The 144,179-nt window shown below is 43.1% G+C and overlaps 1 protein-coding gene across 3 annotated transcripts; it reads left to right on the top strand.

Moving 5' to 3' along the window:
* Positions 1 to 25,379: 25,379 nt before the first annotated feature.
* On the top strand, positions 25,380 to 105,316 carry RHOH (ras homolog family member H). 3 transcript variants are annotated; one of them, XM_056551633.1, is made up of 4 exons: positions 25,380 to 25,464; positions 45,641 to 45,945; positions 54,732 to 54,813; positions 104,189 to 105,316. In XM_056551633.1, the coding sequence occupies exon 4, from the start codon at positions 104,350 to 104,352 to the stop codon at positions 104,917 to 104,919; it is 570 nt and encodes a 189-aa protein (XP_056407608.1). In that variant the 5' UTR covers positions 25,380 to 25,464; positions 45,641 to 45,945; positions 54,732 to 54,813; positions 104,189 to 104,349; the 3' UTR covers positions 104,920 to 105,316. The 3 variants fall into 3 exon arrangements, with proteins under 3 accessions (XP_056407608.1, XP_056407607.1, XP_056407609.1); XM_056551632.1 differs by having other exon boundaries at positions 54,737 to 54,813; XM_056551634.1 differs by lacking the exons at positions 25,380 to 25,464; positions 45,641 to 45,945; positions 54,732 to 54,813 and adding an exon at positions 75,323 to 75,385.
* Positions 105,317 to 144,179: the final 38,863 nt, after the last annotated feature.

The following is a 144,179-nucleotide window of genomic DNA, read 5'->3' on the forward strand; positions in this document are numbered from 1 at the left end:
GAACTTACCTCTCTAAGAACTCTTGGGTGTAGTCCATCCGGCCCTGGAGATTTGCTTACATTTACTTTACTTAACTTACCTTGTACCATCTCTACATTAAGCCAGTTCAATACATTATATGATGTGTTACCAGCACTGACCTGGCCAATGTCAGCTCCTTCTTCCATAGTATATACAGAACTAAAGAACCCATTCAGTAGCTCCGCCTTCTCTTGATCGCACGTGACAACCTCCCCATTATCATTATTAAGGGGTCCTACATGCTCTGCCCTTGGTTTTTTTGTATTTATATATCTAAAAAAATATTTAGGATTAGTTTTGCTTTCTTCGGCCACCTGTCTCTCATTTTGAATTTTTGCTATTTTTATTACATTTTTACAGATTTTATTAAGCTCCTTGTACTGTTTAAATGTTATAGCTGACCCATCAGATTTGTATTTTTTGAAGGCTATTTTTTTGTTGTTTATTGCTCTTTTAACCTCATTTGTCAGCCATGTAGGATTTAGTTTTAATCGTTTATATTTGTTCCCCTTTGGTATATATTTAGCTGTATAGTTATTTAGAGTCGATTTAAAGATGTCCCATTTACCTTCTGCATCAGCATTTGAGAACACCTCCCCCCAGTCTATGTCCTGTAGTGCAGCCCTCAACCCAGGGAAGTTTGCCTTTTTAAAGTTATATGTTTTTGCTTTCCCCGTCTGTCTTTGTTTTCTACATTTTAAGTCAAAAGTAACTATATTGTGGTCGCTATTACCAAGGTTTTCCCGCACAGTTACATTACCAACCAGCTCTGCGTTGTTGGAAATGATCAGATCCAACAAGGCATCACTTCTTGTTGGTTCCTCCACAAACTGGCCCATAAAATTATCCTGCAATAAATTTAGGAATTTTCTCCCCTTTGTAGTTTTAGCCAACCCCCGGCCCCAATCTATATCTGGATAGTTAAAATCTCCCATTATTACCACTGTACCTGCCCGGGCGGCCCTCTCTATTTGTTTATACAGCCGACCTTCTATCTCTTCAGTGATATTAGGGGGTCTGTAGATTACACCAAATATAATTTTTTCAGTATTTCCCTCCTTTTGTAATTCTACCCACAGTGATTCCACCTCCTCAGAATCATCACACACTATGGCATCGTTCACACTGACTTTCATACCACTTCTTACATACAGACAGACTCCACCACCTTTTCTGTTCATTCTATCCTTGCGAAACAATGTAAACCCCTCCAGATTAACGGCCCAGTCATGCGAGGAGTCCAGCCATGTCTCAGTGACCCCAACTATATCAATATGTTCCTCCAGTATCAAGGCCTCAAGCTCCCCCATTTTATTTGCTAGGCTTCTGGCATTTGTGAACATACACTTTACATTTCCATTAAGTTTTACACATATAGTCTCACTAATGGGATTTTCAGAGTTATTGGGGTTAATGTCATTTTTTGAGTTATAAGGGCTAATTGTACTATTTAAGTTATTGGGGCTAATGGGATTTTTTGAGTTATTGGGTCTAACGTTATTTAAGTTATTGGGGCTAATGGGATTTTTTGCGTTATTGCGTCTAACGTTGTTATTTAAGTTATTGGGGCTAACAGTATTTTTTGAGTTAATGGGGCTTATTGTAGTTATTGAGTTATTGGGGCTAATGGAGTTTTTTGAATTATTGGGATTACAATTTTTCGGGCTACATTTATTTTTACAGCTGGTTTGTAACGCATGAATCTCCTTATCCACTGTTCTTAACCTCCCCCCACAGGACTCCTCTCCACCCGCCATTATGTCCTGACCCCTCTCTAACCTATCCATCCCACTGTCTGCTTTCTTTGCTTTGTTATCCTCCCCCCACTCACCTAGTTTAAATACTCAGCCACCCCTTCCAGGATTCTCTCCCCCAGCACAGAAGACCCCCTTCCATTCAGGTGCAAATTATCCGTAGAATAGAGTTTGTACCCCAATGAAAAGTCAGCCCAGTGCTCTAAAAACCCAAACCCTTCCCCCTCACACCACGACTTAAGCCATGCATTTAACTCCCTAAGCTCCCGCTGTCTTTCCTGCGATGCGCATGGCACAGGAAGTATTCCAGAGAACACAACCTTAGAGGTCCTTCCCTTCAGCTTGGCACCTAGTTCCTTGTAATTATTCTTCAAGGACCTCCACCTACCATGTATTCTGTCGTTGGTTCCCACATGGACCACGACAGCTGGGTCATCCCCAGCCCCCCCTAGTAATTTGTCCACCCTTTCCACCACATGCCGAACCCTGGCACCAGGGAGACAGCAAACCATTCGGTTGAGGTGGTCTTGGCGACAAATTATTCTATCCGTCTTCCTGATTATAGAGTCCCCTACCACAACTAACTGTCTTGGCCTACCTGCATTACCATCCCCCACACTACTAGTTGAGCTGTTCCCCCGGCTGTTAGGGAGACCAGTATCCACTAGGGTTGCCATCTCTGATACTGAGGCCCTCGCATCATTGCCCAACTTGGCAATTTTACTTGGGAGATCAGAAGCAGAAGTGACCTTCCTTTTCCTTGCCCCCTTTCCAGTCCCTCTAACTACATTAACCCAGCTCCCTACTCGGGCCTCCTGGCTAGTTTCTCCAACCTCCATTTCTACCCCACTAACTGCTTGCTCTGTAAGATTGTCAATCGCCCTCAATGTTGCATTTTGCTCCTCTAGATCTCTAATACGAGCTTCCAGGTGGGCAACATGCTCACATTTGTCACAGCGGTATTCACCCTGAAGCTGCTGCTCCAGAGATGTATACATGTGGCACAATGTGCACTGAAGAAAACCTCCAATCCTTCTGTCCATATCCTTGGTGACAAACAGCTGTTATTAACTATTAAGAAAAACTACTTTTATCAAGGGAGTGTAATACTTACAGTTACAGTGGGTCCTGCTTACAACTCCTGCTTTCTAAACTTCTGCTTATAAAACTTCTCAAATGTAACACTTAATAATACCACACTTTAGAATCCAGACCCAGCTTCAGCTAGACTCAGCCACAATAGGCGGGGCAGAACGAGGAAACCGACAGAGGACCGGCACCGAAGATCCACTTACCTATCCGACGGCAGCGGGCGACGGGGATCAGTGGGCGGCGATGTCGTGCGGTTGGCTCTTGTACGGAAGCCGGTGAGTTGCCTAGCAACATCTGGAGAGCTAAAGTTTGAGACCACTATACAGTGGTCTCTAAACTGTAGCCCTCCAGATGTTGCAAAACTACAACTCCTAGCATGCCCAGACAGCTATTTGCTGTGTGGGCATGCTGGGATTTGCAGTTTTGCAACAGCTGGAGGGCTACAGTTTGGAGATAACTTTGCAGTGGTCTCTAAACTGTGGCCCTCTAAATCTTGAAAAACTACAACTCCTAGCATGCCCACACAGCAGTTTGCTGTCTGGGCATGCTGGGATTTGTAGTTTTTACAACATCTGGAGGGCCACAGTTTGGAGATCACTGTGCAGTAGTCTCTAAACTGTAGCCCTCCAGATGTTGCAAAACTGCAAATCCCAGCATGCCCAAACAGCTGCCTCGGCATGCTAGGAGTTGTAGTTGCGTACCTCCAGCTGTTGCATAACTACATCTCCCAGCATGCACTTCGGCGATCAGTACATGCTGGGAGTTGTAGTTTTGCAACAGCTTGAGGCACACTGGTTGGAAAATACTGAGTTAGGTAACAGAACCTAACTGAAGGTTTTCCAACCAGTGTGCCTCCAGCTGTTGCAAAAGTACAACTCCCAGCATGCACGGTCTGTCAGTACATGCTGGGAGTTGTAGTTTTGAAACAGCTGGAGGTTTGCCCCCCCCATGTGAATGTACAGGGTACATTCACACTGGTGGGTTTACAGTAAGTTTCCTGCTTGAAGTTTGAGCTGCAGCAAATTTTTTGCCACAGCGCAAACTATTAGCGGGAGACTCACCGTAATCCACCGCCTGTGTGAATGTACCCTAAAGACACTACACGAACACATAATAAAGGGTAAAACACTACATATACACACTCTTACACTGTCCCCCCCCAATAAAAATGAAAAACGTATCGAACGACAGTGTTTCCAAAATGGAGCCTCCAGCTGTTGCAAAACAACAACTCCCAGCATTTCCGGACAGCCACTGACTGTCCAGGCATGCTGAGAGTTTAGTAACAGCTGGAAGCACCCTGTTAGGGGTATTCTACGCCAGTGATTCCCAATGTCCACCCCTATGCAATCCCTAATTTAGTCCTCAAATGCTCATGGCGCTCTCTAACTTCGGAGCCCTGTCGTATTTCAAGGAAACAGTTTAGGGTCACATATGGGGTATTTCCGTACTCGGGAGAAATTGCACTACAAATTACCCCTTATGAAAAGGAAAAATAATTTTTTTACACTAACATGCTGGTGTTGCCCCATACTTTTTATTATCACAAGCGGTAAAAGGAAAAAAGACCTCCAAAATTTGTAGCGCAATTGCTTCTGAGTACGGAAATACCCCATATGTGGGCGTAAAATGCTCTGCGGGCGCACAACAAGGCTCAGGAGTGAGAGCGCACTATGTACATTTGAGGCCTAAATTGGTGATTAGCACAGGGGTGGCTGCTTTTACAGTGGTTCTGACATAAATGCAAAGAAATAAATACCCACATGTGACCCCATTTTGGAAACTACACCCCTCACGGAATGTAACAAGGGGGGTACACTGAGCTTTAACACCCCACAGGTGTTTGACGAATTTTCGTTAAAGTGTAATTGGAAAATGAAAAAAATATTTTTTTTTTCACTGAAATGCTGGTGTTACCCTAAATTTTTCATTTTCACAAGGGAAAATAGGAAAAAACAAAAACTAATTTGAAACCCCATTTCTTCTGAGTAAGAACATACCCCATATGTGGATGTAAAGTGCTCTGCGGGCGAACTACACTGCTCAGATGAGAAGGAGCACCATTGGGCTTTTGAAGAGGAAATTTGTCCGGAATTGAAGGCCACGTGTGTTTACAAAGCCCCCATGGTGCCAGAACAATGAACCCTCCCCACATGTGACCCCATTTTGGAAACTACACCCCTCATGTAATTAAACACAAAAAGAATAAACTGCACCAAATAGGTATATATATTGTACTCTGTTTTTCATGATATGTACTAGGTGCTAGGGGTCTATAAGTCGTAAATCAGTATAGCTCCATAAACTATTTTATGTAATGTAATATGTAATAAAGGGATGCAGTGAGCATTTACGCCTCACAGGTGTCTGACAGATTTTTGGAACAGTGGTCCGTGAAAATGAAAAGTGACATTTTTCATTTGCACAGCCCAATGTTACAAAGATCTGTCAAATGCCAGTGGGGTGTAAATACTCACTGCACCCCTTATTAAATTCTGTGAGGGGTGTAGTTTGCAAAATGGGGTCACGTGGGGGGGTCCACAGTTCTGGCACCACGGGGGGCTTTGTAAACGCACATGGCCCCTGACTTCCTTTCCAAACAAATTCACTCTCCAAAAGCTCAATGGCGCTCCTCCTCTTCTGAGCATTGTAGTTCGCCAGAAGAGCACTTGATGTCCACACATGGGTATTTCCATACTCAGAAGAAATGGGGTTACAAATTTTGGGGGTCATTTTCTACTATTACCCCTTGTAAAAATAAAAAATTTGGGGGGAAAAATGCATTTTAGTGAAATTTTTTTTTTCTCATTTACACATCCAACTTTAACAAAAAGTCGTCAAACACCTGTGGGGTGTTAAGGCTCACTGTACCCCTTGTTACGTTCCTTGAGGAGTGTAGTTTCCAAAATAGTATGCCATGTAGGTTTTTTTTTGCTGTTCTGGCACCATAGGGGCTTCCTAAATACGACATGCCCCCCAAAAACCATTTCAGCAAAATTTGCTTTCCAAAAGCAAAGAGCACTTGATGTCCACACGTGGGTTATTTCCATACTCAGAAGAGATGGGGTTACAAATTTGGGGGGGCATTTTCTCCTATTACCCCTTGTAAAAAAAGTAAAATTTGGGGGAAAACCAGAATTTTAGTTAAAAAAAAAAAATTTCATTTACACATCCAACTTTAACAAAAAGTCGTGAAACACCTGTGGGGTGTTAAGGCTCACTGTACCCCTTGTTATGTTCCTTGAGGGGTGTAGTTTACAAAATAGTATGCCAAGGGGTGTTTTTTTTTTGCTGTTCTTGTACCATAGGGGTTCTTAAATGTGACATGCCCCCCAAAAACTTTTTCAGAAAAACTCACTCTCTAGAATCCCATTGTCGCTCCTTCCCTTCTGAGCCCTCTAGTGCACCCACAGAGCCCTTGACATATACATATGAGGTATTTCCTTACGTGAGAGAAATTGGGTTACACATTTTAGGAAGATTTATCTCCTTTTACCCCTTGTAAAAATTCAAAAACTGGCTCTACAAGAACATGCCAGTGTAAAAAAATGAAGATTTTGAATTTTCTCCTTCAATTTGCTGCTATTCCTGTGAAACACCTAAAGGGTTAACAAAGTAAAGAAAATGCAAAATTTCCAATTTTTTCATCATATTTTGGAAATTTTCACCAAGAAATGATGCAAGTATCGACAAAATTTTACCACTAACATAAAGTAGAATATGTGACGAAAAAACATTCTCGGAATCAGAATGAAAGGTAAAAGCATCCCAGAGTTATTAATGCTTAAAGTGACAGTGGTCAGATGTGCAAAAAATGGCCGGGTCCTACACTGAAAATTGTCTGGGTCCTTAAGGGGTTAAAATCTGCAGCAGAAAATCCTGCGCATCAAATCTGCGCAGAATACTGTACGTGTGAATAGACCTTTAACCCCTTAAGGACTCAGCCCTTTTTCACCTTAAAGGGGTATTCCAGGCCAAAACTTTTTTTTTTATATATCAACTGGCTCCGGAAAGTTAAACAGATTTGTAAATTACTTCTATAAAAAAAATCTTAATCCTTCCAATAGTTATTAGCTTCTGAAGTTGAGTTGCTGTTTTCTGTCTAACTGCTTTCTGATGACTCACGCTGTCCAGCTCCTATGGGGATATTCTCCATTCATGCACCACTCCCGGGACGTGACATCATCATTGAGCAGTTAGACAGAAAACTTCAGAAGCTAATAACTATTGGAAGGATTAAGATTTTTTAATAGAAGTAATTTACAAATTTGTTTAACTTTCCGGAGCCAGTTGATATATAATTATTTTTTTTTGCCTGGAATACCCCTTTAAGGACTCAGCCCTTTTTTGCAATTCTGACCACTGTCACTTTAAGCATTAATAACTCTGGGATGCTTTTACCGATTATTCTGATTTCAAGTTTGTTTTTTCGTGACATATTCTACTTAAACACAGTGGTAAATTTTCGTCGTTACGTGCATCCTTTCTTGGTGAAAAATCCCAAAATTTCATGAAAATTTAGAAAATGTTGCATTTTTCTAACTTTGAAACTCTGCATGTAAGAAAAATGAATATTGCAAATAAATTATATATATAATAATATATCAGCAGCAATTTTCCACAAAATTTTCAAAATCGGAATTTTTCAGGGACCAGTTAAGTTTTGAAGTGGATTTGAGGGGCCTTCTTATTAGAAATACCCCATAAATTACCCCATTATTAAAACTGCACCCCCAAAGTATTCAAAATGACATTCAGAAAGTGTGTTAACCCTTTAGGTGTTTCACAGGAATAGCAGCAAGGTTCAAAATTCAAAATCTTCATTTTTTACACTCGCATGTTCTTGTAGACCCAGTTTTAAAATTTTACAAGGGGTAAAAGGAGAAAAAGCCCCCCAAATTGTGTAACCCAATTTCTCTCGAGTAAGGAAATACCTCATATGTGGATGTCAAATGCTTTGTGGGTACACTACAAGGCTCAGAAGGGAAGGAGCGACAATGGGATTTTGGATAGTGAATTTTTCTGAAATGGTTTTTGGGGGGTATGTCACATTTAGGAAGCCCCTATGGTGCCATAACAGCAGAAAATACCCCACATGGCACACTATTTTGGAAACTACACCCCCCCAAAGAACGTAACAAGGGGTCCACTGAGCCCACAGGTGTTTGACGACTTTTCGTTAAAGTCGGATGTGTAAATTAATTTATTTATTATTTCCCTAAAATGCTGGTTTTCCCCCAAATTTTACATTTTTACAAGGGGTTATAGGAGAAAATGCCCCCCAAAATTTGTAACCCCATCTCTTCTGAGTATGGAAATATCCCATGTGTGGATGTCAAGTGCTCTGCTGGCGCACTACAATGCTCAGAAGAGAAGTCGTCACATTCGGCTTTTGGAAAGCAAATTTTGCTGAAATTGTTTTTGGGGGGCATGTTGCATTTAGGAAGCCTCAACAGCAAAAGTGAAATAAAAAAAGCACAAACGGATGCGCTCTGTAGTGTAACACCAAAGGTGAGTTGGTAACGCTAAGTGTGAATTGCGCTTACCACATGAAGTTGTACTCCAACCAAGTACAACAATGGAACAGGGTGTATCATCAAAGGGTCTCTGCAGCTTCGTCCCGCTGAAATAAAATCACAATAAAAACAAGCAATCTCCAGGTAGCAGAGCGGGATCAATGGAAGCGCTAAGACCAGATAAGAAGTTAAAAGGATTTATTTCCCATAATGCAACGCGTTTCACGGTCACCCGCTTCCTCAGCCTGAGGAAGCGGGTGACCGTGAAACGCGTTGCATTATGGGAAATAAATCCTTTTAACTTCTTATCTGGTCTCAGCGCTTCCATTGATCCCGCTCTGCTACCTGGAGATTGCTTGTTTTTATCGTGATTTCAACAGCAAAAGAACAGCCAGAACAGCAAAAAAAAAACACATGGCATACTATTTTGGAAACTACACCCCTCAAGGAACGTAACAAGGCGTACAGTGAGCCTTAACACCCCACAGGTGCTTGACAAATTTCTGCTAAATTTGGACGTGAAAATGAAAAATGTTATTTATTTTTTCACTAAAATGCTGGTTTTACCCCAAATTTTTCATTTTCACAAGGGGTAATTGGAGAAAAAGCCTCCCAAAATTTGTAACCCCATTTCTTCTGAGTATGGAAATACCCCATATGTGAATGTAAAGTGCTATTGGGCTTTTGGTGAGAGAATTTGGTTGGAATGGAAGTGGGAGGCCATGTGTGTTTACAAAGCCCCATGTGTGTTTACAAAGTGGTGCCAGAACAGTGGACCCCCCCCCCCCACGTGACCCCATTTTAGAAACTACACCCCTCACAGAATTTAATAAGGGGTGCAGTGAACATTTACACTGGCGTTTGACAGATCTTAGGAACAGTGGGCTGTGCAAATGAAAAATAAAATTTTTCATTTTCACGGACCACTGTTCCAAAAATCGGATACCTGTGGGGTGTAAATGCTCACTGTACCCCTTATTACATTACGTGAGGGGTGTAGTTTCCAAAATGGGGTCACATGTGGGGGGGGGGGGGTCCACTGTTCTGGCACTATGGGGGCTTTGTAAACACACATGGCCTTCAATTTCAGACACCTTCTCTTGCCAAAAGCCCAATGGCGCTCCTCTTATGAGCATTGTAGTTTGCATGCAGAGCACTTTACATCCACATATGGGGTATGTTCTTACTCAGAAGAAATGGGGTTACAAATTTTGGGGGACTTTTTTTCCTATTCTCCCTTGTGAAAGTGAAAAATGTAGGGTAACACCATTTTTATTTTCACATCCAACTTTAACGAAAATTTGTCAAACACCTGTGGGGTGTTAAGGCTCACTATTCCCCTTATTACATTCCGTGAGGGGTGTAGTTTCCAAAATGGGGTCACATGTGGCTATTTATCGTTTTGCGTTTATGTCAGAACCACTGTAAAATAAGCCACCCCTGTGCAAATCACCAATTTGGACCTCAAATGTACATAGTGCGCTCTCAATTCTGAGCCATGTTGTGCACCCACAGAGCACTTTACGCCCACATATGGGGTAGTTCTGTACTCAGCAGAAATTGCGTTACAAATTTTGGGGGACTTTTTTTTCCCCTTTTACTTTTTTTTTTTTTTTAAGTATGGGGCAACACCAGCATGTTAGTGTAAAAAAAATTTTTTTTTTTACACTAACATGCTGGTGTAGACCCCAACTTTACCTTTTCATAAGGGGTAAAAGGAGATAAAGCCCCCCAAAATTTGTAAAGCAATTTCTCCCGAGTACGGAGATACCCCATATGTGGCCCTAAACTGTTTCCTTGAAATCCGACAGGGCTCTGAAGCGAGAGATCGCCATGCGCATTTGAGGCCTAAATTGGAGATTTGAATGCGCCACAAAAATACCCTACGGCAGTGTTTCCCAAACAGGGTGTCTCCAGCTGTTGCAAAACTTCCAGCATGCCTTGACAGTCAGTGGCTCCGTTTTGGAAACAGTGCGTTTTTTTTTTTTTTTTTTAGGGGTATGCAGTGTTTTACTTTTTATTTTGTGTAGTGTAGTGTAGTGTTTTTACGGTACATTCACACGGTTGGCTTTACAGTAAGTTTCTCGCTGGGAGTTTGAGCTGTGGCGGAAAATTTGCCGCATCTCAAACTTGCAGCAGAACTCATTGTAAACCCGCCCGTGTGAATGTACCCTGTACATTAACATATGGGGGGCAAACCTCCAGCTGTTGCAAAACTACAACTCCCAGCATGCACTGACAGACCATACATGCTGGAAGTTGTAGTTATGCAACAGCTGGAGGCACATTGGTTGCGAAACACGGAGTTTGCTACTTAAATCAGTGTTTCGCAACCAGTGTGCCTCCAGCTGTTATAAAACTAAAACTCCCAGCATGTACAGTTTCTCAGTGCATGCTGGGAGTTGTATTTTTGCAACAGCTGGAGGCACACTGGTTGCAAAACACTGAGTTAGGTAACAAACTCTGTTTCACAACCAATGTGTCTGCAGGGATGTGGAAATCCTATCGCCCGACGCCTGGGACAAGTAGTTTTGGGCGCCGGGCAGGTGAATTGTTCATAAATTTAGCCCTGTATCGGGCTAGCAGGGACAGACCTACTTCCACCTTATTTTTCTTTAAAGCCGGTGTGAGGCGCAGGAGCCGATGCAAGTCTGCACCTCACACCGGCGCTTAGGGTGTATGGAGGGGGCGGCGGCCCCCAACTGATCTCAGTAGCCGGGGGCCGCTGTGTCTGCAGGGATGTGGAAATCCTATCGCCCGACGCCTGGGACAAGTAGTTTGGGGCGCCGGGCAGGTGAATTGTTCATAAATTTAGCCCTGTATCGGGCTGGCAGGGACAGACCTACTTCCCCCTTATTTTACTTTAAAGCCGGTGTGAGGCGCAGGAGCGGATGCAAGTCTGCACCTCGCACCGGTGCTTAGGGTGTATGGAGGGGGCGGCGGCCCCCAGCTGATTTCAGTAGCCGGGGGCCGCTGCTAAGAGAACCCACCCCGTGCCCCAGTCTGTCCTCCTTCACACACAGAAATCCTCCCCGTGCAGTGCAGTCTGTCCTCCTTCACACATAGCAGTCCACCCCTGGTCTGTGTATTCCCCGTGGTAGATGAGGTCCTGGGGAGACAGAGGAGGGGGAGGAGCTGTGTGCGGGGAGGGGATTCAGCTGTGAACCGAGCTGTGTACCGAGCTGTGTGCGGGGGATGAGCTGTGTACCAAGCTGTGTTCGTCCTCGCTCTCCCCCTGCTTCTTGTGTAATGTAGAGCCGGGTGTGTGAAGCTCAGTTGAGGAGGCCGAGCATGCAGGCGGCTGGAAGGGTGGTTGTATATGTATGTAATGTATGATTAGGGGGGGGGGGGGGGTGTATGTGTGATGTGTGCATATGTATGGTGTATATGTATGGTGTGAGTGTATGTGTGATGTGTGTATGATGTCTGTGTGTATGATGTCTGTGTGTGATGTGTGTATGATGTCTGTGTATGTAATGTATGATGGGGGGAAGCTGCGGGTGTATGTATGATGTGTGCATATGTATGGTTTGAGTATATGTGTGTGTGATGTGTGTATGGTGTCTGTGTATGTGTGTATGTAATGTATGATGGGGGGCAGCGGCAGGTGTATGTATGATGATGTGTCTGTATGTATGATGTATGTATGTAATGTATAATATAGGGGGCAGTGGCCGGTATATGTGTATGTATGATATGTGTATGCATGTATGTTTTGTACAGGGGCGGACTGACAAGTGCTGCTGCCAGTTGTGCTATCTAATTTTTTAATTTATTTTTAGTGGTTTCTGGCTACTCGCACTGAAGTGCACCTCTAGAATCCCACCCTTCATACTCACCCGCCGACCAAGACCCCCACGGATGCACGCAAACACACCCAAACCAAAACTACAACTCCCAGCATGTTGCACCATAACCTAATCTGTAGAACTATAAAGTGCAACATGCTGGGAGTTGTAGTTTTGGTTCGAGTCAGCTGCAGAGCCATAGGTTGCATCAGGGCATACTGGGTGTTGTAGTTACTAACTGCAATTCCCAGTATTCCTTGATACAGCCTATGACTCTGCAGCTGACACAAACCAAAACTACAACTCCCAGCATGTTACACAATAACCTTAACTGTACTACTATACAGTGCAACATGTTGCAACACCCACACAACCATAGACTGTATCAGGGCATGCTGGGGGTTGTAGTTATCTAGTAACTAAATGCAACTTCCAGCATTTTCTGACACAAAATGCATAACATGCTATTAAACCATTAGATCACCGCTGTCTAAGTTGACAGCAGTGTCTAAAGGAATCTTATAACCATCCCTGGTGGTCTAGTGGGGTGGATCGTGCTATTTTGGTTGAAATTATTTTATCTACCAGGACAAGTGGATTTTCTTGAGGGACAAGTAGATTGTGTTCCACTTTAGTCCCTTGGACAAGTAGTTTTTTTTTTTATTTCCACACCCCTGTGTCTCCAGCTGTTTCAAAACTGCAACAATCAGCATGCATTGACCGCCGATGGGCATGCTGAGAGTTGTAGTTTTGCAACAGCTGGAGGCACACTGCTACAACTCCCAGCATACCCTTTGGTAGTCTTTGCATGTTGGGAGTTGTAGTTATGAACAACTGGATGCACACTTTTTCATAGAAAAAATGTGCCTCCAGCTGTTGCATAACTACAACCCCCCAGCATGCACAGACTACCAAAGGGCATGCTGGGAGTTGTAGTTGGAACTCCAGCGGTTGCAAAACTACAACTCCCAGCATTCCCTTTGGCTTTGCATGCCGAGAGTTGTTGCTAAGCAACAGCAGGAGGTGAACAGGCCTCACCTCCTGCTGTATCCTGCCGTCGGAACCGCCACACTGTATCCTGCCGCCGGAACCGCCACACTGTATCCTGCCGCCAGGACCGATCCTGCTGTTCCTGTCGCCACCACCGATCCTGAGGGGACCCCCGCCGGACCAGGGCAAGGTAGGAGACCCCCGCCGGTGCCGATCTCCGCTCTGATCGATGTCCCCAGCAAGTCCATGATACATCAACCAATCACGTGATCGTGAGGCGGCACCCGTGCCACCTCACTCCTGCTGAGTAAGGGTGAATGGGGCTGTCTCGGACAGCCCCATTCACCCTTTTTTTACCGGGTCACCAGAGACCCGGTTGACCCGGAATAACTGCAAATCGCACGTCTGAATTGACGTGGGATTTACGGCGATCGCCGATATGGGGGGACAGAACCCTCTGGGCGATATGCCGGGATGCCTGCTGAACGATATCAGCAGGCATCCCGGTCCAGTCCCTGCCCGGCGAGCGGCAGGGGCCGGAAGAACGCAGGACGTACCCATACGCCCTGATTCCTTAAGTACTCGGAAATGGGGGCGTATGGATACGCCCTGCGTCCTTAAGGGGTTAAATGGGCACTGTCAAATACAAAAACTTTTGATATGTTGTAAAGCATGCAAAACCAATAGGTTTTGCAATTGCTTTCATTAGAAAATGTTCAGTATTTCATACTGAAATAGCCAGTCAAACAACTGCCCCCCCGCCTGCTTGGACACATACTAGTCCTGCTGTGTCCATGCATCATCACCTATGTCATGGACACACTTCCTTGATTGACAGCTGTGAGTGCAGGGCTCACAGCTGGAGGAAAATTTCTCCCACTGTCAGCTTGTGTCCCGCTACTGTCAGTGAGGACAAGCTGGGAGTTGTAGTTTTGCTAATGCTAGGGGAGATGTGAGCAGACAGCATACTGAGGGAGGGGGCGGAGACCTGCACATTGAGGCCATGCCCCCTCCCTTAGAGAGGAATTCGGACTAGTGAGCTGAATTAAAAGTGTAATAAATAAATAAATAAAAGTGCTAGACACATAAAAATGTAATGTACGTGATCAGGAATAGGTACTGAGTGATATATTAAAAAAATGTTTTTTTGTTGGATCTGACGGGTACGCTTTAATGTTATTTATTAATAAAGTGTGTACTGGGGGCTGCCATTATTGCAGCCTCTTTGTTGTGTGTCACTTCAAAAGACCTACACAGTTGCTTTATTGCAGGCACAAGGCATAAGAAAGTTAAGACTGAGAGTGTCTCATAGAAAAGCATGGGCTGCTTACTGCACATGTGCATAGTACAGGCTAGATGAAATGAAAGGTGGAGCCAGCTCCCTGAGGAGCAGTGACCTAGTCTGTTCTTTACCACGCTTCAGACACCAACAAAATTGTGACAGTGGAATTGAAAAAACTACAAAACCCCCTCCAGCCTCTCCTTTTGCATATAGACAGAGGAGGAAGGTAGACTGGTGAGGTCTAATTTGCAGCAGCCAGACAAGTTGCTTGCTTTCATCAGATTCCTCATGTTAGCTCCCTCTGCTGGTCAACAGTGGAAGATATGACAAGTTGTTATTACATTTTTCATATTTTGTGAAAAGTTAAAAAAAATTATATTTCCAAAAATATGTAAAAAAAAAAAAATGTACTTAAAAAAAAAATCACATTTGGTGACACATTTCCTTTAAATACTGAAGTGGGAATGAAACCATACTACATGGTACACCTTGTATTTAAAGGGGTACTTCGGCCCTAATACATCTTATCCCCTATCCAAAGGATAGGGGACAAGATGTCTGATCGCGGGGGGTTCCACCACTGGGGACCCCAGCAATCTGTTATTCAGCACCCATCTTTGTGAGCTCTCCGCAGCCCTGGAGGTTCCGAGTGTGCAGCGTGACAACCACGGGGCCGGAGTATCGTGACTATGGGAGGGGGCGTTACATCACAGGAGGGTGGAGTTGTGTCGTCACAACACTCCGGGCCCGTGGTCGTCACGCTGCACACTCGGAGCCTCCAGCGCTGCAGAGAGCTTGTGACGGTAGGTGCTGAATGACAGATGGCGGGGGTCCCCAGCGGCGGGACCCTTGTGATCAGACATCTTATACCCTATCCTTTGGATAGGGGATAAGAAGTATCAGGGCCGGAGTACCCCTTTAAAGTTCCCCCTATAGTCCATCTGTCACAGAAATTAATCGTCCTAAGCTACAGTGTGATTTACTGGCCTGGGAATACATCACGCTGCAGCTCGGCAAATTGCTGGCCACAGCAATGTCCAGTCTCAGCTAGTGATTGGCTGAGTGGCAGTATGACACATTGGGCCCAGGCACCAGGAAAAAGACCCACACTCGAGCCCGGTATGTAATACTGACACTCAGTCAATCACTAGCCGGGGCAGGCATAGCTGCGGCCAGCAATTTGCTGGGCTGCAGCGTGACGTATTAGGCAGGGGAGACAACCCCTTTAAACAGACTCACTCTAGTGAATACAAGTCAGTGTGGTTTAATAAGCAATAACAGACTTTTATAAAATGAGATAAGTGGTAAATGAGTCTCTATCAGATTGAAAGAATTGCAATGAATTTCAGGAGAAATGGGACTACTTAAAAGTTGCATTATTGAAGGCAACAGATAATTGTGTTAGTGTTGTGTCAGTAAAAGCAAAAAAGAAAGAGACCTCTCTTAGTATTAAAAAAAAATTAAAAAAAGCTAGAATTCAGTTATTATAAAAGTACCCAGAGCAATAAAGATAGATAAATCTATAAGATCAAGCAGAAAAAGGCCAAGCAAGTTATAGGAGCTTCTAAAGCACAGGCAGAAAAGAAACAAGCTAAGTCAGTGGAAAAAAAGGAGATAAGACATTCTTCAGATATATAAATGGAAAAAAAAGAAAAGTAAAACAAGGAATAACTAAACAGAGGAAGGAAGGTATGTAGAAGAAGACAAAGGACTAGCTGACTGCCTCAGTATATACTTCTGTTCAGTTTTTATAGAAGAAAATGAAGGAAAGGGACCTCAGTTGGGTAGGAAGACTAATGAATCTTTTGATCTTACTTTTTCTTTACAAAGGAAGAGGTTCTAAAGTTAAGACAAATAAGTCATATGGGCCTGATGGGATACACCCAAAGTTATTAAAAGAGCTTAGCCATGTAGTAGCAAAACCATTAACGGATTTATTTAACCAAACACTGGTAACAGGAGTCGTCCCAGAAGATTGGAAATTAGCAAAAATTGTCTCTGTTCATAAGAAAGATAGTAGGGAGGAATCAGGTAACTATAGGCCAGTAAGTCTGACATCAATAGTGGGGAAATTAATGGAAACCCTATTCAAGGATAGAACTGTGGAACATCTAAAATCCCATGTATTGCAGGATATTAAAAAAAAAAAAACATGGGTTTACTTCAGGGAGATCATGTCAGACTATCAGACTAATCTTATTGATTTTTTTAATTTTTTTATTTGCTGCCCCACATAGACTTACCAATAAACTGCAATCCTTGAGCTTGGATACCCATATTGTTGAATGGATTAGACAGTGGCTGAATGACAGACAACAGGGTGTTGTAATCAATGTATATTCAAAGCAAGGTCTGGTTATCAGTGGGGACTTTAGGGATCTGTATACTGTAACCCATTTTGTTTAATATCTTCATTGGTGATATTACAGAAGGTCTCCATGGTAAGGTATGTATTTTTGCTGATGACACAAAGATATGCAACAGGGTTGATGTTCATAGAGGGATACACCAAATGGAAAAGTATTTCGGTAAACTAGAAGAATGATCAGAACTCTGGCTACCAAAATTTTAGGTGGATTAGTGCAAGATAATACACCTGGGACGTAAAAACCCAAGGGCAGAATCTAGAATGTTAAACAGTTATAACCTCAGTATCCAAGGAAAGGGATTTAGTGGTCATTATTTAAGAAGACTTTAAAGGTATGCAGACAATGTCATAGAGCAGCGGGAAATGCTATCAGAATGCTTGGATGTATAGGGAGAGGTATTAGTAGTAGAAAGACAGAAGTGCTTATGCTGCTGTACAGAGCACTGATGAGACCTCACTTGGAATTTTGTGCGCAGTACGGGAGGTCGTATCTCCAGACGGATATAGATACTCTAGGGAGAGTTCAGAGAAGAGCTACTAAACAAGTACATGGATTGCAGGATAAAACTTACCAGTAAAGGCTAAAGGACCTTAACATGTATAGTTTGGAAGAAGGACGAAACAGAGCGGATATGATAGAAACTTTTAAATACTGTGACGGTGTGGCAAGGAAAGGGTGTATTTCCCTAGCTAACCGTGGAGAAACCTCCATAATATGGCTCACTGTCCCAAAACAGGTTTCAAAGTCAATTAGAACAGTCTTACCAGGCTCTGGTCGGGTCTTCACAGATGGTATTATGTCCAGCATGACTCTGGATACAGCCTGGTGACAGTCCAGTTTCATGTACAGCGGGATACCACCAACCATCAACTCACGGATCCTCACATCCATCTTTTCTGGCCTCCTGACCAGAGAATAATCGGGTGCGAAGATGTCCTCTTGCTGAACTGCAGCCAATTTCATCAAGGTGCTCACCATAGCATCCTTCTTGGCGACAACCAGTTGCTGTCCACGTCGGTTGTTCCTAGCAAAGGCATTTGGACGTAGACCCATCCTTGCAAAACAAACAACACGTCGTACTGCTATTGCGCTGTGCAGGTGGCCCACCTGTCTCCTTAGCTGAGAGAGCGCTCACTCACTTAACGTGATCCGTTGCCCCTAGCAACGCTTTCACCACAGGCTCAGTCCTGCTCTTGTACTCCACAGCTGGACTTGTCCGACTTGCAACATGCAGGGTGGGTTGCTCCTAGCAACAACTTTACTGCAACTCGACCGTTGGTTGCTCTTAGCAACGTGCTGCCCGCATCCTCCACCAATTGTAAGGATTTTCTCAGCCGGACCCCTGCCTCCCTCCCTAGAGCCACCTTGCTGTCTTCTGGGGAGAGCCCACACTATTGTGTCTGTGTTCTTTTTAAACACACTACCCCTTTCTGTTACCTCATTAATTAGGCCACAGGTGGAGGTTTCTCCAGGGTTAGCTAGGAAATTACACCCTTTCCTTGCCACACTGTCACATATCCCCCCCCCCCCCCCCCCCCTCCTCTCTGCTCAGACCACCGGGAAGGAGCACTTGTATTCAAAAGGCAAAATCTAACTGCCTTTCCTTTTCCTTGAACAACTTCGTCCAACAGGTTTTGAGGCACTTGGCTTCCTTCTTCAGCAGATTTTATTTGCACCACTTCAATGGCACACCCTTCTTTCATTCCCACTTTCATCAGCCACCAAGCACAAGACTTTTGGTCACCTTTGACAAATTCCTTGTGAAAGGCTCCATTCACGCCACACCTTTCCAATGCCAGGTTCTTCACTTTGGTCTGTGCAGTGCTCTGGACACTAGGTGCAGACAAGGCAGATGCTCCAGGTCTTTGTCTTCTTCTGTCACTGGTACGGCCATCGCCCGAACTTTGCCGGTGGCCAACCAAGCCTGTATCACCCATTTGCAGGTCTTCTGCAGTTATCTTTGGGTTAGCTCCTGCCTCAGAGAACTTTTGGACAAAACACTCTATGTGAAACATAATATGGAAATGTTAAGTGATGAATCCACATATAGGAGAATTCCATCTGATCCAACCAAATGTGGGAAACAAGCTGGAATGACTTTTGGAAGAGGGATATACCCTGAATAATATTACTAAAAAACAACAAAAGTTTATATGTCCTGAACACCCAAAAATCCCTGTATTCCATGCCCTTCCTAAAACCCATAAAAACCTGTCCTCCCCCCCTCTTTCCGCCCCATAGTAGCGGGAAGACTCCCTCCTTGAACATCTGGGGAACTGCCCTGACTACATGCTGCAGCCCCTGGTGTCCAGAACATTGGGTCATATCAAGGACACAAAGTCCCTACTCAATGCCATGTCACTTATTAGTTGGCATGATGAATATGAGTGGGTATCATGTGACGTGATATCCCTGTATAGCTGTATACCACATGACAGGGCGGGAGTGGCAATCGGATACCACCTGGAAAAATACATTGAGTATAGCGTATGTCTTAGGGAATACATCATAGAGGTGCTTACTTTTCTTTTACAGTATAATTTTTTCACCTTTTAATGGCTTGTTTTTCTTCCAAATAACTGGTTGTCCTATGGGGGCTAAGTTCTCCCCTTCCATGGCAAACCTTTACATGGCATATTGGGAGGAAGCTCGTCTGTATGCGGATTTCAATCCATGCCATTATAACATCATATGGTATGGAAGATATATAGACGACCTCCTCCTAATATGCTAGGGTTTGAGGGAGAACAAGGATGATTTACTGTCGTTTTTTAATGAAAATACTACGAATCTGCGTTTCACTCTCCATACAGAGAAGTGTCAAATTAATTTCCTTGATGTCACTCTAATTGGTAATGGTACAACACACATGATTGATACTAGGATGTACCGCTAATCCACAACGGGGAATAGAATTCTTTATGCCCGCAGCGGCCACCCTAAACACACTACCAAGAACCTCCCTGAGACATACTATGAACAAGCAAGTGCTGGTATTACTAAAATATTAAAAAAGAGAGGATATAACAATGCCACACTTACAAGAGCAAAGTCAATTGCAGACTCTAAATCTAGAGAACAGTATTTACATTATTCATCTATGACAGATCATTCTGATCCTCTCTTTTTTCCCACATTCACCACTCCTTTGAGTCGAAATTTTGATCAGATCAAGACCATCATTAAAAAGCATATCCCTGTCCTTTTACAGGACAATGATATGGCTAGCCTACTGTCAGGAGGGGTGAGGTGTGTAGCCAAAAAGGCAAAATCCTTGTGTGCTATTTTATCCCCCAGTGATTTTCCGGTAGAAAGACCAATCAATACATGGCTCCACATCACTGGAAGCCACAAATGTGGTAGATCCCGCTGTAACATATGTATCTTAATGCCATCCTCTCAACAGATCACGTCCATGGCCACTGGTATTTGCTATACAATTAACAATTTTTGGATCCTCAGAATGGAGACCCAAGCCCTCTCTGGTCTGAATTACAGGAATGATCTTATATACCGTACTTTTATTGATTTCTCAGCATGATGATCCAGAATGGTGTTCTTTTGTATTAGGACCATCTCCACACCATGCTACATGCTAAATGCATGAGATATACCCTTTATAATTTTATGTGCATCATGCATATGTAACAAGCCTGTGGTTTTTTCTTTCTTTGCTTATATCTTGTGTTGTTCCTCTCATAATGGTACATTTGTACGTAACATACATGAAATAATCTTTTCCTTTCTGGACTTATGAAATTTAGTTTTTTACATTATTCATTATATGTGTTTGTACGTTCCAAGTAGGCGTTGCTTACCTGTCCATCTTAGCCACAGACCTTTATATTTAGATGCACGGCCACTATCTATTTCTTCTTTTTGTAGTTTACCATTTACATTATGCGTTTTTTGATATGTATATATGTTTTTTCTAAAATATATTTTTCAAATGTATTGTTTGTCACGCAAAAAGCGTGTGTACAGACACATGCAGTATTTGTTCTCCTGTATTCTGCCTTGGATATAATGCTTTTCTTTTTGTAGATCGCCGCTTACACAAGGTGTTTCTGACATGCACATTTTCCAATCTACTTTTTATGCTATGCGAATATTGTGCGTATACACACATTCATCATTCATTTTCCTGTCTTTTGCTTTGGACAAAATACTGTGCACTGCCATTTGCCAAGTCAGAAATTATTTATGCTTTGCATGGTTATTAGTTTATTATTTATGCTTGCACTCTGACTGTCTCTTTAAATATTCTATTTTGTCATAGATATATAAATACATATATATATATATATATATATTTTTTTTTTTTTGTTTACATCATATTATATGTTTTTTAATCTGACTACAAGTGGACTACAAGATCATCAGTTTTTTCAGATTTGTGCAAGGTGCATCATACAAATAAGAATTATGAACACCTCACCTGATACTCTTTGTTCCACCGCTAAGCCAGTGTTTACATTGTACTTTTTCCTTCGTATAGATCATTGCGCAGCCTTCCATTATCTCGCCAGAGCTTTTGTCTCTACAGGCCGATATTCATACTATGCGTTCAGCACGGAAAGTAAATCACCGCACAAGACTTAAGACCCTCCACACACACAAATTTACCCTTTATGTGTAATATTGGAGAATATAATCTTTTCTCTGGTGCTATATTAGTTGCCTTATTTTTTCTATTTTGTCATATACATATTTTTGGCTTTTATTATTACTGCACGCATATTCTGTCCAATGCATCTTTGGGTCACATAGGGCCAGGAAAGAGTCAAACAACTCTTTGGAAATCTTAATTTCCTCTCACCTGTTCGGCCTTCACCTGGTCGGTTCCTGGTCGAATACGTCATTTCCTATCATTGGAGGCGGAGAGGTTTGCTCATGGTGGGCTCTGACATGGTTCAGTAGGTATTTAAACCCCCGTGTGGCATGGTATCAGTGCCATGACTAAGAGCGCCTGCTCGAAACGCATGGGCGTCTCACTCCTGTTTTATGAGTGACATGTCACTTGCCACCTATGTGGCAACCCCCTTTTTTTTAATGTGCACGAATAAACGATAAGTTTTATTGGATTCCTTTCCACCGGGAGCTGGATTTTCTTTCTTCAACTTTCTTATACTAGACATAAAAAAATGTATTCGACAGTTAACTATAAAAATGCATTTCTCCCACTGAATTAAAATTGTCTATTGGAATTGAGTCACAAATTGAATTGCAAACAGAGATCTGTGCAATATCTTTTGATGAACAAACAGCTTATCGTAATCTAAATATTTTAGAAACTGACGCAAATAAAAACAATATAACCAACTCTCAATCGTTCAAGACCACAAATCGGGACTTTTATCCTGTGCAAACAAGACCTCTAGTGTTAGATCATTTTTTAGGACATAGTTATGAAAGATTTGGTAAATCTAAAAAAACATAGCACTGAAAATAATAGATAAAAAGATAACTTAACGAAAAAGGAAAGGCAAGCCCTGGACTCCCTTAAAAAAAAAACCTGTGATCTGATTATTCGTGCCGCAGATAAGAGCGGCTCTGTAGTATGTCTGAATAGTGGTTTATATTTGAAACTCCATGGAGAGATGCTTATGGATGTGAACACCTACCAACCATTGAGTACTGATCCCACGCCGCTCTTTCAAATAACATTGAGAAATCCACTACAAGAAGGAGTATTTTTGTCTGTTATTTCAGAAAAAGAATATATGTTTGTGGAAAAACCTGTCATCCCTATTTTTCACACTTTACCAAAAATGCATAAGAACTGATTCCCGCCGCCGATGCGCCCTATCATGGTGGGAATCGTATCTTTGAATGAGAACATTTGTGAATGGCTGGATTCAGTACTCCAGACTCTTGTATTAAAATGTCCAAGTTATATCAAAGATTCCAAGCATTTGCTTTGAATCAAGCAGCAGTTCACATGGAGCGACTCATATTCATGGATTACTTGCGACATCATCGCTCTATTCTGCTATACCACATCATTTGGCTCTGCAAGCTATTGAAAGTGTCATGTATGTTTTTTTTCAAATTATAGTGATGATCTTAAGCAATTTATTTTGGATGTACATCTTACGTTTGGAAACATTATTTTATGTTCAATGATTCTTTTTATTTGCAGAAAACAGGAGCCTCTATGGGGGCCTAAGTCCTCACCAGCCCTTATACATGGGAAAAAAAACCACTGTACCTTTTTTGGACATTGTGTTGGTTGCTAACAGCAACAAAGTGGAAGTAACTCCGTTCCGTGAACCCATTTCAGGCAACACCACGCTCAAAGCTGATTCATGTCATCCCAGACATACAGTAGAAAGCATACCAATAGGGGAACTTATCCGCATTAAGTGGAACAGTTCCACAGAGTATGTGTACCATAGGGAAGCTGAAAATACATGCACCAGGCTCCGAAACAGAGGTTATCCTCTGTGGCTTCTTCATAAAGCACGTAATCGAGTAGACCCTATGGATCGCACTCATCTTCTAAATAAGGTAAAATCTACCACTGAGAACAATAATAAATTAACCTTTGTGACTTCATATAGGGGGAGATTTATCAAAACCTGTCCAGAAGAAAAGTTTCTGAGTTGCCCATAGCAACCAATCAGATTTTCTATAATTTTTTACAGGACTCCTCAAAAATGAAAGAAGCGATCTGATTGGTTGCTATGGGCAACTCGGCAACTTTTCCTCTGGACAGGTTTTCATAAATCTCCCCCATAGTGCAGAATGTAACAAAATCAAAAGCATTGGAAACAAACATTTGCCTATGCTTTTAGCGACCCGGGTCTGTAAACAGCTTTTACTGGAAGGTGTGCGCTTCTCTAGAAGAGCTCCTACTTTATCATCCATTTTGGTTCCCAGTCTAGTAGAAGAAACAAATACAAAAGAAACATGGCTGTCCGTTACGGGATTCCACAGCCAAAAAGTGTTTGGTAGTTGAAGGTACCATAGATAACAAAAAGTATTCCATCAGGAACTTTATAAATGTGTATGTAATTTACAAAATTTACAAAATAACATGTAACTTCAATTACATAGGCAGCACTTAAAGTTCACTTAAAAAGAGCATCCAGGAACATGTGCGACACGCATCTGGTCCTATTACTCCTATTACTACCAGCATGTCAAATGTCTCTAGACATTTTGCTGTCAAACATTTAGGGAATACTTCCACTTTAATTTTCTCCGGCATAGAAAGGGTTGTCCAGAGCAAGAGAGGCGGAGATTTAGTTTGACATCTCCGCAATAGAGAAACAATGTGGATCTACTTGTTTGACAGCATCACACCTATCGGAATGAATAATAGGACAGATTTAATCTTACACTATTGAAGGGGTACTCCGGTGAAAACCTTTTTTCTTTTAAATCAACTGGTGCCAGAAAGTTAAACAGATTTGTAAATTACTTCTATTAAAAAATCTTAATCCTTCCAGTACTTATTAGCTGCTGAATACTACAGAGGAAATTATTTTCTTTTTGGAATTCTCTCTGATGACATCACGAGCACATTGCTCTTTGCTGACATCAATATAATAATAATAACAACAACTCTTTATTTATTGTTGTCCTTAGTGGGATTTGAACCCAAGGCCCCAGCAGTGCAAGGCAGCAGTGCTAACCACTGAGCCACCATGCTGCCCTTAGCATACATCTGCTATGCACGGTTGCTAAAATGGATAGAGATGTCAGCAGAGAGCACTGTGGTCGTGATGTCATCAGTGTTCCAAAAAGAAAGGAATTTCCTCTGTAGCATTCAGCAGCTAATAAGTACTGGAAGGATTAAGATTTTTTAATAGAGGTCATTTACAAATATGTTTAACTTTCTGGCACCAGTTGATTTAAAAGAAAAAAGGTTTTCACCGGAGTACCCCTTTAAGCTCTGAACATACATTTAATATCGGTCTCTCTTAAATTGCAATTTGGGGTTTTTGTTTCCCTTTATTTTTTCTTTGTTTTTAATGTGTACATGGGTGATAAAGTTTGTTCAACCTACTCGGCCATGACTAAAGGTCTACGACCTGAAACGTGTCGGCATGAGGGGATCCATCCCATGCTGTAAACTGATGAATATCCCCTGATGTACTCTCCCACACTGCCTTTTCTATTGGTATTTCAAAGAATCTAATAAACCTTTCTTTTTACGGAGCTGGCTCTTTCACCTGTTTACTATCTCATATTGTAGTATGTTTTGCTTCATTCCATGTGGGATGTCCCAGTACAAGACATGGTCCTGTACTACCCTTAGGCCCTGTCAGGTTGAGACCCTCAGTGACCCGGGGGCTCCCCTGCAAGGTCTCCCCCTGTTGGTTCCGTAATGTTGTTTATAATCACTTTAATGCCTAGACAGTATCCTTATATATAGGTAGTACAAAGGACCTGTGGGGGGTCTCAAGTACCTGTGTAAGTCTGTCACATGTTATGCAGTCATATGATTTGTTTTCACATATTCTCCCAGAGAGCACCAGCTTAACCTATGACCTGCAGCTTGACCAATGGGAATTAGTCCAGCCCCCCACTATATAAAGGGGCAGACATTACGATTCACTCTCTTCCTTTACTGAGAACCAGCAAGTACAGATCTCAGTGAAAGTGATCAGCATCTGGAAGACCCCAAAAGCAACAGTCATTCCAGTAAGTCTCAAGTCTATATCTGCTGTCACTGAAACTAGTCAAGTCCTGCATATAGTCAAGTCAAGTCCAATCTCAAGTCAAGTTTATTACAAGTATTGGTCCAGCAAGCTGCAAGGTCCTTCTGGGTCCTGGCCACCTCTCTGGGAAATCTGGCCTTAGCTGTGAAGATAATTCCATCTGTCTTATACTCAGTAAAGCCTCCGTTTGACCATTACTGGTTGTGGACTCTCATTTCACTACTAGCAACTGGTATAGCGGAGAAACCGGGCGTGTGGTGTTCCGGAACCCTAAAAGCACACTGGCGTCACGAACAATAGGGGTTAACAACATCTTGCCCCCAGGGTTAATACCATCTGATCCCACCACTACACCCGTGGGTCACCACACATGTAGGCAGTAATAAAAGTGGCTGCTCACTTTGTGCTGTTGTGTACAAGACACAACAGCTTAGTAGACATATAGATACAGAGGTGGTGTTGCCTCCGGGAATCAGTCTACAGGTGCAGTCCTGGCTGAAGATCGAAATGCAGCTAAGACCAGAAAAGAAAACCTGACCTTCCCAGTGCGACTCACTTGGACTCAGGACAGCCGGGCTTATGGCTGACCAACAATTTGGATCTTTTTATTATTAGATAGTAGCCAAAAACAAATGCATTTCAAGACCACAGTGTCTCTTAGTCAGTACTATATGGCAATGAAAGAGACATACTGATACAAACATATATGCAAAAACCGCACCAAACTACTCCAAAGGATAGGGGATAAGATGTCTGATCGCGGGGGTCCCACCACTGGGGATCCCTGCGATCTCCCTGCTGCACCTGCCATTCGTCTAGAGCATCAGGTGCAGCGCCAGAGGCCCTTGACATCACGCCCACGCCCCCTCAATGAAAGTCTATGGCCGTCACGCCCCCTCCCATAGAATTGCATTGAGGGGGCGTGGCCGTTACTTCATGCCCCACTCGTGATGTCACGGCCAAGTCTCTAGACAAATGCCAGGTGCAGCAGGAAGATCGCAGGGGTCCCCAGCGGTGGATAAGATGTCTATGGGTGGAGTACCCCTTTAATGTTTTGGGCAAAAAAATATTTTCTTATATAATTTTATGATTTCTACAAAAATTATTGTATATAACTTTGTTTTATGATGTCTGAATTCCTTAATCTATCTTGTATTTGAGGCACGTGTACATCAGAGGCTCCTCCCTGTATCTTACTTCATTGGAAGTTTGGGCACCATTTTTGCATATATATTTGTATCAGTAATATATCTTTCATTGCCATATAATTCCCCGAAGAAGTGACACTCTGGTCTCGAAAGGTCTTGCGTCCGTTTTTGGCTACTATCTAATAATAAGCTTGCACTGCAAAGCAGAGGCGGCTCTAGACTTTTTGAGGCCTTAGGCAAAAATATATCTGAGGCCCCCCAAGCACGATAAAAAAGAAGTAAAAAAAAATATTTTCAAATATTTTTTACGCAGGGCTCCCCTACCGAGGTGGACGGGGAAAAAAAAAAATTATAAAATGGTAAAAAAAATAAAAAACGCAATGCACTATATCTATTTATCAGTGGGTATGTAGTTTAAAGTGCTGCTTTATACAGCAACTCACCAATGACGTCTTTTCTAATTTGCTTCGTTGCCTTCTCTTCTCCATTTGGTCTGGGCCATCATGATAATTTCTTCCACACACAATTCTTCACCGTTAAACCTGCAAAACAGGGTGACATGGGTGACAGAGGGATGTAGAGTAGTGTGGAGGGTTGTACATGGTGGCAGAGGGGTGTAGAGGGCTGTACATGGGTGACAGAGCGGTGTAGAGGAGTGTACATGGGTGACAGAGCGGTGTAGAGGACTGTGCTTGGGTGACAGAGGGATGTAGAGGGCTGTACTTGAGTGACAGAGGGGTATAGAGGAGTGTACATGGGTGACAGAGCGGTGTAGAGGACTGTGCTTGGGTGACAGAGGGATGTAGAGGAGTGTACATGGGTGGCAGAGGGGTATATAGGAGTGTACATGGGTGGCAGAGGGGTGTAGAACAGTGTACATGGGTGACAGAGCGGTGTAGAGGACTGTGCTTGGGTGACAGAGGGATGTAGAGGAGTGTACATGGGTGGCAGAGGGGTATAGAGGAGTGTACATGGGTGGCAGAGGGGTGTAGAACAGTGTACATGGGTGACAGAGGGGTGTAGAGGAGTGTACATGGGTGACAGAGGGGTGTAGAGGAGTGTACATGGGTGACAGAGGGGTGTAGAGGAGTGTAGAGGGTTGTACATTGTGGCAGAGGGGTGTAGAGGGCTGTACATGGGTGACAGAGCAGTGTAGAGGACTGTGCTTGGGTGACAGAGGGATGTAGAGGGTTGTACATGGGTGACAGAGGGGTATAGAGGAGTGTACATGGGTAGCAGAGGGTTGTAGAGGAGTGTACATAGGTGACAGAGGGGTATAGAGGAGTGTACATGGGTGAAAGAGGGGTATAGAGGAGTGTACATGGGTGACAGGGGTGTAGAGGAGTGTACATGGGTGACAGAGGGGTGTAGAGGAGTTTACATGGGTGACAGAGGGGTATAGAGGAGTGTACATGGGTGACAGGGGTATAGAGGAGTGTACATGGGTGACAGAGGGGTGTAGAGGAGTGTACATGGGTGACAGAGGGGTGTAGAGGGTTGTACATGGGTGACAGAGGGGTGTAGAGGAGTGTACATGGGTGACAGAGGGGTATAGAGGAGTGTACATGGGTGACAGAGGGGTATAGAGGAGTGTACATGGGTGACAGACGGGTGTAGAAAAATTTACATGGGTGATAGATGGGTGTACAGAGGGGTGTAGATGAGTGTACATGGGTGACAGAGGGGTATAGAGGAGTGTACATGGGTGACAGAGGGGTATAGAGGAGTGTACATGGGTGACAGAGGGGTGTAGAAGAGTGTACATGGGTGATAGATGGGTGTAGATGAGTGTACATGGGTGACAGAGGGGTATAGAGGAGTGTACATGGGTGACAGAGGGGTATAGAGGAGTTTACATGGGTGACAGAGGGGTATAGAGGAGTGTACATTGGTGACAGAGGGGTACAGAGGAGTGTACATGGGTGACAGAGGGTTGTAGAGGAGTGTGTATGGGTGACAGAGGGGTGTAGAGGAGTGTATATAGGTGACTGAGGGGTATAGAGGAGTGTACATGGGTGACAGACGGGTATAGAGGAGTGTACATGGGTGACAGAGAGGTGTAGAGGAGTGTACATGGGTGACAGACGGGTATAGAGGAGTGTACATGGGTGACAGATGGGTATAGAGGAGTGTACATGGGTGACAGACGGATATAGAGGAGTGTACATGGGTGACAGACGGATATAGAGGAGTGTACATGGGTGACAGAGGGCTGTAGAGGAGTGTACATGGGTGACAGAGAGGTGTAGAGGAGTGTACATGGGTGACAGAGGGGTGTAGAGGAGTGTACATGGGTGACAGAGGGGTGTAGAGGAGTGTACATGGGTGACAGAGAGGTGTAGAGGAGTGTACATGGGTGACAGAGGAGTGAAGAGGAGTGTACATGGGTGACAGAGGGGTGTAGAAGAGTGTACATGGGTGACAGAGGGGTATAGAGGAGTGTACATGGGTGATAGAGGGGTGTAGAGGAGTGTACATGGGTGACAGAGGGGTGTAGAGGAGTGTACATGGGTGAACAGGGGTGGCAGGGGGGTGAACAGGGGTGACAGGGAATGGACATGGGTGACAGGGTGTACATGGGTGACAGGGGGGGTGAGCAGGGGTGGTGGACAGGGGTGACGGGGGGGGGTGGATATGGGTGACGGGGGTGGACATGGGTGACAGGGGGGGTGACAGGGGTGGTGAACAGGGGTGACAGGGGGGGTGGACAGGGGTGACAGGGGGGTGGACATGTTATTATAACATTATTATGGACAGTGTACACACCTGACATCCTAACTGGCCATGGTGTGGGATGAGTATGGACTGGATTGGTGTTTCCCAACCAGGGTGCCTCCAGCTGTTGCAAAACTACAACTCCTAGCATGCCTAGACAGACTTAGGCTGTCCGGGCATGCTGGGAGTTGTAGTTTTGCAACAGCTGGAGGCACCCTGGTTGGGAAACACTGGACTGGCGGGGGTTTGAGGGGGGCTAGACATGGGGGACGGGGGGGGGGGTAGGATATGGGTGACAGGGATGGAGTGTGACGGGGGGGGGGTGTAGAGGGTGGACCTGGTTGACAGTGTGGGGGGGGGGGGGTTTGGACAGGGTTGAGAAGGGGTAACAGGGGGGGGGGGTGGAAAGGGTATGGTGCCTTAAGCAAGCCTGCCCGCGCAGCTTGCAGTTCCATGGCAGCTCGCTCCGCCGTCTGGCACCATTTTCGGCTCACTGCGCCGCGAGGGGGAGGGGGTGGTGTCACGCAGGGGACGCTGGAGGACGCAGGAGGACGCTGTGTGCACGCAGGCTTCCCTTCCCCCCTGCGCGCAGGGCTGGGTGGGACATTTGAGAAAAAAAAAATGTCGCCAAAATCACTGCTCTAACTACAAGATTTAGGCAACTGCGAGGCCCCTTTTAGCGCGAGGCCTTAGGCGGCCGCCTAAATCGCCTAATTAGAGAGCCGCCTCTGCTGCAAAGAGCCAACGGGTTTTCCTGTTTTTATCTTTACTTGTCACATTTACCCCAAATGTGGGCAAATGTGCCACAGGAAGCCATATGGAGCCTGTATCTCATCTTATATCCAGGCTAGGGGAAGCCCGACAGGGTACTAGATCCTCCTTTGAATTGTCCATTTCCCCAATAAACTTATCTTTTTTCTTTAATATTGTAATCACTTACATATATCTTCATTACATTGGCTCATATAACATTACATTCAATTCCAACAACTTATCCTTGCTATGTTTTTTTGTCAATGAGTGTATATACAGATTGTCTTGTTGAAAAGGTGAAATCTAATGAATACCTTGTCTCACCCTTTACTATTAGATATACACAATTGCTTATGATGATCTGCTGTTACTTTATGCTGCAAACTTTTATTATAAGAAATTAAATATACAGTAGAATGCCATTAAATCATAACCTGAACAAAGCAATATATAAATGCTGCAAAGATGAGACCTTACAGTATAATGCTGTGGTCTACTATTCTCTATGACATTTACATTTTTAATACTTTTGCTTTCCATGATCTGACATTTATGTACATATTTTCTTTTGCTTTCTTTGTGTGCTTTTTCTTCTTATTCAGCCTTTCTTTTACACTGAAATTTCCACGTGTTACTTATTTTTTCTGGCTCTCTGTGGGTTTCTGCATTTTGCACCTTTTTAGAATGTCGCCAACTACAGAAATACTTCTAATTCCCTAAAACTCAACCTAGATATTGTAACACCATGTATCTCACATTATGAAGCCTCTATCTAAATGGTGTTAAACGTTTTACGTCTCTGTGCCTGAATTCATAAAGCAGCAGTTAGTCCTCCAGAGCTGTTTTTTGGTGACAGGAAGCTTTTTTTTTACACCATATATTAGTCTCTCCATTCTCGATTGTCAATCTTAATTTGCTATTTTATTCACATCCCGCAATAAGAAGACAAGTTACCATGAGCCCCAACAGCAAAACTTAAAATTTTGCTCTACTTCACCATGACCACCTTCAGCAGCAAATTCAGAACATGAAACTTTACCCTGTGCCATGTATCATTCCTAAAGGTGTACTCCACTGCTCAGCGTTTGGAACAAACTGTTTCGAACACTGGAGCCGGCACCGGGAGCTCGTGAAATCATAGCCCCGCCCCCTCAATGCAAGTCTATGGAAGGGGTCGTGACAGCCGTCACGCCCCCTCCCATAGACTTGCATTGATGGGGCGGGATGTGACATCATAAGGGGCGGGGCTATGACATCACAAGCTCCCGGCGCCGGCTCCAGCGTTTGGAACGGTTTGTTCCAAACACTGAGCGGCGGAGTACCCCTTTAATGTGCTGAGATAATGCACAAAGTGCTGTCGTAGCATAGATACAGTATCTCACATAGGTGAAGTCCACCCCTTACATTTTTATTATATCTTTTCACGTGACAATACTGAAGAAATGACACTCTGCTATAATGTAAAGCCTCAGTAAATACGCCGCACACTGCATTAAATTAGTCCGCGTGACTGTCGTCCCACAAGAAAGCCACAAACCGTTTTCCTGGAACATTGTCCTGTTGTCCATTGAGACCAATATAAACTAAATTGGTTCAGATGGTGTCTCGCATGTGTGCCAGCTACAGTTCATTGAGGGAACCATGAATGCCGACGTGTACTGTGACATACTGAGCATGATCCCCTCCCTTTGGAGACTGGGTCACTAGGCAGTATTCCGACATGACCCAAAACACACTTTCAAGATGACCTCTGCCTTGCTAAAGAAGCTGAGGGTAAAGGTGATGGACTGGCCGTGCTTGTCTCCAGACCTAAACCCTATTAAGCATCTGTGAGGCATCCTCAAATGGAAGATGGGAGAGCACAAGGTCTCTAACATCCACCAACTCTGTGATCTCATTATGGAGGAGTGCTGGAGGACTCCAGGGACAACTTGTGAAGCTCTGGTGAACTCCAATCTCCAGAGTCTTAAAGGGGTACTCAGCTGCTCAGTGTTTGGAACAAACTGTTCCGAACGCTGAAGCTTGCAACGGGAGCTCGTGATGTCATAGCCCCGCCCCCTCAATGCAAGCCTATGGGAGGGGGCGTGTTTATGACGTCACGAGCTCCCGGCTTCAGTGTCTGGAACAGTTTGTTCCAAATGCCGAGCAGCGGAGTTCCCCTTTAAGTGAAGTGCTCGAAAATAATGGTAACCACACAAAATATTGACACTTTGGGCCCAATTTGGACGTTTCCACTTGGGTTGTACTCACTTTTGTTGCCAAAGTTTAGACATTAATGGCTGACTAAAATATGTATTTAGATATTGTGCAGCTCACAGAGTTGAGAGTCGGAGGTTAACTGAAAGTTCTCACCCTATGAGAACAAAAATTTGCTAAATAAATCAGTAATATGGATTCAGTCCTCAGCACACCCCTATACAAAATAGTATTGGGTGAGTGTCTGTGTTACCCAAAGAAAAAAGAAGAATTTAGAACAAATATATTTATTCCACAATAGAATATATTAAAATAAATGTATAAACTTAGAAATAAAGTGTTTCCCGCAGGGCCCGAGAGTAGCGCAATAAGATATTAAAATTCCAATGAATAAAAACAGATGAGTATAACACTACAGAGCGGTGTTCCCATAGATAAGACTAATGCTAGAATTATAACACATATGGACACATATATTGACACATTCCTTGGTTTCAAGTTATATATATGATAGTGTGTCAAGAAAATAACACCTGTAAAGAAATGCGATAAATATCCTGTAAGGAAAAAGGTGTCCTATGAATAATGACAGTCTTAGAGATGGGATTGTTCCTGTAGAAAGAGATTTGCAAATGTCCTGGAAAAAATAGTGCAATATAACCTATAGGAATGAGTAGAAAGTCCTACAATAAGTTCCAGTTTGTATAGGCCTTTAAGGTCGGCAATATAGGTGGTACTGACACCAGTTTGATAGTACCGGTTGGTCTACTCCATACTGGCAATACCTGTATAAAGAAATATAGTTTTGGCACTAGTGTGCCACTCACCGCACCGCTGACGGGACAGATGGATGGTAGTCAGATGTGCTCCGGCCGGAGCAGCGTGGTGTTTGTACAGTGTATAGCCGCTCTCTGTCGCCGAGCTCGGACTTGGCGTCCGACATCAGAGTCAGCTGACGGCAAGTCAGCTGACCAGGTACGGGAGCCGAATTTCTGCTTGATGGCGTAGTCCGCGCTGGATTGGGGATTGGGCGCTGGATGACGGAAATGCAGATAGATACAGGTATTCAGTGGCGTGTTAATAAAGTGGAATTCCAACCGTTTTGAGACAATGTTCCCACCATGGAAGGTTATATACCGGTCTTGGCTGATTAGCAGCGATACAAGATTTTGTGAAGTGAATAGAATAGGTAGCACTATAATAGTTTCTCCAGGTGCAATAATCCAAAAAAAAAAAAACGCTTGAAAGCCGAACATATAGTGTAGACTGACACTAATGTACAAAGTCTCTAATTCAGTCACCAGACGCGTTTCGGGGTGTCAAAGCACAAATATAAACCCCTTCTTCAGTGGTGTGTGTTGACTTACTTTGAATGGACACAATATTAAACACTGTTATACAGGCTGTGAAATCACTACTGTACATTGTAGCTGGGGGTCATTTCTTCAGTGTCACATAAAAAGATATAATAAAATATTTACAAAAATTTTAAAGAGGTGGGCTCACTTATGTGAGATACTGTATAATACACAAAGTGTTACAATAAAGTAATAATTAACCTCTTAAGGACGCAGGGCGTATGGATACGCCCTGCATTCCGAGTCCTTAAGGACGCAGGGCGTATCCATACGCCCGTGGGAATTCCGGTCTACACCGCTAGCCGGTTGGGGACCGGAGCCGGATGCCTGCTGAAATCGTTCAGCAGGCATCCCGGCATATCGCCCAGGGGGGTCATTATGCCCCCCATGTCGGCGATCGCCGCAGATCGCTGGACAATTCAGTCCAGCGATCTGCGGCGATTCCGGGTCAATCGGGTCTCCAGTGACCCGGTGACCCGGAATTACTGGCTGTTCGGGGCCGTCTCTGACAGCCCCGAACAGCCAGAGCCTGCAGGGGTGAGGTGGCACCTCACGATCGCCCTGATTCGTCGGCCGGATTATCGGCCGACCAATCAGGGCGCCTGCTGCGGGTGTCATTCCCGCACCCGCTCTGCCCCTCTTGCGGAGGGTGTGAGCGGGTGCGGGAAGACGATCTCGGGTGCTGGGGACCCCGATCCCCGGCGTCCTTGTTGGGATCGGGGCCCCAGGAGCGACGGCGGCGGCGAGGGACAGCCTGCGATGGAGCAGCAGCAGGAGGTGAGTTACAGCCTCCTGCTGTTGCTTAGCAACAGCTCCCAGCATGCAAAAAGGGCATGCTGGGAGCTGTAGTTATGCAACAGCAGGAGGCCGACCACCACAACTCCCAGCATTCCCTTATGGGCATGCTGGGACTTATGGTTTTGCAACAGCTGGAGGCACATTTTTTCTATGGAAAAGTGTACCTTCAGCTGTTGTATAACTACAACTCCCAGCTTGCACAAACAGCTAAAGTGCATGCTGGGAGTTGTAGTGGTGCATCTGCTGGTTGCATAACTACAACTCCCAGCATGCCCGTTGGCTGTCGGTGACTGCTGAGAGTTGCAGTTTTGCAACAGCTGAAGGCACATTGGTTGTGAAACTTAGAGTTTTTTTTTTTACCTAACTCAGTGTTTCACGACCGGTGTGCCTCCAGCTGTTGCAAACTACAACTCCCAGCAGTCACCTTACACCATGCACCGTACATGCTGGGAGTTGTAGTTTTGCAACAGCTGGAGGCACACTGGTTTTGAAACACTGAGTAAGGTCACAAACTCCGTGATACATAACCAGTGTGCCTACAGCTTTTGCAAAACTAAGACTCTCAGCATGTACAGTCTGTCAGCGCATGCTGGGAGTTGTAGTTTTGCAACAGCTGGATGTCCCCCCCAATGTGAATGTACAGGGTACACTCACATGGGCGGAGGCTTACAGTAAGTATCGGGCTGCAAGTTTGAGCTGCAGCAAATTTTCTGCAACAGCTCAAACTTCCAGCGAGAAACTACTGTGAACCCCCGCCCGTGCGACTGTACCCTAAAAACACTACACTACACTACCACAAAAAAATAAAATAAAAAGTAAAAAACACTACATATACACATACCCCTACACAGCCCCGCTCCCCAATAAAAATGAAAAACGTCTGGTACGCCACGGTTTCCAAAATGGAGCCTCCAGCTGTTGTAAAACAACAACTCCCAGTATTGTCGGACAGCCGTTGACTTTCCAGGCATGCTGGGAGTTTTACAACAGCTGGAGGCACCCTGTTTGGGAATCACTGGCGTAGAATACCCCTATGTCCACCCCTATGCAATCCCTAATTTAGGCCTCAAATGCGCATGGCGCTCTCACTTTGGAGCCCTGTCGTATTTCAAGGCAACAGTTAAGGATCACATATGGGGTATCGCCGTACTCGGGAGAAATTGGGCTTCAAATTTTGGGGGGTATTTTCTGCTATTACCCTTTTTAAAAATGTAAAGTTTTTGGGAAAAGAAGCATTTTAGGTAAAAATTATATATTTTTTTTAACATATGCAATAGTCGTGAAACGCCTGTGGGGTATTAAGGTTCATTTAACCCCTTGTTACATTCCCCGAGGGCTCTAGTTTCCAAAATGGTATGCCATGTGGGGTTTTTTTTTTGCGGTCCTGGCACCATAGGGGCTTCCTAAATGTGGCATGCCCCCAGAGCAAAATTTGCTTTCAAAAAGCCAAATGTGACTCCTTCTCTTCTGAGACCTGTAGTGCGCCAAAAGAGCACTTTTCACCCTCATATGGGGTGTTTTCTGAATCGGGAGAAATTGGGCTTCAAATTTTGGGGGGTATTTTCTGCTTTAACCCTTTTTATAAATGTAAATTTTTTGGGAAACCAAGCATTTTAGGTAAATTTTTTTATTTTTTTTTACATATGCAAAAGTCGTGAAACACCTGTAGGGTATTAAGGTTCACTTTACCCCTTGTTACGTTCCCCGAGGGGTCTAGTTTCCAAAATGGTATGCCATGTGTTTTTTTTTTGCTGTCCTGGCACCATAGGGGCTTCCTAAATGCGGCATGCCCCCAGAGCAAAATTTCCTTCAAAAAAAGCCAAATGTGACTCCTTCTCTTCTGAGACCTGTAGTGCGCCAACAGTGCACTTTTCACCCCCATATGGGGTGTTTTCTGAATCGGGAGAAATTGGGCTTCAAATTTTGGGGGGTATTTTCTGCTATTACCCTTTTAAAAAATGTAACACTTTAGGGAAACCAAGCATTTTAGGTAAAATTTTTTATTTTTTTTATTTTTTACATATGCAAAAGTCGTGAATCACCTGTGGGGTATTAAGGTTCACATTACCCCTACGTTCCCCGAGGGGTCTAGTTTCCAAAATGGTATGCCATGTGTTTTTTTTTTGCTGTTCTGGCACCATAGGAGCTTCCTAAAGGTGACATGCCCCCCAAAAACCATTTGACGCTCCTTCCCTTCTGAGCCCTCTACTGCGCCCGCCGAACACTTTACATAGACATATGAGGTATGTGCTTACTCGAGAGAAATTGGGTTTCAAATACAAGTAAAAATTTTCTCCTTTTTACCCCTTGCAAAAATTCAAAAATTGGGTCTACAAGAACATGCGAGTGTAAAAAATGAAGATTGTGAATTTTCTCCTTCACTTTGCTGCTATTCCTGTGAAACCCGTAAAGGGTTAAAACGCTTACTGAATGTCATTTTGAATACTTTCGGGGGTGCAGTTTTTATAATGGGGTCATTTATGGGGTATTTCTAATATGAAGACCCTTCAAATCCACTTCAAACCTGAACTGGTCCCTGAAAAAAAGCGAGTTTCAAAATTTTGTGAAAAATTGGAAAATTGCTGCGAAACTTTGAAGCCCTCTGGTGTCTTCCAAAAGTAAAAACTCATCAATTTTATGATGCAAATATAAAGCAGACATATTGTATATGTGAATAAAAAAAATTTTTTTTTGAATATCCATTTTCCTTACAAGCAGAGAGCTTCAAAGTTAGAAAAATGCAAAATTTTCAAATTTGTCATCAAATTTTGGGATTTTTCACCAAGAAAGGATGCAAGTTACCAAAAATTTTTACCACTATGTTAAAGTAGAATATGTCACGAAAAAACAATCTCGGAATCAGAATGATAACTAAAAGCATTCCAGAGTTATTAATGTTTAAAGTGACAGTGGTCAGATTTGCAAAAAATGGCCGAGTCCTTAAGGTGAAAAAGGGCTCAGTCCTTAAGGGGTTAAATAAAGGGGTTTTCAAAAAAATTTTTAATGTATCATCCACAGTTTTATTAAAATTTCAATAGTAATAATTTGTTTATATAGTGCCATTGTATTGCACAGCACTGTACATCACTATAATTTGTCCCTGTCCTTTGTCAAAAATAGTTTTTAAGTTGTAATAAAAATGTAATCTTAATTAATTTTTTTTTCCAATTGTAATACATTTTTTTTACATCTACTTTATTTTCATTTTTATATAAATATAAAGCTATACAATCCATTGTATTCCACTATCACCAACCATAAATACAACATTAATCACATTAATCATCCAAAAAAAAAAACAGATGCGAATACAAATTTAAATAATAAACATTTACTATTCCACCCCCCTCCCTCCCCCCACCCAACTCCCTGGTCCAGGGAGGAGGAGAGGAAAAAAAAAAAAATCATTTTTATTACCAAAATATCCAAATCTTATTCCATTCTTTTCTTCCTCTCTTGCTCCTAATCCATCTAAACTCCCTATCTTTCATGTTTCTTAGCCCATCCCTCCACTCTTCTAACCTTGGCCCTTCAGAGGATATCCAGTTCCTTAAGATTACCAATCTTGCAAAGAAGAGAGCCCTATGTAATACATACTCGTATTTACCCATATTTCCTATAGCGCCAAGTAAAATAAATTCAATGTACGAGGCACCACCACCGGTATTTTATTCTCAATCTCACAAATTACGGATTCCCAAAATCCAGATATTTTATTACATAGCCAAAGGCTGTGTATATAGTTCGCCACTTCTGCCCCGCACTTCACACATTGTGCTGAGTCTTTCACCCCCATCCTATATAAATCGGATGCGGAATAATGAGCCATATGGACCAGCTTAAATTGTACAATTTTATGTTCCATACTACAAGATACCTTTCCAATATTCTGAGTTATAATTTCCCAGCTTTCCTCTGGTGTATGCCCCACCTTGTCAACCCACTTTGTCTTAATCCTATCAATTCCCACATTTCCCAATGTGTTATTCAGACATTTATATAGGGTCGAAATCCCGTTTCTCTTAAAATATTCTATTTGTCTCATTACCTCTATTACCTTATGCCTTTGAGCAAAATAAATGTCCTTATCTACTGTGTTATGAACTGCGTGCCTAATCTGCCAAAAGTATAGCCAATCCCTATCTTCTATACCATTCAACATTTTAAAGTGGTTGAATGAGAATAGTTGACCTTATCAAACATATGGTCAATCTGTGTAATACCCTTACTATCCCAAAAACTTGATTCACAATGTATCAATTCCCCCATAGTGGCGTGAATCCCATACTGTGATTTATGTGCAACATTTTTTTTTAACTTATTCCACACTTTTTTAAATTTAATCATCAAAATACTATTGTCCCATCGATCCTCAACGTAATCCTCTAATTCTAACACATCATATATATTGTCTTTTTTTACCCTCTACCACCAAATTCAAATATCTAGATTCCTTCCAATTTATGATTCTAACTAACTGTGATACTAAATACCGTATATACTCGAGTATAAGCCGACCCGAGTATAAGCCGAGACCCCTAATTTCAACCCAAAATCCCAGGAAAAGTTATTGACTCGAGTATAAGCCTAGGGTGGGAAATACCTCATCCCCCCCTGTCATCATCCAGACCCGTCATTAACATCCTCATCATCATCCCCTTGTCATCATCCCACACATCCCCCCTTCATCATCCTCTTATCATCCCACACATCCCCCCTTCATCATCCCCTTGTCATCATCCCACACATCCCCCCTTCATTATCCCCTTATCATCCCGCACATCCCCCCTTCATCATCCCCTTATCATCCCACACATCCCCCCTTCATCATCCCCTTGTCATCATCCCACACATCCCCCCTTCATCATCCCCTTATCATCCCACACCCCCCCCCTTCACCATCCCACACCCCCCCCTTCACCATCCCCACCCCCCTTCATCATCCCCACACCCCCCCTTCATCATCCTCTTCTCATCATTCGCCCTCAGTGGTCTTCAACCTGCGGACCTCCAGAGGTTTCAAAACTACAACTCCCAGCAAGCCCGGGCAGCCATCGGCTGTCCGGGCTTGCTGGGAGTTGTAGTTTTGAAACCTCCGGAGGTCCGCAGGTTGAAGACCACTGCGGCCTTCAACATCATCCAGCCCCCTCTCACCCCCTTTAGTTCTGAGTACTCACCTCCGCTCGGCGCTGGTCCGGTCCTGCAGGACTGTCCGGTGAGGAGGTGGTCCGGTGAGGAGGTGGTCCGGGCTGCTATCTTCACCGGGGGCGCCTCTTCTCCGCGCTTCCGGCCCGGAATAGAGGCGTTGCCTTGACAATGACGCAGAATTACGTTGGCAATGAACGCACCTCTGCGTCGTTGTCACGGCAACGTGACTATTCTGAGGCCGGGCCCGAAGCGCTTAGAAGAGGCCTCCCCGGTGAAGATAGCAGCCCGGAACACTATCCCACCGGAACTAAAGGGGGTGAGAGGGGGCTGGATGATGTTGAAGGCCGCAGTGGTCTTCAACCTGCGGACCTCCGGAGGTTTCAAAACTACAACTCCCAGCAAGCCCGGACAGCCGATGGCTGCCCGGGCTTGCTGGGAGTTGTAGTTTTGAAACCTCTGGAGGTCCGCAGGTTGAAGACCACTGCGGGTGGGGGAGTTCACTCGAGTATAAGCCGAGGGGGGTGTTTTCAGCACGAAAAATCGTGCTGAAAAACTCGGCCTATACTCGAGTATATACGGTAATAAATAAGGAAATTGGGTAACCCCATTCCTCCCCCATCACGTGATGCCGCGAAACGTCTGTATTTTAATTGAACCCTTTTCCTGCCCCATAAAAATTTACCCAACATTACTTCCAATTTTTGAAACCAAGAGTTCCCAATCTACATTGGGGAAGCGCTAAGGAAGAACAGAATCTGGGGAAGGATCCCCATCTTGATTATGGCCATCCTTTCTGACATTGAGAATGGCATTTTAATCCAGACTCCGATTCTCTTCTCTAAATTATTAATGAGGGGCCGTAGATTATTAACTACAAACTTATCATTTGCAGCCGCTATTTTAACTCCCAGATATGAAAAGGATTCAGTATTTTTCAATACCTTTAATCTGCTGTCCATACCCCCTAGATCTTCATCTAGAGGTAACAAAATGGACTTACTCCAATTTATTTCTAAACCAGATAGTGGGGCAATTTCATCGAATATCTTCATAATATGCTGAATTTTTTCTTGCGGATTTGTTACAAAAAGGAGAATATCGTCTGCGAATAATAGTATCTTATTTTCTTTTCCGTTTACTCCAAAACCTTCATACGTATCGGTACTCCTTATTAAAGCTGTTAGGGGCTCATTATATATTTAAAATAGTAAAGGTGAGAGGGGGCACCCATGCCTAGTGCCTCTAGTTAATTTAAATGGGTAAGCAGGAACTCCGTCTACCACTACTCTCGCCTCCGGATTCGTGTACAATAATTGAATATAGCTCAGAAAGTTCGGGCCCACCCCCACCCTCCTCAAGACCTCCCACAGGTATTCCCACTCCACCCTGTCGAAGGCTTTGGTAGCATCCAACAACAGGATGGAGCGGGGACCACTAGAGCAACTCTGAATTGCCTCGTACACCTGATGGATATTATCATGAACAGTTCTTCCGGGCACAAAACCGCCTTGCTCTCTCCCTACAACAGCCTCCACAACTTTCCCCAATCTTTTCACCAATACTTTTGCTATTATTTTTATATCAGTATTCAGCAGTGAGATGGGGCAATATGAACTCAATTCCAGAGGATCTTTATCCTTTTTCCTAATCAAAGTGATGTTCGCCTCACACATAGACTTAGGCAGGGCACCCCCCCCCCTCCAGGATTCATTAATTGTCCCCAATTACTTTGGAAATAGAAAGGATGAGAAGTTCCTATAAATCTGAAATGGGATACCATCGGTACCAGGGGATGTATTCCCCTTGATAGTCGCAAGGGCCTCCTCTATTTCTTGGAGTGAGAAGGGTTCCTGCAGAGAGTCCCTCAACTCTTTTGTTATACCTGGAATATTTATCCCTTTTAGAAATTCCACTACTTCCCCCCTATTGATATTATTGGAGGTATATAAGCTGGAAAAGAAAGTAATGATCATTCCGGCAATCTTGTCTCTGTCTGTTGTAATCTTCCCGTCCTCCCCCCTAAGGGCCACGATGCAACTATAATCTCCCTGATTCTTAAGTAAGTTTGCTAATGTTTTACTAGGTTTACCTTTTTCAAAAAAGTTGTGTTGTCCCGAAAAGTTTGTTCTGCGCTTTTTTAAGGAGGTATTCCTTAAACTCTTCTTGGGCCATCTTAAGTTCCGCTAACTTATCACCTCCATTATTCCCTTCTATCTCAGATTCTAATACAGCCACTCTATTACTTAATTTTGTTTCTTCTTGGGCATATTCTTTTATTTTTTTCCCAATCCGCCCTATATATAGACCCCTCAAGTATGCCTTCATAGTATCCCATATAATCTGTGGGCTTGCTGAATTTTGGTTAGCTTCCCAAAACGATTTTAGCTCCCCCATAAACCAATCATGATCCCCCACCAATTTTATCCAGTGGGGGTTGAGACGGAACTCCGATTTCTTTTTATATCTATCACCTCCACCAATCTCAACCACCACTGGACAATGATCAGAGATGGATTTGGGCTTATATAGAATCCTACTAGTCCAAATCATAGCATTCCTATCACAGAGCCATAAATCTATTCGAGAGGCGGTATTATATGAGGTGCTAAAGCAAGAATATTGCCTGGCCCCTGGGTTAAGCTTACGCCATCCATCCACCCAGCTCATCTCTCTGCAATATCTTGACAATGCAGTATCCTTTCCACTAATTACCTTACCTAACTTGAATCTATCACAGCTTGGGTCCATTACATTATTCATATCTCCAATTATCCACAGGGCCGCATGTAATTTACTCTCACTATACGTCACTAGTTCTTTTAAAATGTCTAACCTAAAGGGCATCGGGGGCGGAGCTCCGGAGCGCGGGGCCTAGCTCATGCCGCCGTCACTTCCTCTGCCAGTGTGCTCTATTGTAATAAAATTTTATCTTGGTGCTGATAGCGTGCTGCTCCCCTCTGAAACAGACATTTGCACATTTCTTATGCATGTATCTTATTACTAATCGATAGTGCTACCATTATATTTGGGAAAATTGACATAGCATTCTACATCCTTGTGGGTGAATTCACCGTTTCCCTACATATTATCTGGACAAATTTTTTTTTTTGGGGGGGGGGGGTGGCCCATATAATGCACATTCACCATCAAAAGTTGTATAGAACCATTTGTTTCATTTTGGCACAGCTGCATCTATGCGTTTTATTACTCTAACTTGGTCTTGTGATCACCAGTCTGACTCAAAAAAATTTACTGTACTTAATGTGTGAGAATCACGATAAAAACAAGCAATCTCCAGGTAGCAGAGCGGGATCAATGGAAGCGCTGAGACCAGATAAGAAGTTAAAAGGATTTATTTCCCATAATGCAACACGTTTCACGGTCACCCACTTGCTCATGCCTGAGCAAGCGGGTGACCGTGAAACGCGTTGCATTATGGGAAATAAATCCTTTTAACTTCTTATCTGGTCTCAGTGCTTCCATTGATCCCGCTCTGCTACCTGGAGATTGCTTGTTTTTATCGTGATTCTATTTCAGCGGGACGAAGCTGCAGAGACCCTTTGATGACACGCCCTGTTCCATTGTTGTACTTGGTTGGAGTACAACTTCATGTGGTAAGCGCAATTCACACTTAGCGTTACCAACTCACCTTTGGTGTTATACTACGGAGCGCATCCGTTTGTGCTTTTTTTATTTTAATGTGTGAGAAGGAAGTTTTGTCCTTGGTAAGCTGACTTCCTGTGAACTACAGGATGATATCATCATTTACCTGATCCCTTCCTATCACCTCATAGACCCCTCCTCACCCAGATCTGTATACTCCTGCTATTTCTGTTAGACCAGGATATATATAATAGGTATTCACCTCCCCTGAGGCTGATTTTCTATTGCGCCAGAAATTCTGTCTGTGCCAGAATGTGCACCAGAAATGAAATATCCCGACTGGCTCTCCATTTTATGAGAAAATTGAAAAAGGGGCATTGCCGCTGTAGAAAGTGGGCATGGCCATTGGAAAAGGGGCGTGTTCCTGACATTTTCACAAAAAAACAACATATTTACGAAGGTTTCCACAGAAAATTTAATGAATTTGAGCCGAGAAAAACCCTACAGATCAGAGCATGTGTAAAAAAAAGCAAAATGTAGGGAAAGTGGAAATGTAGGGAAGTATTAGTAAATACCGTGGGAAAAAAGTTGTAGGGAATTATAACCAACAAAATAAAAAAATAATAAATCAGGGCCATTGCATTTCTTGCTGTGATTTTTAGTTTTAGCCTTGATTTTCCCTAAACCATGGCAAAATGGTGCTATTTTTGTCACAGTAATGCAAATCATGATAAATTTTTTTTTATCTTTACATTGATTTTGGAAAATCACAACAGAAACAGTAAAAATGTGAAAATGCTGTAAAAATTCAGCATACAAACCCAAACTTCACATTTAAAAAAAAACATATCAATTGTGTTTATAAGTTGAATCTTTTTTGCTTGATGGCAATATTTCTCTTAAGTACAAACTTTGAATAAGCAAACACATCAAAACTGCATTTAGTGTGAACTGACACAACTTCACTTATGAGTCTGGGTTATCTCCGGCACTAGCAGACTGACTAGATGAACTGGTGCAGTGATCAAACACCACAACCAATTATTCCGAACACTCAGAGGATTCCTGGGTTCAATGTAGACTGCATCATCAAGTCATTTCAGTGATGGATTTGGAATCAGAAATAGTTGTTTTAAAACAGATCTGTCACCTCCCTATAACAACTTAGTAAGAGGGGTTGACCCACAAGTGAAATGTATCTACTATTTATAGGTCTGACTGCTGAGATCTCAAGAATAAGGGTGCTGAAATTCCTAATGGAATGAAGGAATAAAGCAGCTGTCACATATATTGCAGCATCATTCACTGTCTATGGCACTGTTGAAGATAGCTGAGCACTATATTTTGAATTCCATTCACTATGGGACTGCTGAAGGTAGCCAAGCACTGTACTCTACTATCTTTGGCAGTCCAATATACAGGTGAAACTCGAAAAATTTGAATATCGTGCAAAAGTTCATTCTATTTCATTAATGCCACTTAAACTGGTGCCAGAAAGTTAAACAGATTTGCTAATTACTTCTAATAAAAAATCTTAATCCTTCCAGTATTTATCAGCTGCTGTTATTTCCTTTCTACCTGACCACAGTGCTCTCTGCTGACACCTCTGTTTATTTTAGGAACTGTCCAGAGCAGAATAGGTTTTCTATGGGGATTTGCTCCTGCTCTGGACAGTTCCTGACCTGCACAGAGGTGTCAGCAGACAGAGAGCACTGTGGTCAGGCAGAAAGGAAATTCAAAAAGAAAAGAACTTCCTGTGGATCATACAGCAGCTGATAAGTACTGGAAGGATTAAGATTTTTTAATAGAAGTAATTTCCCAAATCTGTTTAACTTTTTGGCACCAGTTTATTTCAAACAAAAAATGTTTTCCAGTGGAGTACCCATTTAAAAGAAAAGGAAGTATGAAGTGCTCCACAATCTCCTGGTAGACAGATGCGTTGACCCTGGACTTAATGAAGCACAGTGGACCAACACCAGCAGATGACATGGCTCCCCAAATCAAATAATATATTGGGGATTTGCTTTACATGTAATGAGTCTCTCACATATATTAGTTTCATTTTTTAAGTTGCATTACTGAAAGAAATGTTTCCCCCTGTATAGTGAATGAAACGACAGTGACTGGAGACTCAGAAGCCACATTTTTGAGATTTTTGAGAGGGATCAAGTGGTTTGATCAGACACTCATCCCCGACTCTGTATTTTAGTGATCACTGGCTGGCTGCTGTGTAATGTTGCACTGTAATTTTCATTTGTGGAAAAATGATGAAATATCTTTCCTTAGAAATGTAGAAACTGAGATATATTAGTGTCGCAATGTGTAAAACGATGAGACTACATGACGTGATATACTCTCTGTCTCAAAGTACATTCTTACCAGGAAATTTGTTTTGCTAGTTAAATGCTTATATAACACAGACTTGTATTTCATTCTGTAGGTTTTCAGCATCCCCCCCGGCTCAGCGCTGTTACCTTGCTGGTGGTGTGTGAGACAGGAAGCGGATACGTACACGTATTTTATCATACATCACATATGACACATCTGTCTGAGTTCTTCCTACTTCCCCCTCCTCTACACCAAGCAGCCCCTCGCACATTTTACATCAGACCAAGTCCACATCTATTGTTCCTCTAGTCAGCCGATACGAGGGTCTGTAAGCAACTTACTACCTCGTATCTCTGGGTTATGTGGTCGTCTACACCTACAGAGGCACGCCTTCTTCAGAAATGGCAGGAACAGCAGGTATAGTAATAACTTATTGTCAGGAACTTGTTGTAGATAATTTTTAATTACTTCTGATTCAAACATTAGAATCTGTGAATTTGCTAATGGCAATATACAACATGGGTGATGTCGGTGCGAGGATAATATACGGGCAAAGATACAAAATGCTTGTTTGTGTTACTGTATAAAGGCACAAGAACTAGAGAATATAAACCTTATGTTTACAGGTAACAAACTTACCATCAAAATGCCCAATGTTATCCAAAGAGCCTTTAATTTTGATAAAAAGACAGGTAACAATATTATACTTTTCATTAGCAAATGGATTGGACGTAACAGTAATGTTCAAAGGCTGATCTGGAAATGAAATGTTGCATACGTTATACTGTTGTCTTTCATGAAACTGTATGAAACTATCTGGGTGTAGTTATATTAACATCTTGCCCCTCTTATTTATTTACTTGGTAAACATAATTTACTTTAGTTAAACTTTCATGAATCTAGTTATCCCAGATTCTATTTAGTGTACCCTATTTATTGAAAATAAGGGCCCCAATGGGATGGTCATCAAGTAGCTAATGTTCCTAATAAAGATTCCACATGGCTCATTCCCTACCATAGATTTTCTAGGACATTTTGCTGAGTTTTTGGCTTAACAAAAAATGTTAGTGCAACCTCACTCTTTACAACATCAAGCAATTCATTTTAAATACATTTTCAAAGTTGTAAAACATGCCTAAATGTATAAACCCCTTAAGGACCGAGCGTTTTTCCATTTTTGCACTTTTGTTTTTTCCTCCTTACCTTTTAAAAATCATAACCCTTTCAATTTTGCACCTAAAAATCCATATGATGGCTTTTGTTTTTGTTTTGCGCCACCAATTCTACTTTGTAATAACATCAGTCATTTTGCCCAAAAATCTACGGCTAAATGAAAAAAAAAATCATTGTGTGACAAAATTGAAGAAAAAACACCATTTTGTTAATTTAGGGGCCTTCTGTTACTACGCAGCAAACCTTTCAGTAAAAATGACACTTTCTCTTTTTTCTGTAGGTCCATATAATTAAAATGATACCCTACTTATATAGGTTTAATTTTGTCGTACTTCTGTAAAAAATCATAACTACATGCAGGAAAATGTATAAGTTTAAAATTATCATCTTCTGACCCCTATAACTTTTTAAATTTTCTGCATATGGGGCAGTATGAGGGATAATTTGTTGCACTGTGATCTGAAGTTTTTATCGGTACCCTTTTTGTTTTGATTGGACTTTTTGATCGCTTTTTATTAATTTTTTTTGTGGTATAAAAAGTGACCAAAATATGCTATTTTGGACTTTTGAATTTTTTTCGTGTACGCCATTGACCGTGCGGTTTAATTAATGATATATTTTTATAGTTTGGACATTTACGCACGCGGCGATACCACATATGTTTATATTTATTTTTACACATTTTTTTTTTTAAATGGGAAAAGGCGGGTGATTCTGACTTTTCTTAGGGAAGGGGTTAAATCACATTTACTCTTTTATTTTGCAATGTTATAGCCCCATGTTATAACATGCATTATACTGATTGCAGGCACTGTTCAATGCATTGCCATAGCATTGCATTGATCAGCGTTATCTGCGCTTGATTGCTCAAGCCTGGATCTCAGGCTCGGAGCAATCAAATGCCGATCGGACAGCGTGGAGCCAGGTAGGGAGCCTCCCTCTGTCCTTTCAGCTGTTCGGGATGATGCAATTTCACCGCGCCACTCCCGAACCGCTCCGCTGAGCTAACCGGCAGCTTGTTCTCCCGTTTTAAGATGCCGCGATCAACTTTAATTGCGGTATCTAAAGGGTTAATATCGGACATCAGCCCGATCGGCGATGTCCGGTACTAGCCGCTGATAGCAACTGGGATCCAGCAGATACCATGCGCGCTCAGAAGCTTCACAGATCGGGAACTGGCCACGGACGTAAATATACACCTGTGGTCGTTAAGGGGTTAAAATAGATAAGTTATAATTAAACTGTTGGACAATATTAAACAAATAACCAGCAGTAAACTTCCAGAAACTTTGCAAAGTTGGCACTTATGTAGTGACCACTAAAAGTGGCAAAAAAAATATAGGAATCTATATTTCACAAGCTACTAACATACTACAATATCTACTTTGTTCAGAAAGTGACTCGGAGGGATCTGCGTTGGCATTTGAGGCTACAGTTGGCTAGGCCAACCACGAACTTTCATGTGGCAGCAAATAAGATGGTTTGATAGGCCACTCATTGATAACATTGAGTCTGTGATGAAAATATGAGGAAATCATGACATTATTATAGGTATTTTACTAAGATCATACCACAGCCACATATCAGCCTCAATACGCTAATATTTCTTTCTACTTTACATATTTATGTGTTTAGGAGGCCACTTAAAAGATTAAAAGATTCCTCGTGGATAAATGAAAAATAATGCATATAGGAGAAGGTAAATTGGAGAAAGCCTTTAGTAGTGGAGTATACTTGCAGATCATAATAGCTTGCAATGCCAATTTGCTGCTTTTAAAGCCTTCAGGACGGTGTCTGGTACAAAAAGATACCTGGATGTGTGAAACACGGATATAATCCTATCATTTAGTAAAGCAGTACTGCCTCATCTGGTATATGTAGTTCAGTTTTGGATTTTTATAGAAAGGATAAAGATGCAAAGGCACAAAGCATAAAGAAAAAGAACCTGTAGGGACGTGGAGCAAAGACTATGACCAAAGATTAAAAGAATTACATTTATTCAGTCTTAATAAGAGAATTGGAAGGGGGAAGGGGTGATTAACATGTAAAAGTATATAAATGGTCAATCCAAAGAATACGGTATACACTGGTTTATTTTATGGTCACCTTAAAAGATGATGGGTCACTCTGTTCTTCCGGAGCAAAAATTGCAGATATGTAAAAAGGCCTTTAGCTGACACAGGCGATTGCTTCTAGAAGACTTAGAGGATTTCTTGAAGCTAAAAAACTATTAAGGTAGGGTCACTTATGTCGTATTTTGCTGCTGCATAAATACACAACAAATAGGCAGCAAAATACGGCACGTGTGACCCTACCCTAAGTCTCCAATCGGATTGGAAAGATTATTTTCTCTTTTAAGCCAAATTAGCCCATGCCATACAGGTTTGTTGTTGTTTTTTTTTTTTTTTAAACAATAATGTTCCTTTCTTAACCAATTTTATTTTTAACTTTCCTACATTCCCCACTAAAAAGAACATATCTATGGGGCGTGCAAGGCTAGCAGCTACACCTATGTCCTGCTGCCTGCGAAGGGGCAAATGCTCCTCATACTGTACTTTGCACCGTGGCTCAGAAGCTTCAGGTTACATCTCTCTCCCTCTATGTCTCAATCGCTCATATATATATGTGTGTGTGCGTATATACACATTTTGTCTTTTTTTTTTTTTATTATGAAAACTTATCTACTTAGAAGTGGTTTCTTTTTGAGGCATGACCACATACAATGTGTAGATGCAAGTTTGACCACTTGATCTTTCTCATATATTGCAGGCAACCAAACAACCAACCAGAACTATTCCCTTTACTTTACTTTAGTTTTTAATACTAAATCAATTACATATATGTTGCATTACGTTATACAATATATTTCATGAGACAAAAACTTTTGTAGACTTGATTTTTATTTTTATTTTTTTTACCTGTCCCAATACAGATGGCACAATGACAGGCAAGTCAGGAAAATCAGGAAAAATGAATGTATCATATTACAAATTGATAAGGTATTTGGGCCATGACACACCACAGACTTTGGAGCTATGGACTATAACAATTGTTGCAAACTACGACAGAATTGTCACTCAACCTACAAGAAGTTTAAACACAGGACCACAAAAGACATATAAAATATAATTTTTATTTAATATACTATAACAATAGAATTATTATAAAACTTTATAAAAAGGACAAACATAGCAAGTGATGATGAGTGTTCACGTGGTAGTCCCAGGCGGTGTAAACCTTACATTAATAACCAACAGTACATGAAACAATGGTGTATAAGGGCTGCATGTACAAATACCATGCAAGTAATGAAATTATAGAGAGTGTGATAGCACTATACTACAATACAAAGGGTAGAAAAATCCCAAAGTGCAAACAAAGTAAGCCATGAAGTGCAGAGCACACCGCTAACGTCATGATCTGCCAGGGAGCCATGGCAGCACCAGATCCAACATGTGTTTCGGTGAATATGACCAGTGTTGTGTAGCAGCCTTATCTCATAAGGCCATATGTAAGCATTAGCCAAAAATGATACAAACAATGGGCTGATATCTAGAAGAAGGGAAAAGTTGAGGGAATGTAACAGGGCTTTAAAGGAAGACAGAGGAATAGGCGAAGGACTGGTATAAGTTTGGAAACAGATAGATAAAAAGGAGTATTGGGGAAGATTTATCAAAACCTGTCCAAAGGAAAAGTTGCAGAGTTGCCCGTAGCAACCAATCAGATTGCTTCTTAAAATTTTTAAAGGCCTCTTTAAAAATGAAAGAAGCGATCTGATTGGTTGCTACGGCCAACTCTGCAACTTTTTCTCTGGACAGGTTTGGATAAATCTCCCCCATTGTCTACTTCTTCATGTTTGAGAGCCAAAACATTATTTTTTTGGAGATGCCATTTTTACTAGAATTATACAGGCTTAAAAGGACTGCAGCCAGATGTTGACTGGTCAACAGATAGATGTTAAACATATCGCAAACAATGCTTTTTGTGGGGGTTTTCTTCTCTTTCGGTAATTTGTTTTTTAGATTAGTACCTTTTTTCCCCAAAACATAGGATTATCTTGGTGTAGTGTTTTTTCAAGCAGTTTGTGGCATATTTCTCAGAGACATCCATCATTCACATCCCTGAAGGGAAATCTTTATATCTGTAAACTTTAACTCTATATGGATTACCAGCTGTTTTTTATTCAGTAGAACTCAATAATAATAATAATAATAATAATAATAATAATAAAAACAGTGGTTTTACAGGTAAAAAAATGAATGTGTGAACATAACCTTACAATTTATTTTTTCATTAATGCTCTGTATCTGCTCTGGGCTAAATACATGTATTGATTATGTATTGACTGTAATCATTAGTTTCATCTCTGTGGTAATATATTACATTGGTCTATGGGAAGAGAAGGCAGAAGTATATATATTACTGCAGTCTGTTTTTGGCCCCTATATTTTGGAAGCCATATCTATCTATCTATCTATCTATCTATCTATCTGTCTATCTATCTATCTATCTATCTATCTATCTATCTAGCAACCAAGTAGACGCAGCAGCACTCCAGCGTAGTGAAAATAGTGACTTTTATTTATCACCAAGATGCAATAGCGACGTTTCAACCACCTCACGCGGCCATCCTCAAGCTTGAGGACGGCCACGTGAGGTGGTTGAAACGTCGCTATTGCATCTTGGTGATAAATAAAAGTCACTATTTTCACTACGCTGGAGTGCTGCTGCGTCTACTTGGTTGCTGTATCTAATTGGGGCTCGAGGACCAGGGCCCATCCACAGCTTGCACCCACTGCATCTATTCCTATTCGTGAGTGCTGCTCCATTTGCTTTTCTATCTATCTATCTATCTATCTATCTATCTATCTATGATCTGGTATCTATGATCATTATGTATGCAAAAAGGTGTTGTTGACATTTATTAAAGACAAATTGAAGAATACTTATATATAAATGAATAAAGGGAAACCATAAAAATTAAAAGGCTTCCCAGTTACCTATGTTTAATAATAAAAAATAAAAATAAAAAAATACACCCTTCCCTACCTATGATGCCGCTGACACGAGCTATCTTGGAGTTAATTTGGCAGTGGGTACACCCAATTGGTATGAGTTACCGTATTTGGCAAAGAGGCAAAGAAAGGAAGGGCTATATACAGACTGGAGAATTAATGCAATGTTTACCTGCAGAAGTCTTTAGGTCACTATAGGGAAGAGGCGAGCAGTTTAAAGACAGGTATTTGGAAAGCCCTGTTATTTTCAATGAATAAATAACATACAGCTCGGAGAACCCCATATAATTTTTTTTTAACCCAGTAATCCCTTATTGGGTATATCACAGCAAAGGAGGTAAATAGGAGGCAATGACGTCAAAATCCTTCTTTATTTATTTTAACAACGTATACACAACGGTCTATTTCAAAGATCCCTGCAATAGACATTATGGGGGAGATTTATCAAAACTTGACGAGGTGCCCATAGCAACCAATCAGGTTGGTTCTTTGATAAAAAAAAAACTTTAAAAATAACTTTTGAAAATAACTCAATGATCAATTATCATGTGGTATAAATTGTATTCACCCACATTGACATTGATATAAAAAATACATGAAAAAAATACATAATAAATAATTCTGAAAAAAATTAAATCTGACACTAATGTCATTTTGACAACAAACCATATACTTGATTTTTGTTTTATAGGCTTAAAAGAGGTAACAATAGCAAGCCACTATTTCCTCTTTTGGTCTTGAGGAAGTGATAGAGTATGATTCTAATGAACATTCTTCTGTATTTAGAGTGAAACTCCAAACGAAAACAGAAAATACTGTTTTTTCCAAGGTTAGGTGTAATTTCCCTAAAATGTAATTTACTTGCTAATATGCTCATTTCCCTAAATTTCCATTGGCAAAGAATGTATATAAGAGGCATAGCAGGGACATTATTTCTGCCTCGGTAGTGGCAACACTGTAGAGCAATACAATGCAATAATATAAAGGGGTTTCCAGGAAAAAAGTGTCCAGGCCCTAATCAATTGTTAGAACGAGCGGAGAGAATAGCATGGCTGACTGAGACAATCCCATAGCCTTCCGTTGGAAGTTTGTCTCGCTAAGCACTCTTCTCACAGCTAGTACTAGCTATTGGTCATGGTCTGAAGAGTCAGAATATTACTAGAGAACATCTGTGGCTAATAATATATTGAATTAAATATAGTTATCCTTATCATTGCTATACAAACATACTTAGTACATAAGGGCACATGTAGCATCTACAACCGAGTACCCACTCTTTTCTGGTCACACACTCATCTTTCATTGTCTGGATACTGTAGGAAGATGATAGTGTTTAATACTTAGGTACATCTATTTCATGTGCCCCAAATAATGCCCAGTTTAGTTAGAAATTCTTGTCTAAACAAAATGTAAAGTTTACTAAAAAAAGTGGAATTAAAGTAATTATTTCAGAATATACAGCTAGAATTTGAACTTAGTTTAACACAGAAACCATAAATACAACAGTTCCCCAAGACATCTTATACCACATATGTATCAAGTGTCCATTACTGCATTAGGTATTTACATAATCCCAGAATATCTCTATCTCTCTATCTTAATCCTCCTCTTACCAAAGACAACTCCCACAAATATATTAGATACCGAAAAAATAACTGGAGTTCCCATTACAAGTGTGAACTTCAGTTTTTTTTAATCTAGCACAGAAACTCTGCAGCAAAGGCGTCAGGAGGCCTGATCTGCTGGCTGTATGACCCACTTCTGATGGTAGACGAGAACAGCTGCAACTCTACCCTTTAAATCTGGAGCAAAATTATATTCTTGTATGACAAATATCTTTTAATATGAGATTTCATTATATTTAGCAATATCAGTTAATCAGAACTCCAGATTGATAAAACAACATATTAAAATATGCCCTTTGTTAGTCAATCATTAAGGTCCTTAATAGTCTACCTGCCATTTAAAATTTTAAACCCGATTGATATGTTGTAGAGATATATCAAAAGTCTTGATCGGTTGGGGTCTGAGTGTTTGCAAGAAGGTGCCAGGATAAGTCTGCCCTTAGCACATTCTCTCCCGCCTCTGTGTCAAGGGACATGGACTGCTCCATAGACGTACATTGGAAGTCCGTCTCATAGACCCAGAGCGTGGTGTGCAGTGCGTGACTGCACACTTCTCTCCCACCTTGTTCTTGTCTCAGGTCAGGGTCAGAACACTCAGATCCTGACTGATCAAAACTTTTGATATGTTCCTTGGTTCACTTTAAGGCCCTTTTAGAAGAGCCTAGCAGGTCCAAATAACAAGTTCCAATCTCTGTGATCGGTGCTTGGTTACAGAGCCCTCACACAGCCCGATTAATGTTGTAGCCAGGCTGCACGAGCCATTGCTGAATCACCAATGTGGTCCTTTAACTTCATCATTGTTGGCCACACATCCTCTGTTTACACAAGGGGATGTGCAGCCAATAATGAAGATTTTATTAGTCACACAAAAGAGTTAATAAGCCAGTAACCAAGTGTTAGTTCTCGACTGTTGGTTGATCACTGACTCTTTAAAGCCAGTTATCAGGAAAATGTTCCAATGAATGCTCATTTGCCAGGTAATGGGCCCATGAAAAAGGGACCTTTAAATTTAGCCCAGATTTTCTGCCACACCATCAAGGCCTGACTGTTCCCTTGCTGTCTAATACATCCCACCCCTTGCCAGAAGCCATTGTCACCAGATAATCAATGTTATTTACTTAACCTGTCATTGGTTCTTACGTTATGGCTGATCAGTACTTATTCCAGATTTAGCTAAGTCATATAAGGTCTGCCCCTGTTTAGTTTTCTGTATCTTTTAGGGAAGGGATTTCCTCAAGGGCTGTGGTTTCTATTTGCCAACTAGAGAATAAATGTTCCTGTTTTCACATGATCCAAATATAGAAATCATGTAAGTTATCAAACCCGCGTCACTGCCTAAAATTCCTATTGGTATTAATATCTTTTCACAAATCCTTTTATTTTCTCGAAGCTCAGATGACACATGAAGAGATAACTGGATAGATCACATGCATGACGGTCGGCTTTCGTAGGCAGCCACTGGAATTGTAAAGGTATCTTTGTATGTGTGGGAAGACAAATAATTACAATTCTAAGCATTCTTCATTTTATGTTGCTTATATAGTGCCAACGTATTCTGCAGAACTGTACACGAACTGTCATCCCTCACATTAATCCCTGATCTCATTATGGCTCACAATCTACCTCAGACATAGCCACATTGGAATTAATTAACCTATTAGTAAGTTTTTAGAGTGTAACTGGGTTTATACACATCTGGATTAGGACTCTAAAGAGTACGGGTTGATACCACAGAACCAGGAGGAGACCAACATCAACACATACAAACTATGTAAAACAAAAATAGAGAAAAAGAAATACAGCCGCACATCCACAATTTGTATTGTATGTGTAGATAAAAATACAATGGATGTGGATGTGCGGCTGTGTTTCCTTTTCTCTATTTTTGTTTTACATACAAACTATGGGCAGATGTTGACCTAGGTTTGATTAAAACCCTAGACTTCAGTCCTGCAAGGTAATACTATCCACTGAGAGGTGTGCAAAATTCTATAATAACAATCTTATTTGTGGGTCCATCCTGGGGCTGAATATCCTTTATGACATTTGCCGAAAATAATCTAAATTTGTATTAGTGGTTTATATACTAGATCACTTTTGATGAAATCTTATTTTAGTGTAAGTCCAATATTATATGGATTTCAGTCCCTGAATTTCAGTAGCTCCTTTAAGAAAAAAGGAACAATAAAAAAGATCCTAAGATTGTGTTTTGCTGAGATTATATAATAAGGTATTGCATTTAATGGGCTAAAGCTGGCCATCCACATTGGATTGTAGAAAACTAAGCAGGTTGTTTATGCAGCTTCAATTAGTGACAGATACACACAATTTTACTGGTTTGTCATTTATGTGCCGTCTAATATAAGTTACAGGCACTAGATTTTTTGTAGGTGGGATACTGATTTATTCTGACTGCCATGCTTAGAGTTAGGTAAGATTTTTTTTTCCCTTAGTATAGATCTGGCATTTGTTTGATGTTTTTTTTTGTTGTCTTCCTCTTGTCTTTTTCCTACCTTTATCAACCATGTAACTAAGGGCTCGTTCACACCACATTTACCAGCATGCTCCGCTAAAGGGAGCTCCATCGCTGAGTCCATAAGAAGGAAGGAGTTAAAGGGGTACTCCGGTGAAAAACAATTTTTTGAAATCCTCTGGTGCCAGACTGTTAAACAGATTTTTATGTTACTTCTATTAGATCTTAATCCTTCCAGTAGTTATAAACTGCTGTATACTACAGAGGAAGTTCTTTTCTTTTTAAATTTATTTTCTGTCTGACCACAGTGCTCTCTGCTGACACCTTTGTCCACTTCAGGAACTGTTCAGAACAGGAGAAAATCCCCATAGCAAACCTCTCCTGCTCTGGACAGTTCCTGAAATGGACAGAGATGTCAGCAGAGAGCACTGTGGTCAGACAGAAAAGAAATTTAAAAAGAAAAGTAATTCCTCTGGAGAAAACAGCAGCTGATAAGTACTGGAACGATTATGATTTTTAAATAGAACTGAGTTACAAATTTGTTTAACGTTCTGACATTAGTTAAGAAAAAATAAAAAATAAATTTGACCAGAGTACCCCTTTAAGTGGAGATAAATAAGTGCATGTCCTATTTTTTTCCTCCACTCAACTTCTGTAAAATACCAGACACTCGACAGACCCTATTCCAAGTCAATGGGATCCCTCTGGAACCAACAGTGTCAGTTTTGCTCTGACCCATTCAGAGTCCATTTGGTGCAAAAAATTAAAAACAGAACAGAAAAGCAGAACAAAGATCAGAAGAACAGTGTGAACCTAGCCTAAGTGTGAATGTTTTCATTTCCTATAACTTTTACTGCTTATACATTGCCTCACACTGTGGTGTGAACTAGAAGTCTGGTGTATTCATGTACTATAGGCTCCTCACACTGTGCTGTGCTGTGAACTAGGAGTCAGGTGTATTCATGTACTACAGGCTCCTCACACTGTGCTGTGCTGTGAACTAGGAGTCTGGTGTATTCATGTACTATAGGCTCCTCACACTATGCTGTGCTGTGAACTAGGAGTCTGGTGTATTCATGTACTATAGGCTCCTCACACTGTGCTGTGCTGTGAACTAGGAGTCTGGTGTATTCATGTACTATAGGCTCCTCACACTGTGCTGTGCTGTGAACTAGGAGTCTGGTGTATTCATGTACTATAGGCTCCTCACACTGTGCTGTGCTGTGAACTAGGAGTCTGGTGTGTTCATGTACTATAGGCTCCTCACACTGTGCTGTGCTGTGAACTAGGAGTCTGGTGTATTCATGTACTATAGGCTCCTCACACTGTGCTGTGCTGTGAACTAGGAGTCTGGTGTATTCATGTACTATAGGCTCCTCACACTGTGCTGTGCTGTGAACTAGGAGTCTGGTGTATTCATGTACTATAGGCTCCTCACACTGTGCTGTGCTGTGAACTAGGAGTCTGGTGTATTCATGTACTATAGGCTCCTCACACTGTGCTGTGCTGTGAACTAGGAGTCTGGTGTATTCATGTACTATAGGCTCCTCACACTGTGCTGTGCTGTGAACTAGGAGTCTGGTGTATTGATGTACTATAGGCTCCTCACACTGTGCTGTGCTGTGAACTAGGAGTCTGGTGTATTCATGTACTATAGGCTCCTCACACTGTGCTGTGCTATGAACTAGGAGTCTGGTGTGTTCATGTACTATAGGCTCCTCACACTGTGCTGTGCTGTGAACTAGGAGTCTGGTGTGTTCATGTACTATAGGCTCCTCACACTGTGCTGTGCTGTGAACTAGGAGTCTGGTGTATTCATGTACTATAGGCTCCTCACACTGTGCTGTGCTGTGAACTAGGAGTCTGGTGTATTCATGTACTATAGGCTCCTCACACTGTGCTGGAGTAATTCCTCTGGAGAAAACAGCAGCTGATAAGTACTGGAACGATTATGATTTTTAAATAGAACTGAGTTACAAATTTGTTTAACGTTCTGACACTAGTTAAGAAAAAATAAAAAATAAATTTGACCAGAGTACCCCTTTAAGTGGAGATAAATAAGTGCATGTCCTATTTTTTTCCTCCACTCAACTTCTGTAAAATACCAGACACTCGACAGACCCTATTCCAAGTCAATGGGATCCCTCTGGAACCAACAGTGTCAGTTTTGCTCTGACCCATTCAGAGTCCATTTGGTGCAAAAAATTAAAAACAGAACAGAAAAGCAGAACAAAGATCAGAAGAACAGTGTGAACCTAGCCTAAGTGTGAATGTTTTCATTTCCTATAACTTTTACTGCTTATACATTGCCTCACACTGTGGTGTGAACTAGAAGTCTGGTGTATTCATGTACTATAGGCTCCTCACACTGTGCTGTGCTGTGAACTAGGAGTCAGGTGTATTCATGTACTATAGGCTCCTCACACTGTGCTGTGCTGTGAACTAGGAGTCTGGTGTATTCATGTACTATAGGCTCCTCACACTGTGCTGTGCTGTGAACTAGGAGTCTGGTGTATTCATGTACTATAGGCTCCTCACACTATGCTGTGCTGTGAACTAGGAGTCTGGTGTATTCATGTACTATAGGCTCCTCACACTATGCTGTGCTAGGAGTCTGGTGTATTCATGTACTATAGGCTCCTCACACTGTGCTGTGTTGTGAATTAGGAGTCTGGTGTATTCATGTACTATAGGCTCCTCACACTGTGCTGTGCTATGAACTAGGAGTCTGGTGTGTTCATGTACTATAGGCTCCTCACACTGTGCTGTGCTGTGAATTAGGAGTCTGGTGTGTTCATGTACTATAGGCTCCTCACACTGTGCTGTGCTGTGAACTAGGAGTCTGGTGTATTCATGTACTATAGGCTCCTCACACTGTGCTGGAGTAATTCCTCTGGAGAAAACAGCAGCTGATAAGTACTGGAACGATTATGATTTTTAAATAGAACTGAGTTACAAATTTGTTTAACGTTCTGACACTAGTTAAGAAAAAATAAAAAATAAATTTGACCAGAGTACCCCTTTAAGTGGAGATAAATAAGTGCATGTCCTATTTTTTTCCTCCACTCAACTTCTGTAAAATACCAGACACTCGACAGACCCTATTCCAAGTCAATGGGATCCCTCTGGAACCAACAGTGTCAGTTTTGCTCTGACCCATTCAGAGTCCATTTGGTGCAAAAAATTAAAAACAGAACAGAAAAGCAGAACAAAGATCAGAAGAACAGTGTGAACCTAGCCTAAGTGTGAATGTTTTCATTTCCTATAACTTTTACTGCTTATACATTGCCTCACACTGTGGTGTGAACTAGAAGTCTGGTGTATTCATGTACTATAGGCTCCTCACACTGTGCTGTGCTGTGAACTAGGAGTCAGGTGTATTCATGTACTATAGGCTCCTCACACTGTGCTGTGCTGTGAACTAGGAGTCTGGTGTATTCATGTACTATAGGCTCCTCACACTATGCTGTGCTGTGAACTAGGAGTCTGGTGTATTCATGTACTATAGGCTCCTCACACTGTGCTGTGCTGTGAACTAGGAGTCTGGTGTATTCATGTACTATAGGCTCCTCACACTGTGCTGTGTTGTGAACTAGGAGTCTGGTGTATTCATGTACTATAGGCTCCTCACACTGTGCTGTGCTGTGAACTAGGAGTCTGGTGTGTTCATATACTATAGGCTCCTCACACTGTGCTGTGCTGTGAATTAGGAGTCTGGTGTATTCATGTACTATAGGCTCCTCCCACTGTGCTGTGCTGTGAACTAGGAGTCTGGTGTGTTCATGTACTATAGGCTCCTCACACTGTGCTGTGCTGTGAACTAGGAGTCTGGTGTATTCATGTACTATAGGCTCCTCACACTGTGCTGTGCTGTGAACTAGGAGTCTGGTGTATTCATGTACTATAGGCTCCTCACACTGTGCTGTGCTGTGAACTAGGAGTCTGGTGTATTCATGTACTATAGGCTCCTCACACTGTGCTGGAGTAATTCCTCTGGAGAAAACAGCAGCTGATAAGTACTGGAACGATTATGATTTTTAAATAGAACTGAGTTACAAATTTGTTTAACGTTCTGACACTAGTTAAGAAAAAAAAAAAAATAATTTGACCAGAGTACCCCTTTAAGTGGAGATAAATAAGTGCATGTCCTATTTTTTTCCTCCACTCAACTTCTGTAAAATACCAGACACTCGACAGACCCTATTCCAAGTCAATGGGATCCCTCTGGAACCAACAGTGTCAGTTTTGCTCTGACCCATTCAGAGTCCATTTGGTGCAAAAAATTAAAAACAGAACAGAAAAGCAGAGCAAAGATCAGAAGAACCTTGTGAACCTAGCCTAAGTGTGAATGTTTTCATTTCCTATAACTTTTACTGCTTATACATTGCCTCACACTGTGGTGTGAACTAGAAGTCTGGTGTATTCATGTACTATAGGCTCCTCACACTGTGCTGTGCTGTGAACTAGGAGTCAGGTGTATTCATGTACTATAGGCTCCTCACACTGTGCTGTGCTGTGAACTAGGAGTCTGGTGTATTCATGTACTATAGGCTCCTCACACTATGCTGTGCTGTGAACTAGGAGTCTGGTGTGTTCATGTACTATAGGCTCCTCACACTATGCTGTGCTAGGAGTCTGGTGTATTCATGTACTATAGGCTCCTCACACTGTGCTGTGTTGTGAACTAGGAGTCTGGTGTATTCATGTACTATAGGCTCCTCACACTATGCTGTGCTAGGAGTCTGGTGTATTCATGTACTATAGGCTCCTCACACTGTGCTGTGTTGTGAACTAGGAGTCTGGTGTATTCATGTACTATAGGCTCCTCACACTGTGCTGTGCTATGAACTAGGAGTCTGGTGTGTTCATGTACTATAGGCTCCTCACACTGTGCTGTGCTGTGAATTAGGAGTCTGGTGTATTCATGTACTATAGGCTCCTCCCACTGTGCTGTGCTGTGAACTAGGAGTCTGGTGTATTCATGTACTATAGGCTCCTCACACTGTGCTGTGTTGTGAACTAGGAGTCTGGTGTATTCATGTACTATAGTCTCCTCACACTGTGCTGTGCTATGAACTAGGAGTCTGGTGTGTTCATGTACTATAGGCTCCTCACACTGTGCTGTGCTGTGAATTAGGAGTCTGGTGTATTCATGTACTATAGGCTCCTCCCACTGTGCTGTGCTGTGAACTAGGAGTCTGGTGTGTTCATGTACTACAGGCTCCTCACACTGTGCTGTGCTGTGAACTAGGAGTCTGGTGTGTTCATGTACTATAGGCTCCTCACACTGTGCTGTGCTGTGAACTAGGAGTCTGGTGTATGCATGTACTATAGGCTCCTCACACTGTGCTGTGGTGTGAACTAGGAGTCTGGTGTATTCATTTGCTATAGGCTTCTCACACTGTGCTGTGCTGTGAACTAGGAGTCTGGTGTATTCATGTACTATAGGCTCCTCACACTGTGCTGTGCTGTGCTGTGAACTAGGAGTCTGGTGTATTCATGTACTATAGGCTCCTCACACTGTGCTGTGCTATGAACTAGGAGTCTGGTGTATTCATTTGCTATAGGCTCCTCACACTGTGCTGTGCTGTGAACTAGGAGTCTGGTGTGTTCATGTACTATAGGCTCCTCACACTGTGCTGTGCTATGAACTAGGAGTCTGGTGTGTTCATGTACTATAGGCTCCTCACACTGTGCTGTGCTATGAACTAGGAGTCTGGTGTGTTCATGTACTATAGGCTCCTCACACTGTGCTGTGCTATGAACTAGGAGTCTGGTGTATTCATTTGCTATAGGCTCCTCACACTGTGCTGTGCTGTGAACTAGGAGTCTGGTGTGTTCATGTACTATAGGCTCCTCACACTGTGCTGTGCTATGAACTAGGAGTCTGGTGTGTTCATGTACTATAGGCTCCTCACACTGTGCTGTGCTGTGAACTAGGAGTCTGGTGTATTCATGTACTATAGGCTCCTCACACTGTGCTGTGCTGTGAACTAGGAGTCTGGTGTATTCATGTACTATAGGCTCCTCACACTGTGCTGTGCTGTGAACTAGGAGTCTGGTGTATTCAGGTACTATAGTCTCCTCACACTGTGCTGTGCTGTGAACTAGGAGTCTGGTGTATTCATGTACTATAGGCTCCTCACACTGTGCTGTGCTGTGAACTAGGAGTCTGGTGTATTCATGTACTATAGGCTCCTCACACTGTGCTGTGCTATGAACTAGGAGTCTGGGGAGTCTGGTGTATTCATTTGCTATAGGCTCCTCACACTGTGCTGTGCTGTGAACTAGGAGTCTGGTGTGTTCATGTACTATAGGCTCCTCACACTGTGCTGTGCTATGAACTAGGAGTCTGGTGTGTTCATGTACTATAGGCTCCTCACACTGTGCTGTGCTATGAACTAGGAGTCTGGTGTGTTCATGTACTATAGGCTCCTCACACTGTGCTGTGCTATGAACTAGGAGTCTGGTGTATTCATTTGCTATAGGCTCCTCACACTGTGCTGTGCTGTGAACTAGGAGTCTGGTGTGTTCATGTACTATAGGCTCCTCACACTGTGCTGTGCTATGAACTAGGAGTCTGGTGTGTTCATGTACTATAGGCTCCTCACACTGTGCTGTGCTGTGAACTAGGAGTCTGGTGTATTCATGTACTATAGGCTCCTCACACTGTGCTGTGCTGTGAACTAGGAGTCTGGTGTATTCATGTACTATAGGCTCCTCACACTGTGCTGTGCTGTGAACTAGGAGTCTGGTGTATTCATGTACTATAGGCTCCTCACACTGTGCTGTGCTGTGAACTAGGAGTCTGGTGTATTCATTTGCTATAGGCTCCTCACACTGTGCTGTGCTGTGAACTAGGAGTCTGGTGTATTCATGTACTATAGGCTCCTCACACTGTGCTGTGCTGTGAACTAGGAGTCTGGTGTATTCATGTACTATAGGCTCCTCACACTGTGCTGTGCTGTGAACTAGGAGTCTGGTGTGTTCATGTACTATAGGCTCCTCACACTGTGCTGTGCTGTGAACTAGGAGTCTGGTGTATTCATGTACTATAGGCTCCTCACACTGTGCTGTGCTATGAACTAGGAGTCTGGGGAGTCTGGTGTATTCATTTGCTATAGGCTCCTCACACTGTGCTGTGCTGTGAACTAGGAGTCTGGTGTGTTCATGTACTATAGGCTCCTCACACTGTGCTGTGCTGTGAACTAGGAGTCTGGTGTATTCATGTACTATAGGCTCCTCAGACTGTGCTGTGCTGTGAACTAGGAGTCCGGTGTATTCATGTACTATAGGCTCCTCACACTGTGCTGTGCTGTGAACTAGGAGTCTGGTGTGTTCATGTACTATAGGCTCCTCACACTGTGCTGTGCTGTGAACTAGGAGTCTGGTGTATTCATGTACTATAGGCTCCTCACACTGTGCTGTGCTGTGAACTAGGAGTCTGGTGTATTCATGTACTATAGGCTCCTCACACTGTGCTGTGCTGTGAACTAGAAGTCTGGTGTGTTCATGTACTATAGGCTCCTCACACTGTGCTGTGCTGTGAACTAGGAGTCTGGTGTATTCATTTGCTATAGGCTCCTCACACTGTGCTGTGCTGTGAACTAGGAGTCTGGTGTATTCATGTACTATAGGCTCCTCACACTGTGCTGTGCTGTGAACTAGGAGTCTGGTGTATTCATGTACTATAGGCTCCTCACACTGTGCTGTGCTGTGAACTAGGAGTCTGGTGTGTTCATGTACTATAGGCTCCTCACACTGTGCTGTGCTGTGAACTAGGAGTCTGGTGTATTCATGTACTATAGGCTCCTCACACTGTGCTGTGCTATGAACTAGGAGTCTGGGGGATCTGGTGTATTCATTTGCTATAGGCTCCTCACACTGTGCTGTGCTGTGAACTAGGAGTCTGGTGTGTTCATGTACTATAGGCTCCTCACACTGTGCTGTGCTGTGAACTAGAAGTCTGGTATATTCATGTACTATAGGCTCCTCAGACTGTGCTGTGCTGTGAACTAGGAGTCTGGTGTATTCATGTACTATAGGCTCCTCACACTGTGCTGTGCTGTGAACTAGGAGTCTGGTGTGTTCATGTACTATAGGCTCCTCACACTGTGCTGTGCTGTGAACTAGGAGTCTGGTGTATTCATGTACTATAGGCTCCTCACACTGTGCTGTGCTGTGAACTAGGAGTCTGATGTATTCATGTACTATAGGCTCCTCACACTGTGCTGTGCTGTGAACTAGGAATCTGGTGTATGCATGTACTATAGGCTCCTCACATTGTGCTGTGCTGTGAACTAGGAGTCTGGTGTATTCATGTACTATAGGCTCCTCACACTGTGCTGTGCTATGAACTAGGAGTCTGGGGAGTCTGGTGTATTCATTTGCTATAGGCTCCTCACACTGTGCTGTGCTGTGAACTAGGAGCCTGGTGTGTTCATGTACTATAGGCTCCTCATACTGTGCTGTGCTGTGAACTAGGAGTCTGGTGTATTCATGTACTATAGGCTCCTCAGACTGTGCTGTGCTGTGAACTAGGAGTCTGGTGTATTCATGTACTATAGGCTCCTCACACTGTGCTGTGCTGTGAACTAGGAGTCTGGTGTGTTCATGTACTATAGGCTCCTCACACTGTGCTGTGCTGTGAACTAGGAGTCTGGTGTATTCATGTACTATAGGCTCCTCACACTGTGCTGTGCTGTGAACTAGGAGTCTGGTGTATTCATGTACTATAGGCTCCTCACACTGTGCTGTGCTGTGAACTAGGAATCTGGTGTATGCATGTACTATAGGCTCCTCACACTGTGCTGTGCTGTGAACTAGAAGTCCGGTGTGTTCATGTACTATAGGCTCCTCACACTGCGCTGTGCTATGAACTAGGAGTCTGGTGTGTTCATGTACTATAGGCTCCTCACACTGTGCTGTGCTGTGAACTAGGAGTCTGGTGTATTCATGTACTATAGGCTCCTCACACTGTGCTGTGCTGTGAACTAGGAGTCTGGTGTATTCATGTACTATAGGCTCCTCACACTGTGCTGTGCTGTGAACTAGGAGTCTGGTGTATTCAGGTACTATAGTCTCCTCACACTGTGCTGTGCTGTGAACTAGGAGTCTGGTGTATTCATGTACTATAGGCTCCTGACACTGTGCTGTGCTGTGAACTAGGAGTCTGGTGTATTCATTTGCTATAGGCTCCTCACACTGTGCTGTGCTGTGAACTAGGAGTCTGGTGTATTCATGTACTATAGGCTCCTCACACAGTGCTGTGCTGTTAACTAGGAGTCTGGTGTATTCATGTACTATAGGCTCCTCACACTGTGCTGTGCTGTGAACTAGGAGTCTGGTGTATTCATGTACTATAGGCTCCTCACACTGTGCTGTGCTATGAACTAGGAGTCTGGTGTATTCATGTACTATAGGCTCCTCACACTGTGCTGTGCTGTGAACTAGGAGTCTGGTGTGTTCATGTACTATAGGCTCCTCACACTGTGCTGTGCTGTGAACTAGGAGTCTGGTGTATTCATGTACTATAGGCTCCTCACACTGTGCTGTGCTGTGAACTAGGAGTCTGGTGTATTCATGTACTATAGGCTCCTCACACTGTGCTGTGCTGTGAACTAGGAATCTGGTGTATGCATGTACTATAGGCTCCTCACACTGTGCTGTGCTGTGAACTAGAAGTCTGGTGTGTTCATGTACTATAGGCTCCTCACACTGCGCTGTGCTATGAACTAGGAGTCTGGTGTGTTCATGTACTATAGGCTCCTCACACTGTGCTGTGCTGTGAACTAGGAGTCTGGTGTATTCATGTACTATAGGCTCCTCACACTGTGCTGTGCTGTGAACTAGGAGTCTGGTGTATTCATGTACTATAGGCTCCTCACACTGTGCTGTGCTGTGAACTAGGAGTCTGGTGTATTCAGGTACTATAGTCTCCTCACACTGTGCTGTGCTGTGAACTAGGAGTCTGGTGTATTCATGTACTATAGGCTCCTGACACTGTGCTGTGCTGTGAACTAGGAGTCTGGTGTATTCATTTGCTATAGGCTCCTCACACTGTGCTGTGCTGTGAACTAGGAGTCTGGTGTATTCATGTACTATAGGCTCCTCACACAGTGCTGTGCTGTGAACTAGGAGTCTGGTGTATTCATGTACTATAGGCTCCTCACACTGTGCTGTGCTGTGAACTAGGAGTCTGGTGTATTCATGTACTATAGGCTCCTCACACTGTGCTGTGCTGTGAACCAGGAGTCTGGTGTGTTCATGTACTATAGGCTCCTCACACTGTGCTGTGCTGTGAACTAGGAGTCTGGTGTATTCATGTACTATAGGCTCCTCACACTGTGCTGTGCTATGAACTAGGAGTCTGGGGAGTCTGGTGTATTCATTTGCTATAGGCTCCTCACACTGTGCTGTGCTGTGAACTAGGAGTCTGGTGTGTTCATGTGCTATAGGCTCCTCACACTGTGCTGTGCTGTGAATTAGGAGTCTGGTGTATTCATGTACTATAGGCTCCTCACACTGTGCTGTGCTGTGAACTAGGAATCTGGTGTATGCATGTACTATAGGCTCCTCACACTGTGCTGTGCTGTGAACTAGAAGTCTGGTGTGTTCATGTACTATAGGCTCCTCACACTGCGCTGTGCTATGAACTAGGAGTCTGGTGTATTCATTTGCTATAGGCTCCTCACACTGTGCTGTGCTGTGAACTAGGAGTCTGGTGTGTTCATGTACTATAGGCTCCTCACACTGTGCTGTGCTGTGAACTAGGAGTCTGGTGTATTCATGTACTATAGGCTCCTCACACTGTGCTGTGCTGTGAACTAGGAATCTGGTGTATGCATGTACTATAGGCTCCTCACACTGTGCTGTGCTGTGAACTAGAAGTCTGGTGTGTTCATGTACTATAGGCTCCTCACACTGTGCTGTGCTATGAACTAGGAGTCTGGTGTGTTCATGTACTATAGGCTCCTCACACTGTGCTGTGCTATGAACTAGGAGTCTGGTGTGTTCATGTACTATAGGCTCCTCACACTGCGCTGTGCTATGAACTAGGAGTCTGGTGTATTCATTTGCTATAGGCTCCTCACACTGTGCTGTGCTGTGAACTAGGAGTCTGGTGTGTTCATGTACTATAGGCTCCTCACACTGTGCTGTGGTGTGAACTAGGAGTCTGGTGTATGCATGTACTATAGGCTCCTCACACTGTGCTGTGCTGTGAACTAGAAGTCTGGTGTGTTCATGTACTATAGGCTCCTCACACTGTGCTGTGCTGTGAACTAGGAGTCTGGTGTATTCATGTACTATAGGCTCCTCACACTATGCTGTGCTGTGAACTAGGAGTCTGGTGTATTCATGTACTATAGGCTCTTAATCAGACGAGGGTGCACGGGGAAACCTGGCATTTATTAGTACATCTGACTTCAAGTTCACAGCATTGACAAATTATAATCTGTAAACTCTGCAAACCTAATGCATATCACATATAAGTGACCGACGGCTGGAATCAGAGTTTGTGTACTTTATGCTGCTTTCAGAGAGGGAAGTAGTAAGGTGATTACAAGTTTCCTTTAAAGGGGTGGAAAACATTTTTTTAATCAACTGGTGCCAGAAAGTTAAACAGATTTGTAAATTAGTTCTATTAAAAAAATCTTAATCCTTCCAGTACTTATTAGCTGCTGAATACTACAGAGAAAATTATTTTCTTTTTGTAACACAGAGCTCTCTGCTGACATCATGACCACAGTCCTCTCTGCTGACATCTCTGTCCATTTTAGGAACTGTCCAGAGCAGCTTATGTTTTCTATGGAGATTTTCTCCTACTCTGGACAATTCCTAAAATGGATTTTTTAATAGAAATAATTTACAAATCTGTTTAACTTTCTGGCACCAGTTGATTAAAAAACAAAAATGTTTTCCACCGGAGTACCCCTTTAATGTCAGCAGATCTACAACAATATCAGATATTTCATGCAGGGCTGGTACAAGGGTTTTTGCCACCCCTTGACTCCTCCCATTGACACCCCTTCCACCTTACTACTGGGGTGACACACTGTAACAAACCTCCTCCTCATGTAATCTCCTTACTACTGGGGTGACACACTGTAACAAACCCCCTTCTCATGTAATCACTTTACTACTGGGGTGACACACTGCAACAAACCCGTTCCTCATGTAATCACCTTACTATTGGGGTGACACACTGTAACAAAGCCCCTCCTCATGTAATCACCTTACTATTGGGGTGACACGCTGTAACAAACCCCTTCTCATGTAATCACCTTACTATTGGGGTGACACGCTGTAACAAACCCCTTCTCATGTAATCACCTTACTACTGGGGTGACACACTATAACAAACCCGCTCCTCATGTAATCACCTTACTATTGGGGTGACACGCTGTAACAAACCCCTTCTCATGTAATCACCTTACTACTGGGGTGACACACTGTAACAAACCCGCTCCTCATGTAATCTCCTCACTTCTGGGGGGACACACTGTGACAAACCTCCTCCTCATCTCATCACCTTACTACAGCGGTGACACACTGTAACAAACCTCCTCCTCGTGCAATCTCATTACTACTGTGCTGACACACTCTAACAAACCTCCTCCTCATTTAATCTCCTTACTATTGGGGTGACACACTGTAACAAACCCCCTTCTCATGTAATCACCTTACTATTGGGGTGACACACTGTAACAAACCCGCTCCTCATGTAATCACCTTACTACTGGGATGACACACTGTAACAAACCTCCTCCTCATGTAATCACCTTACTACTGGGGTGACACACTGTAACAAACCTCCTCCTCATGTAATCTCCTTACTACTGGGGTGACACACTGTAACAAACCCCCTCCTCATGTAATCTCCTTACTACTGGGGTGACACACTGTAACAAACCCCCTTCTCATGTAATCACCTTACTACTGGGGTGACACACTGTAACAAACCTCCTCCTCATGTAATCTCCTTACTACTGGGTTGACACACTGTAACAAACCTCCTCCTCATGTAATCTCCTTACTACTGGGGTGACACACTGTAACAAACCTCCTCCTCATGTTATCTCCTTACTACTGGGGCGACACACTGTAACAAACCCGCCCCTCATGTAATCACCTTACTATTGGGGTGATACACTGTAACAAACCCGCTGCTCATGTAATTACCTTACTATTGAGGTGACACACTGTAACTAACCTCCTCCTCATGTAATCTCCTTACTACTGTAACAAACCTGCTTCTCATGTAATCACCTTACAATTGGGGTGACACACTGTAACAAATCTCCTCCTCATTCAATCTCATTACTACTGGGGTGACACACTGTAACAAATCTCCTCCTAATGTAATCTCCTTAACACTGGGGTGACACACTGCAACAAACCCGCTCCTCATGTAATCAACTTACTACTGGGGTGACACACTGTAACAAACCTCCTTCTCATGTAATCACCTTACTACTGGGGCGACACACTGTAACAAACCTCCTCCTCATGTAATCTCCTTACTACTGGGGTGACACACTGTAACAAATCTCCTCCTCATGTAATCTCCTTACTACTGGGGTGACACACTGTAACAAACCCGTTCCTCATGTAATCACCTTACTATTGGGGTGACACACTGTAACAAACCCGCTGCTCATGTAATCACCTTACTATTGAGGTGACACACTGTAACAAACCTCCTCCTCATGTAATCTCCTTACTACTGGGGCGACACACTGTAACAAACCCGTCCCTCATGTAATCACCTTACTATTGAGGTGACACACTGTAACTAACCTCCTCCTCATGTAATCTCCTTACTACTGTAACAAACCTGCTCCTCATGTAATCACCTTACTATTGGGGTGACACACTGTAACAAATCTCCTCCTCATTCAATCTCATTACTACTGGGGTGACACACTGTAACAAATCTCCTCCTCATGTAATCTCCTTACTTCTGTGGTGACACACTGCAACAAACCCACTCCTTATGTAATCACCTTACTACTGGGGCGACACACTGTAACAAACCCGTTCCTCATGTAATCACCTTACTATTGGGGAGATACACTGTAACAAACCCGCTGCTCATGTAATCACCTTACTATTGAGGTGACACACTGTAACAAACCTCCTCCTCATGTAATCTCCTTACTACTGTAACAAACCCGCTCCTCATGCAATCACCTTACTATTGGGGTGACACACTGTAACAAATCTCCTCCTCATTCAATCTCATTACTACTGGGGTGACACACTGTAACAAATCTCCTCCTCATGTAATCTCCTTACTACTGGGGTGACACACTGCAACAAACCCGCTCCTCATGTAATCACCTTACTACTGGGGTGACACACTGTAACAAACCTCCTCCTCATGTAATCACCTTACTACTGGGGCGACACACTGTAACAAACCCGTTCCTCATGTAATCACCTTACTATTGGGGTGATACACTGTAACAAACCCGCTGCTCATGTAATCACCTTACTATTGAGGTGACACACTGTAACAAACCTCCTCCTCATGCAATCTCATTACTACTGGGGTGACACACTGTAACAAATCTCCTCCTCATGTAATCTCCTTACTACTGGGATGACACACTGCAACAAACCCGCTCCTCATGTAATCACCTTACTACTGGGGTGACACACTGTAACAAACCTCCTCCTCATGTAATCACCTTACTACTGGGGCGACACACTGTAACAAACCCGCTCCTCATGTAATCACCTTACTATTGGGTTGACACACTGTAACAAATCTCCTCTTCATTCAATCTCATTACTACTGGGGTGACACACTGTAACAAATCTCCTCCTCATGTAATCTCCTTACTACTGGGGTGACACACTGCAACAAACCCGCTCCTCATGTAATCACCTTACTACTGGGGTGACACACTGTAACAAACCTCCTCCTCATGTAATCACCTTACTACTGGGGCGACACACTGTAACAAACCCGTTCCTCATGTAATCACCTTACTATTGGGGTGATACACTGTAACAAACCCGCTGCTCATGTAATCACCTTACTATTGAGGTGACACACTGTAACAAATCTCCTCCTCATGTAATCTCCTTACTACTGGGGTGACACACTGTAACAAACCCGCTCCTCATGTAATCACCTTACTATTGTGTTGACACACTGTAACAAATCTCCTCCTCATTCAATCTCATTACTACTGGGGTGACACACTGTAACAAATCTCCTCCTCATGTAATCTCCTTACTACTGGGGTGACACACTGCAACAAATTCGCTCCTCATGTAATCACCTTACTACTGGGGTGACACACTGTAACAAACCTCCTCCTCATGTAATCACCTTACTACTGGGGCGACACACTGTAACAAACCCATTCCTCATGTAATCACCTTACTATTGGGATGATACACTGTAACAAACCCGCTGCTCATGTAATCACCTTACTATTGAGGTGACACACTGTAACAAACATCCTCCTCATGTAATCACCTTACTACTGTAACAAACCCGCTCCTCATGTAATCACCTTACTATTGGGATGACACACTGTAACAAACCTCCTCCTCATGCAATCTCATTACTACTGGGGTGACACACTGTAACAAATCTCCTCCTCATGTAATCTCCTTACTACTGGGGTGACACACTGCAACAAACTCGCTCCTCATGTAATCACCTTACTACTGGGGTGACACACTGTAACAAACCTCCTCCTCATGTAATCACCTTACTACTGGGGCGGCACACTGTAACAAACCAATTCCTCATGTAATCACCTTACTATTGGGGTGATACACTGTAACAAACCCGCTGCTCATGTAATCACCTTACTATTGAGGTGACACACTGTAACAAACCTCCTCCTCATGTAATCTCCTTACTACTGTAACAAACCCGCTCCTCATGTAATCACCTTACTATTGGGGTGACACACTGTAACAAACCTCCTCCTCATGCAATCTCATTACTACTGGGGTGACACACTGTAACAAATCTCCTCCTCATGTAATCTCCTTACTACTGGGGTGACACACTGCAACAAACTCGCTCCTCATGTAATCACCTTACTACTGGGGTGACACACTGTAACAAACCTCCTCCTCATGTAATCACCTTACTACTGGGGCGGCACACTGTAACAAACCCATTCCTCATGTAATCACCTTACTATTGGGGTGATACACTGTAACAAACCCGCTGCTCATGTAATCACCTTACTATTGAGGTGACACACTGTAACAAACCTCCTCCTCATGTAATCTCCTTACTACTGTAACAAACCCGCTCCTCATGTAATCATCTTACTATTGGGGTGACACACTGTAACAAACCTCCTCCTCATGCAATCTCATTACTACTGGGGTGACACACTGTAACAAATCTCCTCCTCATGTAATCTCCTTACTACTGGGATGACACACTGCAACAAACCCGCTCCTCATGTAATCACCTTACTACTGGGGTGACACACTGTAACAAACCTCCTCCTCATGTAATCACCTTACTACTGGGGCGACACACTGTAACAAACCTCCTCTTCATGTAATCACCTTACTACTGGGTCGACACACTGTAACAAACCCATTCCTCATGTAATCACCTTACTATTGGGGTGACACACTGAAACAAACCCGCTCCTCATGTAATCACCTTACTATTGAGGTGACAGTTTTGTGGCTTTCAGGACCTGGAAAAATAGCTTTTTTGCGGAGGGCCCCCAGCAAGAGGGCACACTAGGCAGCTGCCTATTTTGCATATAGGTGGAGCCGGCCCTGGTTTCAGGTAGTAATTCTGTGCTCCGTGACGGTAGATATTGGGGGACACGAGGATTGGGCGTGTTTTTGATTATAAACTGTGCAATCTTTTGTTCTGCCTGAGTGGCTTGTCGTATTGTCCCATACTGAACAAACATGAACGCTTGGTCGAGCTGTTATGACCTATTACTGTAATTCACAGTTTCAGTTTTTAGGAAGAGGAAGCGACCTTTACGGCACAGATCAGTGATCACAAAAACATCCAATCTCTCTGCGCTCCATACAAGAATTCTAGTAAAAATTCTAGCTAAAAGAAATAAAAAATATATTTTACATTATAAAGGCAAGAATTAAATGTTTTATCCTATAATAAAATTTGTAGAATTCTATGTAAAATCTGTGTGATAACAGTAAAAAATAAAGCTTCATTTGTCAAGAAAATAAGACATAACAATAAGTATTATCAGGAAATTAAGTGTCAGGTTAATAATGTGTGTTGTATAATGGGATTAACTAAAGTGAATTACAGTTCTTAGTACGCCTTGTCGGAGAATACAGTATGCATTGTACTGTCTGTTTAGGCTCTTACTAAACATTTAGTAGATAAGCTAGTTAACCACTCCTAGTAACATAGTTCATAAGGTTAAAAAAGACCAGAGTCCATCAAGTACAACCTATAACCCTAATGAGTCCCTACTGAGTTGATCCAGAGGAAGGTAAAAAAAAACTCATACTAGAGATAAAAATTCCTTCCTGACTCCAAATATGGCATCAGAATAAATCACAGGATCAACCTTCTGTCCCTATAAATCTAGTATACATAACCTGTAATGTTATTACTCTCCAAAAATGCATCCAGACCCCTTTTGAACTCTTTTACAGAGTTCACCATGACCACCTCCTCTGGCAGAGAATTGCACAGTCTCACTGCTCTTACAGGAAAGAACCCCCGTCTGTGCTGATGTAGAAACATTCTTTCCTCTAGACGTAGAGGATGCCCCCTTGTTATAGATACAGTCCTGGGTATAAATGGATCATGGGAGAGATCTCTGTACAGTCCCCTGATATATTTATACATAGTTATTAGGTCGCCCCTAAGCCTTCTTATTCTAAACTAAATAACCCTAATTCTGATAATCTTTCTGGGTACTGTAGTCCTCCCATTCCCCGTATTACCCTGGTTGCCCGTCTTTGAACCCTCTCCAGCTCCACTATATCTTTCTTGTACACTGGTGCCCAGTACTGTACACAGTATTCTATGTGTGGTCTGACTAGTGATTTGTACAGCGGTAGAATTATTTCCTTGTCGTGGGCATCTATACCCCTATTGATGTACCTCATGATTTTACTAGCCTTGGCAGAATCTGCCCGACACTGGTCACTACAGCTAAATTTACTATTGACTAAGACTCCTAAGTCCTTTTCCACGTCAGTCGTCCCAAGTGTTCTCCCATTTAATACATAATCCCAGTCTGGATTTTTCCTCCCCATGTGCATAACCTTACATCAGTGTTGAGCCTCATCTGCCACTTCCCAGACCAAATCTCCAACCTATCCAGATTCATTTGTAACAGTGCACTGTCCTCTATTGTGTTCACCGCTTTACAGAGTTTAGTTTCATCTGAAAAGATTGCTACTTTACTATTCAACCCCTCTACAAGGTCATTAATGAATATATTAAATAGAATAGGACCCAGGACTGACCCCTGTGGTACCCCACTAGTAACAGTCACCCAATCAGAATAAGTACCATTGATAATCACCCTAACATTAATCATTTCCTATCACTGAGCCAGTTACATACCCACTTACACACATTATCCCCCAGCCCAATCCTTCTCATTTTATGCACCAATCTTTTATTTGGCACTGTATCAAATGCTTTGGAAAAATCCAAATATATGACATCCAGTGATTCACCCTGGTCCAGTCCTTTATATGCAAGTGATTTATATGCATTTTTTAAGTTTTTCTGTTTTGTCGCATATGTTCATTGTTGCATTTTCTGATTCAAAGATCAAGTGATACAAGGATTTCTCTTGAGGAATGTGCAAAAAACAAACAAAAAACGCTGTTGCAGCCCAGATGGAACTACAGTTATGGGGGATGTTATGAGCAGGCAGAGCTACAGACGGTCTTGGGCTTAATGGTACCTGCAGGTGCACCTGCACTCATGTGGTTTGGCGCAAGGTGTCTGAGAGGTGGGGCTACGCAGGCAATGTGATGTTACCTTAGGACCCTCCCTGATAAGCATGTGATACGTGGTGGTAGTTGAAGTGCTTTGATGGCGATATTTAGAATAAAATACCAACACAATGGGTTAAAGCAAATACAGTAAGGTAGCCTTTCTCTTTTTACTTGATCAAGTGGAAACTGAAGACAGGTCGCACTCTTGTAACAAGACAGCATATAAATCCAGTTCTTTAAATGTAGATGACACTGCAGTGTAACAAAAATAAAAATCAAGAAAAAGAAAACACACAAAACTCCACTAAGGGTGGGTTCACACAACGATTTTGCTCTACAGTTTCCGAATACGGTTTTATGTACAAAACCAGATTACCGAAAAACGGAAATTTTTAGTCCAGTTACATACGGTTGCATACGGTTTTCTTCAAGAAAATGTAATAATAATTTTTTTTTATATTTCAAAATTTTAATAAAGTTACAGTTGTTCTTTTGAAATTCCAACAGACGTGGGAGGGATTTGCCATGTGGCTTTGCTTGATGACATCACTTGATGACTCTGCAGAAAAATGAGCTCTCTGGGCTTGAGGAAGAAGGGAGGGGCGTTTCATAGGATGTTCCAGAAGGTAGTTGTGGCTTTCGGCTCGATCTGCGCATGTGCAAAAGTCACGGTTCTCATAGATTGCTTTTTTTTCTCATAGACGGTTTTTAATGTTAAGTCAATGAACACGGTTTTGAAAACGAAACCGTATTCCAAAATTGTAGAGCAAAATCGTGGCGTGAACACACACTTACTGACAGAATAAATAACACATTGTAAAAAACATTGTAGGTAGAACTGCCAGTTCCTCTGTAAACCAACAGGGAGCATTGATGATCTATCTATCTATCATCTATCTATCTCATATCTATCTATCTATCTATCTATCTATCTATAGTAGAAGGAGAGCAGCACCCAAAAAAAACAAAAAATTCGGTGCACGCAGAGTCCAGACCCGGGTCAGGGATCCATGTGTAAGCAGAAATTGGAAATATCCGAAGCACACTCAGTGTGCTGCGGATATTTCCAATTTCTTTCTATCTATCTATCTATCTATCTATCTATCTATCTCATATCTATCTTTCTATCCATCCATTATCTATCTAATATATCTATCTATCTATCATCTATCTATCTATCTATATCTATCTATCTATCTAGCTATCATCTATCTATCTATCTATCTACCTATCTATCTACAGTTGATGTGGGAGAAGCAGCACAACTAGAAATTGCTCAGGTGCCGGGTGCCAGCTGGTATAGGCTCTGGTCCGGAGACTTGAAGTAAACATCCAAAATAAAGAAACTCCAGCAGCACACCGATGTAGTGAAAAACAATTGTGAAGTTTATTCACCCAAAGTCTTGCGACGTTTCGGCCGTCCAATTACAGCCCTTCCCAAGCATCTATCTATCTATCTATCTATCTATCTATCTATCTCATATCTATCCATCTATCTATTATCTATCTATCTATCTATCTATCTCATATCTATCTATCTATCTATCTATCTATCTATCTATCTATCTATCTATCATCTATCATCTATCATCTATCTATCTATCTATCTATCTATCTATCTATCTCATATCTATCCATCTATCATCTATCTATCTATCTATCTATCTATCTATCTCTCATAACTCTTTCAGAATTTCATTAATGTGGATTTCTAAGTTTTCAGCATGGTGGGGCATGAGAAGTGTAAAGTATGTACACATAATGGGGACTTTATCAACTGGAATGCACCTACAAAACTGTGCATGCAGTGTGTTTTTATTTTGTGCATTGACTTGATTATATAACCTTGTGCAATCTTCTTGTTGGCTTCATCATTTTTTCTGTTGTGCACTTCCAGGGGACGAGGTTAGCAGATGCACTGGTTGGTGTGTTAAATTTATCACTTGCGCAAAAATTATATTGTGCCTGACTTCCATGACCAACTGGTGTATGAATTGAATGTGTGTGAGCTTTTCACCCTTTCTTGCACCCACCATGATCAGCACAGTATCAAAGTTTGTAAGGGTCATGCTCTAGTGAGAAATAGAATGATAACACCCAGTAGTTAGTGAGTTTAAACATTATATTGCCAGGAGGAATAACAGAGGAACAACACTGAACATAGTTCTGATAAAACGAGATGCCCCAGACTTATTTTATGAAGAATACAAGAATTAGAAATAAATGGCCCTCTTCAACCTTAAATTTCAATGCATCGCAAGGATTATGAAGATACTGTTTGATATTACATAAGATGTCTTTTAACTTTCTCTGTTTTTAAACTTCTTTTTATTCATGGTCATCAAACGTCTTTCCTGCAGTTTGCGCAGTGACAGTAACTGCGCACATTGTGTATTTTGTTCATGAATACCTAATTGAACATAAATTTATTTGAGCGTACAAAGTGTAATTTTACCTGGCTGTTCACACTGCTGTCATACATCTGCCTGACGAAGGGTCCGGTATGGACCAGAAACGCGTTGGTTGTGTACTTATGTAATAAACCAACTTTAAAGGAACTATCATATGTCTTAGTCCTATCACCTCCAGCAGACCAGCGCCAAGTATGAAAAATATGTGTACAGAAAGTTTTTATGTGGTCTACGCCTACAAATATATAAATAAAATAGGGGTATTCTGAATTAGGGCTTCATATATGACCTCCTACAACAATAGAAAAACCACACACTATGGAGTCATTTAATTAAGAATAAAAATTGTATTTTATTGTGTTCATTTTAAAAACAGTATAAAAAAATAGGAAACGCAGGGAAAAACTCCCACAGCGGGGGCTAGACAAAAAAGCATCACTGCCTGCTACCACACATAAAGCATTGCAACCTGCATACACACTGTATTATGGATAAACAAGTACTTGTATACAAAATAGTTATGTATTAACCCCAGATACACATCAATACAAGCAAAGTATACATACCAAAGAAATAACGGTACAAAATGTGGAGCAGGAGTGACCCCAACGTACGTTCCAGTTTGATCCTTCGTCCTGGGCAACCAAAATTAGAATGTTTAAAAATGTTTATAACTTTTTTTTCCACATATTGGGCTATATGAGGGCTTATTTTTTGTACCATGATCTGTAGTTTTTATCGGTATCATTTTTGTTTTGATTGGACTTTTTGATTGCTTTTTATAAATTTTTTATTGTATATGAAGTGACCAAAAATGCACAGTTTGGAACTTTGAACTTGAACTTTAACTACCCTTATATTTTATTAGTTTGGACATTTACGCACACGGTGGTACCACATATGATTATTTTTTATTTTATTATTTTATTTAAAAAAAAAATGGGAAAAGGGGGGACTCAAACTTTTATTAGGAAGGGGTTAATTCACTTTTATAAACTTTTATTAACACTTTTTTTTACTGTATTTATTTTTTTAAGCCCCCATAGGGGGCTGCAAAAGGCAGTCTTTTGTTTGCATATACTGATCAATGCTATGCCATATCATAGCATTGATCAGTGTCATTGGTGCTCTGCTACTCCAACCTGTATAGCAGGCTGGGAGCAGAAGATCACTGATTTAGGCAGGTAAGGGCCCTCCTGCCGTCCTCTCAGCTGATGGAGACATCGAGGTTTTACCGCAATGGTCCCGATCAGCTCCGCTGAGCTGCCGGGATTATTTACTTTCGGTTTAGACGCTGCGATCAACTTTGATCGTGGCATCTAAACTCCAAAGGTGTGGAGGCCTGTCAGGGGCCCTCTCTGCTTTTAACGCTTAATGCGGAGAAGGTATTCGACAGGGTCCACTGTTTCAGAGGTAACTCCTTTGAGGCTTGACAAAGGAGGTGTTGCCTCTGAAACATTGCAGGCGTTCTCACCTGACCATCAGTGAATGGAGACGGATGAAAAAGTATGACTGTGCGGCTGCAAATGTCAGTCTGAGAAGCCGGCTATATCTCCTGGTAACATCTTGCAGACTATTTTTTACACACTCTGGGTTATTATACACTGTTGATTTTTTGTAACATTGAAGATTATACATAAAGAAAGGATAATTATTGCAGTCTTATAGTGTGTGTGAGCATTTTTTCTATTGAGATTATGCTGGGTTTACCTGGTCACCACACTTTCATCCAGATTCCACATATCCCATCCATTTTTGAAAGACGATTTTATAAATATCTTCAAATCAGACATGCACTACAATCTTTAAAAACAAACCATTTGGCCAATAACTCTAAACTGATAAATTGGCCCTCCCAAACCGCGTCCCCTGGTAAAGATATCACTCAGAGCTATGCTTTCCTTATCACTTCTGTAATTACTTATGTAATTCTAAGACACTTTGCTATTTACTTGCTGTTAAAATTCTCAACCTTTATATGTTTTTAATATGATTGAAAAAACTGCCCCTAGGTGGCTCTGTTCCCTGCCGCAAGTCAAACAGTTAATGTGGTCTCCTCCCGGCCTGGTAGGAGAACAAACTCAGGAAGTGCATGCGGGGCATGGTGAGGCACATTTCTCGCAGGCTTCAGTGACGTCACACCTGCTGGGGAATGCCCATTTTTCCTGCCAGGAGCTCACACAATGTGAGCAAGGGGAAAGATAAGATACACATCATTTTAAAGCTGGGAGTTAGTTTAAAAAATAGGGTTTGATGACAGGTACTCTTTAATGCTTGAACAATTTGCAGGACTAGTTTTTATGATGAGATTTTTTTTATGATAAATGAATATAAGCATGCCATTATAGGGTAGCATTTCTAGTGTGAACACAGTTTATGGTATTAATATGCTTCCAAATAGAGAAGAACAAATGATGTAATGTTCAGACTTCATTGAAAATGTAGAACACTTGTCATGACCGACTGGGGGACAGGGAGAATGAGCCCTAACTTACCCTAAAAAGACTCACTGCCTACTTGCCCATCCATCCTAAACGATGGATTGACAACTGGGCGCCGGTCCCTTCCTGCGCTAAAGTGCAGTGGCGTAAAAACACATAATATAATATACATAGTCGGTCACAGGCCAGAAACGGAAAACTACTAGACAGCCAGATATACCAAACAGGATACAAATACTAACAGGGCAGAATATAAACAGGCAAACTGATAAACATAAGACACTGTTCACACTGGGACACAGAACAAACAAACTGGACACTCCACTCCACAAAAGGAATAGCCATTAATAATAAAGCCAAATAGGCTACTGGCCAGCGGGCACACTCCACAAAATGCTGACCCAGTAGGAAACGGAAATATAATACATGAAACACTAGACTCGAACAGGATGAGTCTGAATAGACTCCAATATACCAAACAGGAATATAACATACAGAGCCCAGGGTACAAACAAAACTCAGACACAGTGTGAACACAGACAGAGCAGAAGGAACAAACATAATTCTAAAACCAACTAATGTAACACAGACTAAAATACAAGAAGCATGCTATATAACCATGGATAAAAACCCAGATAAAATGACAAGATAAACACAAGGTAAATGCTCAAGCAGACATAGTCAGAATATTGCACAAACAGACATTGTGGCATTAAACTAAATAACCAGCACCAGAATACAGAAGAACTCTGGTTAAATAACAACACCCGAGTTTTCATTCGTTTAGAGCATTAACTATTTCCTATCCAGGTAAAATAGCAAACTGCCCTAAACAAACTAGTGTGTGAATACACACCTAAACAGAAAAATACAAAAACAAATAAACGGACATTACACACTTTTGATTTGTGGAGGGAAGAAGAGGGTTATTGATGTACTGGATTTGCAAGATGCAAGGTGAGCAGAAAGGAACACAGCAACAGCATCACAGCAAAGCAGGGGTTTTATCCCAAAAGCAGTCCTGGTTATAAACGATTAATCGTCCTGGTTATAAACCATGTAATAGTCCTATTTATAAACCATGTAATAGTCCTTCTGGTAACATAACAGTTCTGCCCTAAGCCAACCCATCTGCTAGGCACCCCTCCTCCTTCTGACACAGAGTTTTTCTACCCCCTCCCCCCCGCCCAAATCAAGTTATGAGGCACTAGGCACAGGGTTACACTATAAGGCACAGAGTATGAGGTACATAGTTATACTATGAGGCATTAGGCACAGAATCACCGTATGTGATATGTTATGACTTGGGGCACACACTTATACTATGAGGCAGATAGTATAAGGCACACAGTCATACTATGAGTCACAGAGTCCTTTTACGAGGCTCTGACTTGGTGCTGGTGCAGTCCTTGGCGCTGCTTGCAGCAGTTGACTCTTGACTGGATGGCCCCCAGCCCCCACAGGGCTCCACCGTGAAACACACCACTGGGGCACATGTCATAACATACAGCTTGTAACTGGTTTCTGCAGTTCAGGGGCAGTCCTGGAACTTTATGGGCTCAGTCGGTAATTAAATACTGGCAATATACTGGCAATTGTGAAGCTGTTATTTATCCTCCGCAGTGGATGTGTGGCATGTGTGCATCTTCCCTGTGCATTGGGTCTGCCATTACACCCCAGTGATTCCACAAGTGAGTCCCCGTATTGTACCGATGCCTCTGCTGTATCTGTGTAGCCGCTTTATTTTGCTTTTTGGAGCCCTCCTGATGTGTCTCTTGCTGCCTCATCCTCTCTTGAGAATCGGCCTTGCCTTTTCCTCCTTCCTCCATAGAGTTAGACTAGGGTGGTATTACTGTTGTGAAGCATGGCTCCAGGTTGTTGCCATGCAGGAGCTCAGACCCCGAGGTTCTGGAACCATATCATAGCCAGTGGTGTATTATGGGGCCCTTAAACTGCTGCCCCAGTCCTGAGCCTTGTTGTCCTATTGGTAAATACATACACTGGTCATTGTCATAAAACATGTATTAGTCCTGGTCATAAAAGATGTAACAGTCCTGATTATAAACCCTGTTAATAGTCCTGGTTATAAAACATGTAGTAGTTCTGGTTATAAAACAAGTAATAGTCTTGGATATAAAAAAATTTAATAGTCTTGTTATAATACAGAAATGAACAGTGGCACTCACCGGGTAAAAACGTATTTTCTTTATTTCATGATAAGGTGCAGGTCTACATTTGGCGTTCTGTCCATCCAGACCGAGATGCCAGTGCATTCACTTGACACAGGTTACAATTGTTTCACGCAATCGTGTGCTTGAACAGACCCTCCCTCCTTCCGTTCCCCGCACCTGTTAAATGCACACTATCCAGGTGACGTCAGGAACAGGAGGAATTTGTTCAAGGCAAAACGTTTCAAAAACAAGGTTTAGAAAAACAACATTTTAAGACTACGGTTTTAAAATGTTTCTTTTCTAAACCTTGTTTTTAAAATGTTTTGCCTTGAACAAACTCCTCCTGTTCCTGATGTTACCTGATTAGTGTGCATAGTGTGGATAGTATGGATCATAGTGCAGTGTATGCTTTCGTTATATTCTGTTCAAATACTCCTGATGTGTCATATTTTATATCTGTATAGAAGAGCGATATTAAGAAAACACTGCTGTACAATGGAAACCCCATTTCAGTTGTTTTTCTCTGTTGTCTTTCTTCCTGATCTGTGGAGCATAAAGTATTCACAATATGGCTGTGTTCACATCTGTTTTGTGGTTTCTGTTAATAATGTTGGATCTATTTTATGACAGGTGCCTGACAGACCCCATTGGTGAATAATTCAGGTTCCATTGTGGTCTGCCTTTGTGGTGTCTGGGGTGTTGAAATGATGTAGCAGGGTCCGGTGGTATTAACCCTGTGGGGCAAGGTGTTATTAACCCCTGATTTGTCATGATGCCAGGATGTGATTGTTTTCTGTAGAAGGCCCCGTCGACAACCAACCCAAAAACGGCAGGCAATAAAGGAATGTCCACAGCAGGAATTGTTCAAATAACTGGAACTTTTACTTAAACTTCTTATGAAACAGTCTTTACAATTATGCAGTTTTTCTAGAGGCAACCAGGATGAAGGATGCCTCACAGGCTTGCTGGGACTTGTAGTATTGAGATTTATGCAGCCCACTGTGCTACTAATTATATGCTTGAGTTGAGTAGTAGTCACTAGGAATTGTAGATAGAGCTTGGTAACTCCTGTTTTTAGTGGCTGCAGGTTCCTTAGGCTTTGGCCTAGATGAGATGAATTTAGTATATGCTGATTGTGCTTCTTTAGTGTCCAGCAGGAAGAGAGAAGAGAGAGAGTTTAGAGACTACAGCCCCTTATATACTAGGGGGGCTGGACTAATCCCATTGGTTGCAAAGCCTGGAGGTCCTGAACCCAGGGAACTCTGCGTACATCACATGACAGTATCACATGACCCAGGAAGGTCCTAAACATTTTATACATTTGTACATCCTTTATATACACTGAACAATATACATACTTATTATGTGCAGATTTATTATGAAGCAAGAACTGATGAGCAAGGGGTGAAGCCCTTCAGGAGAGCACTATGGACTGCAGGGATACTTCCTGAGGGGACTTAAGACAGAAACATGATAAGGTCCTGTACTGGGACACCACACCTCCCTTATTTTTTTAACTTTACCTTTCAGGCAACACCTTTGACATGTGCAGGATTAGAAAAACTTGACTGCTTTGTACCAGAAACAGTGCCCCGGTTTGGGTGTAGTACTGAGGCTCTTCATTGAAATAAATGTGGCTTTAGTGTAATACCACCTGTGGATTTTTGGAAGAAAGTAGACATATTTTCATTATAATCCCTTAAGATAACACTGGATCCAGTTATTTGGCAAAAACAACATGAACCAGTTCAGATAAGATTTGGAAAAATGACAATCTTATAACCTACATATACTGACTTTTGTTCTACTACATAGGGTGAAACTTCCCATTTTTGGCCCTTCCGAATACAGGGGATCCCTCAAGTTACAGTAATAATTGGTTCTAGTACAACCATTGTATGTTGAGACCATAATTCTATAGAAACCTGATTGGTTCTGAAGCTCCCAAAATGTCATCAAAAAATTTAAGAAAAATTAAAGAAAAATAAGTAGATAATTAATACAGATAAAGCAAATCCTTACATATAAAAGTAAGAAATAGCTGCTGGTAGCTGTAAATCTCTGTCTATGTAGAGAACAGGAGCTTCTTCGGGGTCCTAAGTACACACAGTGTCCCAAAAAAAAAGGTTAAATGGAGCTGCCCCCACATGGAGCAGCTATCCCTGGCCCAGGTAAAGAGTAGTACAGAACATGTAGTACCTCCTTGAATTGTAGGGAGGTGCTATCAGACAGTCTGTCAGTGCATGCACTTCAGTTATATAAGTGTTTTAACAGTGAAATGCCCATTCTGATTGGTCAGATCTTCCAGACATTGACACTTGTTACAGATTTGAACTGTCTGTATCATTGATGGTTTCAAGTTACAATATTTTAACCTGAGGCCATTGTAGGTTGAGGGACCATGGTAGGTGTATTCAACAGTCCAAATACCTAATGTGACACCCCAGGCCTTATGGCTCTGTTAGTTTGGTGCTGAAAGGAGGGGTACTCTGGTGGAATTTTTTTTTTTAAATCAACAGGTGCTACAAAAGTTAAACAGATTTGTAAATTACTTCTATTTAAAAATCTGAATCCTTCCAGTACTTATCAGCTTCTGTATGCTCCAGAGGAAGTTCTTATCTTTTTGAATTTATTTTCTGTCTTACAACAGTGCTCTCTGCTGACACCTCTGCCCATGTCAGGGACTGTCCAGAGTAGGAGCAAATTCCCATAGAAAACCTCTCCTGCTCTGGACAGTTCCTAACATGGATAGAGGTGTCAGCAGAGAGCACTGTGGTCAGACTGAAAGGAAATTCTAAATGAAAAGACCTTCCTCTGGAGCATACAGCAGCTGATAAGTATTGGAAGGATTAGGATTTTTATGTAGAAGTAATTTACAAATCTGTTTAACTTTCTGGCACCAGTTGATTTAACCTCTTAAAGACGTAGGGCATACCTGTACGCCCTACTCCTGATACCGGTATTTAAAACGGGGTCACGCCATGACCCTGTGTCATACCGGGTCAGTCCCGGTGGCTAATGATAGACGGGACCCTCAGCTAATAGTGTGCGGCACCGATCATTGTGCCGCGCTATTAACCCTTTAGATCAAAGTCGATCGCCGCCTCTAAAATGAAAGTGAAAGTTTCCCGGCAGCTCAGTCGGGCTGATCGCATCCCGATCAGCTAGCATGTGAGCTGAGGTCCCCTTACCTTGCTCCGTCCTATCCGATCAGCATTTGATTGCTCCAAGCCTATAACACTGATCCATGCAAAGCTATGGCTTTGCAGGGATCAGGGTGTGCAGTGTTATAGCCCCCTATGGGACCTATAACACTGCAAAAAAAAAGTGAAAAAAAAAAAGTTAATAAAGGTCATTTAACCCCTTCCCTAATAAAAGTATGAATCGCTGTGGAATCGCTGTGGAATTTCCCCCCCAAAAAAACAGTGTAAATAAAAATAAACATATGTGGTATTGCCGCGTGTGGAAATGTCCGAATTATAAAAATATATAGTTAATTAAACTGCACGGTCAATAGCGTATGCGCAAAAAAATTCCAAAGCCCAAAAAAGCGCATTTTTGTTCACTTTTTATATCATGAAAAAATGAATAAAAAGCAATCAAAAAGTCCGATCAATACAAAAATGGTACCGATAAAAACTTCAAAACTGCGCAAAAAATGAGCCCTCATACCGGCCCGTTCGCTGAAAAATAAAAAAGTTATAGGGGTCAGAAGATGAGAATTTTTATCATATAAATTTTCCTGCAAGAATATATGATTTTTTTCGTAAATACGACAAAATCAAACCTATATAAGTAGGGGATCATTTTAACCGTATGGACCTACAGAATAAAGATAAGGTGTCATTTTTTCCCGAAAAATGCACTGCGTAGAAACGGAAGCCCCCAAAAGTTACAAAATGGCATTTTTTCTTCAATTTTGTGGCACAATGATTTTTTTTTACGTTTCGCCGAGGATTTTTTTTGGTAAAATGACTGATGTCATTACAAAGTAGAATTGGTATTGCAAAAAGCCATCATATGGAATTTTATGAGCAAAATTGAAAGCGTAATGATTTTTAAAAGATGAAAAATGAAAATGCATAAATGGAAAAACCCTGCATCCTTAAGGGGTTAAAATAAATGTTTTCCACCAGATTACCCCTTTAAACATGGTTCAATACACCGATCTGAAGGCTGCCTAAGGGTACGTTCACACGTGCGTATTATTGCTGCAGATCTGCTGCCCCGGATTTTTCTGCCCCATTGACTTTAATGGGCAGCAAAATCTGCTGAAGCAAATCTGCAGCAGAAAATCTGCACGTGTGAACGCACCTTAAATGTGTTTTTCAGTCCTCCTATATCATATTTCTTAGCAAACACCTTTTCTATATGCAAACTCCCGATATGTCAAGGCTAGCATCTGTAGAGCTAATGTGGTATGTGTTTACTGAAAATAATGGTCTGTTTAGTGCCAAAATATACTTTCCCTCATTATGTATAAAGACCTGCCACTATGCAGGTGCTGGAACAGATGGCAGCCGTGCACAGTCATAATGTAGATTTATGTCGGATGATTTCAGGAAGATCTTGTGTTTCCTTAAACGCTTCCTTCAGTTTAATTAATGGCCACTGCGCCTGTAGCAGAACTATTGGCTTAGAAAGTACAAAAATAAACAGAAATTTGCATGGCACTTTTTTAGGTCACTGACAAAAATCTGGGTTACATTTTCCTGTAATTTTTTTTTTATTAGCATTTTGTGCTAATAAAAGAGGAAACACAAAAATTTTTGATTGAACACAATTGCGTAATGTATGATGTATGAATTTCACTTCTAGTTTGAGGAATGGTGTTGGTTCCTCTCAGGAGCATACTGTATTACAATGGTCTCCAAACTGTGGATGTCCAGCTGTTGCCAAACTACAACTCTCAGCATGCCCGGACAGCCAACGGCTGGCCGGGCATGCTGGGAGTTGTAGTTTGGCAACGTCCACAGTTTGGAGACGTCCACAGTTTGGAGACCATTGTTGTATGAAATGGGACCTCTTCCCTATTCCAGGCCTTGTTTGGCAATGCCAACACTTAAAGGGGTACTCCGGTGGAAAACATATTTTTTTTTTAAATCAAATGGTGCCAGAAAGTTAAACAGATTTGTGAATTACTGCTATCAAAAAATCTTAATCCTTCCAGTACTTATTAGCTGCTGAATACTGCAGAGGAAATTCTTTTCTTTTTGGAACATGGAGCTCTCTGCTGACATCATGACCACAGTGCTCTCTGCTGACATCTCTGTCCATTTTAGGAACTGTCCAGTGCAGTATGTTTGCTATGGGGATTTTCTCCTACTCTGGACAGTTCTTAAAATGGACAGAGATGTCAGCAGAGAGCACTGTGCTCGTGATGTCAGCAGAGAGCTCTGTGTTCCAAAAAGAAAATAATTTCCTCTGTAGTATTCAGCAGGTAATAAGTACTGGAAGAATTAAGATTTTTTAATAGAAGTAATTTACAAATCTGTTTAACTTTCTGGCACCAGTTGATTAAAAAAAAAGGTTTTCCACTGGAGTACCCCTTTAACCCCCTGAGGACGGGAGCATTTTTTGCAAATCTGACCACTGTCACTTTAAGCATTAATAACTCTGGGATGCTTTTACTTATAAATTTGATTCCAAGAATGTTTTTTCATGACATATTCTACTTTATGGTAGTGGTAAATTTTTGTCGATACTTGCATCAATTCTTGGTGAAAAATTCAAAAATTTGATGAAAAATTTGAAAATTTAGCATTTTTCTAATTTTGAAGCTCTCTGCTTCTAAGGAAAATAGACATTCCAAATAAATTATATATTGATTCACATATACAATATGTCTACTTTATATTTGCATCATAAAGTTGCCAAGTTTTTACCTTTGGAAGACATCAGAGGGCTTCAAAGTTCAGCAGCAATTTTCCAATTTTTCACAAAATTTTCAAAATCGGAATTTTTTAGGGACCCGTTCAGTTTTGAAGTGGATTTGAAGGGCCTTCATATTAGAAATACCCCACAAATGACCCAATTATAAAAACTGCAACCCTCAAAGTATCCAAAATGACATTCAGTAAGTGTGTTAACCCTTTAGGTGTTTCACAGGAATAGCAGCAATGTGAAGGAGAAAATTCAAAATCTTTATTTTTTACACCCGCATGTTCTTGTAGACCCAGTTTTTGAATTTTTACAAGTGGTAATAGGAGAAAAAGCCCCCCAAAATTTGTAACCCAATTTCTCTCGAGTAGGGAAATACCTCATATGTGTATGTCAAGTGTTCGGCGGGCGCAGTAGAGGGCACAGAAGGGAAGGAGCAACAATGGGATTTTGGTGAGTGAATTTTGAGTGAGTGAATTTGGTGAGTGAATTTTGCTGAAATGGTTTTTGGGGGGCATGTCGCATTTAGGAAGTCCCTGTGGTGGCAGAACAGCAAAAAAGCAAAAAATACCCACATGGCATACTATTTTGGAAACTACACCCCTTAAGGAATGTAACAAGGGGTACAGTGAGCCTTAACTACCCACAGGTGTTTGACGACTTTTTGTTAAAGTTAGATGTGTAAATGAAATTTTTACAAGGGGGTAATAGGAGAAAATGATCACCAAAATTTGTAACCCCATTTCTTCTGAGTATGGAAATACCCCATGTGTGGACGTCAAGTGCTCTGCTGGCGAACTACAATGCTCAGAAAAGGAGGAGCACCATTGAGCTTTTGGAAAGAGAATTCGTTTGGAATGGTAGTCAGGGGCCATGTGCATTTACAAAGCCCCCCGTTGTGCCAGAACAGTGGATCCCCCACATGTGACCCCATTTTGGAAACTACACCCCTCACAGAATTTAATAAGGGGTGCAGTGAGTATTGACACCCCACTGGCGTTTGACAGATCTTTGGAACAGTGGGCTGTGCAAATGAAAAATTAAATTCTTCATTTTCACGGACCACTGTTCCAAAAATCTGTCAGACACCTGTGGAGCATAACTGCTCACTGCACCCCTTAATACATTACATGATGGGTGTAGTTTCCAAAATGCGGTCAAATGTGGGGGGGTCCATTGTTATGGCACTATGGGGGCTTTGTAAACACATGTGGCCTTCAATTCTGGACAAATTTTCTCTTCAAAATCCCAATGGCGCTCCTTCTCTTCTGAGCATTCTAGTTCGCCCGCAGAGCACTTTACATCCACATATGGGGTATTTGCTTACTCAGAAGAAATGGGGTTAAACATTTTGGGGAGCCTTTTTCCTATTTTACCTTGTGAAAATGAAAATTTAGGGTAACACCAGCATTTTAGTGACATTTTTTTTTTCATTTTCCCATCCAAATTTAATGAAAATTTGTCAAACACCTGTGGGGTATTAAGGCTCACTATACCCCTTGTCACGTTCCGTGAGGGGTGTAGTTTCCAAAATGGGGTCACATGTGGGTATTTATGTTTTTGTGTTTATGTCAGAACCGCTTTAAAATCAGCCACCCCTGTGCAAATCACCAATTTAGGCCTCAAATGTAAATGGTGCGCTCCCACTCCTGAGCCTTATTGTGCATCCGCAGAGAATTTTACGCCCACATATGGGGTATTTCTGTACTCAGGAGAAATTGCATTACAAATTTTGGGGGTCTTTTTTTTCCTTTTACTGCTTGTGAAAATAAAAAGTAAAGGGCAACACTTTTTTTTATTTTTTTACACTAACAGGCTGGTGTAGCCCCCAAGTTTTCCTTTTCATAAGGGGTAAAAGGAGAAAAAGCCCCCCAAAATTTTAAGTGCAATTTCTCCGGAGTACGGAAATACCCCATATGTGGCCCTAAACTGTTTCCTTGAAATACGACAGTGCTCCGAAATGAGAGAGTGCCATGCGCATTTGAGGACTAAATTATGGATTGCATAGGGGTGGACATATGGGTAATCTATGCCAGTGATTTCCAAACAGGGTGCCTCCAGCTGTTGATAAACTCCCAGAATGTTTAGACAGTCAGTGGCTGTCCAGAAATGCTGGGAGTTGTTGTTTTGCAACAGCTGGAGGCTCCGTTTTGGAAACACTGCCGTACAATATGTTTTTCATTTTTATTGGGGGGACAGTGTAAGGGGTGTATATGTAGTGTTTTACCCTTTATTTTGTGTTAGTGTAGTGTAGTGTTTTTAGGGTACATTCGGACTGGCGTGTTACAGGGAGTTTCCCGCTAGGAGTTTGCGCTGCGACGAAAAATTTGCCACAGCCCAAACTTGAAGCAGGAAACTTACTGTAAACTGCCTGTGTGAAAGTACCCTGTACATTCACATGGGGCGGGGGGGGGGGGGGGGCAAACCTCCAGCTGTTTCAAAACTAAAACTCCCAGCATGTACTGACAGACCATGCATGCTGGGAGTTGTTACTTTTGCAACAGCATGAGGCACACTGATTGGAAAACCTTTGGTTAGGTTCTGGTGGTTGTGGGGGGGGGGGGGGGGCAGGATGGGGAAAACGACAGTTAACCCCCGCCCCTGATCTGCTATTTGTCGTTGCTTCTGACGACCAATAGCAGGGATAGGAGGGGTGGCACCCCTGCCACCTCACTCCTATCCCTTCAGGGAGATCATAGGTGTCTTAGACAACCGCGATCCCCCTTATATTCCGGGTCACCATAGATCCCGTATGACCCGGAATTGGCGCAAATCGCAAGTGTGAATTCACTTGCGATTTGCGGCGATCACCGACATGGGGGGGGGGGGGGTGCCTTATGACCCCCCTGGGCATTTGCACGGGGTGCCTACTGACCGAAATTCCCACGGGCGTATGCATACGCCCTTCGTCCCCAACAGGTTAAAGGGGTTATCCAGGATCAGAAAAACAGAGCTGATTTCTTCAAAAAACAATGCCATGTTTGTCCCAAGGTTGTGTGTGATATCTACAATATCATTTGTAGTTTTTTTTTACAATGCAAAAAATCATGAAATTTTTACAAAAAATTACGATTTTTTGCTATTTTAACACTAATAGGTTGCATATATTTATACATACTGACCAAATAGTTTATGAAACTTATACTTTCAGATGTCTACTTTATTTTGACGTCATTTTTTAGTTTTTAATTAACATTTTAAATTAGTTAGAAGCCTAACAATTTAACTTGAAATTTTGAAAATTTTGAAAATGTGAAAAGTACATATTTTTTTGTGTGCTATGCAAGGTTTGCAGAAATTAAAAGGTAGTAGAACATAGGAACACCCCCCCCAAATGACCCCATTTTAAAAACTAGACCTCTCAAGGTATTCGCTAGGGGGTACAGTGAGTATTTTAACACCATAGTTTTTTGGCAGGAATTATTACAATGTCAGTGTTAAAAATTCGAAATTTGCAATTTTTTTCACAAATGCATCATTTGGGGGGCATATTTTTTGTACATCACTTCTGATATTGAAAGAAATGCACCCTATATTTTATTTAGCTGCTTGTCCCATGTTCGGAAATACCCCCGCTTTGGCCATATATGGTTCCTTGGCCGCGTGGTAGGACTCAGAAGGAGAGGAGCGCCATTTGGCATTCAGGGCAGAACAGTACCCCCACCCCCACAAGTGACCCCATTTATATACCGCACCCCTACAAGTTATTGGCTGCACCAGGTACCACTCTGATTGGTCCTTGGTCGGCTGGCAGTATAACGCGTCTGTCTGTGACAGTTAAGGCTCCTGATGGATATATCCGCCATGTTGTGGGAATAAGCACCCGCTCATGGCGAATATATATCCATCACTGCTGCGGCTGGGTAGCTCAGTGTGTCCGCTCATGACTGCTGGCGGGAAATCCTCCGCTATGAGTGGACACACAAAGCTACCCAGCCGCAGCAGGGAGCTCATTACCATGACTGCTGCATAATGTGTAGGATCACATGGTGGACATCCGCAGCATATTACATGCTGCGGATGTCCGCCAATGCGATCCTACACATTATGCATTTTTTTAAATTAGATTCATTTAATAAATGTATTTTTAATATATATATATTATAGCCGAAACGTCGCATTGTCTCTCTTGATGCAATAAAGACCCTGTAGCTTGCACTTTACCTGGACCTGGTGTTGGGTGCTGTTTCCTTGCGGAGGAAGTTCCATGTGGATCCAGTGTGGCACACTGGGGGTTACACTGCACCACACCTGAGCAATCCTGTGCTGGAGTTCCCATAGTGATTACTATATTTATATATATTTTTTTTTTTACACTTTTATTACATTTTTATTTATTTTTACACTTTTATTTTATTTATTTATTTATTTTTACACTTTTTAATGCTTTGGAATACTTAGTATAGTATAGTTTTCACTAGCAGGCAGCATATTAGGACGTGCCTCTGGCACGTCCTTTCAGGCAATACCCAGGGCAGACCTGGGGGTCTTTGTAGGACCCCCGGCTGCCCAGGTATGCATCAGCACCCCGCGATGCTCCGGGGTGCTGCGGAAGAGACAGAGGGAGCCCCCTCCCTCTGTCAGAACTCCTTACAGCGCGCGGTCATTTCTGACCGCGGCTGTAAGGGTTAAACTGTCGGGAGTGAAGTGAACATCACTCCCGGCAGTGCGGCAGGCCCCGGCCAGCCGTGGCCACACACACAGCACCCTGCGATCGCGATGCGGGGTGCTGCAGAGGAGACAGAGGGAGCTCCCTCCCTCTGTCATAACACTTACAGCCCGCGGTCACTTACTACCGCGGCTGTAAGGGTTAAAACTGCCGGGACCGAAGTTTACTTCGGTCCTGGCAGTGCAGCAGGGTCCCGGCTGTGTGATACAGCCGAGTCCCTGCCGCGATCTCGTGGGTGCACTGGGCAGCACCCACGTGAATAATGGACGAGTATAGACGTCCAGGTGCGGGAATGGCCGCCAACCTGGACGTCTATACTCCTCGGTGGTCGTTATGGGGTTAAAGAGTTATTGTTATTTAAAAAAACAAAAACAACAACTTCTAACAGTTTTGATCAGCCTGGGTGCTAAGAAACGCACAGATAGCAAAGAAAAATGCTCAGTTGTGAGCTTGTTCCATATGCTTTCTCCTCTCTGCAGGAGATGGGCTCCTCAGACGTTCTATAAAATCAGTCTCTTGTAGTGAGGATGATTGGTGGGGTCGTTTTAGCAATTGGTGGGGATCTTAGAACCTAGACGCTGACAGATCAAAACTTTTGTCTCTATAAGGCTAAGTTTCCACTTGTTTTTTTTTCTGGCAGTTTTTGGATATCTGCCACTGCAGTTTTTGAGCCAAAGTTAGAAGTGGATCCATAAGGGAGGAGAAGTGTAAGTCCTTACTTTATATGTCCTATTCCTCTTGAATACACTTCTGGCTTTGGCTCAAAAACTGCAGTGGCAGATATCCAAAAACTGCCAGAAAAAACCCAAGTGGAAACCTAGCCTGATATGTTAAAAAAAACAAAACAAGTTTACTTTTTTCAATAACAGTGATACTTTAATACCTCAATTACCGTACTCCTCTATAAAGTTGTTGATGGTAGACACTCATATGTATATCTCAGTTTTTTATCAAGAATATGGGGTTCTAGGCCCATGACTTTCCCAAGCTCCCTGTCTTTGTTGTGTTCTGTTACTACCATATTTATCCCACTGATTTCTTCCTTCCTTGTAGGGGCCATCTTTTATCTTTCATGACACTCCTACAGAAACATTTTTGAAGTTCTCAAATCTTACATGAGGCAGTTTATGCAAGGTGGTGCTACATACTTGTGTGGTGCCGGGGTGTTGCAATGGTGTAGCAGGGTCTGGTGATATTAACCCTGTGGGGTAAGGTGTTATTAACCCCTGATTAGTCGTGACGCCAGGATGTGGTTGATATGGTATAAGGCCCTGCCGACAACCAACCCAGAAACGGCAGGCACTAAAGGAATGTCCACAGCAGGAATTGTGAAAATAACTGGAACTTTTATTTGGAATTCTTATTAAACAGTCTTTACAAATATGCAGTTTCTCTAGAGGCATTTGGGATGCAGGATACCTCGCAGGCTTGCTGGGACTTGTAGTATTGAGAATATCTATGCAGGCCACTGTGCTACTAATATTACTCTTGCGTTGAGTAGTAGTCACTAGAATTGTAGATAGAGCTTGATAACTCACGTTTTGAAGTGGCTGCAGGTTCTTTAGGCGTTGGCCTAGTGGAGATGAATTTGGATAGTACAGGTATTGTGCTTTCTTATTAATCCAGGGATCAAGAGAGAGAGTTTAGAGACTACAGCCCCTTATATACTAGGGTACTAGGGGGCTGGACTAAAGCCCATTGGTTGCTAAGCCTGTGGTTCCTGTGCCCATGGAACTCTGGGTATGTCACATGACAGTGGTTCACATGACTAACCTCTATACATTTCTACATTATGTATAATGAACAAAATGTACACAACACATTTACAATGCATTAACAGAAGGTGAGCAAGGGGTGAACCCTGCAGGAGAGCCCTATGGACTGCAGGGACTCTTCCGGAGGGGACCTAGAGATGGTACAGGACCATGTCCTGTACCGGGACACCACACTTGAATATTTAACCCCTTAAGGACCAGGAGTTTTTCCGTTTTTGCACTTTCGTTTTTTCCTCCTTACCTTTAAAAAATCATAACCCTTTGAATTTTGCACCCAAAAGTCCATATGATGGCTTATTTTTTGCGCCACCAATTCTACTTTGTAATGACATCAGTCATTTTACCAAAAAATCTACGGCGAAACAGAAAACAAAAACATTGTGAGACAAAATTGAAAAAAAAACCCGCCATTTTGTAAATTTTGGGGGCTTCTGTTTCTACGCAGTAAATTTTTCGGTAAAAATGACACATTCGCTTTATTCTATAGGTCCATACGATTAAAATAATACCCTAGTTATGTAGGTTTGATTTTGTTGTACTTCTGGAAAAAATCATAACTACATGCAGGAAAATGTATACGTTTAAAAATTGTCATCTTCTGACCCTATAACTTTTTTATTTTACCGCGTATGGGTCGGTATGAGGACTCTTTTTTTGTGCCGTGATCTGAAGTTTTTAGCGGTACCATTTTTGTATTGATCCGACTTGTTGATCACTTTTTATTCATTTTTTCATGATATAAAAAGTAACCAAAAATACACTATTTTGGACTTTGGAATTTTTTTGCGCGTACGCCATTGACCATGTGGTTTAATTAAATTAATTAAATATATTTTTATAATTCGGACATTTCCGCACGCGGTAATACCACATATGTTTATTTTTATTTACACTGTTTGTTTTTTTTAAATGGGAAAAGGGGGGTGATTCAAACTTTTAATAGGGGAGGTGTTAAATGATATTTATTCACTTTTTCTTTTTAATTTTTTTTTTACAGTGTTATAGGTCCCATAGGGACTTATACCACTGCACACACTGATCTTTTACATTGATCACTGGTTTCTCATAGGAAACCAGTGATCGATGATTCTGCCGCTTGACGCGCTATTAGCCACGGGTCCCGGCCGTTGTTAGAGGTCGGGCCCGACCCGCTATGACGCGGGGCCTCGTCGTGGCCGCGCGTTATAGAAAGGGAAAGGACTCAGGACGTACCAGTACGTCCTTGGTCCTTAAGGGGTTAAAAAACATATTTTGAACGGTCTTTAAAATGCAACAGTTAACAATCTCTCATAGGCTCACTGCGGGTTCCACAGGAGCCCCAGGCCTGCATCAGCTTCCTAAAGACTTACGGTCAAACTCCGCTTCACAGTACTTTCAGGACTTGTTACAGTTAGTCAGTAGCTTACAATTCAACTTTGAATCCCAATGTTTTCTTCCATTTAATCCTCTAGACCACAGGACTGAATAAGCCAGGTCACACTACAGGCCTTATGGCAGCCAACATTCTGCTACATGCTGCTTACTGCCCCTCCCAGTAGATACCCAGGAACTGACCCCTCCGGAATGCACTCAGCTTGAGCTGCCTTGGCAATAGCCTGCAGGAAAGCTTTGTAAGGTATCCTCTTCAAGGGCAGACTATCTCACTAGTTCACCATCTGCTCTCTGTGACACACTCCAGAACTTGAATGGTGGCATTTAGATGACAATTTTTGCCTAATGGGTCTATAGCCCACAAAGGCTATCCATATTAAGCCCATTTACACTAAAACATCCTTTTTATAAGCTTCTCTCTATTAACATTGTGGTGCAGTGCTCAAGCATCTCAATACACATGCCCATGTCAGTGTCAGGCTCTTGGTGGGCCCAGCTGGCATCAGCACATCCTCTTAGGACGCATTTATGTCATAATTTGCCATGCTTTACGTGTGTTCAAATGTGTAAACCCTCAAAAAATGGCCTGAACGTAGTCACTAGCTGACCATGTTTGGGCCATTAAAGTCAATGGGGCCCATGTCTCCTCATGCACACATTGGCCCTGACTTATTAAGAGTGGAGTGTAGGTTTTGTTGTATTTTTTGCTGTGCCGACCTTTTTTTTCCCCATGGTATTTACTCATTTACTCTGCTTTCGGAAACTTTATACATCCTTCTTTATACATTATACATAAAGTGTAGGGTTTTCTTCCCAGAAAATTCACCATTTTCAGAGTGATTTTCAGAAAAGACGAGTGATTTTGGATGAAATGTAGGGAACACGCCTCTTTTGCTGAAAACTATGCCCATTTTGTAGGGTTTTTTTCTCACTCTGTGTTTCTGATTCTGTCGGGTTCTTTCTGTCGCACATTCAGAATTTACACAGAATTAAGGCGCACAACCCGACAAAAAGAGTCGGAATGCTGTTAGTAAATGAGGGCCATTGTGCATGCATGATTCAACAGATGAATTTGAAATTATTTTGACATATATGTGGAATGGAATGCCAAATCATAGCGTGAATCCAGTCTTAGGATTCAACTATTCTCTTACCTAGCATGAAATGGCATGCCAGTGCTGCTTAGTACCACAACCCACTACTACTTGCAACACCGGACCTAAAGGTGCACAGTCAGCACATAACACAACATCACATGTACATAGTAAAACATGTTTATCAGGGGTATAAAGCATGGCCCATCCAATCTAACCCCCATGTCTACAAGAGAGGGTTGAGCTGTCCCTATAGACATGAATTCTGGTGTCTCTATGTTACAAGTAAGGTGCCAAGCTGTCTATGACCAGTTTATTCACAAGGAGATTGTTGTGCTGATGCTGTAAGGCTGAGGGGTCTTTCCCAGATGACACATATAGTAAAGTTTCACTTCTCCATCATGTTGTTTTTTTGGCTATGAAGTTGTTTCTACTGTTTTACATGAGAATTCTCAAAAATCTTTTTTTTTTTATTTTTTTTTTTTACTTAATTTCCTTTATACAGTGGGGGGAACAAGTATACACTGATACACTGCCGATTTTGCAGGTTTTCCTACTTACAAAGCATGTAGAGGTCTGCAATTTTTATCATAGGTACTCTTCAACTATGAGAGAAGGAATCTAAAACAAAAATCCAGAAAATGACATTGTATGATTAAAAAAAAAAAATATTTGCATTTTTTTTTCATGACATAAGTATTTGATCACTTACCAACCAGTAAGAATTTTGGCTCTCAGAGACCTGTTATTATTTCTTTTACCCTTTAAGGACCAAGCCCATTTTAACCTTAAGGACCAGGCCAATTTTATTTTTGCATTTTCGTTTCTTCCTCCTCGCCTTCTGTTTTTTGCGTGAACAATTGTACTTTGTAATGAAACCTCTCATTTTACCATAAAATGTACAGTGAACCCCCAAATTTTTTATTAGGGAGGAAATTTTAATGAAAACCACAATTTTGCACATTTTGGAGGGTTTCGTTTTCACACTGTACACTTTACACTAAAAATGACATGTGTTCTTTATTCTTTGGGTCAATACGATTAAAATGATACCCATGGCTACATACTTTTTGTACAAAATCAGTTGTTAGGAATCATGGCAGATGTACGGCAAGAGGTAGTGGATCCTCTGGGCTTGTGTGGATAGAGACTTGAGCCGTGTCAGGGAGCGGGGTCTATGGTGCCACCGGTCTTCACCAGAGCCCGCCACAAAGCAGGTGGCACCCAGGTTGCTACTCGCACGACTCGTCCACACAGGTAGCTGGGGGGTGGCGTGGCACAGACAGAGACTGGCAGGACGTGGCGGGCAGGACGTGGCTGGCAGGGCAGAAGGACAAGGCAGGAACACAGGAACAGGACAGGCCAGAACTAGGGACAGGTACACAGACTCGGGAACAGGACTTGACTAGGGAACAGGACTTGACTCGGGAACAGGACTTGACTCAGGCATAGGAATCACAGACAAAGACAGACAACCAAGATCCGGTCCAGGGAGCAGTGAGGAGCAGATACTTATGGAGAAGGGACAAGTGCAAGTACTTTAACTAATTGGATACTGGCCCTTTAAGAAAGTGAGCTCCTAGAAGGCAGAGGCATGGAGCTGCGGGGACTCATGGAACAGAGACACAGGACCATAAGATACAACGGGCTGAGATTCACATGCGGGCACGTCCCGCGTTGTGAATCTCAGCCCTGCCAGCAGCGGAGACAGAAACATCAGTAATACTGTAACATCAGTAATATAAAATCGCCCTATTTTGACCACCTATAACTTTTTTATTTTTCTGTTTATAGGGCGATATGAGGGCTCATTTTTTGTGCCTGTGAAAACAAACATAGATGTGTCCCTGAGGGTCTCAGGGTAATTCAATGTCAATCAACCTTTAAGGGGTTGCCCCCTCTCGGGGATAAACCCACTAGATACCCTCCCCTAAAATCAAACTTTTATTTTTATATGTATTAAAATTTAAATTGACCCCTTCACACGTTTTAAAATTGTCAGCGGTACAGTAACTGGTTCTAACAGTGAGGGTATTAGCCCCCTACTGGTGCAGGTATCACTGGAGCTGTGGTGTCTATCTGCGTAATTGGTGTGCCGGGTATACCTGCATCACCTAACCACAAGATGCCAGTCCTGTCGCTGTATTTTTTATATAACTGCCGCTGGTTAAAACATAGACAACAGCCTCCCCGATGTTTTGCGGATGAATCCGCTTTGTCAAGGGTTGCGAGGCCCGTATTGCATTACATAAATTGATGCTGAGCAAACAAGATGGTGGGCTAAATTTCCCAAATGTAAGGGGCTACAATCTTGCCTGTCTGTTTCGATTTGTGGTGGACTAGATCCATGGATCCTCCTTCCATGCCAGCCACAGCTTGGAAACGGAGTTGACTTCTCCGTGGAACATGACGGCACTCCTTTACACTGCTTATGCCAAGCTGCTTCCCCTGGTGAAGCGGTTCTCCTGAGAGACAATGTGGTGGCATGGAAGGAGGTTAAGAAACTGTTCCACCTTCCCTTCCTTGTGTCCAAACATCTTCCCCTGGCTGGCCACCCGGAAGTTCCTAGTGGTATTTCCTCTCAAATCCTTGGGTTCTGGGCAGAGAAGGGACTGAAAACGGTGAGACAACTCATAGATCGGCCTCGTAAATGCTGGTTGTCTCCGCAGGCCTTACAATCGCAATATGAGCTTCCATCTTCCCATGTACTCCCCCTTAATTAAATTTACAAATTTTTCTCTAAGCGATTGCAGAATCTAGATGAGGAATCCTGGGACCACGAGCTAGATTATCTCATAGGCACTAGCCCACGCAGAACTACAATCTCTACTATTTATCCTGTTCTCCGTAAGATCCTCCTTAAAATAGACCTGATCTCCCTTTTTTCATCCTGGTCCACGTGGATACGGGAGATGATATCTCTGAGTGCATCTTAAGGGGCTGGAATATAATCAGATGCTGCATTATAAATGAACAGTGGCGTGAGACGTATTACAAGCTGGCACATAAGGCACTATAGGGGTTTAATATCCTTCCATCCCCCAACTTCCCAGACAGAATAACAGCTTACCCTAAATGCTCTACCCCTCTGACAAACTTGTGGTATGGGGTCTGGACGTGGACTTATACTGCTGACTATTGGCACCTGATTCTTACCTATATTAAAGATACCTGGGATCTTGAGTGGCCCTATTCTCTGAGAGCTCTACTCTTTCATCAATTCAGGCCTCCTGATCAGACCCAACTAGCTCTTCCTAAGGTACCTCAAATGGTCCATATTGTTTTCTTAGTTGCGCTAAGATGCTTGTTTGCTTCCTGGCTTTCTGGTGCTACCCCGACACTGGCAATGGTAAAGGCGCAACTCAAATTGCTCTGTGGGATTGACAGAATTGACACAGAATGCCATAAAACCACACACACAAAAAAGTTTTTTGACAAATGGGAGACTTTTATACTTTCGCATTAAACTACTGACGAAATAGCAAACAGAGTAAGGCCCTTCAGTTTCACCAAATGGTACTGCTTGGGAGCTATTGGTGGTAGGCTGGGAGTACTTCAACTTCCTCCCTTGTAGATACCCTAGTGTCTTCCCCCACCTTCTCGCGAGAGTTGGGGCCGTCTAGTTACACGTTTCTTTTCTATACTGTTTTATACTGCCTATCTGTTGCCACTATGTCAGACCAAGGTTAGGTAACTGGGATGTTTTGCTCTTCTTGAAAGTCAATAGACTGTGGCCCACTGCTGATACTCTCCTCAACCTGCTCAATTACCCTGATGGACTTTCTGAACTATCTTCCTGGTTTCTATGTATTCCCAATTATTGGTACACTGTTTATACTGTTGTTATTTTTGTAATATGAAAATGACAATAAAATATGTTAAAAAAAATTCTGAAAAGTAAATTATGATAATGAGGTGAAAAAACAAACAAACATGTACTTACCTAGCCACAGTCCCCTGCTGTTCCACCACATCCCCTGCTTGTCTCCATCCCATCCCCAAAGTCTTTTTTCCTACTCCTGAGAAAAGCTGTTGATTCACGACCTGCAAGCTCTGCCCGCATTGGGAGCTGTAGGGGGATCAGAACTTCGTAAGTATATATATTTTTTTTACTATTTTTCCTACACCCCAGGACCATATTAGTTTATATCAAACATAATTATTTTTAACAATCTAATCAGTTTTCACTCAACATGTTTGGATGTTAATGAAAAATCTGCCCATGTAACTATAATGATAGAAAAAAGAAAATAATCTTGTTTGATTGATTGAATGAAAATCAGTTTTTTTTCATGGCTGATAATATCCATTTTGCTAATATTCAAAGTAGGTATATCAGTTTCATTTGTACAACTATTGGTTCCCATTTTTAAATATTAAAATAAATAAAAAATTGCTCTATATCTGAGAGGGAACATTCTGGCTTGAAAATTCTATTTAGTTTAGTGTGTTGCGCTTACATACTAACGCCATGCAACTAGAGAACACCACACAACAGCCCTGCTGCCTAAGTGTAAGTAACAAATTCACAGTGTTCCACTTCTGGATATGGATATTAATATTCTGGATATGGATATGGATAGTAATATATTCTGAACTGTTTAAATGCTTCTATTGTTGTAATGTATTCAACTTCTTTTTACAATATAAACTCCTAATGACATAGACCAATAATTCAGTTATCACTGACATAGTACATTGCGTACAGTTTAGACCTCATATAGATTCTATTGAGTATGTGCTGAGTCAGGAATTTGGAGAATGACTCTATGAGTAGATGTTCTGTAACATTATTTTAGATAATACCTTTTGTTATCATATATACACACCAACAGGTGCCTATATTCTATTTATGTTTAGAAACTGTGGTCTACACTGATTTTATGTATTAATAATAATCTCCAGCATTATGTAAATTGCTGAATGCTATTGATGCTGTTAACATTAAAGTGTACCTGTCGCCAACAAAAACTTTTGATGTAATGTAGATAATAATGTGATAGCCTGGGGGATGTAGGGTATGGGGAGTGTAGCTGTGCAGTAATTAAAGGGTGCTTGTTTACCCTTGCTATTCGTGACGCCAGGGTGAGGGCTCCTCAATAATGCTTTTCCTACCGCCACCCTTCCCAAGAGCGATAGGGAGGTAGATGATAAGAATAGATTGTCCACAACCGGAGAGTTTCTGAAACAGCATTAACTTTTACTGAAGGTTTTCTGCAATCTTCAATAGTACATCAGTCTCTGAGCATAACAACAGCTTTCCTTGGAGATTGACAAAGGTTGGGACTTTAGCATTTAGAGTCTTTTAGTACTATGCATTGTTCCACTGAATTTAGGGGTTAGTTGTGGTCCAATAGTCACGCTAGCATTAGCGGGGATTTAGATGTGAACTCACAGTTTTGGTTCCGCTGAGGCCGGCAGGTTTTTGAGGCCTAGCGTGTCTTTGAAAGTTGCGTAGCACCGTCCTGTTAGTCCAGCATCCAAGAGAGCAGCAACCCAAGAGAGTGATAATTGGATGAAGCTCCCTTATATGGGCAGGGGCTGGACTAACGCTAATTGGTCCATACTGATGTCAATCACCATTACAGAGATTTGTGGGTAACACGTGACCCAAGGACCTCCTAAGGTCCTACAACATACCATAGAGGTTACTAGCATGGTCACATGAACGAAGGTCCTGCGACGCTGAAAAAGGTTAGTACTATACATTACTATAGAATATATATAATTATTAAATATATACATTTATTATTATTAAAGATAGACTTTAGGAGAGGCGACTAGGGGCTGTCCCACCTGAGGAACCCTACCTGAATGTAGTTACCCTGACTTTGGGGACCTCTACACTAGGTACGGTATGCAATATGGTACCGGGACACCACAATACCCTTATATGTATATTTGTATTATACATTGATTTAAAAATGTGTATATTTCTGGGTGAAAAAATGCGGTCCCTGCAGCTATTGCCTGTGTGTGTCTATGAGGAGTCCAAATACAGGAAGTGAGGGCAGGAGAAGCAGGGCTCTGTGCAGGCTTCTGGCTTTTCAATCATTCTGCTATGTGAGGCAGGAGCATGTTATAGAGCCTCAGTGCACAGAGCCCTGCTTGTCCTAAGTGCACAGAGCCCTGCTTGTCCACCCTCACTTCCTGTATTTGGACTCCTCATAGAAACACACAAACAATAGCTGTAGGGACAAAAATATACACATTTTTTTTAACCAATGTATATTACAAATATACATATAATGGTATTATCTATATTATATAAAAAGTTTTTGTTGATGACAGGTACACATTAAAGACTTAATGTCGTTTGCATCTACATAAATGGTTTTACATAACAATTTTTCATGAATACAGTTTTTGGTATTGTTAGCTTTTTAATTGCTTTTGTGTGGGTTTTTACACTTATTGTAACAGATATATTCACAAACATATAATGAGGGATTTTCTTCTCACAATGTATAAAACAGGGGAGTATTTAGGGTGTGTGATTTTGTATATAATAAAGAGGGGTCAGATTAAAATGTTTTGAAGATTTTTATTGAATTTTTCATAAACAAGACAAAAAAGGGAAGTGTAAAGTACAAAGGAAGGGAAGGGAAAATACTGATCAATACAGATAATGCACCTGATGCAGCAGAGTGTACGGTAGCTTATCAGCAATTCAATAGACACATTTTAGTATTTTAAAGCAAATGGGTCCCTGAGTACATAGTGACGAATGTCATTTGTTGAGCGCAATACCTCAAAAAGAAAACCAGTAAAAACCATAAAACCATAAAACAAGCATAAAAATTAGAACAAAGGGTTTAAATGTTCACTAGAAAAACACACCTTGATGAAGAAAAACTTGAAGCATAGGTATACCTATATGCATAAAATATATAAAAAAAATCTTTAGAATAGCCCAATAAATATATATATTTTTTTTACATGACGTGTTTTTCAAATCTGGTGCATAAAAATAAACTAGCTAAACATGCTCTAACTGTGTAGTCATACGTTAGTCCTTTCCACCTACCCTTTCCTAGGCACTCAAACTAATATTTTCATCTTTCCTTTTCATACTTTTCATACTTAGGAGTCCAGAGGTCCATCCTATCACTAAGTGACACCACCTACTGGACTTCTAGGCTTCTTTCACACTGCCATTTGTGCACGACAGTGTGACGGCCATTAGAAGATAGCGGGAGAAAAATTTGTGCTTGCAACATCTTTTTCTCCTGCTATCTTCTGGCGGAATAACAGGAGTCATAACGGACGTTAGAGGAATCCCATTGAAGTGAATGGGATCCTCTGTGCCCGTTCTGACTCCCGTTAGGCTCCGTTACAATAACGGACGTTAATAGCAGTCAAAGTTAAAAATAAAAATAGCCCTTAACATCCATTTGTAACAGAGTCTCTAGTGTAGTGTGAACGTAACCTTACAAGTTATACCGAATATTTTCCCACAAATATCTATCTTTCAATCTTCTTAGCTCTTCCTTCTGTATAATATGATGCCAATAGATTTAATTACATTTTCATGGTGACAGGTTCCTTTTAAAGTACATGTAATAATAGAAAGCAAGTTATAATTGTATTAAAAATCCTGTTTATCTTTTTCCACAGAGCACTCATGTTAATTCAGCAGTGGGACAGAACTGACGAAGTGGCAATGCCTTTCTATAGAAATATCTAGATGGTTCTTGTCAAAAAGTTTAACTTCCAAGACTTGATGGAAAAGAGGCTCATCCCTTATTAGCAGGCTGCACACATCTCATTGTAGAAAGATGGACGCCATCAAGTGTGTGTTGGTCGGGGACGCTGCTGTTGGGAAGACTTCACTTCTTGTCCGCTTCACGTCTGAGACCTTTCCGGATTCCTATAAACCAACTGTCTTTGAGAATACGGGAGTTGATGTTTTCATGGATGGGGTCCAGATAAGCCTAGGACTTTGGGACACTGCGGGCAATGATGCATTTAAAAGTATTCGACCCATTTCTTTTCAGCATGCGGACATTGTCTTATTGTGCTTCTCTGTAGCCAATCATACCTCTTTTCTAAATGTGAGGAACAAGTGGATTACTGAGGTCAAACACAATCTTCCCCATGTACCAGTGCTTGTTGTGGCCACACAGACTGATCAGAGAGAGATGAACCACTTACGGGTGCCATGCATCAGCTCTGCAGATGGTAAACAGTTGGCACAAGATGTTCGAGCCAAAGGATACTTGGAGTGTTCAGCTTTAAGTAACCGGGGGGTTCCGCAGGTATTTGAGTGTGCTGTAAGGACTGCAGTCAACCAAGCCAAGAAAAGAGCAAGACGGAACCGCTTTATCAATGAGTGTAAAATATTTTGAACTCCTTCATCTTCCGGGATACCTTTCCTCAGTGACAGTGAAAATACTTTATATGTACCATATTTCATTGTGCTGTCGATCTCTTGTCAGATCTCGTTTAATAATATTGTGTAAAATGCATCATGGGCCTATTATCTCACAGACTATTGGCTCAATATTTTTTTTAGTTTAGTTGTTTTTTTTAGTTGCAGAAATAATAATTGTCAAGCAGTATGGAGACCAGGCCTATATCTGCAAAGATAAAATACAGAAGAATAGTGAGGTAAAGATGATAACTGAGAAGTTATAGATTGCAACCTTTCAAGACCTCTTAGGTCCCTTAATCAGGCATGTTATACTGGGTATAACATGCCTGATAAAAGGACCTGAGAAGTCTCAAAATTTTCTTTTAAATCAACTGGTGCCAGAAAGTTAAACAGATTTGCAAATTACTTCTATTAAAAAATCTCAATCCTTCCAGTACTTATTAGCTGCTGAATACTACAGAGGAAATTCTTTTATTTTTGGAACACAGAGCTCTCTGCTGAATCACGAGCACAGTGCTCTCTGCTGCCATCTCTGTCCATTTTAAGAACTGTCCAGAGTAGGAGAAAATCCCCATAGCAAACATATGTTGCTCTGGACAGTTCCTAAAATGGACAGAGATGTCAGCAGAGAGCACTGTGCTCGTAATGTCAGCAGAGAGCACTTTGTTCCAAAAAGAAAAGAATTTCCTCTGTAGTATTCAGCAGCTAATAAGTACTGGAAGGATTGGGATTTTTTTAATAGAAGTAATTTACAAATCTGTTCAACTTTCTGGCACCAGTTGATTTAAAGAAAAAAAGTTTTCCACCAGAGTACCCCTTTAAGTGAATGTCCACTCTCTAATGCCATATTCTTTGTTAATATTGTACTGATCAGTTGCATGCTTTATTGTGGTCATAGCTCTGTGTTTCTGATATGGAGCTTCAATTTCTCTACAAAGACAAAAAATGTAACAAATAATTTTTTTTCTCCCTGCAGCTACAACTAGATGGTGCTTAGGAGCTTACTGCATACAGTTTTTTCATTGAACAATAATACAATTAATAATAAAACAGTATAGAGTAACCTCCAAGGCTCTTTCTACTGGTCCCTGCAAGTGACAATAATGCTGTTTTTCTTAGTGTCACAGCAAGAGATTTGAATCATAATATATTAATGTGAATGATAAAATAATAAGATATCGTAAATAATGTTGTTCCTAAAAGTGACATAATAAATGTACTCTTTAAAAATCAGTTTGAATTACCTTAATGGTATGTTCACACGTAACATGCATGCAGTAGTGGGTGCATTTTTTTTTATACAAAACGTCTTGCTGTTTACATGCTACGAATTTTACCTTTGGATTTTGTTGTGTAAAATCTGTAGTGTATATGTTTGATATGAACATACACTAAAGTAACAGTTTTTGCTTGGGTAGTATAAGCTTGTTGCTATTGCAAACTAAAAACGTTCTCTAAATGCATTTCTGGGTGAGACTACATGGTCTACAAGGAAAGACGCAATTAAAAAATATTATTTAAGAAAACATATTTGGGTCAACTATGTTGAATGATTGTATATGGTGTCCACCAATCTACCGAGCTCTATGGATATTGTAGCAGCTGAGAATTAGCAGGGGTCATTCACTGTATGGAATACATTCTTTATGTGCATAGAAATATAATACAATTTGCATAGAAAAATATGATTAACATGGATATGAAGTACAGTGTCTGTTCAGCTGAAACAATAGAGCCTGGGAAAAGGAAATAAGACTTTATGTCAACAATGGTTTATGTAGCTTAATAATAATAATAATAATAATTATTATTATTATTATAATAAACTGTTCATTATTTATGAAGTATTCCTTTGTTTACTGACCAAAAAGCCAACCTTATCAAGAGAAAAATACATGAACCTCTTCAGGACGCCGGGCGTATACATACGCCCTGCATCCCGAGTCCTTAAGGACATGGGGCGTATGCATACGCCCGTGGGAATTCCTGTCCCCGCCGCTAGCCGGTTGGTTACCGGACCGGGATGCCTGCTGAAATCATTCAACAGGCATCCTGGCACATCGCCGAGGGGGGTCCTGAGACCCCCCCATGTCGACGATCGCAGAAAATCGCAAGGGGGCAGTAGGCGATTTTTACTGCTGCCCTTCCTAGTGGGTGCCAAACTGCAACTCCCAGCATGCCCAGACAGCAAAAGGCTGTCTGGGCATGCTGGGAGTTGTAGTTTTGCAATATCTGGAGGGTCACAGTTTGGAGACCACTGTTACAGTGGTGCCCAAACGGTAGCCCTCCAGATGTTGCCAAACTACAACTCTCAGCATGCCTAGACTGCCCAGGCATGCTGGGAGTTATAGTTCTGTAACATCTGTCCCTTCAGATTTTGCAATTTTCATGAAATTTTGGAAAATTGCTGCTCTACTTTGAATCCCTCAAATTTTTTCAAAAACTAAAAATATGTCCATTTTATGATACCAACATAAAGTGGACATATTGTATTTGTGAATAAAAATAAAATGTATTTGGAATGTCCATTTTCCTTACAAGCAGAGAGCTTCAAAGTTAGAAAAATGTAAAATTTTCTAAATTTTCATGAAATTTGGGGATTTTTCACCAAAAAAGGATGCAAGTAACGACAAAAATTTACCACCAAAATAAAGTACAATATGTCACAAAAAAAATTCTCAGAATCAGAATATTCGGTAGAAGCGTTTTAGAGTTAATAATGCGTAAAGCGATGGTGGTCAGAATTGCGAATAAGGGCTCAGTCCTTAAGGTGAAAAAGAGCTGCGTCCTTAAGGGGTTAAGGGAGATTTACTAAACCAATACCCATGGAAAGAATAAGGGTTCCCCAGAGTAACCAGTTGGATTCTTCTGTAAGGGGGGATATGATAAACGTATATAAGTATATAAATGGCCCATACTAAAAATATGTTCCAAGTTGAACCCCCCCAAAGGACGAGGGGGCACTCACTCCGTCTGGAGAAGAAAAGGTTTAGTCTAAAGGGGCGACACGCCTTCTTTACCGTGAGGACTGTGAATTTATGGAACGGTCTACCTCAGGAACTGGTCACAGCAGGAACAATTAACAGCTTTAAAACAGGGTTAGATACATTCCTGGAACAAAATAACATTAATGCTTATTCAGAATTATAAAACTACATCCCTTCCCCTTATCCCCTTACACCCTCCCCTTCAATTCCCTGGTTGGACTTGATGGACGTATGTCTTTTTTCAACCATACTGACTATGTAACTATAAAAAAGTCCAGAAAATCTTATTTCCAGAGGCAATTTCTTCACTTTTACCTTGTATTAATTTTGATTAAACTTTTACCTTGCATTAAGTTTGAATAACTTTCATTAGATTACAAGGAAAAAAAGATAATTTTGTATGTCAGCTCACCGCCCATGTGAACACAGTCCGATCAGGAAAGCAAGGTTGTGTAGGATAGAGCACAGAATGAAGTCAGTAGGCTGGATCCCATGTAGATATGCAGGACAAATAAATGAAAAACCTCCAACTCCAAAAGAAAAAATGTAGTGGCTAAAAAGCAAGATGCGTTTCAAGGAACGTGCTCTGAATCATGACACTGCCATGATTAACCTCTTAATGACATAGGAGGTAAATGTATGTCCTGATGCCCTGGTACTTAACACACCAGGACGTACATTTACGTCCTATACATGACACGAGCACCAGAGCGGTGCTCGCATCATGTGCTGCAGGTCCCTCTTGCTATCAGCAGCCAGGGACCTGCCGGTAATGACGGACTTCAGCGATCGCACTGATGTCCGCCATTAACCCCTCAGATGCCATGGTCAATACAAATCACGCAATCTGCGGCAATTTGGGTGTTTAAATGGATTATCGGATCGCCTGGATGATCAGATTAATCTGCCCTATAGTGTTAGTAGTAAGTTGATGATATAGCATGCCATCAATATTTGTTTTTTGGGGGGAAAAAATAAGAACAATGGGGCAAATTTATTATTCCGAATGCTGGCTTTTTTTTTTTTTCTTGTTCCGTTTTTTGAGCCAAAGCTAGAAGAGGATTCAAAAGAAATGACAAACATAAAGGGAGGACTTATACTTCTCCTTCCTGCTGGATCCACTTCTGTTATGGGCTCAAAAAAAACAGAATAAAAACCTCCACAAAAAGCTGCATGTGAAACCACCACACAATCAATTGATGATTGACACTTCTTTGCTATCTTCCATTAGCCATAGACAACAGTGTCTAAAGATGCAGCAGATTTATCAAACATCTGTGAAAACGTTGCCCTATTGTTAGCTGTCTGGTCTGAGGGCCCTTTTACCCCAGGCAATTATTGAAGAGACAGGATAATTCTATCTGTGTAATGAGAAACACTTGTTTGCCGGGCGACTTTGAGTAATAGTAGGAAGCTGCTTTAAATTTAACAATTGAAGAGATATTTAATAAATGTATGAGAAAATATTCATTTTACTTTGCTGATTTAAAGTTAATAACGCTAGTATTAAACCATTCATAAACCATGCATTTTTATGGTGTCTGGGATATGTCTACAATAATGTAGTTTGACAGTACATGTGCTCATAGCTCAGGCCACAAAGAAGGGAGCCATGAGTGTGGCACCCAAGGGACTGGTTTGGGACCACTGATCTACTGCAAACACTCACAGACTTGATAGACAATTAAAGGGGTACTCCACCCCTAGACATCTTATCCCCTTTCCAAAGGATAGGGGATAAGATGTCTGATCGCGGGGGTCCCGCCGCTGGGGACCCCCGCAATATAGCATTCAGCACCCACCTGTATCTGCTTCCGACAACGCTGGAGGTTCTGGCTCCCGACCACGGGAACGGAAGATTGTGACGTCATGACTCTGCCCCCGTGTGATGTCACGCCCTGCCCCCTCAATGCAAGTCTGTGGGAGGGGGCGTAACAGCCACCACGCCCTCTATCATAGACTTGCATTGAGGGGGTGGGACATGATGTCACACGGGGGCGGAGTCGTTATGTCACGATCTTCCGTTCCCGTGGTCGGGAGCCAGAACCTCCAGCATTGCCGAAAGCAGATACAGGAGGGTGCTGCATGCTATATTGTGGGGGTCCCCAGTGGCGGGACCCCCACGATCAGACATCTTATCCCCTATCCTTTGGATAGGGCATAAGATGTCTAGGGGTGGAGTACTCCTTTAAAGCTTACCTGTCATTCCAACAAACTTCGGACATGTCATAGTGAAACATCAGAAGTTGTGATCATAGAAGGTCCAGGTGCTGAAATTCTCAACGACTGCTAGAACAAATGGACAGGAACACTTGGCTTCATATCGCTGACAAGGCTTTCAAAGGAGAGCTGAGCAGTAAAAAAGGGGCACAGCACGGAGCCAAGTGTTTCTGCCCTTTCATTCTAGCAATCGATGGGGATCTCAGCACCCAGACCTTCACTAATCACAACTTCTGACATGTCTTAATGACACTTCAGAAGTTTGTTGAAATGCCAAGTACTTTAAATATTATTCTTTATGTATCAATGCTAATTATACTATGGTACATTTGCTTTTCTCAGGTACATCAGTGTAGTCATATGGGGGGACATTTATCAAGGGGTTTAGTCAGGTTTTCTTCACTATAATTGTTGCAAAATTGTCGCAACTGCGACTGCGTGTGTTTTCGTGCGACAATTTGCGTGAAGAACAAGAAAAGCAAGAAAATTCAAACTTGCTTATGTAGTTAATTTTTCAAAATGGATTTGCTTTAGTCAGGTATTTATTAACTGAGACAGTCGCAGCTGCGCAATAAAAAGTTGCTACTGTCCTAAAAATTGACTAAATTTACTCCAGCTCCAACATGGAGCAGGAAAAGCTACTGCCGCCCGGGCTCCGACATACTTTCTCCCCGCTACCCTGACTTCGCTACAGGGACACTGCAGTGATTTACATCCCACCCCTCTCACCTGCCAGCGCCACACAACTCCTATCTGTCTGCTAACTGTTGCAAGACTACAAGTCCCAGCATGCCCTTACAGAGAGGACACACTGGAAATTGTAGTCTTGTAGCAGCGGGAGCTTAGCAGCGTGGGTGGGAGACAAGGGGGATGTCTATCAGTTTCCCCATCATTATTAAGTGAGGGTAGCGGGGAGGCCGTATGAGGAGCCCGGGCGGCTGCACTGTAATCACAGCTCCTTGTAACATATACCGGCGCCGCAGACTCCAAAATCCCCTGCTGTCATTTCACATTTCCCGCTGGGTCCTGTGATTGGCCAGGAACAGCATCCAATCACAGGACCCGACCGGAACAGTGACATGATTAGGGGATATAGGAGTCTGTCAGGGGGGGTCCGTCAGCATACACCCCCCCCACCGGCCTTCACCTGCGCTGTGCCCGTCCGTAACACATACCACCCCGGCCTTCACCTGCGCTGTGCCCGTCCGTAACCCCCCCGGCCTTCACCTGCACTGTTCCCGGCCTCCGGCCTCCGCCCCCGCCAGCACCCCTCTCACTCCCCCCCCCCCCTGCCTTCACCTGCACTGTGCCCGGCCTTCGCCCCCACCAGTACCCCTCTACTCCCCCCAGCCCCCCGGCCTTCACCTGCACTGTGCCCGGCCTCCGCTCCCACGTCTTCGGTTGCGCCGGCCTGACGTCCCTCCGTCAGTGACGTCACTCGCAGGGCGCCCGGAGAGAAGGAGCGCTGCGCTGGATGGGTGAGTGTGTGTGTCTGTCTCTCTGTCTGTCTCTATCTCTGTCTGTGTGTCTCTGTCTGTGTGTGACTCTGTGTGTGTGTGTGACTGTGTGTGACTCTCTGTGTGTGTGTGTGCCCGGGCTCCCTTTGCAGGACTACAACTCCCAGCATGCTCTTACTGTAAGGACATGCTCGGAGTTGTATTTGTCTATTGCAGGCGAATGACAGGCTTGTCCCCTGCCCCCAGCTGCAGGACTACAACTCCCAGCATGTCCTTACTGTAAGGGCATGCTGGGAGTTGTAGTCGTGCAGGGCGGGAGATGTGCGAGCAGATGATAAAAAATGTACTAACCCATTTTTTTTTCTTCTCCTTTCAGATCCGTGTATCCTGTGGACTCCTTCGGATTTGGTGGACTACTTCGATGACCAGCGTTTTTCTTTGTTTGATTTTAATAAAATGGTTAACGAGGGCTTGTGGGGGAGTGTTTTTTGTAATAAATTTTTTTTTAAACCTGTTGTGTTTTTCCTTACTTTACTTGACAGGCTTAGTAGTGGAAGCTGTCTTATAGACGGAGTCCATTACTAAGCCGGGCTTAGCGTTAGCCACAAAAACAGCCAGCGCTAAACCCCAATTATTACCCCGGTACCCAACGCCACAGGTGTGCCGGGAAGAGCCGGTACCAACAGGGCCGAAGCGTCAAAAATGGCGCTCCTGGGCCTAGGCGGTAACAGGCTGGCGTTATTTAAGCTGGGGAGGTCCAGTAACAATGGTCCTCGCCCACCCAGGTAATGTCAGGCTGTTGCTGTTTGGTTGGTATTTGGCTAAGAAAAAATAGGGGGGACCCTATGCGTTTTTTTTTTTAAATAAATAATTCTTTATTTAAAAAAAAACACATAGGGTCCCCCCTATTTTTATTCTCAGCCAAATACCAACCAAACAGTAACAGCCTGACGTTACCAGGATGGGCGAGGACCATTGTTACTGGCCCTCCCCAGCCTAAATAACGCCAGCCTGTTACCGCCTAGGCGCGCCATTTTTGACACTCCGGGCATTGTTGGTACCGGCGTACCAGGGTAATAATTGGGGGTTAGCTTTAGCTGTTTTTGTGGCTAATGCTAAGCCCGGCTAAGTAATGGACTCCGTCTGTAAGACAGCTTCCACTACTAAGCCTGTCCAGTAAGTAAAAAAAAAAAAAAACACAACAAAACACTCCCCCACAAGCCCTCGTTAACCATTTTATTAACATCAAGCAAAGAAAAACGCTTGTCGTCGAAGTAGTCCACAGAATCCGAAGGAGTCCATAGGATACGCGGATCTGTAGAAGAAGTAACAAAAAAAAAATGAGTAAGAACATTTAGGGAGAAAAAACCGTGTTAAAAACATGTAATACACACACACATTATAAATATATGCACATTTTTTTTGAAACGTGCAAAGTGGTGTTCTGTAGTCATTATTTGGTTTTTGCTTATGTGTGCTAAAAAAAAGGGTATTTAAAAGTGATTTCTTGGTTTTTGCTCATGTAACCAAATTTATCAACCCCGTGATAGTATGATAAACATGTCATACATAAGCAAAAAAATAGCAAGAAAAAAATGACTACAGAACTTGCTTACCAAAGCAACGATGATAAATGTCCCCGATGGTTAGAGATGAGTGCCCTAGAGCATCTGCAGTTTATATATATTGCTTCATCAGTATAGCTGCACCAGTTGGAATATTCTTACAGTAGTCAGTGATCGCCATTGTGTGTGGTGCATTTTCTATGCCCTTGTAGTACCCCTACTTGTTAGTTTTTTTTCATGTATTGGCAATGAAAAATAGAGATGAGCGAACTTACAGTAAATTCGATTCGTTACGAACTTCTCGGCTCGGCAGTTGATGGCTTTTCCTGCATGAATTAGTTCAGCTTTCAGGTGCTCCGGTGGGCTGGAAAAGGTGGATACAGTCCTAGGAAAGAGTCTCCTAGGACTGTATCCACCTTTTCCAGCCCACGGGAGCACCTGAAAGCTGAACTCATTTATGCAGGATAAGTCATCAACTGCCGAGCCGAGAAGTTTGTGACGAATCAAATTTACTGTAAGTTCGCTCATCTCTACCAATGGTGTATTATAGGGGTTTTCAGGGTTCAAGAAACATCCTATTTCGTTCAAAAACTACAAAAGCAGACACCTCCAACGGACATGGGGGCAATTTTAAGAAATCCATGAATGCTAGTAAAATATCATCTCATTTAACATGAGATACGGAAAAATGTGATAGACAATGTTTTTGAGTCCCACACAGAAACAGGATGTGTTTGGAAAATATAACAAACATAGTCACAATTAGACTACTTTCGGCCCATTAAAGTCAATTAGACTACTTTCGGCAATGCATTGGCATTCTTTTTTTTACATAAAGACCGATGTGGGACTGATATCATGATGTGAAAGCAGCCTTATTCAGTATATCACGTAATTTGTATATCACATAATTTGTATATCACATAATTTGTATATCACACACAGCATTCTTGCTGGTTGCAATGACACACATTACAAAGGATAGATCATGCTTGTTCCTGTAGTGGGACTCAATATTCTTGCAAAGATGGGGAAGGAAGTGGGGCCTGCGGTTGTCAGAGACATAACCAACATCTTTACGAAACTCTGTTACCAAGTTTCAGTGAATTAATGGATTTGGTAGCACTTTGTCAAACACACTCACTGATGCACAGTAGTAAGCCCTTAAAGTTATTGTATGATTTAAACATCTCTGTCATGTACTGACTGCTTGTCTCTCTAAATTGTCACGTTTGTAGAGAAAAATGCAGAGAAAAACGCCAAATCTGCCACATGGCGCTTTTTCGGCCAAAAAACGGCTGCGGCCAATTGTTAGCTGTAAATCAATGGGAAATCGTGCTGCCGCGGCGATCCGATCATCCAGCATGGCGGCTGGAGGTCCCCTCACCTGGCTCCGGCCTTCTCCCGGCGTCTCCTGCTCTGGTCTGAGATCGAGCAGACCAGAGCAGAAGATCACCGATAATACTTATCGGTGCTATGTCCTGGGCATAGCACTGAACAGTATTGGCAATCAAATGATTGCTATAGATAGTCCCCTATGGGGACATAAAAAGTGTGAAAAAAAAGTAGAAAAATATATGAAAATGTGGTATCGATAAAAAGTACAGATGACAGTGCAAAAAATGAGCCCTCATACCGCCCTATATATGGAAAAATGAAAAAGTTATAGGTGGTCAAAACAGGGCGATTTTAGATTACTGATTTTGTACAAAAAGTTTTAGATTTTTTTTAAAGGGTAGCTCCCACATCATGTTTTTTTTTCTGTCCCTGCCTATTGCCCTTCTATCCCTAACACCCTCCCTACCTTTATTTTTATTTATTTTTTACTATTTTTAAATGGCATTTAGTCTGCCTGGCAGTGTGCTCACTACCAGGCAGACTTCCCCAGCAGGCACCACGTCACTGATGCCTGCTGGAGCCGACACTTCCGCCCTTAGTTCCCCTAACAGGGTGCCTCCAGCTGTTTCACCACTACAACTCCCAGCATGCCCTGACATCTATTGGCTGTCAGGGCATGCTGGGAGTTGTAGTGGTAAAACAACTGAAGGCACCCAGGACAGGAGCTTCATGGGGGAAGGAGTGAGCCAGGAGCCGATGCGGGAGGGACGGGTGCGGGGGAGCCTCTTCCTGCTGCTCGTTGAGTAACATCCAAACACCACTCCGTGCCCCCTGTACCTTGCAGCAGTGCCCCCCACCCCCCCCCGTACCTTGCAGCAGCGCCCCCCATCCCCCTGCACCTTGCAGCAGCGCCCCCAGCCCCCCGTACCTTGCAGCAGCACCCCCCGCGCCCCCCGTACCTTGCAGGAGCAGCGAGTGCGGGAAGCCGATGCACAGCCCTGGCTGTTACTGCGCCTGCGCAAAATTTCGACTGATGCCCTGCCGGAATCAGTCGGAATTTTGCAGTGACGTCACTCCGCACTGCATTCGGCCACTAGGAGGGCGCCCCCTATTGACCGAATTTCAAATTGCTTTTAAAATGTTTTTAAAGCATTTTTTTTTAATAAAAGTATATTAGAGATATGTTGTAGTACTTAAGTACTACAACATATCAAAAAAAAAAAATGTTCATGACAGTGCCCATTTAAGCGGTACAAAAATATGAAAGTATCTAGCCATGGGTATCATTTTAATCATATTGACCCACAGAATAAAGAACACATGTCATTTTTACTGTAAAGTGTACGGTGTGAAAACAAAATCCTCCAAAATGTGCAAAATAGTTTGGGGGGTTCGCCATACATTTTATGGTAAAAAGAGAGATTTCATTGCAAAGTACAATTGTTCATGCAAAAAACAAGCCCTTATATGGGTCTGTAGACGGAAATATAAAATAGTTATGGATTTTAGAAGGCGAGGAGGAAAAAACAAAAACGCAAAAATAAAATTGGCCTCGTCCTTAAAGGTGAAAATGGGCTTGGTCCTTAACCTATTAACCCCTTAAGGACCCAGGGTTTTTCCGTTTTTGCATTTTAGTTTTTCCTCCTTACCTTTAAAAAAATCATAACTCTTTCAATTTTTCACCTAAAAATCCATATGATGGCTTATTTTTTGCGCCACCAATTCTACTTTATAATGACGTCAGTCATTTTACCCAAAAATCTACGGAGAAACGGAAAAAAAAATCAATGTGAGACAAAATTGAAAAGAAACCACGCAATTATTGTAACTTTTGGGGGCTTCCGTTTCTACACAGTACATTTTTCGGCAAAAATGACGCCATCTCTTTATTCTGTAAGTCCATACGGTTAAAATGATACCCTACTTATATAGGTTTGATTTTGTCATACTTCTGGAAAAAATCTCAACTACATGCAGGAAAATTTATACAATTAAAATTGTCATCTTCTGACCCCTATAACTTTTTTATTTTTCCGCGTATGGGGAGGTATGAGGACTCATTTTTTGCGCCATGATCTGCAGTTTTTAGTGGTACCATTTTTGTATTGATCTGACTTTTTTTTATTACTTTTTATTAATTTTTTCATAATATAAAAAGCGACCAAAAATACATTATTTTGGATTTTGGAATTTTTTTGCGCGTACGCCATTGACCGTGCGGTTTAATTAATGATATATTTTTATATTTCGGACGCGGTGATACCACATGTGTTTATATTTATTTTTATTTACATGATGTTTTTTTTTTGGGGTGATTTGAACTTTTATTAAGGAAAGGGTTAAATCACATTTGTTAACTTTTTTTTACACTTTTTTTTTGCACTTTTATAGCTCCTATAGGGACCTATAACACTGCACACAGTGATTGCAAGCACTGTTCACTGCAAAGCCATAGCTTTACAATGATCAGCGTTATCGGTGGTCAATTGCTCAAGCCTGAATCTCAGGCTTGGAGCAATCAATTGCCGAGGGGACATGCCGGAGGCAGGTAAGAGGACCTCCGCTCGTGTCCCAGCTGATCGGGACACCGCATTTTCAGCCCCGCTGAGCAGGTACCATTTTTGCATTTATAGGACTTATTGATCGCTTTTTATTCATTTTTTCATGATATAAAAAGTGACGAAAAATGCACTATTTTGGACTTTGGAATTTTTTTTGTGCGTACGCCATTGACCGTGTGGTTTAATTAACAATATATTTTTATAATTTGGACATTTCTGCACGCGGTGATACCACATATGTATATTTTTATTTTTATTTACACTGTTTTTTTTATGGGAAAAGGGGGGTGATTCAAACTTTTAATAGGGGAGGGGTTAAATGATCTTTATTCACTTTTTTTTTCACTTTTATTTTGCAGTGTTATAGCTCCCATAGGGACCTATAACACTGCACACACTGATCTTTTACATTGATCACTGGTTTCTCATAAGAAACCAGTGATCGATGATTCTGCCGCTTGACTGCTCATGCCTGGATCTCAGACACTGAGCAGTCATTCGGCGATCGGACAGCGAGGAGGCAGGTAGGGATCCTCCAGCTGTCATGTAAGCTGTTCGGGATGTTTCGCCGCGGCTATTCCGAACAGCTCCCTGAGCTAACCGGCATGTTTTCACTCTCATTTTAGACGCGGCGTTCAACTTTGAACGCCGCGTCTAAAGGGTTAATAGCGTGCGGCACCGCGATAAATGCCACGCGCTATTAGCCACGTGTCCCGGCCGACTCAGGACATACAGGTACACCCTGGGTCCTTAACAGGTTAAGGATCCATGATGTACACGTACGTCATGAGTCCGCTCCTGATCTATAACGCGGGGCCATGGCATTGATCGCGGTGCCGCGCACTATTAACCCTTTGGACGCGGCATTCAAAGTTGAACGCCGCGTCTAAAGTGAAAGTGAAACCATGCCGGTTAGCTCAGGGAGCTGTTCGGGATCGCCGCGGCGAAATCGTGGCATCCCGAACAGCTTACAAGACAGCTGGAGGATCCCTACCTGCCTCCCTGCTGTCCGATCGCCGAAAAAATTTAGATTTTGAAAATTGTGAAAAATTGGAAAATAGCTGCTGAACTTTGAAGCCCTCTGATGTCTTCCAAAAGTAAAAACATGTCAACTTTATGATGCAAACATAGACATATTGTAGACATATTGTATATGTGAATCAATATATAATTTATTTGGAATATCCAATTTCCTTATAGCAGAGCTTCAAAGAAAAAAAATACAAAATTTTCAATTTTTTCATAACACTTTTTTATTTTTCACCAAGAAATGATGCAAGTATTGACAAAATTTTACCAATAACATAAAGTAGACTATGTCTCAAAAAAACATTCTTGGAATCAGAATGAAAAGTAATAGCATGCCAGAGTTATTAATGCTTAAAGTGACAGTGGTCAGATGTTAAAAAAATGTCCGGGTCCTTAAGGTGAAAATGGGCTGGGTCCTTAAGGGGTTAAGGAACTTTATCAAGGGATGCTCAAGTATCCTCCAGTATCTTTTGTGTAAATATGCCAAATGTCACAAATATCTATCTATCTATGATATATATATATATATATTTTTTTTTTATACGTTATTCCCTTTTTATTACCCGCACCAGTATTCCTGACAGACAGTGACAGAGTTACCATATAGTACCACCCACACTGCATTTAGATTTATAAGCTACTGACATTTTTGGGGTGCTGTTAAGGATAAGTGTTGCATAGAAGATTCCAGAACACAGAGACAAGATCTGTTTTTTAGTCTCTGTATACACCCAGTATACACCCCTCAAGGCACGTAACAAGGGGTCCAGTGAGCCTTAACACCCCAGAGGTGTTTGATGACTTTTCATTAAAGTTGGATGTGTAAATGAAAAAAAAATTTCCACTAAAGTGCAGTTTTTCCCCCAAATTTACAATTTTTACAAAGGGTTATGGGAGAAAATGTCCCCGAAAATTTGTTACCCCATCTATTCTGAGTATGGAAATACCCCATGAAGTAAAATGCTCTGCGGGCAAACTAAAATGCTCAGAAGAGGAGTCACATTTGGCTTTTATAAAGCAAATTTAGCTGAAATGGTTTTTGGGGGGCATGTCGTACTTAGGAAGCCCCTATGGTGCCAGAACAGCAAAAAAAAAAAAAAATTAAACACATGGCATACTATTTTGGAAACTACACCCCTCAAGGAACATAACAAGGGGTACAGTGAGCCTTAACAACTTTTTGTTAAAGTTGGATGTGTAAATGAAAAATTTTTTTTTTTTACTAAAATGCTTGTTTTTTTCCACAAATTTTTACATTTTTACAAGGGGTAAAAGGAGAAAATGACCCCCAAAATTTGTAACTTCATTCCTTCTGAGTATGGAAATACCCCATGTGTGGACGTCAAGTGCTCTGCTGGCGCACTACACTGCTCAGAAGAGAAGGAGCGCCATTGAGCTTTTGGAGAGATAATTTGTTTGGAATTGAAGTCAGGGGCCATGTGTGTTTACAAAGCCCCCCGTGGTGCCAGAACAGTGGACCCCCTCCCCACATGTGACCCCATTTTGGAAATTACACCCCTCACAGAATTGAATAAGGGGTGCAGTGAGCATTTATACCCCACTGACATTTGACAGATCTTTGGAACAGTAGACTGTGCAAATGAAAAATTACATTTTTCATTTTCACGGACCACTGTTCAAAAAATCTGTCAGACACTTGTGGAGCTTAAATGCTCAATGTTCCCCTTATTACATTACATGAGGGGTGTAGTTTCCAAAATGGGGTCACATGTGGGGGGTCCATTGTTCTTGGGGGCTTTGTAAACACACGTGGCCTTCAACTCCGGACACATTTTCTCTTCAAAAGCCCAATGGTGCTCCTTCTATTCTGAGCATTGTAGTTCACCTGCAGAGCACTTTACATCCACAAATGGGGTATGTTATTACTCAGAAGAAATGGGGGGCTTTTTTCCTATTTTCCCTTATGAAAATGAAAAAGTTAGGGCAGCACTAGCATTTTAATGAAACATTTTTTTTTCATTTTCCCATCCAACGTAAATGAAAATTCTTTAAACACCTTTGGGGTGTTAAGGCTCACTATACCCCTTGTTACATTCCATGAGGGGTGTAGTTTCAAAAATGGGGTCACATGTGGGTAATTATTTTTTTGCGTTTATGTCAGAACCGCTGCAAAATCAGCCACCCCTGTGCAAATCACCAATTTAGGCCTCAAATGTACATGGTGCGCTCTCACTCCTGAGCCTTCTTGTGCGTCCGCAGAGCATTTTACATCCATATGTGGTGTTTCCGTACTCAGGAGAAATTGTATTACAAATCTTGGGGGTCTTTTTTTCCTTTTACAGCTACAGGGCTCCGAAGTGAGAGAGCACCATGAGCATTTGAGGACTAAATTAGGGATTGCATAGGGGTGGACATAGGTGTATTCTACCCCAGTGATTCCAAAACAGGGTGCCTCCAGCTGTTGCTAAACTCTAAGCATGCCTGGACAGTCAGTGGTTGGAAAAGCATGCCTGGACAGAGGCTCACTGGTTGGAAAACCTTCAGTTAGGCTCTGTTACATAACTCAGTATTTTCCAACCAGTGTGCCTCCAGCTGTTGCAAAACTGCAACTCCAAGCATGTACTGATCACCAAAGGGCATGCTAGAAGATGTAGTTATGCAATAGCTGGAGGTACGCAACTACAACTCCCAGCATGCCGAGACAGCTGTTTGCTGTTTGGGCATGCTTAGATTTGCAGTTTTGAAACATCTGGAGGGCTACAGTTTAGAGACCACTGTACAGTGATCTCCAAACTGTGGCCCTCCAGATGTTGCAAAAGTACAAATCCCAGCATGCCCAGACAGCAAACTGCTGTGTGGGCATGGTAGGAGTTGTAGTTTTGCAATACCTAGAGGGCCACAGTTGAGAGATCACTGCACAGTGATCTCCAAAGTGTAGCCTCCAGCTGTTGCAAAACTACAAATTCCAGCATGCCCAAACAGCAAACAGCTGTCTGGGCATGCTGGAAGTTGTAGTTTTGCAACATCTGGAGGGCTACAGTTTAGAGACCACTGTATAATGGTCTCCAAACTGTAGCCCTCCAGATGTTGCTAGGTAACTCACCGGCTTCCGTAGGATCCAGGGAGCCGCATCGCCGTCCTCTGCTGCCGCCGATCACCGCTCGCTGCCGCCACCGATGGTAAGTGGTCACCGGTCGGTTCCACCGTTTCTTATGAGAAACCACTGATCAATGTAAAAGATTAGTGTGTGCAGTGTTATAGGTCCCTATGGGAGCTGTAACATTGCAAAAAAAAAGTGAAAAAAGTGAATAAAGATCATTTAACACCTTCCCTAATAAAAGTTTGAATCACCCCCCTTTTCTCATAAAAAAAACAGTGTAAATAAAAATTTAAATAAACATATGTGGTATCGCTGTGTGTGGAAATGTCCGAATTCTAAAAAAAATATTGTTAATTAAACCACACGGTCAATGGCGTACGCGCAAAAAAATTCCAAAGCCCAAAATAGTGCATTTTTGGTCACTTTTTACATCATGAAAAAATGAATAAAAATGAATAAGTCCTATCAATGCAAAAATGGTACCGCTAAAAACTTCAGATCACAGTGCAAAAAATGAATCCTCATACCGCCCCATAAGCGGTAAAATAAAAAAGTTATAGGGGTCAGAAGATGACAATTTTTAAACGTATACATTTTCGTGCATGTAGTTATAATTTTTCCAGAAGTGCGACAAAATCAAACCTACATAACTAGGGAATCATTTTAATCGTATGGACCTACAGAATAAAGACAAGGTGTCATTTTTACCAAAAAATGTACTGTATAGAAATGGAAGCCCCCAAAATTTACAAAATGATGTTTTTTTTTTTCACTTTTATCTCACAATGATTTTATTTTCCGTATTGCCGTAGATTTTTGGGTAAAATGACTGATGTCATTACAAAGTAGAATTGGTGGTGCAAAAAATAAGCCACCATATGGATTTTTAGGTGCAAAATTAAAAGAGTTATGATTTTTTAAAGGTAAGGAGGAAAAAACAAAAATGCAAAAACAGAAAACCCCGGGTCCTTAAGGGGTTAAATTACACTACATTGGATGTCCATCTATGGTGGCTATCAATAAAAAAAAATTCAAAAGCCCCCACATCGACAGTGATGATGATGATTGTCATATGCCATGCCAAAATATATCCATATTGCAGGGTGATTGTTGTAATTTGTAATATATGTCCATCGGTATGCACACTTTTAATCCAATTACCCTTGTCTGTGTTAGTTTAACATTTCAAAGAATCCCTCGTGTTTTGATCCAAACTGCCAGGAGACGACAGTCTAAGCCAGTGTTTCCCAACCTTTTTCGGGTCGGGGCACACCACGGAAATTTTTTTTTCCACGGGGCACCGCTACCGAGGTTGACGAGCAGGAAAAAAAAAAAAAAAAGGAAAAACTGTAAAAAATGCAATGTACTATATCTATTTATCAGTGGGTATGTAGTTTAAAGTGCTGCTTTATACAGCAACTCACCAATGACATCTTCTCTAATTTGCATCATTGCCTTCTCTTCTGCATCTGGTCCGGGCCATCATCACGATTTCTTCCACACACAATTCTTCACCATTAAACCTGCAAAACAAACCTATTAGGCGCCAAACTTTTTTTTCTTTTTTTTTTACATGGGTGACAGAGGGGTGAAGAAGAGTGGACATGGGTGACAGAGGGGTGTATAGGGGTGGACATGGGTGACAGAGGGGTTTAGAGGGGTGTAGAGGAGTGTGCAGAGGGGTGTAGAGGAGTGTACAGAGGGGTGTAGAGGAGCGTACATGGGTGACAGAAGGGTGTAGAGGAGCGTACATGGGTGACAGGGGTGTAGAAGAGTGTACATGGGTGACAGAGGGGTGTAGAGGAGCGTACATGGGTGACAGGGGTGTAGAGGAGCGTACATGGGTGACAGGGGTGTAGAGGAGCGTACATGGGTGACAGAGGTATAGAGGAGCGTACATGGGTGACAGGGGTGTAGAGGAGCGTACATGGGTGACAGGGGTGTAGAGGAGTATATATGGGTGACAGGGGTGTAGAGGAGTGTACATGGGTGACAGGGGTATAGAGGAGCGTACATGGGTGACAGGGGTATAGAGGAGCGTACAGAGGGGTTTAGAGGAGTGTACATGAGTGACAGAGGGGTATAGAGGAGTGTACATGGGTGACAGATGGGTGTACATGGGTGACAGAGGGGTGTAGAGGAGTGTACATGGGTGACAGATGGGTGTACATGGGTGACAGAGGGGTGTAGAGGAGTGTACATGGGTGACAGAGGGGTATAGAGGAGTGTACATGGGTGACAGAGGGGTATAGAGGAGTGTACATGGGTGATAGAGGGGTGCAGAAAAGTGTACATGGGTGACAGGGGTGTAGAGGAGTGTACATGGGTGACAGGGGTGAAAGGGGTGTAGAGGAATATACAGAGGGGTGTAGAGGAGCGTACATGGGTGACAGGGGTGTAGAGGAGTGTACAAAGGGGTGTAGAGGAGCGTACATGGGTGACAGGGGTGTAGAGGAGTGGACAGAGGGGTGTAGAGGAGTGGACAGATGGGTGTAGAGGAGTGGACAGAGAGGTGTAGAGGAGTGGACAGAGGGGTGTAGAGGAGTGTACATGGGTGACAGATGGGTGTAGTTGAGTGAACATGGGTGACAGATGGATGTAGAGGAGTGTACATGAGTGACAGAGGGGTGTAGAGGAGTGTACATGGATGAAAGAAGGTTATAGAGGAGTGTACATGGGTGACAGAGGGGTGTTGAGAAGTGTACATGGGTGACAGAGGGGCATAGAGGAGTGTACATGGGTGACAGATGGGTGTACATGGGTGGGTGACAGAGGGGTATAGAGGAGTGTACATGGGTGACAGAGGGGTGTAGAGGAGTGTACATGGGTGACAGAGGGGTGTAGAGGAGTGTACATGGGTGACAGAGGGGTATAGAGGAGTGTACATGGGTGACAGATGGGTGTACATGGGTGACAGAGGGGTATAGAGGAGTGTACATGGGTGACAGAGGGATGTAGAGGAGTGTACATGGGTGACAGAGGGGTGTAGAGGAGTGTACATGGGTGACAGAGGGGTATAAAGGAGTGTACATGGGTGACAGATGGGTGTACATGGGTGACAGAGGGGTATAGAGGAGTGTACATGGGTGACAGATGGGTGTACATGGGTGACAGAGGGGTGTAGAGGAGTGTACATGGGTGACAGAGGGGTGTAGAGGAGTGTACATGGGTGACAGAGGGGGTATAGAGGAGTGTTATTGAGTAACAGAGGGGTGTACATGGGGGACAGATGGGTGTACATGAATGACAGAGGGGTATAGAGCAGTGTACATGGGTGACAGAGGAGTGTAAAAGAGTGTATATTGGTGACAGAGGGGTATAGAGGAGTGTACATGGGTGACAGAGGGGTGTAGAGGAGTGTACATGTGTGACAGAGGGGTATAGAGGAGTGTACATGGGTGACAGAGGGGTGTAGAGGAGTGTACATGGGTAACAGAGGGGTATAGAGGAGTGTACATGGGTGACAGAGGGATGTAGAGGAGTGTACATGGGTGACAGAGGAGTAGAGAGGAGTTTACATGGGTGACAGAGGGGTGTTGAGGAGTGTACATGGGTGACAGAGGTGTGTTAAGGAGTGTACTTGGGTGACAGAGGGGTGTAGCGGAGTGTACATGGGTGACAGAGGGGTGTAGAGGAGTGTACATGGGTGACAGAGGGGTGTAGAAGAGTGTACATGGGTGACAGATGGGTGTACATGGGTGACAGGGGTGTAGAGGAGTGTACAGAGAGGTGTAGAGGAGTGTACATGGGTGACAGAGGGGTAAAGAGGAGTGTACATGGGTGACAGATGGGTGTACATGGGTGACAGAGGGGTGTAGAGGAGTGTACATGGGTGACAGAGGGGTACAGAGGAGTGTACATGGGTGACAGAGGGGTGTAGAGGAGTGTACATGTGTGACAAAGGGGTATATAGGAGTGTACATGGGTGACAGATAAGTGACAGAGGGGTGTAGAGGAGTATAGAGGAGTGTACAAGGGTGACAGAGGGGTGTAGAGGAGTGTACATGTGTGACAGATGGGTGTACATGGGTGACAAAGGGGTGTAGAGAAGTGTACATGGGTGACAGAGGGGTGTATAGGAGTGTACATGGGTGATAGAGGGTTGTAGAGAAGTGTACATGGATGACAGAGGATTGTAGAGAAGTGTACATGGGTGACAGAGGGGTGTAGAGGAGTGTACATGGGTGACAGATGGGTGTAGAGGAGTGGACAGAGGGGTGTAGGGAGGTGTACAAGGGTGGTAGATGGGTGTAGAAGAGTGAACATGGGTGACGGGGGCATAGGGGGTGGACATGGGTGACAGGAAGGTGGACAGGGGAGACAGGGGGTCAGAGGGGTGGACAAGGGGGTAAAAGAGGGACAGGAGTGACAGAGAGGGGTGGATTGGGGTGACAAAGGGACAGATGGGTGAACAGGAGGGTGGACATGGGTGACAGAGTAGACTATGGGGGTAGACAGGGGGGTAAACATGAGTGACAGGGATGGACAGGGGAGTGGACAAGGCAGACATGGGTGACAGGAGGGTGGACATGGGTGAGAGGGGGGGTGGACATGGGTGACGGGGATGATAGGTGAGGGGACATGTGTGAGTGCAGGTGGACATGAGTGATGGGGGGGTGGACATGGGTGACAGGAAGGTGAACATGGGTGACGTGGGTGACAGGGGGGTGTGGACATGGGTGAAAGGGAAGGGTGGACATGAGTGACAGGGAGGGTGGACATGGGTGACAGGGGGGTTGGACATGGGTGACAGGGAAGGGTGGACATGAGTGACAGGGAGGGTGGACATGGGTGACAGGAAAGGGTGGGCATGAGTGACAGGGAGGGTGGACATGGGTGACAGGGAGGGTGGACATGGGTGACAGGGAACGGTGGACATGAGGGACAGGGAGGGTGCACATGGGTGACAGGAGGGGCACATGGGTGACAGGGGGGTGGACATGGGTGACAGGGGGGGGTGGACATGGGTGACGGGGGGATGGACATGGGTGACAGGGGGGGTGGAAATGGGTGACAGAGGGGTGAATAGGGGGTGGACATGGGTGACAAGGATGTGGTCAGAGGGGTGGACAATGGAGGGTGTACATGGGTGACAGGGATGGGCAGGGGTGACAGAGGGTTGGAAGGGGGGTGGACATGGATCACAGGAGAGTGGACATGGGAGACAGGGGGTCAGAGGGGTGGACAAGGGGGTAAAAGAGGGATAGGAGTGACAGAGGGGTGGACTGGGGTGACAAAGGGACAGATGGGTGAACAGGAGGGTGGACATGGGTGACAGGGTAGACTACGATAGACAGGGGGGGTAAACATGAGGGACAGGGATGGACAGGGGAGTGGACAAGGCAGACATGGATGACAGGAGGGTGGACATGGGTGAGAGGGGGGTGGACATGGGTGACGGGGATGATAGGTGGGGGAACATGTGTGAGAGGGGGACAGAGGAGTGTAGAGGAGTGGACAGATGGGTGTAGAGGAGTGGACAGAGAGGTGTAGATGAGTGGACAGAGGGGTGTAGAGGAGTGTACACGGGTGACAGATGGGTGTACATGGGTGACAGATGGGTGTAGTTGAGTGAACATGGGTGACAGATGGATGTAGAGGAGTGTACATGGGTGACAGATGGGTGTACATGGGTGGGTGACAGAGGGGTATAGTGGAGTGTACATGGGTACAGAGGGGTGTAGAGGAGTGTACATGGGTGACAGAGGGGGTAAAAGAGGGATAGGAGTGACAGAGGGGTGGACTGGGGTGACAAAGGGACAGATGGGTGAACAGGAGGGTGGACATGGGTGACAGGGTAAACTACGATAGACAGGGGGGGTAAACATGAGTGACAGGGATGGACAGGGGAGTGGACAAGGCAGACATGGATGACAGGAGGGTGGACATGGGTGAAAGGGGGGTGGACATGGGAGACGGGGATGATAGGTGGGGGAACATGTGTGAGAGGGGGTGGACATGGGTGACGGGGGGGTGGACATGGGTGACAGGAAGGTGAACATGGGTGACAGGGGGGTGTTGACATGAGTGACAGGTAGGGTGGACATGGGTGACAGGGAGGGTGGACATGGGTGACAGGGAGGGTGGACATGGGTGACAGGGGAGGGTGGGCATGGGTGACAGGGGAGGGTGGACATGGGTGACAGGGGGGGTGGACATGGGTGACAGGGGGGATGGACATGGGTGACAGGGGGAGGGTGGACATGGGTAACGGGGATGATAGGTGGGGGGGACATGTGTGAGAGGGGGTGGACATGAGTGACGGGGGGATGGACATGGGTGACAGGAAGGTTAACATGGGTGACATGGGTGACAGGGGGTGTGGACATGGGTGACAGGGAAGGGTGGACATGAATGACAGGGAAGGGTGGACATGAATGACAGGGAGGGTGCACATGGGTGACAGGGGGGGTGCACATGGGTGACAGGGGGGGTGGACATGGGTGACAGGGGGGGGGTGGACATGGGTGACGGGGGGTGGACATGGGTGACGGGGGAGGACATGGGTGACAGGGGGGGTGGAAATGGGTGACAGAGGGGTGAATAGGGGGTGGACATGGGTGACAAGGATGTGGTCAGAGGGTTGGACAATGGAGGGTGTACATAGGTGACAGGGATGGGCAGGGGTGACAGAGGGTTGGATGGGGGTGGACATGGATGACAGGAGAGTGGACATGGGAGACAGGGGGTCAGAGGGGTGGACAAGGGGGTAAAAGAGGGACAGGAGTGACAGAGGGGTGGACTGGGGTGACAAAGGGACAGATGGGTGAACAGGAGGGTGGACATGGGTGACAGGGTAGACTACGGAGGTAGACGGGGGGTAAATATGAGTGACAGGGATGGACAGGGGAGTGGACAAGGCAGACATGGATGACAGGAGGGTGGACATGGGTGAGAGGGGGGTGGACATGGGTGACGGGGATGATAGGTGGGGGAACATGTGTGAGAGGGAGTAGACATGAGTGATGGGGGGGTGGACATGGGTGACAGGAAGGTGAACATAGGTGACAGGGGGGTGTTGATTTGAGTGACAGGGAGGGTGGACATGGGTGACAGGGAGGGTGGACATGGGTGACAGGGAGGGTGAACATGGGTGACAGGGGAGGGTGGGCATGGGTGACAGGGGAGGGTGGAAATGGGTGACAGGGAAGGGTGGACATGGGTGACAGGGGAGGGTGGACGTGGGTGACAGGGGGGGTGGACATGGGTGACAGGGAGGCAGGGAGGGTGGACATGGGTGACAGGGGAGGGTGGAATGGGTGATGAGGATGATAGGTGGGGACATGTGTGAGAGGGGGTGGACATGAGTGACGGGGGGTGGACATGGGTGACAGGAAGGTTAACATGGGTGACATGGGTGACAGGGGGTGTGGACATGGGTGACAGGGAAGGGTGGACATGAGTGACAGGGAGGGTGGACAGGGGTGACAGGGAGGGTGGACATGGGTGACAAGGAGGGTTGACATGGGTGACTGGGGGGGTGGACATGGGTGACAGAGAGGGTTGACATGGGTGACAGGGAGGGTTGACATGGGTGACAGGGAGGGTTGACATGGGTGACTGGGGGGGAGGTGGACATGGGTGACAGGGAGGGTTGACATGGGTGACAGGGATGGTTGACATGGGTGACTGGCAGGGTGGACATGGGTGACAGGGGGGGTGGACATGGGTGACAGGTGGGGTGGACATGGGTGACTGGGGGGGTGGACATGGGTGACTGGGGGGGTGGACATGGGTGACTGGGGGGGTGGACATGGGTGACAGGGGGGTGGGCATGGGTGACAGGGAGGGTGGACATGGGTGACAGGGAGAGTGCACATGGGTGACGGGGGGGGTGCACATGGGTGACGGGGGTGCACCTGGGTGACAGGGGGGGTGGACATGAGTGACAGGGGGGTGCACATGGCTGATAGAGATGGACAGGGAGGTGGACAAGGCGGACATGGCTGACAGGGGGGGTGGACATGAGTGACGGGGGGGGGGGGGTAGAGGGTGTACCTGGGGGATGGTGGGGGGGTTTAGACAGGGTTGAGAAGGTGAAGAGAGGGGTGGAAAGGGTACGGTACCTTAAGCAAGCCAGCCCACGCAGCTTGCAGTTCCACAGCAGGCACGGGAGTCCGGCACAGGTGCAGCTCGTTCTGCCCCAGGGCACCATTTTCGTCTCACTGCGCCGCAAGGGAGAGGGGGACAGAGGGGGACGCAGGAGACGGAGGGGGAAGGAGGGTGAAGGAGGGGGACGCGGGGGAAACAGGGAACAAAGGGGGAAGGAGGGGAACACGGGGGACGTAGGAGACGCAGGGGACGGAGGGGGACACAGGAGACTTCCCTTCCCCCCTGCGCCATCAGGCCGGGGCCGGATATTTAAAAAAATAATAATAATAAAAAATTAAAAAATCACGGCAAAATCCTGCGGCACCACGGGCAGTGCTGAACGGCACACACGTGTGCTGCGGCACCGCGGTTGGGAATCATTGGTCTAAGCTATGACTTCCAGTGGCCATTTGGGGGCGATTAACATAACTGTGCTTATTAATGGACACTGCTTGCCTGGATGGTAAATTTGACGCCTTCACAGCCAAGCAGACTCCTAGGCCTGATGTCAATAGATCAAAGAAATGTTTGGGACATATTCCCCCTGTGTAAATGCCATGTCTTCCAATATGAAATATGGGAGTCAGGGTAGTATGTATGCAGCCCTATATATATATACGGTTAGATTATCCATCATAATACCTTTAAAATGAGTCCTCACATGGCTCTTGTGTAATGATCCCTGCCCGAACTGTATGCACTGGGTAAATTATACACAATAAGGGGGTCATGTCAGGTACCCCTAGAAAGAGGATTTGATGGAGAATCTAAATATAACAAATATAAAAATTATGTGGGTGCCGGACCCATGATAAAAGTTAGGGGTAATTTCCTATTCTTTGGGCATAAAGTTATCATGAGGAAGTGGGCAGCATCTATCTCTCCTCCTTGTCCTGCCCAGGGGCTGAACATAGAGGTGTCTCCTGTCCATAGCAGGATATAAAACTGCAGACCTGGGGGGACTAGGGGCGCTTGCATGGAGGACAAGACCTAATTTTGGATGCCAGATGCCATTTCCTACCAGACCCCATGGGATAGAACTCTCTTTAACTTTCTGTAAGTAAGGATTCTATGTTTTTTCCCTTTTATTTTATTTTCTGTGTGGTGAAACTTTGTCTTGTTAACATCTATTTTTACATGTACTGTGAATATTTTTCTTTCATAATAAATCATTCATTTATTAAGTACCGCCTTATGTCTGGTAAAACAGACTTACATTGTCCTTGAGGAGATTGAAGTTATAGTCTTAAATCTACTTACCTGTTCGGCCACATTATAGATTTGGATTAATCTTTTTCCTGTTTTTATATACTACTGGGGATAGTAGATTATATTTGGGGATTGTAGCATATCCAGATTGGATTGATAGCTTCCTGTCGGCTTAAAACAGGCAGGTGGTGGCAGTGATATCATTTAATTGAGTGGTGTAAGAGGGATTATTTATCATTATTTTCGGTCTAGTGTAGACAAATAGTGATTTTTGAGATAATCCTACCACCCGCACGTCGCGGTTTGTGACAAACTGGTGCTAGATTTGCGAATCCAGGCACTAAAAGAAATTGTCTTCAATTTCCAAAGGCGGAACTCAGTACATTTAAATAAGTTTCACCACAACAGACCCCCCTGCCCTTCTTTGTTTTTCCATCCTATCTTTTGTTTGGCTGGACTGCAAGATGGATTCATACCAAGCATAGTCCAGGAGTGCTCTGGAGCAGCTTTGCCGAGAACGACTGATTCCCTTTCGGGGGAAAAAAGAGGAACTTATACAAGCATTGGAGGACTATTATACACAACAAGCTGCCCAGAGGGCCTGCAATACTGCTGCGGAAGGCCGGATTACTGAGGAGATACCTGCAGCTGTCCTCAATGATGCACCACGATCTACAGATCCCTTGGAATATTATTTGCAATCTGTTTTAAAATATGTGGACTCTACGGACATTAATGTATGGCTGAGGCTAATTCACCAATATGAGGAGCGAGCAAAGTGGCAGGCTGAGAGAGAAAGAGAGGCCGCAGATCGCCAAGCCGCAGAACGCCAGGTTGAGAGAGAAAGAGAGGAGCGGCAGGCGGCCAAAGAACATGAACTGAGACTGGCAGAGTTGGAAAGGGGGACTGTCTCCCCTATCACTGTTAACCCTAGAGAGTCTTCTGCACCCAGACCCCAGGCAGGGAACTTTCCAACCCTGGACAAAGATGGGGATCTGGATATTTTTCTGCACAGTTTTGAAAAAGTCTGCCGCCAATTTCAGCTGCCGAGAGGCCAATGGGCAAAGTACCTCACCCCTGGTCTCAGAGGTCCAGCAATGGAAGCATTTGGAGAGTTACCAGCAGAATCTGACCAGGACTATGATGCCATTAAGGCTGCTCTGCAGAAACGGTACAACCTTACCCCTGAGGTGTACCGAAAGAAATTCAGGACTTTGCAGAAGAAATCCACCGAAAGTTACACCGCTCTTGTGGGAAACCTGACCACCGCATTTGGACAGTGGACCAGAGGGCTGGAGATTAACACCTTTGAAAGCCTGGTGGATCTAATCATCAAGGAGCAGTTTTTACAGCTGTGTCTTGCAGACGTACAGGAATGGCTGCTGGACCGGGAACCCAAACCAGCATTGGACGCTGGGGAGATGGCAGATTTCCACACCGCCAACCGGGCATCCACAGACCGGGTCAGAGGATTTACCAAAGGATGAATGACCCCTGCACCACAACCACCCATCACCCAGCCTACTGTGCCTTCTTATGCACCGGCTTCTACGCCAAGGAGAGCGGGAGCTGGTACCACTGCTATACCTGGGGATAACCGCACATGTTATGTTTGCAATAAAGTGGGGCATCTTAGTTCTACGTGCCCCGAGAAAAGGAGGCCTACACCATTTACCCTTGAGGGGCTTCCCTCAGGATTACCGCTTAGACCCTCCACTGGAGCTGGGCATCCTTCAGGATTACCACCTTCTGTTTTGTTTGTTTCCCGAGCCAAGGGCAATGCCTTTGACAGCCAACATGCATTGACAGCCAAAGGGGATGTTGAGAGTTGTAGTTTTGCAACAGCTGGAGGCACACTGCTACAACTCCCAGCATGCCCTTTGGTAGTGTGTGCATGTTGGGAGTTGTAGTTATGCAACAACTGGATGCACACTTTCATAGAAAAAAAAGTGCCTCCAGCTGTTGCATAACTACAACCCCCAGCATGCACAGACTACCAAAGGGCATGCTGGGAGTTGTAGTTGGAACTCCAGCTGTTGCAAACTACAAGTCCCAGCATGCCCTTTGGCTTTGCATGCTAAGAATTGTTGCTAAGCAACAGCAGGAGGTGAACAGACCTCACCTCTTGCTGTATTCTGCCACCGGAACCGCCGCTGCTGCCACCGATCCTGCTGCTCCTGTCGCCGCCACTGCACCAGAGGGGACCCCCGCCGGACCAGGGACAGGTAAGAGACCCCTGCTGGCGCTGATCTCGCTCCGATCACCGTCCCAATCACCGCCCAGCAGGGTCGTGATTGATCGGTCGTTCCCGTCGATCAATCATGTGATAGTGAGGCGGCACCCATGCCACCTCACTCTTGCTGGGTAACGGTGAATTGAGCTGTCTCGGACAGCCCCATTCACCCCTTTTTTCAGGGTCACCAGAGACCCGATTGACCAGGAATAGACCGTTTGAATTGACCGGCGATTTGCGGCGTTCGCCAACATGGGGGGGTCTCAGGACCCCTCTGGGCAATATGCCAGGATGGCTGCTGATAGATATCAGCATGACTCTATACAAGGCTGTAGGTGTATGTTAGCACACGGGTGTTAGGCAGTGCAGCTGAGTGTCCACACCTCAGTATAACAGCTTTAGTAAAAATTGCACTCCAACAACCGAATTGTGTTCCAATTCAATACTTTTTACTTCACATGTCAGTCTTCATAAGACCAACAATTTTGTACATGGATACAGTATACACAATGAATATTCACCCAGTGCTTTCAGTCACTGATACAGGTACGCAGCTGTTGGTTCAACATTCCATGCCCCAGCCGGAGCTTTATCTTGGAGTGTCCATTATAGCTGCAACCTTGCTTGACTCTGGAACAGCGACGTTTCAGGATCTCTCCCTTTCTCAAGCATAATGTGATTACACCCACCACCACAATTTATGGACCAACAAGTTCCGCGAGATTTCACATCTACAGGTTAAAATAATATAGAATAATTACACATAGTAATCAACAGTGTTACTCACATCTATACATCGGAACAGCATAGAAAATATTGCAGAATAAAGAATACTACAAAAATACATTAAAATTATAATTTTCATTAATCCCATTTGGGGACATAGCATTCAGCCTAGTAATCCAAAATACCTCCCGTTTCAGTAACCTCTTCTTAATTTCACTATCCAGAGTTCCACTAACCTCCTCTAGCACCATCCATCTTACATCACATACTTGATGCTGATTTTCTGCAAAGTGTTTTGCTAAACTGGTTTCCCAATGTTTAGTGTTGCCTTTTTCTTTCTCTTGTTCTTTTTGTGTTCCTTTTTTAATCATATTTCGAATAGTACTTTTATGCTAATTTATACGTATTTTAATTGACCTGGATGTTTGGCCTATATAAATCTTGCCACGTGGGCATTTAATAAGATACACAACCTGTTTTGTGTCACACGTATACCATCCATGCATGGGAATCTCAGTAGCCTTCATAAGATGGGATATTGTGTCACCTTTGATAATTCCACTGCAGTTTTGACACGATCCACAGGGGAATGTTCAATTTTTTCTGGTTCTTAAAAATGTTTGCTTGGGTACCCGTTTCTTTTTTATGTCCAATCTTATCAACATATCCCCAATAGATTTTCCTCTCCTATACACACATTTTGGGTTTTCTTTGAACAACATACCATATTTAGGGTCCGCTCTCAACATACCCCAATATTTCTTAATAGTCTTTTTAATCATTTTTGAATGTCCATCATACACTGAAAAAAAAAAATTTTCACCTCTCCTTTATATATATCAGCAGTCATCCCGTTCCGATCACCGCGTCCGGAGACGCGGTGAGCCAGGAAAGATGCGCCGTAAATGTACGGTGCTTTGCGCTAAGTATTGTTAGCAGCGCCGTACATTTACAGCACATGTCCTTAAGGGGTTATATCAACTGGGCCAGAACGTTAAACAGATTTGTAAATTACTTCTGTTTTAAAATCTTAACCCTTCCAGTACTTATAAGCTGCTGTATGCTACAGAGGAAGTTCATTTTTTTTTTCTTCTGTTTGACCACAGTGCTCTCTGCAGGAACTGTCAAGAGCAGGAGCAAATCCTCATAGCAAACCTCTCCTGCTGGACAGTTCCTGAGACAGACAGAGGTGTCAGCAGAGAGCAATGTGGTCAGACAGAAAATACATTTTAAAAGAAAACAACTTCCTGTGTAGCATACAACAGCTTATAACTACTGGAAGGGTTAAGATTTTTAAATAGAAGTAATTTATGTTATGTTATGCGCTCCGGCCGCACACGGTGGCCGTGAGCGCATGGTCCCGTTACCTGCTGCTGTCGGCGGGGCTGGGACTCGCATCGCGGGACCCACCCGCATGCGAGCCCCAGTCCGTCACACACCTTGTGCTTCTCCTACCCCAGCCTCTGCCTCTCTGCTCCGGCGCACGTGTCCCCTAGGGCGCACTCTGGAGCTTTAAGATTTAAAGGGCTAGTGCGCTCATTAGTGTAATTCACCTGTGGCTCATTGATAAATTCCTCCACCCTCCTCACTTCCCTGCCGGATCTTTGTTGCCTTGTGCCTAAGAGAAAGCATTCCTGAGAGTTGCCTTACCGTGTATCTGATCCTTTGCTCTGTGACTTGACCTTGCTCCTCTGCCGCCTGCCTACTGACCTCCTGCTACGTCCTGACTACGCTATTTTGCTGTCTGCCTTGACCTTCTGCTATCCTGACTATGAGCTTCCTTATCCCTCCTGTGCCTCACATCTCCTCTGCCGCCTGTGTGGTCGAGCCGTGCCAGGGGTAGCGAGATGGGTGCCGCCTGCCACAGCAAGTCCTTCTCGCATTGCAGCGGGCTCTGGTGAAAACCAGCGGCACCTTAGACTCTGCTCCCTGGTACAGTCCGAGTCATCTGCCACACAGGTCCAGCGGATCCACTTACAGTAAGATCCGGCCATGGATCCCGCTGAGGCACCCCTGCCTGAAGTTGCGGATCTTCCCTCCGTTGTGGTACGTCAGTCACAGCAGTTGGCCCGACATGCGCAGTAACTTTCTCAACTTTCAGCTATGATGCAACAGATATTGGCCTTGCAACAGCAGCAGGTACCACAATCTGGCCCACTCCCACTTCCAGCTCCTGCAGTGTCTTCTGGCTCCCTGCTACGTCTGCCTTTACCTTCCAAGTATGATGGGGATTCCAAGTCATGCAGAGACTTCGTTACACAGTGCTCCATGCACTTGGAGCTCATGTCTGCACTGTTTCGGACGGAACGTGCGAAGGGGACCTGGCCTGGGCTACACCCCTTTGGACCACGGGGATCCAGTAGCTTCCAACTTGATGGCATTTCTGGCAGAATTTTGCTGTGTCTTTGAGGAACCTGCACGTGCCTCTTCTGCTGAGACGGCTTTGTTGAACCTATGTCAAGGGAATTCTTCCGTTGGTGACTACGCGGTTCAATTCTGCACTCTAGCCTCAGAACTAGCGTGGAATGATGAGGCCTTGTGTGCCACATTCAAAAAAGTAATGTCTAGGAGGATTAAAGTTGCCCTTGCTGCACGTGATCCTCCATCTTCTTTGACTGAACGTATCCACTTGGCCACACGTATTGATGTGCGTTTTTCTGAGAGGCAGGGAGAACTGCGCTTAGAGAGGGAACCTGCCCGAACATGGAGATATTCTCGCCTGGCACCTGTGTTTCAATGTCCCCCTCTACAGTTTCCTGTGCCTCTTGCCGAAGAGGCAATGCAAGGGGATCGTTTCTGTCTTACGCAACAGGAAAGATCACGACGACGCAGTGAGAATTTGTGCTTGTATTGTGCTAGCCCCGAACACTTCCTCAATGATATAGAGGATGGTATTAACAGCTCTGTTTCTATCTTTGCAGATGACACCAAGCTTTGTAGCACAGTACAGTCTATAGAGGATGTGCATAAGTTACAAGATGACTTGGATAGACTAAGTGTCTGGGCATCCACTTGGCAAATGAGGTTCAATGTGGATAAATGTAAAGTTATGCATCTGGGTACTAATAACCTGCATGCATCGTATGTCTTAGGGGGGATTAAACTGGCAGAGTCACTGGTAGAGAAGGATCTGGGTGTACTTGTAGATCGCAGACTACAGAATAGCATGCAATGTCAGGCTGCTGCTTCCAAAGCTGGCAGGATATTGTCATGTATCAAAAGAGGCATGGACTCAAGGGACAGGGACATAATACTCCCCCTTTATAAAGCATTGGTACGGCCTCACCTGGAATATGCTGTTCAGTTTTGGTTGCCTGTTCATAAAAGGGACACTGCGGAGTTGGAAAGGGTGCAGAGACGCGCGACTAAACTAATATGGGGCATGGAACATCTTAGCTATGAGGAGCGATTAAAGGAGTTACAATTGTTTAGTCTTGAGAAGAGACGTTTAAGGGGGATATGATAAACGTATATAAGTATATAAATGGCCCATACAAAAAATATGGAGAAAAACTGTTCCAGGTTAAACCCCCCCAAAGGACGAGGGGGCACTCCCTCCGTCTGGAGAAGAAAAGGTTTAGTCTAAAGGGGCGACACGCCTTCTTTACCGTGAGGACTGTGAATTTATGGAACGGTCTACCTCAGGAACTGGTCACAGCAGGAACAATTAACAGCTTTAAAACAGGGTTAGATACATTCCTAGAACAAAATAACATTAATGCTTATGCAGAATTATAAAACTACATCCCTTCCCCTTATCCCCTTACACCCTTCACTTCAATTCCCTGGTTGGACTTGATGGACGTATGTCTTTTTTCAACCATACTTACTATGTAACTATGTAACTATGTAAGGTGAAGAGCCAGAAGTCATTCCGCTGCCGAATTGAGACAATTCGGCTGTTACTAGGCAAGCAACTGAGCATGCATCATGCCATTTGTACAAGTGACTCAGAGGGACTCCCTGGCCCCATCTCCATTGCATACTGCCACAGTGTGTCTGGGTCCTCTGTCTCACCTTCCTCATAACCCTCTAGCTCCTCTGGCTGCTCCTTCTCCTCCTCTCCTGTCAGATGACTAGAAAAACCACCCATTTCGCGAAACCTAAACTATGCTCCAATGTGCCCCTCCCCCTCCTCCTCCAGTTCAGCCCCTACAGGTCTCATGTGGCCATGTGATGTAGGCGCCACGTCTCCAGTGCCCTGACCAGCCATCGTTTCCAACACGTGTTGTATTAAATTAAGCAGTGGAATGACGTTGTTTATCCCGTAATCCTGGTGACTGACTAATAATGTGGCTTCCTCAAAGGGCCTGAGCAAAAGGCAGGTGTCACATATTAGCTGCCATTAAGAAATCGGTCATGGCTTTTCTCTGTTCGTATAGTCTGTCCAACATATGGATGGTGGAATTCCAACATGTGGCAAAGTCGCAAATCAGACTGTGTTGGGTGATACCGTTCTGATGCTGCAGCTCAAGGAGGGTGTGCTTTGCGGTGTATGAGAAATGCATGCAAAGTTTCCTTCACATTGTTAAGATGTCTTGCAAATGAGGGGAACACTTCAGGAACTGCTTGACAACCAGATTGAACGTGTGTGCCATGCAGGGCGCATGGCTCAGCCTTCCTTGTCGCAGCGCAGACAAGATGTTCTTCCCATTGTCAGTCACCATGGTTCCCATTTCCAGTTTTTGTGGAGTAAGCCATGCTCCGATTTCTTTACAAATGACTTTTAGCAGTTCCTCCCCTGTGTGACTCCGTTTGCCAAGGCTAACCATGTGAAGAACAGCGTGACACCTCAGCGCCCTGCAAACATGGTATGCTGAAGGGGCACAGAGACTTGTTTGGGCAGTGGAGGCTGAGAACACAGTGGAGGATGAGAAGGCGGAGTTGCTCACTGTCACAGGACCAACGGCCTGAGAGCGTGAAGGAGGAAGTGGCATGACCTGTCCAAGTTGCTGTTTTGTCTGTGCAGGAACCACATTCACCAAGTGGGCCATAAAGGACATGTATTGCCCCTGACCATAGTTCCAGCTCCAGACGTCGGCGCTGCCGTGAACTTTTGTACACACCGACAGGCTCAAGGAGTAGCCCACCTTCTCTTCCACAAAATCATGCAGGGCTGGTACTGCCTTCTTCGCAAAGAAATGATGGCTTGAGGCTCTCCACCTCGGCTCAGCACAAACCATCAGTTCTCCTAAGGGCGCAGAGTCCACCACTTGAAAAGGGAGGGACTGCAGCACCAGCAACTTGGACAGGAGCACATTCAGCTTCTGCACCATTAAATAAGTGGGCGCATACTGTTGTCTCTTGGACATGGCTTCGCCGATGGATTGCTGGCGGTATGACTGACTCAAAGTAGGAGGAGGGTATGACACACAGCTCCCTTTGGCTGAGGTGGTGGAGTCTTGGCTGGCTGAAACATGGAGTGGCGTGCCACTGGGTGATGCAGCAGGCTGGACCACTACATTGGAGCCCCTGTTTTCCCAGGCTGTTTTATGGTGGTGCAGCATATGTTGACGCAGGGCCATGGTGCCAACATTGGGACCCTGGTCACGCTTCACCTTCTACCGACACATCTTGCATGTGGCTATGTTAACCTCCTCCTGATGCTCAAAGAAAAACTGCCACACCGGCGAGTAGCTGATTTTCCCACCAACTGTCCGCACTAATTGACTGCTACTGCTGCCATCTCCAGGAATGCCTGTTCTACTACCTCCCGGGAAGGTAGGCCGCCGCGAAGCAGGTGGTCTCCCTGGGGCACGTTTGTACATATGTGGCATGCTCTTATGAGGGGAGAAAAATGCGCTACATTATGCTTAAAAAAAGTATTTGTGTATAACACCAGCGGGTGAGTACTTTTGCCTGGCCTTTTACAGTATCTAAGCCCTTGAGTCTTTAACAGGAACAAAATAGTACACCTCTTAGATGTACTTATGTGGTATGCACTTATGAGGGCAGAAAAATGCGCTACAGTATGCTTAAAAAAGTACTACACCCAAACCTCTCTCAATCTCACTCCCTTTGCTATCAGTCCTTCTAGGCAGGATTTGTGCTTGAGCTGAATTGCTGCTGTTCTTCTGTGCAACACACTGCTCTCTGTAATAGAACACTGCAAACAGTGACTGGGAGGTAAATTGCTGCAGTAAGAATGCTTTTCTATGAAACACACACTGCTCTCTGTCCCTCTCTCTGTGCAACAGAATGCTGACTTGACTAGGAGGTGAATCGCTGCTGGAAAAATCTTTTCTGTGCAACACACAGCGCTGTCTGTCCCTATCTATCTCTCTGCAGTGAAAGGCTGAAGTGACTGGCTGCAATATGGCTGCCGATTATATAGGGCTGAGACATCATAGGGGTGACTGGCTGCTCATAGTCTGCATCCTGCATGTGATTCAGGGTCATCCCACCTACCCTTGTTCCCGCCTTCCCAGGATTCATTGCCCCATGTCCTCACATGTGGATCCACCATTTTAGATGCCCTGGAGCCTGGACCACACTAAATGGAGTTTAATGAAGCGATTTGCGTGATAGAATCGCGGCGATATTCGCATTCGCTGCGAATCGACTGTTTCCTGAAATTTGTGATGAAATTAGGATTCATCAGATTTGATTCCTTCATCCCTAATACCGGTTTAGCTGTAGAGAAGAATTAACATTACTGTCAGTTGTTTTGGCACAGTATGAATCTTCAGCATTGTTCTTGTGACTCATATGGGGGTGGGTCTCCCTTATTTGAATTTGACAGTATAAAATTCCAGGTAGGTGGGATACTTTGTGTAATAACTAGTGCCTTTCCATTGCAAAGACCTACACAACCACAGAAAGAGAAAGAGGTGTTGTGAACAACAGCACGACAGTTAGGTAAATTCTCATTTGCATTTTGTATAGAAAAAGTAATATTTATACTATATCTCACAGTCTTTAAGTCTTTGTAGGATTTAAGTATTTGGAGAAAATTGGCAAACTTACTTATATAACAGTGCAACAGACATGATGTAACCTACAGCAAATCAATCACTTTCTATACACAAGAATTGGTGTAAATGATAGCGTGTTACAGCAACACATGTTAAAGGGGTACTACCGTGCTGACAACTTATCCCCTATCTAAAGGTTATCCCCTATCTAAAAGTTGCCTGATTGCTCGGGGTCCTGCCGATCACGGGGCCAGAGTATCGTGACATCACGGCTCCTCCCCCATGTGATGTCACGCTCCGCCCCTCAATGTAAGCTGTCTCGCCCCCTGCCATAGACTTGCTTTGAGGGACGGAGCTTGACATCATACAGGGGCGGAGCTGTGACGTCACGATCACCGGCCCCGTCATCAGACCCGGAGCAGATGTTCACTCCGGAGCCTGATGAGAGCGGGGTGCTGCGTGCAAGATCGCGGGGGTCCCCAGCGGCAGGACCCCGCGCGATCAGGCAACTTATCCCCTATCCTTTAAATAGGAGATAAATTGTTGGTACGGTAGTACCCCTTTAAAGGGGTTATCCACCATAAGGTGATTTTAGTACTTACCTGCCAGAACTGGGTATTTCCTGTTGGATTTTGTTCTCTAAACTACACATCCCATAGTTCCATGCTGGAAAGTTTGAGGTCTCTTTCCTTCCTCCCACACATCAGCCACCACACCATCGAAACACAGTGTTTTCTAACCAGGGGGCCTACAGCTGTTGCTAAATTGAAGCAGAACAGGCTCCCTGTCATCACCTGACTAGTGATGTCAGGCCTCGATGCATTGCAACCTTGGAAATTCCAAGACATGAGTAATTTTGTATGCTGTTAAAAATAAATATAGGTGCGATAATTACAGAAGAATTGCAAGATCACTGTCACACACAGGTACAGACACTATATTATGGACTACACTAACTTTACAGCCCCTGTAGCATAGTCAAATAAAAAAAAAATCCTGGAATACCCCTTTAAAATAGAAGGACAGTCACAGTAGATATATATGAATATGTATGAATGAGAGACACATACATATTATGGATGCAATAATGGTGGCATGACACTGCTATGACAGTGTTTTCTAACCAGGGTGCCTCAAGCTGTTGCAAAACTACAACTCCCAGCATTCCCGGACAGCCTTTTGCAACAACTGGAGGCACCCTGGTTGGGAGACACCGTGCTATGATTATGTTTCATTTAATTTGCAATCTGTAACTTAATGTACTGCACACATATATCTGTGATGCAGAATTCAAAGGAAATCTGCATGACAGCAAAAATATATTTCCTTACATCGCTAAGGTTTAAAGGGGTACTCCGGCACTAAAGCTCCTTTCACTCTAGTGATTTCTCCGTTATTGAAGTTCCATCGCATGTTCCGTCACGATTTTTGTCGAAAACCGGCCGTTACAAAACCCCTGACGGCCGAGACTAAATCGCATTGCAGCCTATGGGATTTTGTAACTGCCCGTTTGCACCCGTATATGCCCGTAATTCCTTATGGACGTTATACAGTGACGGGACATCGTGGCGGAAAAATTACTGCATGCTGTAATTTTTCCGCCACGATGTCCCGTCACTGTATAAAGTCCATAATTAATTACGGGCATATACGGGTGCAAACGGGCAGTTACAAAATCCCATAGGCTGCAATGCGATTTAGTCCCGGCCGTCAGGGGTTTTGTAACGGCCGGTTTTCGCTGAAAATCGTGACGGAACATGCGACGGAACTTCAATAACAGAGAAATCACTAGTGTGAAAGGAGCCTAAGACATCTTATCCCCAGCGGAACGACCCCCGCCATCAGGCATCTTATCCCCTACCCTTTGGATAGGGGATAAGGTGTCTTAGCGCTGGAGTACCCCTTTAAGGAGCCTCAATGTGCTCATGACCATGAGATGTAATAAACTCAAGAACACTAAAAAATATGCCCGGTGTAAGAGCAGACTTTTTTAATAAGCATAGAGCAAACATCAAATAAATACTAACCAAAAATGTACCAAGCACTTAAATAGCTAATTAATTAATTAATTAACTAACTAACTACTTACCTAACTAGCATTGACAATTAGGAAACATTATATTTCTCTGTGTTATTTTTAATTTAATAGGTGAACAGTAGAACAATCTTAGTATCTTAGTATTTGCATCTTAGTATTTTGCAGGCTTGGTAACTCTTTGCTAGTGGGAACATTTTTATTTAAACTAAAAAGATAAGTTTACACTATATATAGATATATATATACAAAAATATAGAAGCAGCACACCACAGGTAGAGTTCAAAAGAACGGTGAATTTATTCCATGATGTGAGAGACTACGTTTCTCCAGCCTCACGCTGGCTTTCTCAGCATGAGGCTGGAGAAACGTAGTCTCTCACATCATGGAATAAATTCACCGTTCTTTTGAACTCTACCTGTGGTGTGCTGCTTCTATATTTTTGTATGCATTGAGGAACCAGTGGACCGAGGTTCAGAATATGCGGGCACCCCAATTTCTTTTTTTCTTGACATTTTTGGAGGTGCTGTTCTTATTGGATATTTAGATATATATATATATATATATATATATATATATATATATGTAAAGCCTGAAGAAAAATCACTTGCACTCACCGGTCCTATGATTCTTGGTATGCCGGATTATCCGTTCATGCCGGGAGACGTGGAGATGAGGGCGCTCAGAGGCTAACAGCCGTTTTCGCGCACGGCTGTGAGTGAAAACGGCTGTTAGCCTCTGAGCGCCCTCATCTCGACGTCTCCCGGCATGAACGGATAATCCGGCATACCAAGAATCACAGGACCGGTGAGTGCAAGTGATTTTTCTTCAACCTTTACATTGGATATACTAGTACCTTTTTGCACTTAGCACCACGGCAGTGATATAGAAGAAAGGCAGCTACGGCCACTGAACCGCTAAAATATTGCTAAGGAATGATTGTATAAAATAATTAAAAATAAAGACAGTGCCCTCCGAAATCTACAATATCATATATATATATATATATATATATATATATATATATACACACACACACACACACACACACACACATATATATATATATATATATATATATATATATATATATATATATATATATACCAACCTGTAATTTATCAAGAAAATGCATCATTAGTTGTTTACACAGAAAGACTTTGACCCAGCTGCAAACTGTGACCTTTTGGCTACAAAATAATTATATAGTAGTCAACTATATGATGACCAAATCTGGTTCTCTGATCCTGTTGTAAGCAGAGATAGGCTCATGAATATTTATATGGCCTTAATACTGTACCAGTGTGCCAGAGGGAGTCCCCAGTCTAGAAATATTGTCCTTAGAGGTCCTTAATATGACATTGTCATGAGCATTACCCTAAAGGCTATGTCACCTAGTATTAATATTTTGGTGTTCTCCAGGCCAGATGTACAAATTGAAGTGAACAAGTGAAAGGAAAACGCAGCATTTTTGCAGCATTTGTTAAACATGCTTTATTATTTCTGCCTGCCAGTTCAGGGGGTGGTGTTTTTTTTATGTTATCTCCTAGATTTTTAATAAAATAACATAAATGCATATAGAAACACTTTCCATAAGCTAAAGTAGAAGCATATTATATAGAAAAACCCTAAAATCGCTTTATAAATGAAATAAAATATGACATGCACAGTTTTTATAACATGTTGCTGGTGTTAATGAATCCTTAAATATTTTACCATTCTGTGGCCAATTGTAGGTTGGATGCAAAATAATGCTATGTTTACTCATCGTTTCTTAAGTCATATTTTGTGACAAAAAACAAAAGATA

This window comes from Hyla sarda, chromosome 1, assembly GCF_029499605.1.
Source record: "Hyla sarda isolate aHylSar1 chromosome 1, aHylSar1.hap1, whole genome shotgun sequence".
NCBI classification, from domain to species: Eukaryota; Metazoa; Chordata; class Amphibia; order Anura; family Hylidae; genus Hyla; species Hyla sarda.

What these genes read in the sequence shown, in the direction of transcription:
- RHOH (XM_056551633.1), top strand. Translation starts at nt 104,350, where the DNA reads ATGGACGCCATCAAGTGTGTGTTGGTCGGGGACGCTGCTGTTGGGAAG.